The 136,397-nt window shown below is 40.2% G+C and overlaps 2 protein-coding genes across 16 annotated transcripts; both read right to left on the reverse strand.

Moving 5' to 3' along the window:
* Positions 1-709: 709 nt before the first annotated feature.
* On the reverse strand, positions 710-78,228 carry ccdc87 (coiled-coil domain containing 87). Of its 3 annotated transcripts, XM_059654640.1 has the most exons (19): positions 78,083-78,228; positions 74,671-74,866; positions 72,942-73,090; positions 71,513-71,763; positions 69,584-69,818; positions 69,391-69,484; positions 65,850-65,941; positions 65,236-65,390; positions 56,456-56,585; positions 54,092-54,298; positions 51,573-51,689; positions 49,101-49,237; positions 38,965-39,070; positions 31,139-31,239; positions 28,758-28,873; positions 22,598-25,431; positions 16,263-16,377; positions 13,084-13,226; positions 710-1,943 (listed from the first exon to the last, which is right to left on the reverse strand). In XM_059654640.1, the coding sequence occupies exons 2-16, from the start codon at positions 74,852-74,854 to the stop codon at positions 25,394-25,396; spliced, it is 2,112 nt and encodes a 703-aa protein (XP_059510623.1). In that variant the 5' UTR covers positions 74,855-74,866; positions 78,083-78,228; the 3' UTR covers positions 710-1,943; positions 13,084-13,226; positions 16,263-16,377; positions 22,598-25,393. The 3 variants fall into 3 exon arrangements, with proteins under 3 accessions (XP_059510623.1, XP_059510625.1, XP_059510624.1); XM_059654642.1 differs by lacking the exon at positions 78,083-78,228 and having other exon boundaries at positions 72,942-72,996; positions 74,671-74,716; XM_059654641.1 differs by lacking the exons at positions 710-1,943; positions 13,084-13,226; positions 16,263-16,377; positions 22,598-25,431; positions 31,139-31,239 and adding an exon at positions 31,298-31,424 and having other exon boundaries at positions 28,770-28,873.
* An 11,684-nt stretch (positions 78,229-89,912) lies between these two features.
* On the reverse strand, positions 89,913-126,251 carry LOC125463166 (T-complex protein 11-like protein 2). Of its 13 annotated transcripts, none has more exons than XM_048554017.2 (11): positions 126,142-126,251; positions 122,614-122,677; positions 116,759-116,852; positions 115,615-115,747; positions 108,492-108,612; positions 103,584-103,804; positions 103,228-103,364; positions 102,392-102,582; positions 100,292-100,473; positions 95,072-95,244; positions 89,913-92,075 (listed from the first exon to the last, which is right to left on the reverse strand). In XM_048554017.2, exons 4-11 carry the CDS (start codon positions 115,731-115,733, stop codon positions 91,834-91,836), a joined length of 1,386 nt encoding a protein of 461 aa, XP_048409974.1. In that variant the 5' UTR covers positions 115,734-115,747; positions 116,759-116,852; positions 122,614-122,677; positions 126,142-126,251; the 3' UTR covers positions 89,913-91,833. The 13 variants fall into 13 exon arrangements, with proteins under 13 accessions (XP_048409974.1, XP_048409970.1, XP_048409965.1 ...); XM_048554013.2 differs by lacking the exon at positions 116,759-116,852 and adding an exon at positions 120,969-121,135; XM_048554008.2 differs by lacking the exon at positions 116,759-116,852 and adding an exon at positions 120,969-121,152.
* Positions 126,252-136,397: the final 10,146 nt, after the last annotated feature.

Raw genomic sequence — 136,397 nt, forward strand, 5'->3', positions numbered from 1 at the left:
AGACTCCAATAACCTACTGCCCTTTTTCTGAAAATCCGCATATACGGTTGTTCTGGTAGATTCATGTTTTCAGTCTGGTCTGCCCCACAAATTTATTTCCTTTTTAATTCAACATTTTTTTCTCCTTCCGTCCAGTCTTTCCCAAACAACATACGTAATATTTACTATCCCATTCGAGACTTCAATAGCTTCTAATTTTCTGCCGGAAAACCAGCTTTTTGTTCACACAAGCAGCCAGATGAGATTTGTCTGAAACACTGCAGTAACAATTAAACTATGTACTGCAACACATGGACAGAGAACCATTACAACAATGACTCATTATTCAATTACGGAAAGAACAGTAAACAACCTCTTTGTTCTTCTTTTAAAAAATCATGTTCTTAAAATTTCCAGGGCTACTATGGGCTGCCAATGTACTATTAAACAGATTTCCACTGTACTGAATTTGTATTCTAAATACTGAGAACATCAATTGGCTTCATTTCTTTTGGGTATCTAACATATGAATTTGTTAAACTGTCATTGATGATCTGAAAATGTTCCCAAAAGAATAATATTTTCTTGAATAGTGTTTTTAAAACATTTCACTCCTTGCCATTCTTAAGAAGCAGAAGACAGACAATCCATAAGTAATACATGTTTTGTAAATACACACACAGCACAATGAAAGCCTAGTGCCGTACAAAAATTGTCACATTTATTTGGATATTTTGAGATATTTACAACAGTTCATTTTGATTCACGTAACAAGGCAAATTCAAGCTTATCTATGTCTAAAGTCACAAACTTTACATATTCAATTTTCACTCCATACCTGTTGCTATTGTGTTATATTGATTCATAAGCATTTTCTTCTCATTTATTCACTTGGCTGCAGTGTATGTGAATGTGTAATGGCTACACATGTATGTGAAAAACAGTACATTTTGAACTGCAATGGATGATACACAGAAGAGGAGGCAGCACTGACATCTTTGGAATACTATTATTCATCTAAAGTGCCTGAAAAAATTGGTACTGAGTTCAAATGTTGCAAAATCAAAGCATTCGCTTGAAAAATCCAGGTTCTGAACTTCAAAGAGACATGAAAACAAGAAAGAAGCAGCTCTGCTGCAGTTTAACTGCAAGCACACTGACGATAATAAAATCATGCAAAGTTGGTGGGTGGAAGTTGAAGTAGCCACATTTCTGAAAATATGTGCATATTCTCAGCATTATGAAGCACAGTAGCATCCAGCTGCACCCTCATGCAAAAACAAAGATTCAAAACAAGAGATATGCTTGATATGAAACAGCTTTGTGATGGTGGATAATTTGAAAAAGAAAGCTGAATGTATGGAAAAAGGTCACATCAATATAAACCAGGAGAATCACATCTAAAAATAAAACCACTTTAGAAAAAAATATATACATCATTATTATGCAGGATGAGGAAAATAAATATTCCATTTAACAGAACTTATGAAGATCTGCATCACTGTAGCTAGTGAACCTCACAAATGCTTTTCAAAAAAGGGAGAAAGCAAGACAAGTAAGAAGATGGTTAAAGAATAATTGGCATCACCAAATATGAAAACTGAGCCCTTAAAAATACTCATCAGAAATCCATAAAAGGGGGAAATATGGAATATAACAACATTAGGGCAAAACAGTTGTTTTGGCCTTACATTAATTCTTTTCCTGAACCTTCCTTTGTACGTATTTGCAGGAAAGCAGAACTGGGGTGTGGGAAGTGCAGTTAGTTGGAGGGATCTCTTCCAAAACATACAAATCCTTCATTAGTCTGCTAAAGAGCATGAGCAGAATTCAAAGGAAGGATATTTAGGTGGCAAAGGTCTATTGGCTGAGATTCTGTGAAGTAAACTTTTCCGTCGCTCTTGCTGTAGCCAGAAGAGCATCTCCACTTTGTCCCGCTGCATTTTCTCTATATATGGCCGGCCCTGTAATCAGAATTTTGAAGAAACATGATTTAAAGGGAGGTAGTAGAATGCACATCATGCACAAGAATTAGCACAGCACTGCAAAGCTGATGGAAAACTAAATGAAAATGTCAGTTGTTTTAAAAATTCCTTTAAAAAAATTTGTTTAACCGAACTATTAATTGGACTGTCTTACAATCAGCCTTACTGAATCCAACTGGACGAGCAACCCAAAGACCCAGATAATGCTCGGGGTCCTACATTTGCCTTCAGAAAAAAATTACAATTATAAGTTTAACTATGACGGTTAAACCAATATGGATTATCATTGTAGTTCATTAATGTCCTTTAAGGAAGGCAATGTTCCCTCACTTACTCTAGCCTTTTGAGGCTCCAGAAACACAGCAACGTGGTTGATTCTTAACTGCCCTCTGACATGAACTACCAAGCCACTCACTCTCAATTGCTAAACAGTCTCAAAAGGAATTATACTGGATAGATCAACTGGCAACAACCTAGGCACTGGAAACAATGATGGCAAACTCAGTCATGCAAAGACTTCATTACTGACATCTGGGGGCTAGTGCCAAAACTGGCAGAGCTGTGTCTTGGACACCTCAGGCAACACCTGATGTAGGTGGGGTGATCTGAGAATCCTCAAAATTGACTGTTGATCTGATTAAATCTCATGATATCAGGTGAAACATGGGCAATGAAACCTCCTGCTGACTACCATGTGCCGCTTGATACCTCAGCTGATGAATCAACACTCCGAGATAGTAAGAACTGCTGATGCTGGAGTCTGAGATAACACGGTGTGGAGCTGGAGGAATGCAGCGGGCCAGGCAGCATCAAAGGAGTAGGAAAGCTTACGTTTTGGGTCAGGACCCGTCTAATGGAAATGGGAGTCCCAACCCAAAACATCAGCTTTCCTGCTCCTCTGCTGCTGCCTGGCCTGCTGTGTTCCTCCAGCTCCATACTGTGTTGTCATTGAATAAGCACTCCTCCCTGCTAAAGCACTGAGGATAGCAACGGCACAGAATTTACTCTGGGTGGGGGTCTTCACTATCCACCAAGAGTGGCTCAGCAGTACCACTACTAACTGAATTGATCGGGACCTAAAGGGCGCAACTGCTTGGCTGGGTCCGTGGCAGATGGTGAGGGAATAATCTGTGTGCCACAGATGCATCTGTCCTTGACATCAATGGTAGGAGTGATCACCACAAAGACTTTGTGGAGGCGCAGTCCCATCTTTGCATTAAAGATACTCTCCACTGTCATGTATGCCACCACCCAACGTGCTAAATGGGACAGATTTCAAACATATCTAGCAACTCCGACCTGAATCTGTGAGGCATTGTAAGTCATCGGCTGCAACAAAACTATACAAACATAGAAAATACAAAGAACTGCAGGTGCTGGAACTTTGGAAATAAAAAGCCAGAAATTTCTGTAAAAGTTCAGCAGGTTTGGCAGCATCTGTGTTAAGAAAGCTGAGTTATCACTACAGGTCCAGTGACTCTCTGTCAAAACCTCAGAATGACAAACACAATCCACAACCTCATGGTTTAGCATATTTCCAACTTTGCCATGATCATCACGTCAAGGAATTAACTCTGATTCAATGACAAGTACAGGAGGTTATGTCAGGAGCTGCACTATAATGAGTCAAGTTGGTGAAGCTGTATAGTTCGGGTGAACTGGGAGTCCTCAAAACTTGCGTGCCAAACAACATAAGCAACAAAGACAAGAAATTCCACAGCCAATACATCAGATTTCAGCTATGTACTTTAGCCGCATACTATCATGAATGGTGTTGGGCAAGTAAACAGCTCATTAGAGGAGGAAACTCCACAATTATCTCCATTCTTAGGTAATGGGGGCGCCTAGAACATCAGTGCAAAAGATGAGGTTGAACCATTTGCAACAATTTTCAGCCAGATGTTTTAAGCAGTTAATTCATCTCAGCTTGTAAATGTTGGTGTGTTCACCAAGCTGGGAGGTTTGATAGTAAGCAGATGAAACGTCTCCTAAGTGACATCCTCAGTGCTGTGGCCCTTCCTGTGATGCACTGTTGTCTTGTGTCAGTTCAAAATTATATGTGGTCTGGTTTTTGCTGCTTCCGGTAGGTGCATATTCCGGCTATGTGTTCTACTGGTTGGTATATTAGGTCTTATTCAATGAGTCTGCAAATGAATGCCAAGCCTACAAGAATTCGCTGGATATCATCTGTTTGGCTTGTTCTATGATAGTAGTGTTGTCATAGTTAAAAAGTGTAGTGTGTGTGTGTGTGTGTGTGTGTATCTGTGCATCTGTGCGTATTGAAACCAAGGACAGCTGGTCGTGTCATTTAGTTGCTAGCTGATGTTCGTGGATGCGGGTTGCTAGTTGTCTGTCCATTTGTCCCACAAAGTGTTTTGTGCAGTCTCTGCACAGTATCTTATGAACTACATTTGTCCTCTCCTTGGTATCTATTGGGTCTTTAATCCTTGTTGTTATCGTGTGGCTGCCAGTTTGTGTGCTGTCATGATTCCTCGCAGTCTGAGCAGTCTGGCTGTCAGTTCTGGAGGGTTTTTTAATACTTTTTTTTATACACAGTCCAAAGATGTGCGGGCTAGGTGGATTGGCTATGCTAAATTGCCCGTAGTGTTCAGGGGTGTGTGGGTTATAAGGGGATGGGTCTGGGTGGGATGCTTCAAGTGGCGGTGTGGACTTGTTGGGCCGAAGGATCTGTTTCCACCCTGTAGGGAATCTAATTTAATCTACATGGTATGGTGGTTTTTGTTTTGGAGCGTGCTGGTTGTGTTGTCTGTTGGCTAGGCATCTGTGGATGAAGTTGCGTGGGTATCCATTCCTGGTAAAGACCTCATACAGATTTTCTTCTCTTCCTTCTGCAGATTGATTGTGCTGCAGTATGTAGCGGCCCTTTTGTCCAGGGTCCTCAAGCAGCTCCTCTTGTGTGAGTTGGGCTGGTCGCTGTGATAGTTTAAGACCTGGTCAGTATGTGTGGATTTCCCGTATACTTTTGTAGTGGTCACCATTCTCTTTTCTTCCCAACATCACGTCCAGGAATGGGAGTTTGTTGGTTTCCTCCACGCTTGTAAATTTGATCCCTGTGAGTATGATGTTGATGAGTTGATGGGTGTTCACAATTCCCATTCTTTTTAGGATTACAAAAGTGTCATCCACGTATCTGATCCAGAGCTTGGGTTGGATCCGTGGGAGGGCTGTTTGTTCCAGTCTTTGCATGACTGCCTCAGCTATCAGTCCAGAGATGGGTGAACCCATGGGAGTCTCGCTGATCAGCTTATGTCCTGCTATTGAATGTAATGTGGGTTCTTAAGCGTAGGTACAGTAGTTTGAGAGTGTAGTGTTTGTTGATCTGTTCTTCATTCTGTCAAACTGTTATGTTTGTCTAGTAGGTTGGCTTTGGTTTCTTTGGCTAGGTTTCTGTCGATTGATGTAAACAATGGTATTACATCAAACGCGACCATCACTACGACTTTGTCTATTTTTGTGTTCTTGATGTCCTGAAATTCTTGTTTTGATTGTATGGAGTGTCTTGAACTACTGATTAGATGTTTACTCTTGTTGTAGTTCCTTTGCTAATTTGTGAGATATGATTCCTGGTACAGCCACAATTGACTGAGGGGTATGTCAGGCTTGTATAGCTTAGGGAGCCTGTAGAATCTTGCAGTGTTGTTGCCTTCCGGTTTCATCTTTTGCAATTCTGTTTTTGTTATCTATCCTGTTTTGTGTAGGTTCCACAGTGTATTGGTTATTCTGTTTGTTAGCTGCCTAACAGTGGGGTCCTACTCTCTCCGTTAGTAGATGTGTGTATCTGCAAGTAGTTTTTCAGCATTTTGTGTGTAGTCCATTTTGTTCACTACCACAGTCATTCTGCCTTTATCAGCAGGAATGATGATGTTTTTGACCTTTCTGAGGTTCTTCAGGGCATTGCTTTCCTCTTCGTTAAGTGTATTTGTTTGTGTTCTCTTTGTCAGTATGGGTGCAATGGTGTGTCTGATCATTTGTTGTGTTTCATCATATAGTCTGTTGTTTCTGAGTGTGGATTCTAGTGCTGCCAGGAGGTCTGTTTTCTCAGCATCTCTGTGGTTGTATTTCAGTTCTTTGATTAATACTGTCTCTTTTATATGTGAGTCATCTGTTGGAGAGGTTTCTTATCCATTTGTCAGTCATGTTGTCTCCTCTGTCGTTGGTCAATTTGGTAATTTTTTTCTGTAATGCTGTTCCTTTTTGTGTGTTCTGTATTATTGTGATGGCCTTCTCAATTCTCATAGTTCACTCCCGATTGGTCGCTTTTGATATTAATGAATTTTGGCACGCAATTTCTTGTTTGTACTTGTGAACTCTTATGGGCATCTGCAGCCGTTCTGTCTGGCTGTTTCTCTAGCTTGTGGGTTATTAACTGGTTGTGTGTACCTTAAACATGGTGGTAATAGTTGTTTTTTTTGCAGCACTCATGTAGGAATCCCAGTTGCTCATATGTGGCACTTAGTCGGTTGGCACAGGATTCCTACTTCTTTGTTTGCTTTAGCATATCAAGCTGGCAAATGTTCGGGGTTTGAGTGAAGACTTGCAGCTCAGGTGCTGGTTGTAAACATTGTTGTATTCGCTGACCTGGGGGTTTGGTTATAATGAACAAAACAGACTACACAAAAAGCCAAAGAATTACTTGCAGATACAGACCCCTACCAACAGGTAGAGTAGGACTCCACACCACAGCTAACAAACAGAATAACCAATACACTACAGAACCCACACAAAACAGGATAGATAGCAAAAACAGAAACACAAAGGATGAAGCCGAAAGGCAACAACACTCCAAGATTCTACAGACTCCTTAAGGTATACATAAGACCATAAGACATAGGAGTGGAAGTAAGACCATTCGGCCCATCGCATCCATTCCACCATTTAATCATGACTGATGGGCATTTCAACTCCACTTCCCTGCACTCTCCCCATAGCCCTTAATTCCTTGTGCGATCAAGAATTTATCAATCTCTGCCTCGAAGACATTTAACGTCCCGGCGTCCACGGTACTCCGTGGCAATGAATTCCACAGGCCCAACACTCTCTACCTCAAGAAATGTCTCCTCATTTCCATTTTAAATTTACCCCCTCTAATTCGGGTCCTAATCTCCCCGCTAATTGAAACAACTTCCCAGTGTCCACCCTTTCTAAGCCATACATTATCTTGTAAGTTTCTATTAGATCTCCCCTCAACCTTCTAAACTCTAGTGAGTACAATCCCAGAATCCTCAGTCATTCATCGTACGTTAAACCTACCATTCCAGGGATCATCCGTGTGAATCTCCGCTGAACACGGTGCAGCACCAGTATGTCCTTCCTGAGGTGTGGGGCCCAAAACTGGAAACAGTATTCTAAACGGGGACTAACTAGAGGTTTATAAAGTCTCAGAAGCACATCACTGCTTTTATATTCCAACCATCTTGAGATAAACGACAACATTACATTCACTTTCTTAATCACGGACTCTACCTGAAGGTTAACCTTTAGAGAATCCCGGACCAACACTCCCAGATCCCTTTGTACTTCTGCTTTACGAATTTTCTCACCGTTTAGAAAATAGTCCATGTCTACATTTTTTTTCCTCGATGGAGATGGTTATTGCCTGGAACAGTGTGGCATCCATATTACTTGGCAACCCAAATCTGGATACTGTCTGGGTCTTTGGACATGGATTGCTTCAGTGTATCAGGGGTTGTGAATGATGCTGACCATTTTGCAGTCATCCAGAGATCATCCCATCTTCTGACCTTATGATAGAGGGAAGGTCTTTTCTGAAGAGCTGAAAATAGTCCGGCCTCAGGCACTACTTTGAGAAACTCCTGCAGAAATGTTCTAGAGCTGAGATGACTGCTCTCCAACAAACACAACTGTCTTTCTTTGTGCTAGATACGACTCCATCCAATGGAGAGAAAACCACCTATTCCCATTAACTATTGAAATATTTATATAAGAATTGCAGATAATATTATTTGTATACATTTTTATTTTGGTTAAGTATCTTAGTTAAACTGTATGTAAGTACTTTTTTCTTAGTAATTTTGTTTGGAATTAGGACTTATTTATTTTTCCTTGTAATTCATTCTCGAGATTTCACTGGTTATGCCAACATTTATTGCCCATCCTCAACTGTATTTGAGAAGTTGGTGGTAAGCTTTTCTCTTAAACTGCTACAGCCCATTTGGTGTATGTACACCCACAATGAAGTAGGGAGTGAGCTCCATGATTTTGAATCAGTGATAGGGAAAGAGTGGAAATATATTTCCGAGTCAGTACATTGAGTAGCCTGTGAAGGACCTTGCAGGTAGTCATGTTCCTTTATATCTGCTACCCTTGTCCTCCTAGATAATAGTGACCATAGGTTTGGAAAGTGCTGTTTAAGGATCTTTGGTGAATTAAATATTTTACACTCCCGTACTGTGCATCACTAGTGGAGGTGGTGAATGTTTGTGCTTTGAATATTTGGATGGTGTCAATCATCTTGAATGCTGTTGGTGGTGCACACATTAAGACAAATGGGGAATATTCCATTTCTGTGAGAGAAGAGGTGAGGATTCACTGCAGGATTCCTAGCCTCTGACCTGCTATTGTAACCAGATCATTTATGAGTGTTTTGAAATAGTTTGGGCATGATTTGAGACGCCATTGTGGCAGGTAGTACTTAAACACAGAAGCCCTAACCCAGAGGAAGGGAGACTACCACAGCGCCACAAAAGACCCTTTATATGGATAGTGCAGTTGAGTTTCCTGGCATTGATAGTGGGGTAATCAGTGATGTTAATGTCATTGAATGTCAAAGGGCAATGGATAGATTCTCTCCTGTTGGAAATGGTCATTGCTTGACATTAGAGTTAAGCATATTTTACTTGTCACTTGTTAGCCAAAGTTGGATATTGTCCAGGTCTTGCTGCATTTTGAATGCTTCCATTTCTGAGGAATAGCGAATGATGTTGAACATTGTACTATCATCAGTAAACATCCTCACTCTGATCTTACGATGGAAGAATGGTCATGGACCAAGCAACTGAAATGTTTAGGCTTATGGTACTACCTTGAGGAACTCCTGCAGCAATATCCTTAGTCTGAGCTGACTGACCTCCAATAACCACAGCAATCCTCTTCCGTCCCACGTATGATTCCAAACAAGGGAGAGTTTTCTGCCTGATTCCCATTTACTCTAGTTTGGCTAGGACTCCTGATACCACATGGAGTATTTCTGCCTTGATGTCAAGGGCAGTCACTCTCAACTCACCTCTGCTGTCAGTTCTTTTGTCTATGTTTGAACTAAGGCTGTACTAAGGTGAGGGGCCGAGAGTCCCTGGTAGAACCCAAACTCAACATGACTAATCAGCTTTTTGCTAAGCAGGTGCCACTTCATAGCATAGTTGATGACCCCTTCCATCACTTTATTGATGATAGAGAGTACACTGATAAGCCAATAGTTGACCAGGTGGTATCTGCTTTTTTTATGGCAGATCAAACCTGAGCCATTTTCCATATTGCCAGGTAGATGCCAAATTTGTTTTTGTATGCTTGGCCAGGCATGCAGCAAGTTTTGGAGCACTCCTTTCGCATTATTGACAGAATATTGCCAGTGTCCATAATTTTTACAGTGTCCAGTGACTTAGCCATTTCTTGATATAAGTGGAGTGAATCGAAATAGTTGAAGCATGTGAGTCACTTCAGTCCTTGAGGACCATAGGACTGCTGTCTAATGAGAGAGAGGTGACTGGTTGCGAGTTCAACCGGAGGGTCACCAAATCTCAGATGAGGGCAAAGTTGAAAAATCAGGACCTTCATGGTAACCTAAGCTGGTGTGCGAAGACAGACTTACACAGTTGGTGTCACTCTGCATGGCAAACCAGCTGTCCAGCCAATTGAGCTAACTGACTACCAACAATACCTGTGCTGCTGGAACCCTCTGACGTAAGCTGAGATGATCAGGGTTTGAGTAAAGATTTATAGCTCAGGTACTGGTTTTAGATGTTGGGGTGTTCGCCGAGCTGGGAGGTTTGATAGCAGACGTTTCCCCTTACTCGGTGACATCCTCAGCGCTGTGGCCCCTCCTGTGATGCACTGTTGTCTTGTGTCAGTTCAAAATTATGTATGGTCTGGTTTTTGCTGCTTCCGGTAGTTGCCTGTTCCGGCTATAGTTTCTAATGGTCGGTATATCGGGTCTAATTCACTGTGTTTGTTGATAGAGTCTGCAGATGATTGCCAAGCCTCCAAGAATTCCCTGGCTATCCTCTGTTTGGCTTGTTCTATGATACTAGTGTTGTCATAGTTGAAAGTGTGGTTTTCTTGTTTGTGCGTATTGAAACCAAGGACATCTGGTCGTGTCGTTTAGTTGCTAGCTGGTGTTCGTGGATGCGGGTTGCTAGGTCTGTGCCCGTTTGTCCCACTTGGTGTTTTGTGCAGTCTCTCTTATAAACTACATTTGTCCTCTCCTTGGTATCTGTTGGGTCTTTAATCCTTGTTGTTATCGTGTGGCTGCTGGTTTGTGCGCTGTCATGATTCCTCGCAGTCTGAGCAGTCTGGCTGTCAGTTCGGAGGGTTTTTTTAATATATGGTGTGGTGGTTTTTGTTTTGGGTTTTGTAGCGTGCTAGTTGTGTTGTCTGTTGGCTAAGCATCTGTGGATGAAGTTGCATGGGTTTCCATTCCTGGTAAAGACCTCATAGAGATATTCTTCTCTTCCTTCTGCAGATTGATTGTGCTGCAGCTTGACACCATTCAGAACAATGTAGCCAGTTTGATTGGCATCACATCCTCAATTATTCACTCCTTCCACGATCAACACATAGTAGCAGAAACGTGTACCATAACAGCATGAGATGAAGAATCAGAATAGGCCATTCAGTCCATCAAGTCCACTCCACCATTCAATGAGATCATTGCAAATCTGACAGTCTGCAATTCAATTTTCCAGCTTTTTCCCCGATAACCCTCGATTCCCTTACTGATTTAAAATCTGTGTATCTCAGCCTTGGACATACTTAACTCAGCCTCTACATTTCTCTGTGGTAAAGAATTCCAAAATTCAATACCCTCTGAGAGAGTCCTCCACATCTCTGCCCTAAATTGGCAATCCCTCATTCTGAGATTACGCCCTCTGGTCCCAAACTCTCCCATAAGGGAATATAACATCTCTGCATTCGACATGTCAAGTCCCCTACGAATCTGGTATGTTAAACTAAACTATTGTCACCTCTATTTCTTCTTATTTCCAATGAATGCAGGCTCAACCTACCTACCAATCTACTCAACTTCTCATTATAAGACAGTCCCTGTATACCTAGGATCAGGCTAGACAACTGTCTTTGGACTACTTTCAATGCCAGTATATCTTTTGTTCAAAAAGTGGCTGCTACAGTTCACAGTATTCCAGCAGTGCCTTGTACTGTTATAGCAAAACCTCCTTATTTCTGTACTCCATTCTCTTTGAAATAAAGGCCAATATTCATTTGCTTTCTCTTTCACCTACCAATCTTGTAAGTTAGCTTTTTGTGATTTATGTACATGGACTCCCAAATCCTTTGGCGCAGTAGCTTTCTGCAATCATTCTCCATTTAAGTAATATTTAACTTCTTTATTCTTCCTCACAAAGTGCATAACTTAATTTTCTCACATGGCATTCCATTTGTCAGATCCCTGCCTACCTCACTTAACCTGTCTATATTCTTTTGCAGACTGTGTCATCGTTGTTTACGCCTTCCCATCCAGTTTCATGTCATTCACAAACTTAGCTGTGGTACATTCACCTCCCTTATCCAAGCTATTAATACATATTACAGACAACCAAAGTCCAAGCACTGATCCATCACACTCAATTACTTAGAGGTTGCCATCTTGAAAATGCCCCCTTTATCCCAACTCTCTGTTTTCTGTTAGTTAGCCAATCCTCTATTCATGCTCATAAACTACCTCCAAACACCATGGTTTCCTATTAAGTAATCTAACATGTGCAGCTTTATTAAACGTTTTCTGGAAATCCAGATATATTACACCAACTTCTTCCCCTTCAACTATCTTGCTTTCTACCTTCTCAAACAATTCTAATAAATTTGTGAGGTATGATTTCCCCTTCACAAAGCCACGCTGACTCTGCTTGATCATAGTGTGTATTTCTAAAATCTCTGCTATTACATCCTTTATAATAGATTCTAGTATTCTTCCAAGGACAGATCTATAGTTACTTGTTCTTGTCTCCTTACCTTTTGCAATATAGGTATCACATTGGAAGTTTCCAATCCTCCAAGACTTTTTGAGAATCAAGATTCTTGGAAGATTACCCCAATTTATCCACTACCATTACAGCTACTTCCTTTCATATCCTCGGATGTATCCCAACAGGTGTAAGGGACTTGTATGTCTTTAGATCCATTCCCGAAGCACAATTTTTTTGCACTGAGTAATTGTATTTATTTCCTCTTCCTTCTTTCCCCTTGATGATTTACTGTTTTTAAATGCTATTAGTGTCTTCTATATAAAGACTAATGAAAAGTATTTATTCAACTCCTCTGCCACTTCATGGTTTCCCTTTATTATTTCTCTTACCTCATTCACTAAGGGGCATTCACTTTGGCCTCTCTCTTCCTCTACATATATTGAAAGAATCTTTTGCTATTCATCTTGATATTACTTGCAAATTTACTGTCAAATTTTATATTGTTCCTCTTTGTTTTATTTTTGGTCATTTTTTTGTTTTTGAAACTGCCCCAATCATCTGGCTTACCAATAACATTTGCCACATTGCCTCAAATTGAAAGAAAAAATATTCAATCTTTATCATACTCTACCATGTTACGGTCACTGCTTTCTAGGCTTATTTTACTGTGACATCATTCATTAAACCTAGTTCATAACACACCACCAGATTCAAAATAACTGAGTCAAAATCTTGGAACTCACTCCCTAATAATGTTGTGGGCGATTGTTGTACCCAAACAAAAAAGACCGCAGTGTTTCAAGAAGGCACTTCACTTCTACCTTCCCAAAAGCCACATCGCATGAATAAAAAAAAAGTCAGTGAAACTATGGAAATTCCAAGCAGAAAATCACATTATGGACAACAAAGGTTTTATTGCTATCATAAATTGGTGTTTCTACCTTGAAGGTAACCACATCCTCAAAATTGTTTTTGATTTTCTTTAGGATTGTTGACAATTGAGTTTCAATTTGTGCCATGTCAGAATAAAGCTTATCCCTCTCTTTGGACTCCCTTAGTCTTGCGATCGAAGTACCCCAGTATCCTGTAACAAACAAAAACAGAAATGATACAGCATTACCAGCAAATTATTCTTGAACGGTTGAACTTATTTTTGTCCAAAAAAAGGCCCTGTTAGTGAGTTTTGAGAAGATTTGTAGCTCAGGTTGAGGTTCTGGATGTGAGTTTGCTCGCTGAGCTGGAAGGTTAGTTTTCAGACGTTTCGTCACCATTCTAGGTAACATCATCAGTGAGCCTCCGACGAAGTGCTGGTGTTATGTCCCGCTTTCTATCTATCTAGTTAGGTTTCCTTGGGTTGGTGATGTCATTTCCTGTTCTTTTTCTCAGGGGATGGTAGATTGGCTCCAAATCAATGTGTTTGTTGATGGAGTTTCGGTTGGAATGCCATGCTTCTAGGAATTCTTGTGCATGTCTCTGATGGATGTGTTGTCCCAATCAAAGTGGTGTCCTTCGTTATCTGTATGTAAGGATACGAGTGATAGTGGGTCATGTCATTTTGTGGCTAGTTGATGTTCATGTATCCTGGTGGCTAGCTTCCTGCCAGTTTGTCCAATGTAGTGTTTGTCACAGTTCTTGCAAGGTATTTTGTAGATGACGTTCGTTTTATTTGTTGTCTGTATAGGGTCTTTTAACTTCATTAGCTGCTGTTTTAGTGTATTGGTGGGTTTGTGGGCTACCCTGATGCCAAGGGGTCCGAGTAGTCTGGCGGTCATTTCAGAAATGTCTTTGATGTAGGGGAGAGTGGTTATGGTTTCTGAGCCCGTTTTGTCTGTTTGTTTGGGTTTGTTGCTGAGAAATCGGCGGACTGTGTTCATTGGGTACCCATTCTTTTTGAATACGCTGTGTAGGTGATTTTCCTCTGCTCTGCGTAGTTCCTCTGTGCTGCAGTGTGTGGTGGCTCGTTGGAATAATGTTCTAATGCAGCTTCGTTTGTGGGTGTTGGGACGGTTGCTCCTGTAGTTCAGTATTTGGTCCGTATGTGTTGTTTTCCTGTAGACGCTGGTTTGAAGTTCCCCATTGGCTGTTCGCTCTACTGTGACATCTAGGAATGGCAGTTTGTTGTTGTTTTCCTCCTCTTTTGTGACAACAAACTGCCATTCCTACCAAAAAAACCACATGAGTTTTTTTTATATTAATAACTAATCAATACCCAAAATCAGTTTCTCTTAACAGTTTTAACTATTGGGTATTTAACATCTACTAACATAACTTATTAGATTCAAATGCCACTAACATTTTGAGTCCACACATGCACAGATTAATGTGGATATCCAGATACAATCACTAATTCTAAAGTCCTCCAACAGGTGTTGAGGACCCCAAGTGTGCAATCCCTAAGAAATCAGCGAATTTATGAAAACATCCACTTTTACGCTGTTTGTTTCATTATAAAAACAATTGAAAAGTTACACCTTATTGAGTGCAGTTTAACTAGGTTTTTACCAGTGTGCCAAGGTTGTGATCAGTGCAAAACAACCTAACCGTCCCAGAAAAGCTGACTTTATATTTCTGCGATGTCAAATTTCTTCATTATGATAAAGAAAATTCCACATTGGTTAAAACAAAATTTATAACATTTGTTTAGGATGATTAACCAGTGTTAATCTAACCATTCTCATATATTTAGCTATCTCAAAACTTCTGAGAAACTCAGAAGCAACTTTTATGGATTAATTGCCAAGTAGAATGTTGGTGATTACAATCCTCAATTTGAAGACATTGCGCTTATACAGTTAAAGCACTGTTGGGGGGGGACTTTGTTATTGGAAGTCCATTTGATTATGAATGATTCAGAGGATTGACTGCAGGAGATTTTGTTTAAAAGGACACTGAAAATTTCACCCTGGTCGGGTAGGGAGAAGAAGTGGAAAGAGGTTGGACTCTAAACACAAGACTATATTCTGCCAATGTTGTAGTATTTCTTAATGTGTAATGGGAGTTTTCAGTTTTGTTGAGAAATTAGTGGGAAATGCCTTCTCTGTAGTTTAGTGTAATAGCTGTCCACTAAGTAATATATAGCCCATGTTGATTTTAGTTTGTTTGTAACATTAAAAGCCTTAAAATGTGAAATCTTATTGTGCAATTCATTATGTTGATCACTAGGAAGTTGTTTCTCCTTTTAAGAATTCTCTACCAGGATTTTAACAGTACAAATACATACTTTGCTACAGTAGTAAAATATTCATGTTTCGACGCTTAATGACAATTAATGACAAGATAATGTATGGTTTAGAAGGGGTGGACACTAGGAAGTTGTTTCTGTTAGGCGGGGAGACTAGGACCCGTGGGCACAGCCTTAAAATTAGAGGGGGTAAATTTAAAATGGAAATCAGATGACATTTCTTCAGCCAGAGAGTGGTGGGCTTGTGGAATTCATTGCCGCAGAGTGCAGCGAAGGCCGGGATGTTGGATGCCTTCAAGGCAGAGATCGACAAATTCTTGATCTCAAAAGGAATCAAGGGTGACGGGGGGGAGTGCAGGGAAGTGGTTTTGAAATGCCCACCAGCCATGATTTAAATGGCGGAGTGGACTTGATGGGCCGAACGGCCTTACTTCCACTCCTATGTCTTATGGTCTTATGGACAATAATCCTGATGTTAAATGGAAGTAGAATATACTGCATTTCTTTTAGTTGAGCAATCAAAACAACTAATAACACACTAAGAAAAAATGCTCATGCTTAATCATGTCCAAATTAAGTTTTTTCATATTTAATATTTAATTTGAAATTATTCATAAAGATAGACAATCAAACTACGACTGAATTCTTTTGCAAAATCCCGCAATGCATATAAATTTCCTTAGTAACATCTAATGTGGTCAGAAAAAAAAACAAGTAACTATTGGCAAATCATACTTACCTGACGCCATTGAAAACTGTAGAACATTTAGAAATTTCAAAATACTGGATAAGCAATCTTACTGAATCCTGGACTGTCATGAACACAGCATCGTTCACAAAGCTGTGCAAATCCAATAGGAAACTTGTTCATCATCAGATAGAACAAATCCTGCTTCTGCAGATAAGGCTTGTCATCATTTGGCCCATTCAAAAGCCTACCTTTCACAAAAAATCGATTAGGGTTTGATGCAAATCTCTCAAATTGTTCAAGTTTACTCAAAATGCACTCTCTTTCTTTAATCAGTTCCACGGCAGCTTCCCAGGCCTCCAGAACCTAAAACAAAAGAAGGAAATGTACACAGTTCTCACTATCACATCAAATATATCGAATTCACATATGACCAACACAATGAATAACAGGCAATGAGTGTGACAGTAGTTGGCTTCATTCTTTTTCAGAAAATAATGTATTTTAGATCACCACCGTCCTTGCAGATACCTTAAAACATGCCCAACTCTTGCCATTTCCTACCACGAATTTAATTCTCTAATCTCACAGAAGGCACTTGTAGAATGCTCCTCTGCAGCCTTCCAAGATTTAATAAGAATTAATTGGGTTATCTCTGAGCTAAATATGCTTGTTCAGCAAAGTAGCAGTGATTTACAGAACTTAGATGAGGTTGCATGAAACAGTATTTAATTAGTGAATTTAGTGATTGTACTGTATGGTGTTAAATTATAATATATACATAGTCACTATGGCAGTTTCCATAGTGATAGGATACATGCTAAAAGCATTGAGGGCATACTAATTAGTTTTGGCACTTAGCACAAAAGGAAGGGCTTTGTCAAAGACATTCAACTTCCAGTGTTGAATGTGCAAATACACTAATAAAAATATTTGTCTGTGGCCAAAAAAAAATCACAATTTAAAATTCTGGATTACACAGTTCAGATGTAAATCAGGTCACCACTCGATATTTTCCACAGCTTTTTACGTGGAACTGAAAGACGATGATGATGAGATTTAGAAGCATTCGATATTAAATAGCAAAAGTCTTCTTGACAATGCATACCAAGTTCTAGTATCAGCTTTAGGTCAGGTTTGGTTTGAATGAGAGGAAGAACTGCAACACTGAGGTCAACAAAGTCTGGACAAAATATGAAGTACAGAGTTTTTTGAGCACAGGACTGAAGTGAAATTTGGGAAATTGTTTCAAGACAAACGTTACAGCCTCTAAAGGAACAATGGTGTAATGACAGATTAAAGATGGCCTGAAGATCATGTAACAGGACAACAGGGATTCTATATTACACTGGCATCAAATCTTTACAGCTTGAAGCGAAATTATGGATAAATTAGGTCAAGAGAGGCCTGGATTTTCAGATGGCCAGTCGGTAGGACCTTAAGACTTTTGATTAGAGGAGTTTGTGGCTACTGGACCAGATGTGCTGAGTCCAGAGATTGGTTTACCTTCCTCAGCCAGAACTACTACATGCCTAATGTGCCTGATGTTGGCTACTAAGTTTCGAGCTGGAAAGCGTAATGACATCCAGACTTTTCCAAAAGGAGACTTTTCAGGTGTTTGTATGTGACTTCTCTTCTGGCTGGATGCGTCTTTGAACAACCCTGTCTCCTTGACAGCAAGGAGCATCTGGTGTGAGGTCAGGTGCCTCATTCCCCTGACAGCTTGCTATTGGTGCAGAGCAATGGAGTGTAGTCTGTATACGTAACCAGCAGTCAAAAGCATGCTTGGCCTGCCTCTCTATGGCAGCCACCAAGCTGTTCACAGAGGAAGCACAGTACACACAGTGTAGGTAACTTCTCCAATATTCAAATTAGCTTGCCCATTGCCTTTGACAAACCTGCCTGCTCCTGTGCTTGTTTGTGTGTTTTAATGAAGTTGTTAATTGCTCAGACCATGGAGTCCTCACCTACCTGAGGCTGAGCAGGTGCCTGGTCTCCAGCAATTCTCAGAATATGCTCTTGACTCTAAGCAAGGTAAAATGGGAGGAAGGGAACATGTGACTGGAGGAGTAGCCAGGGCAGCAGGTAGAGAACCTGTGATTGGAGAAGCTATTTTGGAGTCAGTCCTATAACAAGGAGAGTTTACTCAGGTCAAAGCAAATCTAGAGGAGCTGTCACTTAGCCTGCTTGAGCAAAGTGACTGCCTAATGGGGCTGTGCCCTGAGTTTGAGTTGGGAAGTTGGAGTGGAGGGTGTGAAGTGTGGCAGGATTGAGCCATTCTACTGGTGGGGGAGATCCAGTACCAACATGAAGAGAAACCTCTCACCCTTCCTCAGCTCCATCTTGGCCAGCTTTTCGATCTGTCTCAAGGTAGAAACAGAATACAGGAAGACTGATGATTCCTTCTCTGTATGCTGGAGGAGACTGGCCAAGGCTGGGAGTCTGTAGCTACTCACTGAGTTTTTACCCCCAAATAATGGTCACAAACTTAAAGCTCATCACATATGAGATGGTAATGGTGGTGGTTCGGAGCTGTGATAGAGCTGGAAAGAACAAAAACAAAGTTGCTGGAAAAGCTCAGCAGGTCTGGCAGCATCTGTGGAGGAGAAAACAGAGTTAGCATTTCGGGTCTGGTGACCCTTCCTCAGAACTGTAGAGCTGGAAAGAATTGGCACAGAGGATGCTAGCCTGGTTTTGGAGAAATTTTCTATAAACTGCAGAGTTAAAAGAAAGATGTGAGAACCAACCACTTTCCAGGTATTTTATCTGAAAAACTGTATTTTATCTCTATTATTTGATGCTGGAGGTTTAGAAATTTATGGTTTAGCATATAGGCCAGTATCATAAGGAAAATAATATTTTAATATGGTTGGAAACAAAATATTGATCAGCTACAATATTATCAAGCAACTTATAGTTGTAAAAGTTCAAGACAATCAATATTAATGTAGCAGAACAGAAATTTTGTGCTAATAAAATTTCACAGATAGTTAAATAATACAGTACCTCATCAGCAAAATACCTTACATTATATTGTGAACAAAATGTCAATTCAAGAACTTTGGATACACAAAATATCTTTGCTTTTCAAAATAGTGAGGAAGCAAACTAGGGTGGAATAATCAAATTTTAAACAGCTGAATTCCATAGCACATTTTGTGTTTGTTACATTTTAGTATAAGAAATCACTGGAGTCTACAATTAAGGACACAGTGAACATTTTCAATGTGTTAAGAAAAAAATTGTAACTGATGGATAATGCCTGACAAACCTCAACACATTTTTAACAAATAAGTAAGTATCCAGGAAAATGTCTATCAATGTAAGTTATATAAACTTTCAGAAGGCATCCGATAAGATTCTCATAAGATACTGTTTGCTAAAGTTAAAGCTTGTGAAATTGAAGGCAAAATATTGACCTAGTTAGCAAGTTATCGGTGGTAAGAGACAGAGTAGTAATGAACAAGTGCTATATATGGATGGATATGGTCAGCAAGGTTCTCTACTGGGGCTTCAATATATACAATGAAAATGAAAAATGAACCCTCAAGAAAATCTCAATGAACTCGACTAAAAAAAAAACTTTTTTTGGCAGCCAGAATGTGTCAATTTGGTTTCCCTGCTCCAGTCTTACGTTTGTACAAATGGCTGAGTTGCCGAGGCATAAGCTGACTAAACATGGTTCTTTTAATCAACTTTCTGAGAAAATCTCAGAAGATTTTATGGTGTCTTTCAGGATCACAGGTGAGGCTGGATTTGGCTGAAAAATCATGCCATGATCATGATCAATTTGCAAAAGTTGCAATTGCCTATAATCGTCAGATAAACTCAGAATAAAGATGATGATGGATAGCGTAGATGGGACAGGGCAGCTGGTGGAAAAATCAGGCCAAATCACCAGTGGAACTGTTGATCACAAGGAAAGAATTAGTAAGTAATGTGAGAAAGGCAGCCCAGCACATTAAGGCACATAAAGTGCTAAGAATGGAGCTGTGGATACAGTAGAAATACTGGATGAAGCTGCTCTATTGGAGGCAGGGAGTAGACACATGACCACAGACTGGCAAGACAAAAGAGGTCATAGATGTCCAAAAGCAAGCCTCAGGAAACTGGTAAAGTTGCAAAAGATTAGAAATGATAATTGTCAAAGTAATATTTAGCTCTAAGTACTAACCGGCATACTTGAGGCCAAAAAATTTTAAACTGCTCCACAGCAACATTTCAGAGATAGTAGGAACTGCAGATGCTGGAGAATCTGAGATAACAAGGTGTAGAGCTGGATGAACACAGCAAGCCAAGTAGCATCAGAGGAGCAGAAAGGCTGACGTTTCGGACCCTTCTCTGAAGGAAGGTCTAGGCCCGAAACATCAGCCTTCCTGCTTCTCTGAGGCTGCATGGCCTGCTGTGTTCATCCAGCTCTACACCTTGTTACCACAGCAACATTTGGTGGTTAATTCTTGTAACTGCATTTGGAAGTGTTTATTAAAACACAAAACAGCAGTTATTACATTTCACCTGTGTTTCTGGCAGGCAGGTTATGATACACTGAATGGTGAATATACTAGTTAGAGCACAACCTACAGGTATTATAGATAGAAGCAGTCTCTAATACGGTGTGATTCTACATTGTATTGAAAAGATTAATGACATCCACGTGTGCATGCACACAATGTAAATATAAAATAAATAATTAGCACTCTACAGTTATTTCAATAGCAAAACCTATATTTTGAGGTGAATAAATCGCAATTCAGATAACATTAATAACTGGCATTTTTGTAGCAACTGTATATAAATCTCTTTCTTTAAATATGCTGTTATCAACTCTCACCTTAAAAGAACCCCTCAACTTCACAGTCCTTCCAAACTTCACTTCCCTTACTCTGCAGAATTGCTGAATGTGCTGTTGCTGCCCAAATCTTATGCTTATATTTCCTGAGTTTCTACATCTGAATTCACCTCATCAGATTTCCAGCTGTGCCACAATACCAAAATGGCTCTTACCAAGAACATAAGTAATTTCAAGTAAAACTGTGACAAAGGTAAACGTTCCCTGCTTATCCTTCTGACCCGTTTGCAGTCTTTGACATATTAATGACACCAGCCTCCACCAACATTCTGTCACTGCTATCCAGCTGAATGGAACCTGTCTCATCAAGTTCCAATCATATCTAATTGTATCCAGGGTTTCCATTGCAATGATTTATCATCCTGCTCCCACACCATCACTTCTGCAGTTGCCCCCTTGATACGCTGCTATTTCTCAACCAAAAGAACACAGCATTAGTCTCATGCATATGTTGATGAAACCTAGCTCAATCTCACCATTATTTCTGAAAGCACTTCCACTGTTACTAAATGATCAATACTGACAATCTCTTAATTTTAAAACTGTCATCCTTGTTTCCAAATCTCTTCTTGGTTTTGTCCTTTCTTATCTCTGTAATTCCCTCGAGTCCCACAACCCTCCAAGATATCTGAACCTCTTCAGCATCCTCAATTTTATTTTTGTTCCATTATTGCTGGACATGGTTCAGTTGCCAAGTCCCCAAACTCTGGAATTCACTTTCCATATCACTCCACCTCGTTATTTTGCTTTGATCTTTTCAGACATCCTTAAAATCTATCCGTACAACCAAGGTCTTTTCCATCTGGCCTGTAGTTTAGTGTCATAATTTGTTTTACAGTGCCACTCTGAAATATCTTGATGTTTTATTAAATACATAATATATAGTTGTCATACAATTAAAAATGTCAAGGCACTGAACAAAGTCTCAATAGCCCAAAGTTTTGGACGCATTGAGACGCACTGCAATTTGGTTAAGTATTGAATTGGATCCAGTTTTCAATAAAAGTCTAAAAAGGTGCAAAAATTTGTTACCAAAACCCAGAATTCTCGGTTGCAATCAGATTACTTCATCCTATGTTGTACCAAAACTTTGAGGTGAAAATCTCCAACAAATTATTCACATTATCGTATTACGGTTTGGGGAGCCTAGAGTAAACCTGTGATGATATCACAGAGTTGTTCCTCACTGGGCATTAATATAGTGAGTGGAGTTACAGAGGAGCAAGAGAAAAACACATGGAGAGCTAGGCTGAAGACTGAAACCTAGCCATGAGTATGGTAGAAACATGGAGAGAGAAGCTCATGGAACAGACTGACAAGCACAGGTCATTGAATTTATGCAATAGTCTTATAATAATGTCAGAAAGATTAGAGCCAGGTATATGTCTGAATATCATTTATTGTAGCATTTAATTTTGGTCTGTAATAAATAGTACTGTAACAAATTACAAACCTGAAGACAATTCTTGACCTTGCCTTTTCCTCGACCACATTAAACCACACAACAAAACACACAAATCTAGGACATTACGTGTGTCGGTCTTTTTCAGGGGATACAGAGCTTTGCAAATTAGCAATAGGAAGTTTCAGCAGATGTACCTTAGAAGTGACAAGTGATGTTTCACTATACAACTATCAAAAGCTTGCTAACGTGCAAATTTCCTTCAAAAAAAAGTATGTATACTATATTTATGGTAAAAGATGCTGTACCAACTTAAACCTATTCCATCCATATACCTTCGAAACACGAACTTTGTGCTTAAAAGAACTGTATTTAATAGCCATATCAAGACGTTCCGAATCAGGGACGTGCAGAGTGGTCCAAATACGTTGCAGTCTGTTCTGGATCTCCTCTAGATCTTCTTGGTAAGGTTTCTTCCCAAGCCGTTTCTGAACCTGTACATAGTCCTATAATTGGAAGGAATAAAAACATGCATTACAGGTTGTCATTTTTGTTTTAAACACACACTTGAAGCATTTTTATAAGATAAACCAAAAAATTCTCCATTCAAAAGCTTAGGTTTATCTATTGTATCCCATTCTGAGCCATTTGGTACTGTGATTTAGTTGATAATTTTTTTGGCTTTCTTATAGGAGATGTACAGCATTCATTGCTGCAGGGGCTTTGGCAAAAGTCTGGACTGAATGGGACAGGACAGGTTCTTCTGATATTCCTTCCTGTGAGGAATCACTGGTGACGTGGTTGAGATTGCAAATTCAGAAGGCAACGGCTCAACGTGAAGTCACTATATATGGAGTGAAGAAGAAACAATCGGAAATAATTATAAAGTTAAAACGATTTCAGAAAGGAAAATCATATATAATAAACTTGATGAATGCTCTTTTAACAGATATAATAGGTAGAAAAAATTGAATCAAATATGACTGCATGATTTTTCACTCAGGAGGCTACACTGATGAAAATTAAATGCATAATTAGAAAATGATGGAAAATTGGATGAAAACCTGGATAGGTGGAGGAACAAAAGGTAGGATGGAGTATTGGGAGCACTGTGAAGCATACCACAGGTTTTGGTCCTGAACCTTTTTGTTTCATTAATGATTTAGAAGTTCAACCAGAAACAATGTTTGCAGACAATATTCTGCTTTTAAAGAGGCAATGTAAATTATTTGAAAGACTAAAGGGAGGTGCAACATAGTATTGGTAAGAAGCATTTATTAAGCAATAGGAGGTTGAATGAAATTGCTCCACAGAATTTGTCTTCATTCATCTAAAGCCACAGCTTGCTAACAACTATCAATGTAGGCTCACACATGGAAAATATCCACTTTATCTAAGTACCAGACAGCGATCACAGCCCTTAAAACCTACACCTAGCAATATTCTGCAACATTGGGAAAGCACACGGCGAGAAGAATTCTCACTCAGCTTTTGAGGTGAGTTAAGAATGTCAAGTTAAGAATGTTTTTAAAAGTGTAGATGACTTCATCATTAGGGGAATCCATTTTGCAAGGAAGTTATGTCAAAACATTATACGGTCAAGCCTGGACTGGGATGCTGTGCCAAATTACATGCACTACATGCTGAAATGAAAGTCAAGGCTGCGGAGAGGGTGCAGCAGAGATTTACTCAAATAATACCAGGGATGAAGGATTTCAGTCATGTGGAAAAGTGAAGAAGTTGCAGTTGTTCTTCTTCTGTCTACGAAGGTCAAGAAAAGACTTGATAGAAACATTCAAAACTGTGAAAGGTTTTGATTGAATAAATGAGGACAACCTTTCTAGCGACAGAGGGTCTGTAACCAGAAGACACAGATGACAGGGGAGCCATTGTATGGTTCCTTTAAAGAGCCTTGAAGATACATAGGTCCTTTAGAGATCCTTCTGTGTGGTTTGATTTTATTTTATAGACATATAACATGATATGCCGATCTGAACAGGGTTATGGTGTTATGACAATTGCTCACTGAGCAAACAAATATCAAAACATACTGGTTAAGTCTGATGCCTGCTTTGATGTTATTTCTTTTTAACTCTCTGAGAAATAGCATTCCCAGAGTGCATCAAATGCAGAGTGTAGTGTCAAACAAATCTACCTCTTCAGTAATCTTCTCCATTACAAAGTATAACCAAAATTCTTTCAAACTTTACAGTTCCTTACCTTAAAAAAGTCAGAGCTGCCTAAAATTAACTGTTAATAAAATCAAAGACAACAATGCCCAAATTTATCAGCAACAACAATATACATAGTAACTATCTCTAGCAATTACATCTGAATGCAAACAATAACTCTGAGCAAATAAAAACTAAGAGAACTGCAGATGGGTGAATCAAAAACAAAAACAGAAATTGTTTGAAAAGCTCAACAGGTCTGGCAGTATCTGTGGAGGGAAATCAGAGTAACGCTTCGGGTCCAGTGACCTATCCGCAGAATGTTCGGAATACCTTTGAGAAACTGTGTATCTAGCTGATAGTACAGACAGACATTTGCTAATTAACCCATCCAGAGATGCTAATATAATTACAGCAAGTGAACAATCGCTTTTCAACTCACATCTCTAAACCTTGATTTTTAAGAACGTGTACCCAAGCATTCTAAGCTTAGTGAAGCAAATTGCAGCCCTATGGGAAAAATAAATACGTATCCCATGAGATTTACCTAAATTCCATTCTATTCTGTTCTCTTCATACAGCTAATTTAGCAGGTTAATTTGAAGTTTCTTCGGGATGGCTATACATTTTCACACATCAGAAAAAATTTGATCAGACTAATTGATCCACTTGTGACATCCAATTTATGAAAATGAGAACGCAAACAGATAGCCCCAGCAGTAAAGAGAACAATGTTGATGACTTCAATTACAACAATTTGAAATTCTTGCATGCTGCTATATTACTGGGCATCTCCTGAAATGAGAAAGTTTATCAATATTCTGTGCTTGTCGTAATTATGACGTGTATTGACATATATTAATGTTCATCTTACTCAATGTTACTGCAAGATATTTACTCACACCAGTATATGACCACCTACATTATAAAAGGACATAAAATGATATGACGCAGAAGTCATTACCTTTTCCTCGCAGTGGACAACCTTACCTTGGCAACTGCAAAAATGAAATAAAAGACCAAAATCAATACTAAAATAAAACAATTCTACATTTCCATTTAGTATTAAAGTTATATATCACAGAAAACTGCAGAAAACAATAATAACATTTAATACTACATTAACCGGTTATTTAGATTCCCCAGTAATAACTTTTACCTGATTAACAATTTAAAGAACAAAATTATAATATTCCAAACAATTTAAACACAAAGATACAAAAATAGAATAATACACAATGGAAAAATAATTTCAATTGAAATGAAGTCCCCTATGACATTGGATTTCAGAAATCTGATTTTCTCAGTTTTATAACAGACGATATTTGTATGGCAACTGGAACTCAAGCAAAGATCAACTTTCATTGATACCAGTGAGCTTGGTATGAGTATCTTGTGTTTCAAAATAGGCAGTTGTCCGAATGGAAGAACTCATATTGCAATATTAGTAGCATATAATTTTTAACTTATCTGTGAATTTTTGCTCTTCGATGCAACTGCATTATTTAAAATTATCATGCTCAACACCTGCTTTCAAATATTCCATACACTCAGGTCTGCAACTGTGTTTAATTATATGTTTTCACCTAATCGGAACATTTGTTAATAGCTCAAACATTGTGGTCACCAAGTATGTGCAGCATCATTTATTTTGTGAGATACTGTGACACAGTATGTGCGCAAAGGAAAATGGTTAGAGAAATTTATTGTCTGAAAATCATTAGGCTGAATAAGTGGTAGGTAGCATGGACATTCTTCTCCTGTTCTGAAAATGCATTGACCATAATGGATTGGGCTTTTCCATAACTGTGTGCTGTGTGCAAAATAGAAACATCCTATTAAACTCATACAGGGTCATATAAATGACGTGCAATGAGATCCATGCTTCTATTTTTTTTCATTAATAGGATGAAGGCATCACTGGCTGGGCAGCATTTACTACTCATCCCTAATCAAGAGTCAACTTGCATCCACTTTGCAGTAAAGACCTAAATTTGCGTGTTGCATCCTCAAATGCAACATCACAAGTGACTAACCCCTACAATTTACAACAACTAGTGAGGCAGTATAAGTCCTAAGAGACTGACATGCATGGTCACAGACATTCATCCCAACCATGGCAGAGAAGGAAAAACTGCTGATTTGCTTTACAGACAGACATCTGGAGGTCGGTGGTTGATAGTGCGATACAGAGGAGGGCCATCTTCTTCAACCAAGACCAATAGAGACGGCCACAACACAAGACTTGCCAGTCTGGTTTGAGGGTACCACCCAGGGCAGTACAATTCACATAGTCCAGTGGAATGTCCAGCAATAATTAAAAGAGGGTTGATAAATTTCTCCACTCCACCACTATAAGTGCCACCACCTGCTTCTGCTACTGCACTCACCTCCCAACTCATGCTCTACCACTCTTACTATCCTCCCTCACTCGCTCTTGTCATCACCAGCATTTCTCACACATGCACACACCGAACACTCCTCTACCACTAATCCTGCATGACCTCTGCACTGTCTACTCGCTCAGTCACCCATTCAGTTTACCTCACCACATTAAACCACCTGCAACAGCAGCAAGTGTCCCACCCACTTTCATCCAACTCACCTCCTCACTTTCTTTCCTTCCAACAGAAAATAACTTTGAAAGGGTAGATGATTAAATGCTGGTTATTCATCTCCTCACTCACTACAAGGCAAGGATACTGGGGCCTGCCAGTGAAGACTGGACTCCTCCTGCAGGGTTGTGAAAACGTCCATTTTCTTGCATACAGATATGAAGTATTATTCGTTGTTGTGTTACTCTTCTTCACCCCTACCACACATTTAATGTTAATATGCCTCAACTTTTATCCTTTGGTCACACATTCCCTCTTTTGTCTTCTTTAGGCATTGGTGGGATGTCCACAGTGTCTGCCGTCAAGAGGTCCATCCAGCAAAACATGCTCTCCTCCAGGAGGATGCACTTGTCTCAGGGCAGTATGTCTGGTCCCTCTATATAAAAAGATTCCAGGGTTGCCTGACCAAATTTCCAAGGCCAACAACTCCCCTATAGGACAGACATCCTACACGCCAACTGCAAAATCTGGTGCAGCACTGTGACATAGCAGGATGGAAAGAAAGACAATGACTTGTGAAGCGAGTGGCTCCACTATCATATGTAGGCAATGGTTAAATCATTGTTTGCTGCTACTTTGGCAACTAGGCTCCATTTTATCAAGAAGACAAACATCATGACTTGCATTACATGCATCAGTAGAATTCATCTGTCATCTTGCAATGCTATGATTAGGATTGCTTGGGTCAAAGCTGTACAATACACAAAACTGGTTAATGCCAAAGCTTCACAAAATGTGTTCTGCTCACTGTATATTTTTCTTCAGTGTAAGGGTATTTCTGTAATGCTGTTGCCCTTTTAAGGACCTCACATCACGTGAGCTTAAATGGATCTCCTTTACAGAATAAAACATATAACCTGCCCACTTTGGGTGTGGTCACAGCCACCATCATCTCCGTTGCACACTTGTTATTGAAAGCCCAATGGGAGACAACAGAAGTTAGTCCTCAAATAGTGAGTCTCAGGCTCGGCCTTTCTGTCTTGGTGAATTGCCATGTGGAAATATCCCCTTCCTGGTAGCCCTACTCATCACCTCCACAGGCCTTGTACTTCCCCAGTTCCTGACAAAACCCATCTATCATGTCTCCTCATCTAGTCTTCATCTGTCCACTTTACCACCCCAACCCCGTACATATACAGTAGCCATGTCAGTATTGTAGTGCACTCTCTCCTTATCGAAGCCAGCAGTCTTGCTCACCATCAATGACTGTGCCTCTTGCATAACCCTTTTCCTTCCCATGCTCGATTGCCTCTCCCCACTTTACACATTGAGCTAGCCCCTTCAGTATTGTAATTCCTTCTGCATTCCAGCAATATGACTCAAATCAACACAATTAATTCTTTAGCGTTCAGTAGCTGGAATGAGACTCCTCCATTCTCTGAGCCTTGATGCAGATTGCCAAGTGTATCTGTCATTTTCTAGTCAATCTTCATTAGCCTTCCTCTGAAAGCTTAAGGCTGTGAAGTCAGCTCCTGAATCCCCTGGACAAGACTAAATATATAATCACTTCCTCTGGTTAGGCATCCTATTCCGCTGCCTTCTCTTAATGCAATCCCAGTCCAATGCTCACATGGTTCTTGGCAATGGAAATATGCAGCATTCTTTGTCAAACATGCTGGACAGTCTCTTATCAAGCTATTCTCTAGACAGCTCTTTTGTACAAGATAGACTACCATAGAAAAAATGTTTACTGGGAACAAACATTCTACCTTGTGACAGTGGTTCTTTTCCAAGGCCACCAAGCATTACAGAGTTAATATTCCATGATCCAGTAACAAATTCCTCTTTTAGGTGGCGAATTTCTGCAATTTCCATTTCTTGCTTCCTGTTTGAAGAAATGAAAAAAGATTAATTAGATCCTTAGGCCCACAAATGATTAAAAGTAGAAGCCATAACAGCCCAAATACTGTAGTGGTTTTGACGACAAACATGTCAGCAGCCACTAGCATTACAACTCTGAAAGGTCAGCAGTTTCAGCACTTTGCACATGCACAGGGTAACAGAAATTCTCAGCCAATGGCACTGTGGTTCGACTTACAGCACACGGCCTGCAGCAATTGAAGAATACAGATCATCACCATCTTCTCAAGGGCAACTAGGGATGAGATATAAATGTTGGAACAACCAGCAATGCACAAATCTCATGAATGAATAAAAATAAAATCACTAGCCCCTGTCAGTCATTCTATTCTCCTGCTGAAGATCATCTCCCAGGGGAAGAATGAATGAAAGCAAAAAAAAACCTTTTAGAAGCTCTGGGCTATCTAGGTTTAATATTACTTCCACTCAGCCTCAATTGTCCACATTTTATAATTATGTAATGTCAACTTTCTCCATTACAATGAAAATCACATTTGATTCTACATATATTTCAGCTTTCAACTAAATCCAATTATAATTATTTATTTGTTGCATGAAAATTTAAACTAAAAATAAGATAATTTACTGATTTGTTATCTGTAAGAATGTTTCAATATTATCACGTAATAACTTGCCTTTTTATATTCATTCATACAGACATGGGCATTACCATCAAGGCCAGCATTTACTGTCCACCCTTGAAAAGGTAGTCATGATTGCTCTCTTGAATCACTGAAATGCTTGGGGTCTGGGTATACCCACAGTTCAATTAGGAAGTGAGGTCTAGGTTTTGACCCACCAGCAGTGAAATAACGGCCATACAACTGCAAGTCCATTGTAGCATGGAGGGAACTTGTGGTTGGTGATGTTCCCATGCAACAGCTGCCCTTCTTCTTTCAGGTGATGGAGGTCACAAGTTTGAAGATGCTGTTGATGGAATCTGAGCGAGTTGCTGCATTGCATCTTGTGGAAGTATTGCATGTCAATGCCGACTGGAGTCAATGTTGAAGGTGGGACTGAGGCAAGTGGGGAGTATTCCAAAACATGCCTGATATATGCCTTCAATGATGGACAGGCACTGGGAAATGGAGAGGAGTTACTTACAACAGAACTCCTAGCCTCTGCCTTGCTCTTGTAGTCACAATATTCATGTGAGTGGTCCAGTTCACTTTCTGGTCAGTGATTGATAGTTTGGTTCATAATGATGACGCATTGTAATGCCAAGGGGAAATGGTTAGATTCTCTCAATTTGGTCTTGGTTATTGCTTGGCACTTGTGTGACACAAACGTTAATTTCCATTATCAGTCCAAGCCTGGATACTGTCCAGGTCTTGCTACATATGGATATGGGCTGTCTATGTATCAGTACACGAGGGGTAGCGAATAGTGCTGAAAAATATGCTGTTAGGTATTACAGTGTTGAAGGCAACTCCCTCCTGCCCATACACTATTGTGCCACCACCTCTGAAGGGTTATCCTGCCAGTACGACCCAGAAATGGCAATGGTGGTATCAGCAGCATGCTCTACAATATACAATTCTGTAAGATTGTGTCAAACTGTTGCTTCACTGATCTGTTTGACAGTTCTCCGAAATCGGCACAAGCCTCTTCATGTTAGTCAGGAGGACTTAACAGGTTTAAGCCAGCTAGATTTGCTCATGTCATTTCCAGTGCATTGGGTAAGAAAGGCTTCATTCATCTCTTACACGTAATAGTTATATATAACTATGTGACTTGCTTGTTAAGAGAACCACAAGGTGGGTCTGGAGTCATATGTGGCCATACCAAGGATGATAGACCATGTAAGACTTCTGTCTCCAAAGGGTATTAGTGATGCAGCTGGGTTTGTACAGCCATCACGATTCCAGATTTATAAAGTGAATTCAAATTTCATCATCTGCCATTGTGGGAGTTAAACCCCTGCCCCCCAAAACTTTAGCCTCAACCTCTGTATTATCAGTTCAGTGACATGTCGTATTACTGCCACTGCACACTGTGTAATCACATAAATTAACAGCAGATTTAAAGCAATGCCGGGAAAGGTATAATCTGTACAAAAGAGACTGCTAGATTTTTAGCGTGCTTTCTTCAAGTTCAGTGCCGGGTACCACCGTTTTGTTTCTGACTGTACAATCTAGCCGGATTTGATCAGGATTTTAAATGATGATAGTTAATTCTAATTTAAAATACTCTACATCCATGAATTAAATTCTATGTAGAAGCTATTTACTGTTTCAATTCTGCTTCTTGAGCAAGAAGTGCACTTATTGCCTCATCTCCTTCATCCTCACTGTCATATAAATGAAAGGCAACTCTTAAGTAGTCCGTGCCCTGCAGAAATAAAAGATAAAGATTAATTCTATTAAATGCTAGCTGTTGATATACATACCATTGTTTTGTTTCTCCTTTCCTAAGTGATTAAATGGTTCAGATGGAGATTAGAGCATTGTCCATGTCCAAAAGTTGTTACAGCTCCAAGAAGTTAAATGTGTAGAATGGACATGACTCCAATTTGACTGTGTAAATTTAAGTACAGGCAAAACAGTATATAAAAAAAAACTCCAGTCACTGCTTTTATTATGCTTTAGAAAGTTTCAGTACTATAAATAGACATGAAGTAGAAAGGTTTTTAAAAGTATATCACTGACGGTCTGTCATGAAGTCAGAAGTCACATGACACCAGGTTATAGTCTAACATGTTTATTTAAAATCACGAGCTTTTAAACCATTGTTCCTTTGTCACCTCATCCAACACTAGCACCTTCACATCAGGTCTATAATGTCAATAAGGTTGGATATATTGCACAATTTTTTTTATTAGAATGAGATACAAATTGTACACTTTTAAAAAGGCAAATTTATTTTGAGTGTAACATATTGAGCAGAATTGAGGAGTACAACAGAATTGCTTAGGCCTGCTAGTTCCCCTCCAAGCTATACATCACCCTGACTTTGGTCTGTATTGCTGTTTCTTAATTGACATGGGATTAAAATCCCTTCCTAATGGCAATGTAGGCATTCCAACACCCCGAGGACTGCAGTAATTCAAGAAAGAAACTCATCGTCACCTTCTATGGGGCAGTTGGGGCCAGGCAATAAATAAAAAATTGAGTGAGTGCTGCACTACGGAAGATGTCAAAAGAAAGATATCCCAGAATATTCAATGTGCCCAAAATGGGCACAGCGCTCATAATGTGCTGTTGAACTATGTCCACTGCTTCTGTTGCAGGCTCACGCAAACTTTGCACTGTCTGCATATTTGCATGATTACAGTAAGCAGGCAATATAAAACACCTTGTAGAGTGGTAGGGTGGCTGCATAGCTGAGAAGGGGGTTCAAAATCATGAGCAGTCACCACAAGTTCAATCTAACTAGACTACACCATCTAATGGGGAAATATATTTTAATTGGAGCTAGTGCTGGAAGTGGCTGGAGAGGAATACCTGTTGTACAAGAAGCATTGCAAAGACACAACGGGGGAGGGAGCAAGTTCCGAGGTACAGGGGAGATGTTGGAGGTTCTAGGGGCTTAATCCTACCACTGTAAGTGAAGTTTAAAATTTGTTTAATAAATTAGTAATGGTGACCAGGGCCGAATCATCCAACCCTGAATAATGTAGGTATTAACAAAAAGGTCAGTATGGAGATTAGCATCGTGACAGATTAGCAGTGAGGAGCTTCTCAACATCAAAGGCAAGAAGTTTTCCAACCAGGATGAGATACTGGCCCATCAGCATTAGGAGGCCTATCTACATGCAATAACATCTCATCATTAGTGAATTTTGCCTCATTTAGAATCATATGCTGTACAGTGTGAAAACAGACCTTTTGGTCCAACTTGTCCTTGCCAACCAGATATCCTAAATTAATTTTGTCCCAGTTGCCAGCATTTGGTCCATATTGCTCTAAACCCCTCCTATTCATAGATCCATCCACATTTCTTTAAATGTTGTAATTGTATCTGCCTCCACACTTCTTCTGCATACATGTACCACACTCCACATGAACAAGTTGCCCCTTAAGTCCCCTTTAAATCTTTCTCCTCTTACCTTAAACCTATAAACTTCCCCATCCTGGGAAAAGGTATCCGCTATTTACCCTTTCCATGCCCCTCGTGATTTTATAAACCTCAATAAGTTCACCCCTTGGCCTCCAACCCTCCGGGAAAAATGGCCCCAGCCTATTCAGCCTCTCAAATACTCCAACCCTAGTAATATCCTTGCAAATCTTTTCCGAACCCTTTCAAGTTTAGCAACGTCCTTCCTATAGCAGGGTGACCAGAATTGACTGCAGCATTCCAAAGGTGGTCTAACCAAAGTTCTGTACAGCTGCTATATGACAAAGAACAAAGAAACCTACAGCACAGGAACAGGCCCTTCGGCCCTCCAAGCCTGCACCGATCAAGCTCCTCTGTCTAACCAGCTCTAACCTGACCTCCCAACTCCTATACTCAATGCACTGCCCAATAAAGGCAAGCATACCAAATGCTTTCTTCACTACCCTATCTACCTGTGATTCCACTTTCAAGGAACAATGAACTTCATGGTTTCTTTGTTCAGCAACAATCCCCAGGATTTCACATTTATCTAAATTAAATTCCATCTGCTACTCCTTAGCCAAACTGGCCCATCTGACCAAGGTCCCGTTGTACTCTGAGGTATGCTTCTTGGCTGTCCAATACACCACCAATTTGGAGTCACCTGCAAACTTACTAACCATACCTCCTATATTCACATCCAAATAATTTATACAAATAGGAAAAGCAGTGGGTCCAGCATTGATTCTTGTGGCACATCGCTGGTCACAGGTTTCAAGTGTGAAAAGCAACCCTCCATCACCACCCACTGTCTTCTACCTTCGAGCCAGTTCTATATCCAAATGCCCAATTCACCCTGTATTCCATGTGATTTAACCTTGCTAACCTGTTTATTTGCAATTTCTCAGTTTCCCACCCACCAAAGGGAAACTGGATGCCAACAATTCCTGATATGACAGTCAGAGTGATTAAGTGTCAACTGTAGTTCACCGCACAGTCTTCTGGACCTTCATCTTGCATTGCAATCAGCAATACCTCAGGGCATGAAACCCATATCACAACTTACTGAGATTCTGGCATCCATATGTACCACCACGTCATAGCTGATCTCTGATCCATTTTCAAAATGGATCTGCATTTTGGAGCACATGGCAAGTATCATTGTAATGTTGCCATTAGGGCACTTTGCACACAAGGACGGAAACCCTTCTATGGATTGGATCATGCTGCATCTCAGGTTTCCTCATATGCTCTCTTCATATTTAATCACTTTGCTCTTTTGTGAATAATCACAACATCCCAGCTTTGCCTTGCCATTTTATGCTTTGTCACCTCAGCCAGAACTTAAAGATTCACTACTTCCGCCTTGCCTTGCTATTTAACATTGGCCAAGTCAGGCAGCTTGCACAGTTAGTCAAGGGGGTTAACACGTTGCTGTAAGGCACTGTGCTATATATCAATCTCAAAGTTTGTCATGTGCCAGCACTGTACATAGCAAACATGCTGCGTGTGCATCAAGCAAATGGCTGGAACATAAAATCTAAGATAAGTGGTCCTCGTTCAAGGGAACCAACCTACAATCAGTATGTCAAGGGTTTTATCCACAATCTGTTCATGGGCTTGGACACAGTCATCTGGTCAGTTGGGACTGTCAGCGTCAGGGGTTTGTATCACTACAGTCCAGGAAGTGAGCCTGAGGGAATCCTGCAGGTTGAGCTTAATCAATCTGGGGAGTTCAGCACAGTCGAGTCAGAGATCTGGCAGTTATCCGTTGGAGTTGTCTGTGCAAGTCAGTGAGCTGAGCAGATAATCATTAGTCTGTGCAACAAAAGTCAAGGGAAGTTATCAAGAGCCACTGTTGAGACAGAGAAGTGTAGAAACTCAATTCTGTGGACTGGAAGCAGGACGCCAGGATACAGAGGGGACAATAACTGTGAAGGGTTTAAAGTAAACTCCATTTATATGAGGGTGGGTGGGGAGAAGAGGGATGTTTAGCATGACGGTCGGCCTGATTAAACTGAACGGCTAGAACTCAGGGGGTAATATTCAAGAGCTGGAGGCAAGTCAAAGTGTTAACTTGCAGAGGTTCAGTACTGATGGGCTCAACAGGGTGAGCTAGGAACAAAGGAGGTTTGGCAGGGAGCCTGTGATTATCGATCTGAATGTCTAGTTCACTGTGTCAAGCTCAACCTGCACTGCTTTCCTAATTCATCCACCACGTGAATATGCAGCAGTACAAATGTAAAATGCTGCAATAAACACACAGTGTAGACAGTGCTAGTTTAAAAAAAACACACCTGTCTGAGCATACAGGCAGGATGCATGCAGTTCCCAACTGCAAAAATTCTGATCATGATCCTTCTTGACCATGTCATTGGTTGCAGCAGATTGAAGGTTTTTACCACAATTTAACCATAAGAAACCTTGACAGTAGCCACTGCAGGCCTCAATGTACAAAAATAGTCTAAGATCTCATAGGCTTCCTGGTGAATACCATCTTGAATTAGATGAAAGTGACAGACCAATCCAGCATCTGACAAGGAGAGCTACAACTGTACTCCATTCCAGCTGAAAAACAAGATAGAACAGCTGGAAATGAAAAGAATAATCAAAAAAACATCAATTCCTAAACACTGGATTGGAAGCATGGCAGCAGTGAAAAAAACCTGGAAAAATAAGCTGTGCTTAGATCCAAAAGATCTCAATTAAGTTTTGAAGAGATCTAGCCATTGAAAAAATTTACCACAACTTGTCATAGCAACGTCTTTACTACCACTAAAGGGTGGTTACTGTCAAGTGAATTTGGATGAAACCAGCAGTTTTCTTACTGCATTCTGGGCACCATTCACTCAGTACTTTCTGAATAACATTCAGAGGATACAGATGGCTACCAACGTATTCAGCTTTTCCATTTCTCCAGAAGAGTATCAACGTAGTTAGCGGTTGTCCCAGAATCTAAACTACTGTGCATGATCTGCTACTTTATAGATATCAAAACACACTGAAATCAAAATGTTGGCCTTCAAAATGCAAGGATTTGAGTACAGGAGGAAGGATGGCTTGCTGCAACTGTATGGGCTATTGAAGAGACCACCAGCGTGTTGTGTGCAGTTTTGGACTCCTTATCTGAAAAAGGATGTACTGGCAATGGAGGCAGCACAAAGAAAGTTTTCCAGACTGGTTTCTGAAATGTACGGGGAAAGACTGGATTGGTTAGCACTATATTCACTAGAATATAGAAGTATGAAGGAGGAATCTGATAGAAATCCATAAAATTCTAATGAGATTAGATCGAGCAAACGCAGGAAGGATTTTTGCAATGACCAGGGAATCCAGAACCTGGAGTCACAGTCTATGGATAAGGGGCAGGCCCTTTGGCACAGAGTTGAGGAGGAATTTCTTCATGCAGACAGCAGTGAGCCTGTGGAATTCTTTGCTACAGGAAACTATCAAGGCCGTAACGCTTTCAGGAAAGATGTTAATTTAGTTCTTAGGGCTGAAGGGATCAAAGGATATGATTAGAAAGGGTATTGAGTTAAATGATTAGCCTTGATCATACTGAATGGTGAAGCAGGCTCAAAGGACTCAGCAACCTACTGCTCCTCTATTCTATGTTTCCAAAAAAGAGAAGCCATTACAGATCATTAGCGGAATCAGTTGCGACTAAGGTCCTTGCCTGTCAGATAAAAATGAAGGTGAACTAGAAAAAGTTGCAACTGAGGAGCTCCAAGTCAAGTGCATGCACTGGTATGTGCTGACAGCAAAAGTTCTCCACCCAAATCCTGATGAGATCAGAGCTGTAGCAGATGTGGCAATTAACATATGTAAAAGCAAAGCAACAGATTCATGAACTATTTATTAAAGGTCTTCCCAAACCTGTCATCAGAGTGTGAATCTCTATACAAGTTAAAAGATCAGGGTGGGGAGCAGAGCGAGAAGGGCAGCTTCCTTGAGAATCAAGCAATGAAGTGAAAACAACACTGAGCTATTATAATGTCAATGTTTAAGTCACATTGTAGTGCGATACCAGAAACCAGATAAGGAAAAGCCCTGGTGCAGGAAAGATAACTAATTGTATCTTCATCCAGGGCATTATACAGACTGATGCCACACTCAGATTCAAAATGAATGCTTGGTTATGGTCTTTAATTGTGAACATTTTCATCAATAACTCTTTGGGAGAGATAAAATTACAGTAGAGTCTGAACATTTAAGAGTATCTTCCTCCAGCAACTTTTATCTGCTCCAAAGTTTCTGTAAAGAATGTTACTTTGTTTGCAGAGATATCTTCTGGAAATGCAACAAGCAAGGAAAGCACATATACATTTCCAACATGCTGTTGAGAGCAGTGCTCCCTGTGAAGACACCTGAGAATGCTAAGGCACAGTATGAACCTTTCAAATTCAGCAAGATACCAACAGCTTAAAATGCTCTGGAAGTCAAAAACCCAAAAGACATTGAATTTAAGAGAAAAAAAAACTTATTGCTTAAATCAAGTAAATTATACAACTTGCCAAGTGCTACAGGAAGCAGTGCTGAAAGGATGTCCTCAAACCAGGAGAATACTTCAATTGTTGTATGTGAATATTGGACATACACAGGTGGGAAATATCATTATACCAAAGAAGATGAGAAGAAAGATGCTGATACACATCAACTTAAGCCATCAAGGAAATTAGTTTAATCTGAGAAAGGTAAGAGAAGTGTTCTACTAATAGGTAATGTTTTGCCATTTACACCTACTTCTTAGTAAGTAGGTTTTGCACAATGAAAAATTAATTCATGAAAATTTTTAGCATTACTATAAAGCTTTGAAAAGGCAAAGACCTTATGTGGTATAACACAGTTGCTTCAGTCTCAACCGATTCTAAAGCAAAGTGGAATCTTACTTCGCTTCATTCCAATGTCAGATGAGGATTTAACTCCAAACTCGGTAGAGTTACCCTGAATCTCTGTTCTAGTGCTGGGCTCTGGACTGAAACACAAGCTTGTACTTACAGCCAGGATTAAAAATTAGAAAATATGAAATTAAATATTTACCATATTTGAACATAAATAATAACATTAAAATATCAAGGTTAAGTAAGTGCAGTTGGACATTAAAACTGGAAAAAAACATTTCCATTTTCCTTTGTTTATAATGTATACATTAATTTGATTAAAATAAATTTTTGTTTATCCAAAGTGTTTGAGGGAAATGAAATGATTTGGATGAAACAGAAGTCTGTTATATGCAAGAGCAAACACATTGGAAAAGGACCAAAGTCAGAGATCAAAATATAACAATACAGCCAATATTCTCCAACTGGTGCTTAGATCCAATGAGGCTCTAGATCGAAGATGTGGCTCTACAGGGTTTATTCTCTAAACTATTATGGTAGTGATGTAAAAACAAAATAGTATTAAAATATCAGTCAACAATAGAGTTTCATCACATTTGGAACTGGTTAGAACTGACATTATTTCTTAATTAATATTTAATGACATAATTAAAGGAGAGTAATCAGGGTCATCACAACAATGAGAGAAGTCACACAAAGAGAACAATTATACTCTTTCAGTTATCTAAGGTACTTAGCAGCTATATTTCTGACACAAACAAAGCACTATGAACTGCCTTGTTTGCTTTCTTTTCATGTGATAAGTAGATCACAAGTAAAAGATCAAGCTATTTTCTAATAATTGTGGAAACACTTGCAAATGTAGTAATGCATTCTTACAAAAAGGAGTATATTCATTCACAGATATAATAGGAACTGCAGATGCTGGAGAATCCAAGATAATAAAATGTGAGGCTGGACGAACACAGCAGGCCAAGCAGCATCTCAGGAGCTATTTATTCCAGAACCCTCACCCCATCCCCCTCTCTGATGAAGGGTCTTGGCCCGAAACGTCAGCTTTTGTGCTCCTGAGATGCTGCTTGGCCTGCTGTGTTCATCCAGCCTCACATTTTATTATCTTATATTCATTCACAGTTGTCTAAAGATCATAATGAAGCACTGAGTCAACAATTCAACATACCTGTATAGAAATGTTATTTAGATAATCTGACACTGAAACAAGATTTCCGGATTCATCCTTAAATTTAGATGCAGCACTTTCAGCTTCCTGCTTTATTAATAAATACCTGTAATACATTCAAAGGGATGATATAAGCAATCACGTCAAGTGCTTGACTCTCCTTGAAATATTAACTCAAAGTGGTTGCAACTCTTTATTTGTGTTACTTATAGTTGCAGGTTTAGGTCAGTGAATTGTCTTGAAATACATACAGCACCTTAGATGCATTCAGAGTAATATTTATTTTAACTAAGGTCTCAAGCACTTGACGCACTGGGTGAAACATTTTTAGAATGCAACACATACTGATTTCAGACTTGGGGCTAATGAGGGGGACAGTTTGTAATAATTCAAAATTAGCCCGAAACTACACAGACTTTTTCTGCACGTTCAAATAGAATTTGAACATCTTTACTCTGAATGGCACATGTTGAACATGTATGCTGGCTGTGGTTGGAAAAGGGTTGTTGCATTTATCAGAGATAGTGATCATAGCCATAGGCTGCATGTTGAATAACTTTGCTTTGCAATTGATCCAGAGAGTAGAAAGTCCCATATAATTAAGTAGGAATCTTAATAGAGTTTGGAATCATTCTGCAAGCCTTTGTTCAACAGACTTTCCATTCATTGCATAACAGTCCCATCTTTCCATGCCTTCCACAACTATCTCTTCACTCATAGTGCCTTAAATCTTTCAAACAACTTAACAATCACAAGCCTACCGTCAGATAACTGAGCCAGAAATTTCCTCAGAGCTGTGCTACTTTGTAGGTTCAAAGGAAGGGCAGCTGAAACACCATCTCCAGGAAACATGGAATGTAGCCTCAGGACTGGAGAGAGGCAAATGTAATTCCTCTCTTCAAGAAAGGAAATAGGAAAATCCCAGGCAATTATAGACCGGTAAGTCTCACGTCTGTCGTCTGCAAGGTGTTAGAAAGGATTCTGAGGGATAAGATTTATGACCATCTGGAAGAGCATGGCTTGATCAAATACAGTCAACACGGCTTTGTGAGGGGTAGGTCATGCCTTACAAACCTTAGAGTTTTTTGAGGATGTGACTAGAAAAGTTGATGAGGGTCTAGCTGTGGATGTGGTGTATATGGACTTCAGTAAGGCATTTGATAAGGTTCCCCATGGTAGGCTCATTCAGAAGGTCAGAAGGAATGGGATACAGGGGAACTTAGCTGCTTGGATACAGAATTGGCTGGCCAACAGAAGACAGCGAGTGGTTGTAGAAGGAAAATATTCTGCCTGGAAGTCAGTGCTGAGTGGAGTTCCACAGGGCTCTGTCCTTGGGCCTCTACTGTTTGTAATTTTTATTAATGATTTGGATGAGGGGATTGAAGGATGGGTCAGCAAGTTTGCAGACGACACAAAGGTTGGAGGTGTCGTTGACAGTGTAGAGGGCTGTTGTAGGCTGCAGCGGGACAGGATGCAGAGATGGGCTGAGAGGTGGCAGATGGAGTTCAACCTGGATAAATGCGAGGTGATGCATTTTGGAAGGTCGAATTTGAAAGCTGAGTACAGGATTAAGGATAGGATTCTTGGCAGTGTGGAGGAACAGAGGGATCTTGGTGTGCAGATACATAGATCCCTTAAAATGGTCACCCAAGTGGACAGGGTTGTTAAGAAAGCATATGGTGTTTTGGCTTTCATTAACAGGGGGATTGAGTTTAAGAGTCGTGAGATCTTGTTGCAGCTCTATAAAACTTTGGTTAGACCGCACTTGGAATACTGCGTCCAGTTCTGGGCGCCCTATTATAGGAAAGATGTGGATGCTTTGGAGAGGGTTCAGAGGAGGTTTACCAGGATGCTGCCTGGACTGGAGGGCTTATCTTATGAAGAGAGGTTGACTGAGCTCGGTCTCTTTTCATTGGAGAAAAGGAGGAGGAGAGGGGACCTAATTGAGGTATACAAGATAATGAGAGGCATAGATAGAGTTGATAGCCAGAGACTATTTCCCAGGGCAGAAATGGCTAGCACGAGGGGTCATAGTTTTAAGCTGGTTGGTGGAAAGTATAGAGGGGATGTCAGAGGCAGGTTCTTTACGCAGAGAGTTGTGAGAGCATGGAATGCGTTGCCAGCAGCAGTTGTGGAAGCAAGGTCATTGGGGTCATTTAAGAGACTGCTGGACATGTATATGGTCACAGAAATTTGAGGGTGCATACATGAGGATCAATGGTCGGCACAACATTGTGGGCTGAAGGGCCTGTTCTGTGCTGTACTGTTCTATGTTCTATGTTCTAGGATAAGGGAATAATTACTCAAGACTGTGATGGGGAGAAATCACTCACTCACTGGTTGTAACTCTCTGGAATTCCCTACTACAGAGAACTGTGGATGTTCTATCATTTGAAATATTCGAGGCTGAGATCAATAGACATTAGATCTTTTGAAAAATCAAGGGACATAGTAAGCAAGTTTAGTTGAGACTATAAGTGGACTTCGTCAATGATCACAATCAATGGTAGATCTGGCTCATAAGGTCGAATGCTCTATTCCTGCTCCTATCTCCAACGCTCTAAAACGCTGCAGACCTCTTGTAGCAGCAGCAATTTTCAAGTGAGAAACTGTTAAGTTCCCAATCACAAGGGGCCTGGAGCTCCCAGAGTTTGCGCAATCATCTTTTTCTGAAAAACAGACAAGCGTAAGCAAATTAATCAGGCAGATTCTCTCCACACAATGTCCTAATTTCAGTCAGTCTTTTGGCCCGTCAGAAAATCTGAGCTATAGAATCATGAAAATTATGGTCCATTATTCCTATACCACTACTAGTTTTTCAACTGAAAATACTCCCAATCCATTTCCAACTATGTTATATTCTTCTTGTTCAACTACTTCACTCATTGCCTTTGAATTATGGTATACAGCTTCTGTATCAATGGTCATTTTAAAGTCTGATAATGGTGATCAACTCAGCCACCTTCATCTTCACAGCTTTGTTGCTGTAGTGATAATCTTCAGGCTATTACACTCATTGCTGCGTAATTAATGGCATGAAAAATCAAGTTCCAAAGCCCTCCACCACCTATTACTCCCTATCCCTGCTCCACCCACCACTACTAACCCCAACAGTTCTGAGCTTGGCCAGCAGAGCATTAGGATGAAAGTTCAGTGAGGGGCAGTGATTTTGGTATGCGTGACACAAAATAGATCTCAGCTGACCAGTGTGTGAACTCTCATTTATGTCCCAGTCAAGAAGAAAGAATGCACAGTCCAAAGAATCTGCATAACCAGGAATATGATGATTCATCTTCAGAATGTTACATTGGGAATGGCTCGACTACCCTGAATCCTGCAACATTAAACAGTACATAGGGGGCACACAATCCCAGGAGATAAATGGAAGTAGCACCACTGGCCTGCACAAAAGTACTGACCAGATAACCATCTAGTCAGCTTCAGCAAGTGGCTTCAACATGGTCAAATCGATCATTGCAATATATACGGGAAAAGGAACTAGGTTAAATACGCTGGAAAAAACAATCTAAGATATCAAATTGAATAGGGCTACAAGGGGCAATAGGAATAAGGAGGGAGGTTGTGGGGAGTTGCTGCAGCAGGAGATCCAATCTGCTTCCTCGCTATCTTAGCGGCTGCAGCTTGACCAATGTCTTCAGCGTTAATGATGGAGGTGTGGTGATTCCACTTCCTCAGGAATTTGGACAGTCCTTGGAATGGGACCCAGTACTCAGGAGTTGAGACAGTTTCTTGGCTGTGGCACTGTAGTGGCTGTGGCAGGAGTTGTAATGGCTGTTGCTTGTTAGATGTTTTTGGGGTCGACAACTTGATGGGATCTTTTCCATTCTCCTGGCAGTGATGCAGTGGCTTTAGCTTTGTCAATTGCGGTACGTGGGTCCTGCCCAAGATCTTTATGGCAGCAGCAAGGGGCTGTTTCAGAGGCGTTGTCTTAACTTTGTCTCAATTATTTCTTTTTATAATTTCTGTATTTAAAATGGCACCAGATTCCGGTAACTTATACACTTTTCACTGTTTTTATAAATACAAGTGACAATAAATTCCTATAAATATAAATTACTAATTACTGTAAATAATTTGTGCAAATACATAAGAAGCAGAATTATACATTATATCAAATCTTACATTCAGTTTGGGGAAGAGAGGAATGGGGCCAAAGCTAGTATTTTAACTTAATTAAGGGCAATTATAAGGACATCAAAGCCAGGCTATCTCAAGTTTACAGGCAAATTAGCTTCAGGGGCGGGTCTGTACAAATGTTGTGGCAGATACTTTAAGGAGCTATTTTAATATACATGAAATAGTGATATTCCAAAAAGGTAAAGAAATTCCAAGCGAGGAACCACCATATTTGGTTAATAAGAAGGTTAAAGTTAGCATTAAACTTAAAGAAAAAACATAATTGTGCAAAAATGGATGGCAGGTCAGAAGCCCCACAAAACCTGCAAACAAAGAATAGACAATGACCCACCAGGTAGTGGTGCCACCAAGGCAGCTAGCACACAAAATTCCAATTACTAGACATGAGGATATACACAAATCCCAAGCCTGCATCAGCCAATACTTTTACTGGTCACAGCTCCATTTGGATGAAGTAAATATTTTCAGAAGCTTACACACATGCTAGGTAAACTCTAACCCACATTAAAGCCTGCACCAATGATTCCCGTTCCACACTGCTAGGGGTATCCTCATGATTGGGAAAGGATTGTTTTCTCCTGCTCACCATCGGCTATGCAATCAATAAATCCACAGAGATAACGTGGTGTAAAGCTGGATGAACACGGCAGGCCAAGCAGCAGAGGAGCAGGAAAGCTGACATTTCGGGCCTAGGCTCTTCTTCAGAAATTCACCACAATAAATCCACAGGTTTTGTTCCATCTGAATCAGTTTATGGGCATCAAGTACAAGAGCCTCCGAAACGATCTCAATGAAAGGTCTTTAGAACGGAAGGAGGAAGCCTCTGTGTTAGACTATATAGCGGAGTTCTGACAGTGACTCTTGCAAGCCTGGGAAATGGCTCAAGAACACTTCAAAAGCTCCCAAATAGTGACTGAAACACGAAGTAGACAAACATGTTAGAATCTGAACATTTCAACCAGGAATCCATTTGTTATTGCTCCGGGTTCATTGAGAGTTGCCACCAAAAAGCTTCGGAAGTGCTGTTTAACTGACATATTAGCATGATAAAGCAATATCATTGCTGAAAAGAAAACAAGCAGGTAACTAATCCAGAGAACAATGGTCACAATGGGGATTAATTAGAGGAAGATGTGAGTTAGGCCCTCACTGGACCTCTACAATCTAACTGAACAATACAGAAGTATTAGCAAACTTAGACTCTTTATTCACCCAAGTAAGTGCAGAATGCAAATTTAACAGGGCTGTTCACTGCCCTCAAGAATTTATACAGAGATAAGATAGGCTGCACTAACCCAACACTAATCAATGTGGCCTTGCCAATAACATCCCTATCATAAGCCCAGAAAAGCTGGCCCAAGTAACATAACAAGTGCACATAGTGAGGCAAGGAGGAGTACTGTCTAGTGCTTCAAAGGTGGAAGAAGTAATACAGTTCCCCATTCCCTCAGCAAAATGGGAAATTGTGAGGTTCTTGGGAATGTGTCAATTCTACCAAAAGCTTGCCATACACTTTTGTACGGTTGTGTACCGCTGAGAGATCTACTACAGAAAAGCAGAAAAGGTAGTTTGGACTGAGAAATGTCAAACTGCTTTTGAAAAGCTGAAGGTCACATTTACAAGTAAGCCTATGATTGCAGCTCCTATCTTTAAAAAAGCTTTGAAAGTAACCATTGATGCTTGTGGTGCTGATGCATGCACTCCTTCAGGAAGATAAATCCAAAATAAGGGGTTCAATCTGGAAGTACTCCACTACAGAGAAAGAATCTCTTGGTTTATCACTAGCTCTCTTCAACACGTCAAGATAATGTTGCAAGTGCCGAGAGTACAAAACCCACACTGACCACAGCTTTTGTGGGAAGATTTCAAGACCAAAAGCTAAGTTAATTCTATGTTTTTAATTTTTAATTATATTCCTTCAACTACACCACCTGAAAATTAACAACATTACGATGAAATCAAAATTGATTGCAGACACCCTGTCCAGAATCTAGAGACCCAAGTGGAATTGAAGAGGAACTGACCAAGGCTAAAAGAATGAAAAAGTTTGAAAGTGTGTTTGTTGTTTTATATATTCACCTCTTTTTCACTCTTTGTAATGAAATGGAAAGGAATCTCATTTAATTCTTCTGGCAGGAAACGTGAGTTGATGATGGGTCAAAATTTCTAAATATAATGAGCATTTTGGTCCTTAATTCCAAAATATGTTTTATGAAAAAACAGATTGCTATACAAATAAGATATAGATTTATTGTCACATATAAAAGGACAGTGAAAAATGTTTTCTCACATGTTATACAAACTATTTAAAAGGAATCAGGACAAATGAATTCCTGTCAGCCGACAAAACCAATAATCCAGCCATTCAACCTCCAAAGTCAAGTGCTGCCATGCTCCTGCCCCACCTTGACACACTGAATATAATATAAAATTTTACTGAAATAAAGTTCATCTTTCTCTCTTCTTCTTGATAACCAGAGGTCCAAAAGAAAAATCTGTATGGGGTACATTGGATACACCAACTAAAGAAACTCAAATAAAACTTCAAACAGGTTGAACTGTGATCTCTTGCAACCACAAGGGTAACAATGAGCTGATGACCCCCTACTCAACAGAAAATCACCCCCTGCAGATTATGTCCCAAACAGGAGTTATGTTTTGATTTTTGCCTTTGAAGAACACACAAGGACAGGGATTAAAAAGCCAGTTTCAACCCTATCGGAATGTGCTAGCAGAACAGAGCATTCACACATGTATTGGTCTGTGATCAATCATGAGCATGCTGTGAAGGCCACAGTTGAAGCAGCACCCCCTAGTTAGCCCTGTAGCGCAGGTAAAGACCCTGCTTCATTCTGAGTGCTAAAGATCATCTAACCAGCAAGAAAATGAAAAGACGACTGTTTCTCACTCTGAGTGCTACAAACTATTTAAAAAGGAATCATGACAAAGGAACTTCAGGCAGCCAACAAAACCAAGAAACCAGCCACTCAACCTCCAACATTAACACCACTGGCAACCTCCACTGGTACGGCTGCCAACGGATAACTGTCTGCTCTTTGTGGACAATTCAGAGATTGATTTTTTAAAAGCTTTTATTCTTTTGGACTCACCGGTATTTTCTAATGTCTTTTTCTACCATGTATGTTGCATTACTAATTCTGCTTGCATTTAGAGATTAATAAATTGATCATTTTCATAGATTCGAGAAAGCCATTTAAATTGGATTCATTTAAAACACATGTTAATTTGGGCCTGAGAGATAGGTACTGAAAAAGGTGACCTTTGTCACTAACCTTGTTTTTTCCTTAATTGATTCAATGGGATGAGGGGCATCACTGGCTAGGCAACATTTATTGCCCATTCCTAACTGCCCAGAGGGCAGTTAAGAGTCGACCACATTGCTATGGTTTTGGAGTCACAAGTAGGCTAGACCAGGTAAGGATTACACTGTCCTTTCGTGAAGGACATTAGTGAACCAGATGGGATTTTGCTTGACAATCGGGCAATGGTTTCACAATCATTGGTAGATTCTCAATTCCAGATGTTTATTGAATTCAATTTCCACCACCTGCTGTGGGTCTCTGGATTAACAGTCCAGTGATAATACCACGAGGCCATTGCCTTCCCTGTCGGGAAGCAAGAAACAAGAGACAGAAAGTAAGCATAAATGGGTTGTTTTCTGTTCAGCAAGACATAATGTGTAGTACATCACAGGGATCAATGCTGGGGTTTCTACATTTTACAAATTTCTAGAAATGGCACCGACGAAGGAACAAAACTTACACTTACTAAATATGCTGATGACTCAAAGGTAGGCAAGTAATTGAGTTGAGAAGAAGATATATAAGAAAGCTACAAAGATTTGGCCAATAGGCTTTATTAAGGAAAATATAAAATTGTTCTTTTCGGCGATTATAATGAAAAAACGAGCACTTTATCTCAACAGTGAGTGCATGCGGGATCTGGGTGTATTATTGCAAGTAATTAGAAAGGCAAACAGAATGTTTTTACTTATTGCAAAAGGAATTGAAAACAAAAGCAGGGAGGTTATGCTTCTGTCATAGAGGACACTGGTGATACCACATCTGGATTATTGTGCATAGTATTGGTCTCCTCATTTAAAGAAAAATATAAATACAGCGGAAGAAGTTTAGATTATCCTTGCAATGGGGGGGCTTGTCTTTTGATGAAACTGCGCTTTACTGCATACAGTCCCGGTGGCCACACCACCTATTGTATACAGTTCTGGTCACCACACTGCCAGACAGATGTGGATGCTTTGGCCAGGGTACAGAAAAGGTTTACCCAGATGTTGCCTGGTATGCAGAATTTTAGTTATGAAGATAGGTTGGATAGACAGGGTTTATGCATAAGATTGCAAATGGCATGGGTAGAGTGGAAAGTATGAGGCTTTTTGCCAGGGTGGACGGGTCAATTACTAGGGGAGGCAATGGCCTAGTGGTATGATAGCTGGATTGTTAATCTAGAGAGCCAGACAACAATGCGGAGGCTGAGATTCTAATCCCGCCACGGCAGATGGTGGAATTTGAATCCAATAAAATATCTGGAATTAAGAATCTAATGATGACCACTGTTGATTGTTGGAAAAACCCATTTGGTTCACAAATGTCCTTTAGGGAACGAAACTGCCATCCTTACCTGGTCTGGCCTACATGTGACTCCAGACTCACTGCAATGTGGCTAATTCATAACTGCTCTCTGGGCAATTAGGGATAGGCAATAAATGCTGCCTAGCCAGCGACACCGACATCCCTTTAATGAATAAAGGAATAAAAAAGGATACAGGTTCAAGGTGCAGGCTGGGGGCAAGGTGAGTTTAAAAGAAATGTGCGAGTCACGTTTTTCACACAATGGGTCGTGAGTGCCTGGAACGCGCTGCCAGAGGTGGTGTTGGAAGCAGACATAACCGCAGCATTCTAGAAGCACCTGAACTAATACATGTATAGGGAGGGATTAGAGGGCTACGGATCCTTCTAAGTGAAGACAGTTTTAGTAAGGAAGGGCAAAATGTGTCGTCATAGGCTGGGGGGGCTGTAAAGCCTGTTATTGTGCTGCACTGTTCTTCGTTCTTCGAAAGACATTCTAACATGGCACTTAAAGTTCAAGATAATCAGGTAACAAAGAAATGTTGGACGAGCAAACTTATATACTTGTATCTACTGGAGTTCAGAGGAGAAAGAGACGATGACTGAATCATGCAAGATCCTGAGAAGGTTTGACTGGTTGGATGTGGTAAGGATATTTCCTCATGGAGGAATTTAGCACTAGGGACACTGTTCAAAACTAAAATGGTATCCATTCGAGTGAGTGATGAGAAGAAAAGGTCGACAGTTTACTGCCTTTTGAGGTAGGAAGTCTTTGAATAATTTTAAAGCAAAGATAAGTATACTCTTGACAAAAGAAACAAAAGAACTGAAATTGGAAATCTGAAACAAAAGCAGAAATTGCTGGAAAATCTAGGCAGATCTGGTGGCATCTGTGGAAAGAAATCAGAGTTAATGTTTCAGGTCCAGTGAGGGCTCTGAAGGAGGGTCACCGGATGTGAAATGTTAACTCTAATTTCTCTCCACAGATGGCAACAGACCCACTGGGATTTTCTAGCAATTTCTGTTTTTGTTTCAGGTACACTCTTGTTAAACAAGGAGATGAAAGGTTGTCTTGGCTTGGTGGGTATATGGAGCAATCAGATCAGCAGTGATCTTATTGAATGATAGAGCAGGCTTAAGGGGCCAAAGGACCTATGTTTGTTCCTATGCATATGTTGGTATGTGTAGAAATATAGAGATATGCATTTATACTATTCCAAGTGGATTCATGGATAGGAAATTCAAATTATTCTCCTTTGAAAAAAATTCTCCTGCGACTTCCTAACACCACAACAGTAACACATTCAGAATGGCTTCTCAAGCTCATACCACTAAGTTTCAAAGCAAACTGAAACAACACCCAAATCCTACCTTTCAGTCCCAAACTCAGATTTCAATAATTTCAGTTCAGGATTAATGGCACGCTCCTCTTTCTTCTTGGACAAAATGGAGGATGCAAAACACTTGAAAGGATGTACATCCATTGCTGGAGAAGTTATCATTGGATCCTAAAGAACAGAATACAAACATGTTCTGTGAAGTATTGATAATTACCTTTGTGCATTTGAATCCAATTTGTAATAGTGACTCATTCAAGTCCTTTAACTTTGAGATTACTACCAGTAGATTTCCAAAGTATAACTCCTCCTAGGCATGCCAAATTTAAAAACACAGACACTCATTAAAATTGATTCCCTGCAAGATCCATTAAAATTAAACTTTATGGCAGCTGGTAGTGGTTAGCCCCAGCCATTTGAAATTAGGCTTGCATGGAGGTACACTGGCAAAAAAAAACAAGGAAAACCCAAATTTCACAAGCACATCAGGCATGTCCTCAGAGCAATTCATGAACTGCAAATTTTGTATATACTTATTTAGCCCTCTTAATTTTATTTTAAGTGCACCAATTTAACAAGAACTAACATCACACCCTAAATGTTTTAAAAAAGATAAATGTCAGTTTAATATACAGCTATTGCTAAATTAAAAAGTAAACAATGACAATTATTAGTTAAAGGATAAATGCAAAGATTAAAAGTCATTACAGATAAATAGACCTATAGAGACAAAACTAAGATCATTTTCTGCCATTGTTTCAAGCTTAGCTTGGTAGAATATTTCTTTCAGGTGAAAAGATTGAAACTTTGGCAACAAAATCTGCACATGGAATGGCTTCTGCAGTCAAATAATTGGAAGGTTCTGCCACAGATGGCTTGAATGTACCAGGTTTTAGAATAGAACAAAGACTCCTTTGTTTTGCTTTTATGGCACTGTAGGTTCTGGTGCTTGATAACCTGCTTCAGTACAGTAGTGCCTTCCTCCACTTCCCTGTTGAGAACCCACTCTTATAGCTGGTGCATCTCAGAACTCTTCTTGCAAATCCATCCAAAATGGTGGCTCATAGCCTGTCATATCAGTACCAAAACAAAACTGATGTTCTGTTAATTTCAAACGAGCCATTATTCTACGAGGCAAAATTAATTTTGTTGGAATTTCCTTTCCAATTTGTGTTTGGAACCTCCCAGTTCCCTGATCTCTCAGAAGTTTTGAACTCTTAAACATTTAGATGGATCCGTTGTGTTGCTATGGGTTAATTAAACTACAAATGTCTCCTTTCGTGATCGTCCTGAGATAATACCGTTCAATAGCCTTTGAAAACACAGTGGAACTGACAGTTGTCTGCTGTGCCTATCATCTTGAAAGAACACTTGAAACTTAATACAGAGAATTGTGGATGCTGGAAATCTGAAACAAAAACGCAGCAGGTCTGGCAGCATCTGTGGAAAGAAAGCAGATTCAATGTTTAAGCTCCAGTGACCATTCGGGACCCTACTGGATCCTAAATTTCGACTCTACTTCCTGTCTACAGATGCTGCCAGGCCCAAGGAGTTTCTCCAGCTATTTCAGTTTTGTTTCACTTGAAGCTTAATTTAAAGGATTTTCTTTTCAGGTTAGAGATTTTAAAGCTCATGAAGCAGATTTCTCTTAAAAATCTGCAATATCAGAACTTCACAGACATGACACAAACATGTTTTATAAATATGTAAAGAGAAAGGAAAACAAGGGCCCATTCAAGAGAAAAGAAACATGTGTGTGCAGAAGATTTAGAATGGATCATAATGAATACTCAGCATTTGTCTTCCAAAAGGAGAATTGTGCATGCTTGCAGGTATAGGGATTGACGGTAAATTAACAGCATTCACCTCCATTAGCTCTACAAAACAAACTGCAAATGTCAAGACTTCGCAAAAAGATCAAATTAACATGGAAATCCTGAAGATGTAGCCTACTGCTTAGTGTTCCACCCTGTTATGTACTAGGTTTTCTACCAGTGGCCCCCACCCAAAAGGCAGTAATCATTTACAGTAATTCACGTGGTGTAAATTTGCCTTTTTCCATTCTCATGTTGCTGTTAGAAACCCTACAAAAAAAACTTATTTTATTTAATCAAGTGCTTCAGCTTTTCATGGCAACACAATCATAGCTATTGCTGAACATTCTAGCCCTGAAAAAATAATTTTGTTCCGGTAGAGTGCTGTTAAATCTTATCATTACGATTGTAAGACATTTTAAATTTTTTTTTCTGAAAAAAGTATTTTCAGAATACTTCACTTCTACATTCACCTCCTGTCTTTGGCCTAATCTTTATTTTTCTCCAGGTAATATTTTTCAAAAGCTTTTTGATTTTAGTAATACTCATTTCCTGGTTATTTGTCAGTAGGAATGTTTTAATAGGATTAGCTACTTTGACAGCTTAATATATCACTGCAGCTCCATGTTAGGAATCCACATTAAAACAATGTTACAATTCACTGAACCCACATGAGAATAAATATTTCCTACTCGGTCAAATAACAGATAGTCTTCTGGAATAGTATTCAAAAGCTCCTTATAAATCTCTTGGAGTTCTTCCCCAAGGGATAATCCACTGTCCAGTTCTTTCATCATTTCTGAGTCCACCTTTAACAAAATTACAAGAAATACACTTTGTTACTTAATTCTCAATTTCTTTAACAAATAAATTCAATCAATACTAACAGGGACTTTGCACTACTATGGTTATCGAAAAATCACAACATTTGCACATTTCAGGTACTGTTATTGCCACATGAAGTAGATTTGAGAATTCAAAGAATAAACAAAAATGACAAAGAAAGAGTTCATAAACCATAAAATATAGGAGTAATAACAGGCCTTTCAACCTATTAAGTTTGCACCACAATTTAATGAGATCGTGGCTGATCTGATATTCCTCAACTTTTCTTTCCTATCTTTTTCTAATTACCTTACTGACTAAAAATCTCAGTCTTAAACATGCTTAATGACCCAGACCTACAATTTTTTGGAATAAATAATTCCGTAGATTCACTACCCTCCACGAGACGAAATTCCTCCTCATCTCTATTAAATGGCGAGTACTTATCTGAGTCTGAGATTATGCCCTTTGGTCCTAGATTCTTCCAAAGAGAGAAATAATCTCTCAGCATCTGCCTCATCAAGCCTCCAGAGACTTTTCGGTTTCAATGGAACAAAGGAACAGGAGTAGGCCATTCAGTCCTCTTGAAACTGCCCCACTGATCAATGACATCATGGTTAATCTGTGGCCTAACTCAATATATTCATGACTTTGGCCCATACCCTTTAATATGTTTGCTTAACAAAAAATTACCTATCTCAGATTTAAAATTAGCAACTGATCCATCATCATTGCCATCTATGGACCAGAGTTCCAAGCATTTACCATCCTTTGTGTGTGCAAGTGCTTCCTAATAATCACTCCTGAAAGGTCAGGCCCTGATTCTCAGATTATGGCATCCAGTTCTAGAATCCCGAACTAGTGGGAATAATCTAACTAACCAGTATTTTTTCTGTTTATACCCTGAAGACTTTGATCAGATTATCCCTTGTCCTTCTAAATTGCAGGAAACAAACAGGCTTAAATTTGCATAAAAACCAGAAGAACTATAGCTGTTGTAAATCAGAAATGAAAACAGAAATTGCTGAAAAAGCTAAGTGGGTCCTCAGAACCTTTCCTCAGACCCTTCGGTCTCAGGTCGGGTCACTCGACCAGAAAGGTTAACTCTGATTTCTTTCCACGGGCACTGCCAGACCTGTTGAGTTTTCCCAGCAAGTTATGTTTCTGTTTCTTAATTTTCATAATCTTTCCTCATAACTTGACTCCTGAAGTCCAGTGCCATTCTTGTAAACTTCTTCCAAGATCAATATATCCTTCCCAAGGTGTAGTGTCTTGATCTGCTCAAAATTCTCCAAATTGGAGTACCATCTGGAAAGTACACTGTTCAATCTGTTTTCAGTTTGAAATAGATAATTTCATACTTTTTACATGGAACTCCATCTGCCACAATTTTGCCCGTTCATATATCAAAGGTTTCAGTAAGGTTGTCATTAATTTGTTATATCCAATGAATAGAGACCAATTTAACCTCTACTCATAAGAAAATAGTTGGATTCAGCTGAGCAAGTGTTTTTAGACTGGCGCCAATGCCAAAATATCTTTTTTTAAAAAAGGGAATCAAAACTATACATAGTATTCTAGGTGTGACTAGTGCTTTACATAGTTTTAGCAAGACTTCCCTATTTTTCTACTGTACTTCCTTTGAAGTAATGTGCAACATTCTATTTGCCTTCACTATTACATGTTGAACTTGTATGCTAGCTTTACTGGTTCTTACATGAGGACACCCTAATGTCTCTATGCAGCGTTGATATGATATCCAGCTTTCATTCTCCTTGCCAAAATATCTGCCACATTTTCTCACATTATATTCCATTTGCCAAGTTTTTGCCCCCACAGTTAACCTTTCTACAGTCTTTTTGTGTCATTCTCACCATGTGCCTTCCTAACAACGTACTACAGCCAAATCAGGTACAGAAAGATTGACAAAGGGAAAGAAAACTTAGATTAAGACAGCAACAAAGTAGTAAGAACAAAAATATTAATTGAAAACTGACATTTTCAAACACTTCAAAAGCAAGTAATCATCAGTACGAATGAGACTGCACCAATTTCAGTCATTCCCTTTCTGACTTTAAGGAGTGGATTTATATTAGATTAACATCATTAATAATCTTAACTTTGAGATGAGTATAATGGGAAATTAATGTCCGAATCAAACAAGTTCTTCAATATAAAAGGCAATTATGATTAAAATGTCACTTGCACAAAGCAAACGATGAAGTGACCACCTAGTAATCTTGATGTCCCTTCTCTTCAACCTCTGAACTTGCTGCGTGATCTATCCATTGACAAATGCATGCTTTGTTAAATCACCATTAGTTTCTCAGCAAGATCTGTTAAATCTTTAATCAAAAACAATTATCTTTTTACAATGCATAAATACCTCTCTCTCAATATGATTGTATACAGTAGGAAAAATCTGGAGATAGACTGTGTCAATAAACCTTCTGTCTGAAATTCGAACATCTGCTGTTCGTGCTATCATCTGTTTCGACACCCTGATGTTGACAGTGGCAGGCTGTGCATGCTCTGTTCCCTTTCGTCGTATTCTCCGATTTACTTTCTGTTTTTTCTCTTCCTCCTCAAGTTCCTAAAAAAAAAGAAATCTCTTCCATAGACTAATTTGCATCTTGAACAAATGTCATTATTCATGAAATCTGCATTAGAGTTTAATTTTCTTTGCTCTACCCTCAATTGTAGCCAGGTTATTTAATTTAATTGATCCTTGATTTTATTGGGAAGTGAATTATAAATACATCTTGGGCAAATCAGAACTAATGCTCAGCTCCTGTACAATTTATTCCTTCAATGTTCATGCAGGGTAATTTATTTAAAATGATCTATTCAGAAGAATAATGCATTGTCTTACTCAGTTTAAGTCTTCCTTTTGAAATATTCATTTTGTTAAAATACTGATTATTTGGACACCATATATAAAGTAGTGCATATAATGTACATCATTAAAACAACTACTATTTTTCAATTGTATTACACATTTGTGTTGAATATTAAGATCTTGGAATAGTTACTGATAGTGATTATTAAATACTTCAGGAACCACAAAGTTGGGATCATTAAACATGCACAATGCATCTGGCAGGCCTTAAATTCTTTAAGATGTGAATAGAATTAGTGACAATCTTTATGTGCATTAGGAACAAGTTTAACTTTTGCATTAACTAGGTAAAGGGCAATAGTGTTGCAAAGTGGGCGAGAAATGCTGGCTCAGCCGGTGATATCCTCATGCCATCAGCAAATTTAAAAAAAACTTTTACTCTTGGAACATTGATTCAAAATCAGCCAAGGCTGTGAGAATATGATATTCTCTCTGACGGCTGCAAAGGCCGAATATCACATCATTTGGTAGTCTCAAATTTGTTTTCAGCCAATCCAAACTTACAACGTAAAACAGATCCTAGCATGACACAACCACCAATTTGCCCCAAGGCTGCAGCAGCAATAATTGCTCTCCAGCAGTGATCAGGCCATGTGCATCAAGCCATCCCATATCTAATGTCGATGCTAGATGGGAGAACTTTAAAAATCACAATGCTCTTTTGCAACACATGTGTTCATAACTAAAGCATTGTTGAAAGGTTTTCTAACTAAAGCACTGCAGCCAAAAAAACACAAATGAGAGACATATCTGCAAGTGGCACACTGATACTTCATTAAATATATCTAACATAGTATTTGTTTCTACCATATAATTTGCACTTATGTACTGTTATGATTCCTGAAGAGATTGATAACTTCTGAAATTATATTTAAATTTCCAATGATTGACTGCAAGATCACACAAGAATTCAAGTTTGAAGATTTTTACTGTAACAAAAAAGCTAAAAGCAACATTGTTTAAACATCAATCAGCTGGCAAATTATAGTGTAAACGACAGCAAAAGAAACTCCTCGTTTAACTTCCAACATAACCAAACATCCTATGCCATGGATATATGCTATGCTGAGCCTTCTTTATTGTTCGAGAGCCAGTCCATATTTATGCTGAGCTCCTGATGATTTCTTTTCTTTTCCCACAGCCATCTACTAATCTCAGGAATGGCTCCAGTTTACACTCGGGAATATTTCACTCCAGCCCAAGTTAGGGCTACCAGCCTCCTTCAAATCTTCATTAACCTAGTTTCCTCAATGTCAGTGTGAACTCCCACCACACACCCACCCCAAGGTCTGCATGTTGAATCAACAAACTCAGTATTTTCTTTGTTTCGGGTGCAGGAGTGCTGCCTCCATCTCCTGCTCTGTCTCTCAGATGGCTGAAGATTTACTTATGTCTGAGGGTCAATGATGTTGTAAGAAACTGAAATCCAATATGATTACTGCACTCTGTTGACCCTTCTGTTTTCAAAGCTTATCACCCTGACAATGTGACTCACATACCCTGGTAGAAATAATAATGGACCATCTTCTTATCAGCAAATTCCATTCTCCCTTGGAATTAACCTGACAGCTGAAATCATATTTGTTTATAAAACCTGACAATTTTAACATCTGCCTGCGGGTCTTGGAGTCTAACCATTTTTCAGTCAATTTAACTGCTCTTCTCGTTGTCTACAGGTGTGAACATCTTGTACCTTTTTCATAGTATGTCAACCAGGGCAATCCAAGTTCATCGAAAGAAGGCTATTGTTGGCTGTTGAGCAGAATTCAGACTCTTTCATAGTTCCATCTTACCTAAAATTAAAGGGGCAGTTCTAAAAAAATCTTACAAACATTTAATTCATAACAGTACCATCAGTATTTTCTCTCGTGTGTATTTTTTAACTTCCTGAGTCCGATCATATGTGAGTGCTTGAATCAGTGGAGGAAGGCTTGTTTCAGGATCACTGTCTTCTCCGTCTGGAGTGGAAGTCTCCAACAGCCTGTAAAAAGGTAATAAATATGTTACACAAATTATATTCATTGATTATAAAAATTAAAATTTTGATATTTCAGACATTGAGTTGGATCTCCTCGTTTTTGGTTGACCCAATTACACCACCCTATGGCAGATATGCTAAGGATGTCTTCCCTGGTGCATATACAAAATGGGAGATTTTGGTGATGTCAGGTTACCAATTCCCATTGTTTTATCTGCTCTCCGAAATGACTCTCTCAAACAGAAGGATTGATCCAAGTCCAACAGGGTAAGGAGGAAAGATATGATCCAGATCCAATGTTGGGAGAAAGATAGAGTATTTAATCTTTATCCAAGCAGTTGTGAAGGTAGTGCAAGGCTCAGACAGAATATAATCCCAAACTGAGGGGAAATATTTGGGTCAATGGAAACACAAAGGCTAAGACCCCAACTACATCTCAGGCATGACCCCTAAATACTTGCACTCCAAACCTAGCTCTGCCTCTCCCCAACCTGTCCCAGTATAATCACAACAAACACAAGTACCTTACAAACTGGAAACATACCCTGGTATCTCATATTTACATTGAACAGGAAAAAATCCAAGCTACCTAATTACCACATTATCAGTCAAACAAGGTGCGACTACCCCATGGCATCGAGAATATAGACAAGGTAGTTAAAAAGGTGTTTGGCATGCGTGCCTTCATTGCTCAGCTCTTTCAGTATAGGAGTTGAGAAGTCATGTTGAGGTTTTACAGGATATTGGTGAGGTCTCTTCTGGAATACCGTGTCTAGTTCTGGTCACCCAGTTATAGGAAGGATATTATCACCTGGAAAGGGGTCAGAGCAGACTTGCCATAATGTTGCTGGGTATAGAAGGTTTGAGTAATAAAGGAAGGTTGTATGAGTAGGGACTTTTCCACTGGAGGTTGAGACATGACTTGATAGAAATTTATAAAATAATGAGAAGTATAGATAAAGTTAATGGTAGTTGTCTTTTCTCTGGGATGGGGAACTTCAAGAGAGTGGGCACAGTTTTAAGGTGAGAGGAGAGAGGTCTAAAAGATATGAGAGGCAAATTTGTATAAACAGAGGTTGGTTCGTGTGCGGAATGGACCTCCTGAGGAAGTGGTGGATGTGCTTACAATTGCAATGTTTAACAGATGTTTGGATACGTACATAAATAGGAAAGGTTTGGAGAGGTATAGGCCAGGAGCAGGCAGGAGGACTAGTTTAGTTTGGGATTATGTTTGGCACGGATTGGTTGGACCAAAGGGTCTGTTTCTGTGCTATATGACTCTTCAACTTGAAGAAGTGTATTTTGTCTGGTTTCTTTTTATGTAGAAAGGGTGAGACAAAGGTGTAAAGAGGTCTTCTCAAATCCAATAAAATAAACAGCTTGCGAGACCTGAGGTGTTTCTTTTTTGTAAGAGTTGGAACAATAGAAGCAACTTGAATGGGTGGGGTCAAGCTCCCATGGAACCACGATTTTTAGTTTTAGCTTTCTGCAGTTGCTGGGATTTTGAAGCTGGATGGGGAAGCTCTTATTTCTCGCTTTGTTACAGAAGAAAGCTGGGGTTCACTTCCTGCTGCTAGAATAGCATGGGAGGCAATTGATTTTACAGAATTGTCTTGGCCAAGTGTATGTTTATGGGAATAGTTTAGTAGTACTTTATATACACATACATTCATATATTTATGGGGCAGCATGGTGGCTCAATGGTTATCACTGTTGCCTCACAGCACCAGGGATCCGGGTTCGATTCCACCCTCGGGCGACTATCTGTATGGAGTTTGCACATTCACCCCATGTCTGTGTGGGTTTCCAGGTTTGAGGTGATAAAGTGGCAAATCACATTGGTGTCACACCACAAGCCCTGATTATTTGTCATATTCAATTAGAGAAAATCCAATAATCTCCTGTTTGTGTTCAATACCACCATTGAATCTATCACTATCTACATCTTGGGGGCTTACTACTGACAAAAGGTGAACTGGAACAGCCATTTAAGTACTGTGGCTACAATGCAGGTCAGAGATAATGACTTCTAAGGCCAGTAATTCTTATATTGCCTCCCCAGTGCCTACCATTCATAAGCCACAAGTCAGAAGTGAGGCGAAATACTCTCCACTTGCCTGGACAGGCACAGTTAGAAACACAAGATAATATTATCTAAGCAAAAACAGCCTACTTGATCACTAGATAACAAAGTGTAGAGGTGGATGAACACAGCAGGCCAAGCAGCATCTTAGGAGCACAAAAGCTGACGTTTCGGGCCTAGACCCTTCATCAGAGAGGGGGACGGGGAGAGGGTTCTGAAATAAAGTGGGAGAGAGGGGGAGGCGGACCGAAGATGGAGAGAGGAGAAGGTAGGTGGAGAGGAGAATATAGGTGGGGATGTAGGGAGGAGATAGATCAGTCTGGGGAGGACGGACAGGTCAAGGAGGCGGCATGAGGTTAGTAGGTAGGAAATGGAGGTGCGGCTTGGGGTGGGAGGAGGGGATAGGTGAAAGGAAGAACAGGTTAGGGAGGCGGGGATGAGCTGGGCTGGCTTTGGGATGCAGTGGGGGGAGGGGAGATTTTGAAGCTTGTGAAGTCCACATTGATACCATTGGGCTGCAGGGTTCCCAAGCGGAATATGAGTTGCTGTTCCTGCAATCTTCGGGTGGCATCATTGCGGCACTGCAGGAGGCCCAGGATGGAATGGGAGGGGGAGTTAAAGTGGTTCGCGACTGGGAGGTGCAGTTATTTGATGCGAACCGAGCAGAGGTGTTCTGCAAAGTGGTCCCCAAGCCTCCGCTTGGTTTCCCCAATGTAGAAGAAGCCACAACAGGTACAATGGATGCAGTATACCACATTGGCAGGTGTGCAGGTGAACATCTGCTTGATATGCAAAGTCATCTTGGGGCCTGGGATGGGGGTGAGGGAGGAGGTGTGGGGGCAAGTGTAGTACTTCCTGTGGTTGCAGGGGAAGGTGCCAGGTGTGGTGGGGTTGGAGGAGAGTGTAGAGCGGACAAGGGAGTCCCAGAGAGAGTGGTCTCTCCGGAAGGAAGACAAGGGTGGGGATGGAAAAATGTCTTGGGTGGTGGGGCCAGATTGTAGATGACACAAGTGTCGGAGGATGATGCGTTGTATCTGGAGGTTGGGGGGTGGTATGTGAGGACTAGGGGCATTCTCTTTGGGCGGTTATTGCGGGGGTGGGGGTGTGAGGGACGTGTTGCGGGAAATGCGGGAGACACGGTCGAGGGCGTTCTCGACCACTGCGGGAGGGATGTTGCGGTCTTTGAAGAACGTGGACATCTGGGATGTGCGGAAGTGGAATGCCTCATCCTGGGAGCAGATGCGGCAGAGGCAAAGGAATCGGGAATAGGGGATGGAATTTTTGCAGAAGGGTGGGTGGGAGGAGGTGTATTCTAGGTAGCTGTGGGAGTCGGTGGGCTTGAAATGGACATTTGATCACTACCCTATCCCACACTTTCAACATTCACTCCCTTCAACGCTGACATACAGTGATAATATTTATAAAATGTACTGCAAAAATTCACCAAGAGAATTTCAACAGCACCACCTGAACATATGTCTTCCACCACTTGGAAGTTCAGGGCAGCAAATGGATGGAAACAGCCCAATCCCTAAGTCCCCTTCAGACAATGTACCATCTTGACTTGTAAATATATAGCCTTTCTTTCACTGTTGTAGGGTTAAAATCCTGGAACTCCCTACCTATGCCCCAAGTGCTGTAGCTTTTGAGACCAATTCCTTCTGAAGGGCAATTAGGCCTGGGCAACAAATGTCTGCCTAGCCAGTGACACCCACATTCTATTCACAATCCACGAACTGACGAGTTTATTAAAAGCCAACTTTTGTTAAATTGTCTCAACTTTTTCCAAGGGATTTTACAGCAAAGCTAATAGCACAAAAATTGATGTTTGTAAAAAATTTACTTGACATCATATAATGTCTGCCTATAGGATCTTCAACACTTGACCCTGTGGAGGACCAAGGAATCCCTGACAGCAAACTGAGCCTGACAGCCCCATAGATCAATCAATGAATTAAACATCTTAGACCATTATGGGATACAAGGATAGCTCAGCTGTGGCAAAATCCAATTTCTATATGTTCAAGAGTGTATCAGGGATACTGGCAGTGAATGTGGGTAGGTGGCAATATTCAATTCTGCCCAGCAACAGAGGGCAAGGCTTATTGCAAGTTTCCTAATAGATGACACAGATGTCTTCGAGAATCACTGAACAGGAGTTCAAAGAAGACACATATTTATGTTAAGGAGACAAACAGCAGGCTCTCAAATAAATCCACAGGGGCTGGTATCCATCACCGTGCCAGCCTTTATTTACACATAAGCAGTCCTTGACTTTAGTACTGCCTCATTCAGAGCCAGCTACCAGAGTGCCCAAATCTCTGGCATTCCCCCTTTTATCTGTCAGCCAGGGTTCCCAGAGTGGACCACATTAACAGCCCCAATCAGGGAACTCATATTCTATGAGACCCAGCTGGCGGATCTCATTACAATCACTCCAGACTCCATGTTGTAAGTGTTGATTTTTGGTTAACCTGCAAGAAAGGGAACTGAATGATATGGATCCTGTGCAGGGACTGTGAACAAATCCCAATAGCAGTTGGATATCTGCACTGCTAGAACTCTGGCCACATTATAAGATTTATTAGGCAGGTAGATGTTGCATTCAGGGCATGGACGAAATCCAGGAGATTATGGGCAGCTCAAAAGTAGTTCAGTGCCTCTCATAGGTAAATATGTAAGAATTGAGACAGAAAAGCCAACAAGCAATATCTGCTTGAGTCAACTGGGTAAAATTCAAACTTGGGGAAAACACAGAAAAGATCTCGATTGAAGAGCTGTTGGCAGAAAGCTGGAGCTGTGCCCGGAACTATGAACTGGCATGAAGTTTTCAGGGTCCAGGGGAGCAGTGATCCAGAAAAGGAGCGTCAGTGAGACAGTCCATGATAGAGAAACTCTTGAGATGGAGTTTCAAGGCCAGATTAGCAAACATGAAGAATTACAATGTCTTGTGAAGTTTAATGTGATCTGTTCGCCCCACTTGGTGAAGGCACTGCTTCCTCAGAGGAACACAGTCAGAGACAGGTTTGTAGGACTATGAATGGCTCAGCTGTATTGCAGCAAAGGAATAAGAAAGGAAAAGCAAGAGCAGGCAGGGTTTCATTCATACACTTAGGGGAAGTCAGATGTTTCTGCAGCAATAGAAGTCACTCAAGTACAGTATGTGGCCCTCCTGGTATGAGAATCAAGGATCAGAGTTTGGCTTCATGGAGATGACAAACAACCAGAGGTCATGGTCCACACTGGTTATAATGCATCAGGCAGAAAGGGTGATGTCAGCCTGCAAATAGAATTTCCGAAGCAAGCTAAGAAAAATAGACAGCTGCAGGGCCTCAAAAGTAGTCATCTCTGGATTACTCCAATTGGAGAATAAACCACATAAAACATGGTTGGAAAGATGGTACAGCAAGAAGAGATTTAGAAGGAAACTGGCCCCAGAGGACATGGCTCCTGCACAAGCAGGATGCATTGTGGCCAAACAGAGCATGGAGACGATACTTGCATGCATTTGGCTAGTGCTGTTGGACACTAACTCTGCAGGGTCTGAGACCAGGAAATAATTTCAGGGAGGAATATCGGGGAGCACAGAATACTGGGAGAAACAGGTAGCAGTAGATTAGGCAATAGTAACATAACAGGTCAAGTCTAACTAAGGGACGAAGAAACGAAGTCTAAATCAGGGTTATATTGTAGGTATGTGAATGTGCCAAGTACAATGAATACAATCGATTAGCTGCAGATTTAGATTATCATTTGGAATTAGAATGTTGTGACAATAACATCAATTTCAAGGATTCAAGGAATGTCAAGTCTGGAAGTTAAACAAATTCTGGGGACAAGATATTCAGAAAATATTGGAAAGGAAGAAGAGGTGAATGGTGGCAGTATTGGTTAAGGAGAGCATTGCAGCACTGGAGAATGAGGTCCCAGAGTGTCCAAGGACAAAAACAAGTGTATAATTACGTTACTCAATACAGCCTACAGGCAATCATCTAATAGAAAGGTTTCAGAGGAACAAATATGCAGGGAAATTACAGGAGTGAAAATAATTTAGAGTAGTTAGATTGGAGGACCTTACTACAAAACAGATGGGGATAGTCGTACTGTAAAAGGAACAGTGCGGGAAGTGTTCATAGGCTGCACTCAGGAGAATTCTTTATATAGCAGCAGATGTCCAGTTCAACAAGAAAGGCAGGCACTGACGGATCACAGTTCCTGGAAATGTGGTAAGCCATGAATGTGAAGTAGTAGTGGGGGAATACCCAACAGACAATGCTCATTGTATCGTAAGGTCTAGGCCAATGGTAGAGGAGGTCAATGCCCAATCCAGAATAAGAACAATAAACTGGGGACAGCGAACTTCAATGGGAGAAGAATGGAGCTAGGCTGGATAGACTGCAACCAAAGGTTAGTGGGTAAAACTGTAGTTGAACAATGGGCTACCTTCCAAAACAAAGAAACAGTACTGGCACAGTCAGGAATACTCCTTCAAAAAGGAAAGATTGGACAAAGAAACACAATTCTCCCTCGATGAGGAAGCACATAGAAATTGATGAAGAAGAAAAGTTCACTTATGTCGCAACAGTTCAAAAATATAATTGAGAATCAAACTGAATATAAAGGTTTTCTTAGGTATATAAAAAAAGAGAGATCATGAATAGAGTGTGACAGGGCACCCCAGAGCCTAATCTGCACCAAGCCCTCAGGACCAGGCCTGCATCAAGGTCCTGTACTACAAAGCGAGGTTATGGTAATTTTATCATACCCTGATAAACTCCAAAGGATTAATACTTTGCACATTTTTCATAGGCTTTGCTGAATATCTGAGACTGTAAATAATATTATTAGATATAATGATATTTGGGCAAGAGAAGTGAAAGAATAGTTTGTTTAAATTTTAAAATGCTAATAATTCACCTTTGGGTCTTTTCAACAAATGGAATGTTGTAACAGAACATGGTAGGCTGAAGTATATAAAAAGCTTTTACTTCATTGAGCTCCACAGAATTATTATGCACAAATCAATGTTATAGTTTCATAACTAATACAAAAAATACATCACTTATCAAATACAAATTCAATAGTGAAATGTTATTCAGGAACTAAGTCAGATGAAATAGATGTTCTTTTTGATGGTCTCAAAACTACCATTCCAACCCCACTCTGTAGCAACTTTAAATGAGCTGTTCTAACAGCTGCCGTAGTAATATAAGCTAGTTAAAACCTTATAACATACATCAGGCCTTGAAGTGATTTTAGTGACCTAGTGAGCAGTGCACAGCCTGTAAGGGAAGGAGAGACAGGAAGAGGCATGACAGTATTGTTCCATCCATGTCTGGGCCTGAGCTGCTTCACAATATTCTCCATGTTGACTCACTATATTCCACACCCTACCCTCACCTTTTCCACTTGCTAGCATGCAATTTCTCAGTATTGACTGCCAACAATCAACCAACCTCTTCGTAATGAAGGTCAGTGCAAAGCAAATTCAGTTAATCACAGCTGAAGCTTGGAGTCCAGTGGGGTTGGGCTGGGAAGGAGTGAAGCCTTAGTCAGAAGATCTTGTGGAGAAAAAAATCAGATGCAAGGGGTGCGGTGTCACAGAATCCCCACAGTATGGAAGCAGGCCAATCAGCCCATCGAGTTCACATCGACCTTTCGAAGAGCATCCCACCCAGATCCAGCCCCCTACCCTAACCCTGCATTGACCATGGCTAACCCACCTAACCTGCACATCCCTAGACCCTATGGGGCAATTTAGGATTGGGACAAAGCAGGCTGATCATCTGTTTTAGTGTGATCTTCACACAAGTTCATGTAAATGAGATCACTTGTGACTGCAAGCATTGTATGGGTAAGATTTTTGCAGCAGTTTTGGACTATACTTTGATTTAATACAGAACATTCGAGAAAAAAAGACACCACTGTCCTACCGAACTGTACAACTGCTCTCTCATATGACAGAGAGGGGAGTAGTAGTGGTTTGACATTAGTGTCAGCACCCTTCAGACCAGGGGAGAAATTGAGAAGGACAGTCTTTTATGGTAGCCTGAGCTGGAGCAGGAATTATCACAGAATCCCTAGTGTTGAAGCAGGCCATTCGGCCCATCAAGTCACACTGATTCTCCAATCAGCATCCCATCCAAACCCATCCCCTACCCTACCGTATCCCTACATTTCCCACCGAAGGCACTATGGGCAATTTAGCATAGCCAATCCACCTAACCTGCACATCTTGGGACTACAGGAGGAAACTAGGGCACCCACAGGAAACTCAGGCAGAGATGCAAACTCCACACAGACAGTCGCTTGAAGCTGGAATCGAACCCAGGTCCCTGGCACTGTGAGGCAGCAATGTTAAGCACTGAACCACTGTGCCGCCCCACACAGCTGACTTAACTTTACATTGCAAATGAATCATCCAGCCAACTGAGCTAATCATTAACATTTGGTATATTTCATTGTTAAAACTTCCTTTTTTTGATACAAACTCAGTGGACTACAGAAAATGGGAATAGAAGCCTACAATACCACTGAGTAGGACAATTTAGTTAACACAGTAGTGCTTACTTCTGGAGATCATCAGCAACTGATGAATATTTTTGATTATTTGTTTGAGATTTTGGGATTTTATCGAAGCTCTGCAAACCAGAAGTATATCCAATGGTACCAAGATCCTCTGCAAAAAATGTTCCTATTCTTAGATTTGGATTGGGTTGCAAACTCTGAAAAATAAAGAGTGTATGTAGTGAATCATTCTATTTCTAATATGTCTCACTCACCTATATGTTCTTTCTATGAATGATCAAATCAACAGAAGTAATAAGCATCTCACTATGAGACATTAATGTGACATATTTAAACTGCTAGATTAGGATTTCCAAGCCCCAGAAACAACTGGTCAAAGCTCTAAGTCACAGAGTCATACGGCATGGAAACTGATCCTTCGGTCCAACCATTCCATGCCGAACATAATCACAAACTAAACTAGTCTCACCTGCCTGCTCTGGGCCCACATCTTTCCAAACCTTTCCTATTCATGTACTTATCCAAGTGTTTCTTAAACCAAAACAAGTCATTTGTCATCCAGTTTTCAACCCCTGATGTTTCCCTGACTCTTGAAATGATACCAGAACTATAGTTGTGAATATGATTTGAAAACAACTTCCCATTATGAATATTACCTTTGGATTTATATGCTGTTCTTGCTGTGAATATTTTATTAATAGTTGTTCTCTTTGCTCCTTTGAAAGAGTAGAGGTTTGTACTGCAGCAACTATAAACAGACGAGACAACGTTAAACTTGGTTAGACATTTGTGATGATTGAGCTTGAAAAATATTTCATGATCAGTCTATTAGATCAGCCAAGCAATGAATAATAGTTGAGACGAATTTTTTTTAAGCAGTTGAGATTTCCCTTGTCAAGGCCAAAGCAGGATCTGTAATTTCAGTAATGGCCAGCATTTACCAGAGACCAATGTCCAATGAGGGCAGCAACCTGCCTTACAAAGCTACCAGCTGCAGGTTGAAGAGTATTTCCACAGTGATTCATATCAAAAGAGGACAGGTATGTTTATTTTAGAGAGACAGGAAGACAGGCCCTTATCATCAGGGTTAGGGTTTCAAGTTCACCATCAGGTGGGCCAATCACATTTATAGTTTATGAAAGAGCTATAAAGAGGACCCATTACATCCAGGTGAACCCACTGGGAGGGGGTTTATGAGGATACTTCAGTTGATGTGGTGTAACTGCACTTCAAAAAGACATTCTGAAAAATGACACATAATAGGCTTGCAAAGAAAATGATGTCCATGCAATAAAAAAAGCCAGAAAGTAAAAAATGAATGACTTAGACCTGAGTGTACAGGACCTAATTTCAACCTCGGAATATTGTTAATTATTTCTATTGTCAACAGTTTGGAAAGGGAAATGAATGGGCTCTTGAAAGAAACAGAACTGCATTTGGAGGGAATCAAGAGAGAGATGGGAGGGTTTGGACTGCTCCACTGGGAACCAGTATGGGCTCAATGTGCTGAATTACCTTTTACAATGCTGCATTTGACTTTGACTCTGACTCTTAACACATGCCCCTCCTAATTCTAGCCTTCCTGCTTCCGAGCCCATCATCACAGGACTAGTGAAATTCAGCAATGCGTATCTACTTCCACAAGAACATATGAGCAAGAGTAGGCCATTTAATGCCAGAAGCCTATTACGCCATTCAACAAAATAATGGCTAATCTGCAATTTAATTCCACATATCCATGCCTGATGCAATTTCTTAACAGCTTCGGTTAACAAAAGTATACTACCCTGATTTTAAATTTATTGTTTATTTAATATCGATTACTATCTGCATAGAAGTATTTTAAACTGCTGCCATTCTTTCTGTGCAGATATGCAGAATTTATTTGAGACGGAAGCAAAATTGCCAGTTTTAGCAGGTGTGAAAGTGGATAAATCCTCACCAGATGAGGTATACCCAAAGCTAATGTGGGAGGCAACAAAATAGATGCAGAGGATCTGACATTAATTTTCAAATCCTGTCTGCCTACAGGAGGATACCAGAGGTCTAGAAGTCAGGTATCACAGGGTGTTTGGAATAAACCAGGAATCTACAGGCCTATGAGACTCACATCTGTGCCAGGGAAACTATCGGAAAAATCTGACTGACAGGATTAATCTGCACTTGGAGAGGCAAGGATTAAACAAGGATAGATAGTATTGCTTTGTAAAGGTGGGAGTCATGTCTACACCTTTGATTAAATTTTTGAGAAGATAACCAGGTCCTAGCGCAGTTGATCTAGTTTACTGGACCAAATCAAACTCTGTTCTAAAATTAGTGTCTCCTGTTCAACTTCAGGTATTAGATGCTACTGACTGATACCAAGTCTTACCAGTTAATTACTTCTATGAATTAATACCAGCCTCCATATAGTCCTTGTGCTGAACTTGATAGAAATTATTTGTCATTTTAAATATTTTTCTGGTAATGCCTTTTCTTCCTCTTCCTGACAGTTCCACAAAGTCTATTTCACAGTCATAAACTTTTTTGAACAAAAACAGTAGTTACTGGAAAAGTTCAGCAGGTCTCGCAGCATCTGCGAAGAAAAAATCTGAATGAATGTTTCAGGTTTGGTGAACCTTCACTGGACCGAAACATTAACCCTGATTTTTTTCCTTCATAGATGCTGCCAGACCTGCTGCGCTTTTCCAGCAAGTTCTGTTTTTGTTCCTGATTCACAGCATCTGCAGTTCTTATGGTTTTGTTTGTTGTTTGAGTGATATCTGTTTCTAAGACTCTTGTGTTACACTTAAGGCAACCGCTAAGCAACATACACAAAATGCCAAAAGTAATCACTCTCAGCTTTTCATTTATTTCTATAAACATTATATCTTCTCTGCTTGGCCTTTTCCCCTTGGTGACCAATACAGGTGATCCCCGATTCATGAACATCCAACTCACAAACAAAATCTCATTTTAAGGAGCCAACATGCAAATACTTGCTTGTACTGTCAAATGACTGTTTAATATTGCAATGTATTATTTTCCAACTTCTGGCCAAAACAATTTATGAACGCACTGAGGAATTGGAACCCGTTTGTAAGGTGGGGACTGCTGTATTAAAAACATTGTGTGTACAATCCTCAAACTGCTGATCATAGCACAGCTGGTAGAATGGAAGCAGACTACACAACCATGTGTATTTAAACATGTCATTTAAAAAATATTTAAGTAGAATGATTGCTAATCGTATATCCATGGTATTTAATTATATGCAGTGGACCTATGGGCTTTAACTTGAGCAGATATAAACAAAAGTTCACAAACTACAAAGTGTGAAGCTGGATGAACACAGCAGGCCCAGCAGCATCTCAGGAGCATAAAAGCTGACGTTTTGGGCCTAGACCCTTCATCAGAGAGGGGGGACGGGGATAGGGTTCTGGAATAAATAGGGAGAGGGGGGAGGCGGACCGAAGGTGGAGAGGAGAGTATAGCTGGGGAGGTAGGGAGGGGATAGGTCAGTCCAGGGAAGACCGACAGGTCAAGGAGGCAGGATGAGGTAGTAGGTAGGAAATGGAGGTGCGGCTTGAAGTGCTCCCGAGATGCTGCTTGGCCTACTGTGTTCATCCAGCTTCACACTTTGTTATCTTGGATTCTCCAGCATCTGCAGTTCCCGTTATTACTTCATGAACTACAATGTGTTTGAGGTAACAGAGGTTTGGTAGTAACATTTTTGTATTGCTTCATTTTGTAAATAAATATTAGACTAGATAAAAAATTGCCTCCTGAAATATTGAACTGGCATTTTACAATTTAACACTAATCGCAATTCAGAAGAGTTCGGATAAAGAGTTGGAAAACAGTAATGGCCCCATTTTTGCACTCAAGCAGTTGCCACTGACCTCAAGGAAAGCTGGCTGCAAAAGTTTAGTGATCCTTCCAGTTTGATGCTCTCCTTTCTGATAACAATTGAAATCTTGAGTCAAGAGGAAAGGGATAAAATAACATCCAGCAGCAGTGATTTTAGCCAGCAGGTAAGGAATCATTCACACTGGAATATTTGCATGAAGCAAACCAGTGAGTTAAAAGCATTTTATATACTTCTAATGTAAGATTTTTGTGAAATAAATGATTATTATTGGACTAAGTCACGATTCCTAATCCTGACGATTTCGCCATTATTATCACAGTATATCTGAGCCTTTGCTAAATGCTTACTTTCTATTTGCCTACGATCATCAGGTGATTCAATTTGATGAAGGAACATATTATAAACTTGTGCTTTGTTCAGCTCTGGCATATTTTCATTGATCTGTTAAAAAAAATTACACAAGTGTTGGAAGAAAATGGAAAATTCACCTTACATGTAATTGAACAAAGTTCTACATTCATAATTTAATAAATGACTAACTTCTTGAAGATCTGTTTCTATAGTTTGTTCTCGTGGTGGTGGTGTTTTCTTAGGTCGGCTGAGGCTGAAAAGCTGCTTCATTGAAAAGTTGGCTTCAGGAGACATTGATTTTCTAACCATATGTTTATATCTTTTTAAATATTCAATTTCAGATTCTTCATCAACACGATCTGTCGATTTGCGTGAAGCCTTGATTTCTCTAGATATCCAACGCTTTATAGCTGATAAATTCAAACTTTGAAAAAAATCATCAGAAAAATACAGTTGAAAACAAACCAAAGTCTAATACCTAAATCATTATTTCTATTATATCAAACTTCTTCTCCTCTCTGTAATTTTCTCATTACTCTGAACTGAGCATTTCTGTGCAATATTTTCAAAATAGCAATACAGAGGTTGACATTTAAATTTCATCATTATAAATTTTGAAATCAGATTCAACATTCAGTAATATAGTAACTAGCAAAGTAATCCTAGTAGCTAGATTGGCAGAAAATCATGTGCTGGTTCATTAAATCTATTATCTAATGACTAGTGCAGCTGGTAACTAATCACAAGTGATTCATGTACCCAGCTGATTGACAACTTAACATTCTAAGAAGTGATTCTGCAAGTTACTGAATTGTACAGATTAGGCTGAAGGAGGACAAAAAGGATTAACAGATACAATTAAACAATAAATGCAATCATCTCTGAAGAGAAAAGGAAAAGTTTTCATGCTCACTAAAGTACATTATGCAGTTTGTGAATTAGTCATTTTTCTCCTTACCTGCACTTCTTCAATCTTCCATATTTGTTTGTGCCTATCCTCTATAGTCCATCAACTATGAATGTATTTAAGCTACCACACATCATAAAAAATTATAACTCAAGCAACTTGATTAAGTGGTGCAAACAGTCAGACAGTTACAATACAGGTGCCATTCAAATATGATTCAACAGAATTGGAACGGGAGGAGGGGAAAGGAAAGAAAATGCACAACATGTGTATTTGAGGTACTCACCTTCAGAAACATTAGCACCTCAACAGTATCACAATGAAATAACACAAACCCATGCACACATTTACCTGACAGGTTATTTCATCACTTGCGAAAGATAAAAATATAAATGTTAACATGTTTTCTATTAATATTAAGCAGATAACTAAGATTAGCTTCAAACAAGCTCTTAGCTAAGATAATTTATTCAAATACATATGCTAGTCACCAAAGACCAAGGGTGACATCAAAGCATTTACAGGCTGGCATTGAGAAGAGTCACTGGGTTCATTCTTATTGGCAATAAATTAAGTTACAAAGAGAAACTGGAGAAACTTGGGTTTCTCCTTGAAAGAGAAGGAACCAACTGAGGTATGATTTTAAAGAAGCGTTGAATGTAATTAAAGGAATGTGAAAAGCAAATTTAAAATAATTAAATTTAAGTTATGAATAGGGCAAAAGAGGACAATAGTTCAGATGAGTAAATTGTAAATTTAGCATTGTTATCAAGGTCTTCATAAAAAATAATCAACATTTAGTATTGAGTTTTGAAATGGGTCATCAAGCTAATAATCTTGAAATCATTTACAAAATAAAAATCAACATAGGACAATGAATGGAATGAATAGATGAATTACGAAGAGCCAAATGAGCTCTTTCACCGCTAATCTGTAACAATGCATTAACTCAATTATTTGTTTTTTGATTTGTAAGAACTGAATATAAATAACTGCCGGTCATCTTATACTTTTTAACCATATTTATGAAACTTGCAAAACATTTTGTCATATCTCATTATAAATTAACTAGTTGTGCAAACTTTTGTTGCATCTCAAACTATTTTCTATAGTCCAATTTTATGTAACAAGATTATATAACAAAGCGGAAAAGAATACAAACAGGTGCATTAGAACAGTAAGGCCATGCTTATTTAAGCTGAAAAACTTACTATTTTGTGCAGTCAACAGTAAGCTGAGCCTTTAGTCTACTAAGATTAGCTTCATCAGTGAATATGGAGCGCTGTCTTACTACATCCACCATTCGAAGATAGTGAAGGAATAACTGTTCACAGACTGTGATGATGTGTGTAGTAATTCGTCGGCTGAGTTCTTTGTTTTCCAGGTTTGTCAAAGTAATGTCATCAGAATGGTGCAAAACCTCCTCCCAAAGCATCTTTACATCTGCTAAAATCATTCCTCCCTAACAATAACAATTCCAACTTCAAATTAATCTGGTCAGAAGCACAGTACACTTTTAAAATAATATTGCATAATTAGTTCAGCAGAGGTACTGCAAACTTTTAATTAACTAGCACCTGTGGGATCAGGAATGTACTGATTGATCAAATACTCAGATTGATCAACAGGTCCAAATAATCAACGTAAACACACACATTAATACAGGCAGCATATTCATCACTGTTATACTTTATTCACAGCGTAAATCACTTAAATAATAATGCAACTTAGCCTTAAATATAACTTACCAGCCTTACAGAGCCTTCTCAAGCACCATCAACTGACTACCTGGACATCATGATAATATAGTAAACTTCTGGTATTTCAGAAAAACTTCTGGTATTTGAGGTACATAATTTTTGCCAGTTTATCACGAGTGCTAGTTCATAAAATGCCAGCTATAACAAAGTTTGCTGCACTTGCTTTTTCTATATTAGAATTCATTATTTTACCAAAATAATAAACTGGTAAATCTAATCTCTAATGTGATTTGGTGAGAAACAAACCAAAGTTCCAACAAATGATCATTGTTTTGTAATATGTTTGCAAGTTTGAGCATTGCAAAATAGTAGACTTCATAGTAGATTTCAAACTTCAGACTTCATAATAGTAGACAAAGTATGATTTCACAGTTGCACAATGGCATAGAGAATAGCTAGGGTTCCCTCACTCAATCAGTCCTGAAGAAGTTCTGAAGAAGTTATACTGGACTTGAAACATTAACTCAATTTTGCTCTCCACAAATAATGCAAGAATGAGTTCATCCAGTACTATTTGTTTTTATTCCTAATCATCATTCATGAGTATCATGAGGAATCAGTTCTGAAGAATGATAACATCAAGTTCAGCTGCATCAATTCTCAAACCCCAACAGGCTACTAACATCACCCAAATCAGACAATAGAATGAATCCAACATGTAATGTCAAACATTAAAAAGCATGAATAAAATGCAAACGACTGTCAAGCCTGGACATCTGAATCAGAAAGCATAAAATCATCACACGCAAAGAGATTAGGGAGTTCATATCAGATTCACATCTTTAACAAGATTGTGACGGAAGATATTAGTCCAAAACATTGACTGGTGTTTCTCACTCCATACATTAATTATCCATTTCAAAAAAAAAGAAGCACCTACCAGCGCTTGTTGTGTTGCTAAAGAAACTGATGAAACTTCTGATTTTGCAGCAATCCTTCTTTGAATTAATTGACAGAGTTCAGTAAGAGTGGCTGGGGCTGACCGAACATTTTGATCAATAGGAGTTACTGGACGCTTTAGCTGAAACACTTCAAGGGCATAATCAAAAATGGATACAACCAATAACAAACCACACAAGCTAAGTCCTACAAAAATGCTCTGTCTTTGTGATATCCTTTAAATACTGCATGTCGATTTGAGTACTGAATTGATATTGGTACCTTTCAATGATTGTTCTAAGGTGTTAACATGTTACACTGCTCCGTTTGCATGTTCTTTGCTCAAGCAAAGAAGCCTATGCATTCTGACACAGATCATGGCTTAGCACATGAGAATTTAAGTTAAGTTTAAAAACTTTAATGGAGTACCTAACTCACACTGGTTACATATGGTAATCTAAAACCACCTGTTAAATCAATTACCTTGAACAAACAATTTATACATCGATATGATTCAAACTTTATTCATGATATACTTTGCCTATAATTTTTAGAATTCTTATTTATGTTTATATACCTCTTAACAGATTGATAACATTGGGTTGGGTACATTGCTGGAGATTTCATTACAGGACATCTTGCCTCAAAGCATTCTTCCCCAATTGTCTTGATACTGTTGACCTAATATGGCCTTCTCCGTGGTAACCTGGTTTTCTATGTCAATTGAAATGTGAATATACACCTCATTACTGACTGGTAACTCCAAAAACACTCCAGGATGAAAAATAATTCCTCTTTATTCACTGGATGCAAGTGCTGCTCGCTCAGTTAGCATTTACTACTCAATCCTAATTAATTAATTAGGTTCAATTAAGAGTCAAGTTGGTTGAGGCTCAATGAGCCAAATGATCCCTTTCTGCACCATAGGGTTTCTATTATTCTAACTGCTTACCAAATGCTTGAGCCTAATTACTTTTAATGATTGTGATTCATGTCATCACAGAAATCCAGGGTCTGTACTTTCTGTCAAGCATAGTGTTGTCGGTGTGGAGTCTCATGTTGGTCAGAGAAGGTAAGGATGGCAGATTTCCTTTCCCAAAGGACATTAGTGAACCAGGTGGGTTTTTATGACAATGGCTACATGTTTACCATTGGGCCCATTTTTCACAGTAGATTTTATTGAATTTCAAATTTCACTATCTTCCATGGTGGGATTTGATTCTTTGTCTCCAGAACATCAATATGGGGATGCGGTTTGCAATCCATTGATATTATCACTACACTATTCATCTCCTTCTGCCAATCTTTCCATTTTTCATTGCTACACACTTCATCGTGAAAAAATTCTCCATTTATAAACTCATTCAAAGTTCTTAAATCTTAAATCTTTTATTTTAGAACATTCCTTGCATTACCCCTAAAGTGTTAACGTGTGAACACAAAATCCCCAATAAGACCATGGTAACCAGGCAGCTTAGAAAGAACATCAGTGACAAGACTTCATAAGTGTTTCATTGCTTTGGGACATCCTGACATCATGAGAAAGATATTTACCAATACAAATTTTTTTTTGTTCCTACCCTTACCCAGATTTCCACAATGCCTTACAGAAATAAAAAGGAATGAAGATAATTGCTGCCATACTACCAAAATATAGTTCCATCACAAAGGCAAAAGGAAACAGTTGCAGAAACAGATACTGATTAAGCCTTAATATCATGTAGGGGTACCTGGAGGGTTTTCTTCAGTAGGAGCTGCTGGGAAGAGACTTAGAGGTTCCAGCAAGTCTTTATATCGTTGGTGTAGTTCCTTAGCTGCAGCTGTGCTTCGCACCATAGTGCTTGAACCATTTTTATTTGATAGCTTCTTGCTTTTATTTTCCATAACAGTTACATCAAGATATTTGGTCATCATTGTAGGAAATCACTGTCAAGAGAACATAACCAGAATGTATTTCACATAAATTTCGTAAGCTAGCAACTTTTAAAAAAAGTAAAATATTCTGCCTCACATTCACACAATCCACAGGTATTTCAGTAATACTCAACTCTGTTTTTCACCACCCTCAACTGGAATTGCAATCTCTGACTATTGTTGAACTATGCCACGCCTGAATTCTATCAAAGGACACAGTTCATCGTGGCAAAACTGAAGCAATGACAAGAACTGTTTCAGGACTTGAACACACATCTAGGTTGATACTAAATGAAGGGTGCAATTTCTTAAGTGTTATTGTCCAAGAGAAACTTTAAGCTGACAGCCAGTTCATATGGATATAAAAGATTCTATAAAATTACTGAAGAAATGTATGGGATAGCCACGATAGATCTGGCCAATGTCTATTTTTCCACACCTACATCAAAACAGACTAACTGGTCATGGCTCCTTGTCATTTGTTGGACCCAGTGTATTAACTTCAAAATTTCTCTCTTTGTAAACCTCACCATGGCTTTGCCCACTTTAGTTCTGCAACTTCTTCCAAAGCATGCCCTGCAATTTTTAAACTCCAGTTTCCTTCTTTGCAGAACATGTGGCTACAGCTCTGGTACTAGATTCTTAACCTATTTTAACCACATTTCCTAAACAATGAAACATGCTTCTCAACAGTTTCAGTATTATTACCATTCACTCCTCTACTCAAAAACTACTACATTGACCATATCTTAAATTAACACCACATTTTATACTGCTGCTCTCTATTCCCAATACTGCAGAGTGCCTTGAGATGTTTACTACTAAATGCAAGTTGCTAGTGTCGGAAGTGAGAAAAGTTTAGAAATTATTTGTCCCTTCCAACCTTGTTTTTTTCCAATTACATATCATATCAATAGAGATGCATTCCTTAGAAATTCCACCAATGCCTCTTCTTTTGCAATGCCAATCTAACTTTTTTTTATGGGCTACGGGTGCCCTGATAAGGATGGAATTTGTTGCTCATCCCAACTGCATTGAGAAGTGATGGAAGGCTGTTTAATTGAGTTGGCGCAGTAAATACAGTACAGGTACACCATGAGTGCTACTGGGAAGCAAATTTCAGGATTTTGATCCCAAGACTGTGAAGGAATGTCAGTATGGTTCTGACTCACTAATGTGCTGCTTGGAGAGAAATTCACTGAAGGCATTGCATATGTTGTCCTTGTCCTTCTTCATGGCAGAGATCATGGGTGGTGCTGTCAAAAGAACCCAGCTAAAGAACTTGATGAGTTGCTGCAGAGAATCTCGCATATTGTACAAACAGCTGCCATTCTGTGCAGTGGCGGAAAGGTGAATGAATTTTGATTCGAAGGATAACGCTGATCAAGTTAACTGCTTTGTCCTGAATGTTGTTAAGCTTTTTGAATGTTTCTGGTTGCGCATTCCATGCAAATGAAGAGTATTACACTTCTTAATTGAGCTTTTTGAATGGCAGACAGGCTTTGGAGAATCAGGAGGTGATTTACTCATCTCAGAACTTCTAACTTTTAGGGAATCCCTACAGTGTGGAAACAGGCCCTTCAGCCCAACAAGTCAACACTGACCCTCAGAGAATCCCAGATCCATCCACCTAATCTACACATCCCTGAACATTATGGGCAATTTAGCATGGCCAATCCACCCAGCCTGCACATCTTTGGACTTTGGGAGGAAACTGGAGCACCCGAAGGAAACCCACGCAGACATGGGGAGAACATGCAAACTCCACACAGACAGTCGCCAGAGCATGGAATCGAACCCGGGTCCCTGGTGCTAAGAGGGAGTAATGCTAACCACTGAGCCACCATGCTGTCAAACTTCTTGATCTGGTCTTCTAGCAGGTTCTAGTTCAATTCCTTGTCAATGGTAACTGCCAGGATTTTGAAAGTGGGCGATTCAGAAATGGTAACACAATTGAGCATTAAGATGCCATGGTTAGATTATCTCTTGTTAAAGACAGTTATTTCCTGGCACTTGTGCAGCACAATGTTACTTGCCACTTTTCGGCCCAAGCCTGAATGTTATCCAAGTTTTGCTGCATATTGGCACAGATGCTTCATTATCTGAGGAGTTGTGAATGGTACTAAACATTATACAACCATCACCAATCATCCCCAGCTGAAAACAGATGAGCCTTAGGAATTCCTGCAGCAATGTCCTGGACCTGATATACATGGACTCCAACACTCATAACCATCTTCCTTTCTCACAGATAGAATTCATACCAGTGGAGAGATTTCCCTCATGATTCCCATTTCTCGCATTTTGCCAGGGTTCTTTAATTACACACTCAGTCAAGTGCTGCCTTGATGTGAAGAAGAGCAACAATCCCAGCTCATGAGTTCAGCAATTTATCTATTTTTGAATCAAGGCTATAATGACACCATTGGGCGTTGTGGCAGTCAAACTGTGAATCAGTGAGCTATCCTTACGTAAATATCACTTGATAACATTGTCAACAACACATTCTATTACTTTGATGATAGAGATGAGGTTGACAGGGCAGTAATTGGCTATACGGGATTTGTTCTGCATTTGCTGTATAGGACATACTCAGGCAATTTTCCACAACTTCTGTTGGGTAAATGTCAGTGTCGCAGTTTAACAGCAAAACATGCACAGACGTTTCTTATGACAACTAGTGGTCCAATATCGCTTCCAAAATCAATTAGTGAAAATGTAAATGAAAATATTATGAATGCTATTCAATAAACATCCTGTGCATGAGACTGTTAGTTGCTACAGTATTCTTACCATTTCAAAATCACTATTAATTTTGTGAAGCACAAAATGTGTGCGGTATGTTTTAGGAAGTGCAAAGTTTAATCTGGTAATATCTTAATAAATGCTACGTTCAAGGATCGTAAAATGCATGTGAACCAATTTATAGTTAATACACTGACTATATAAGTAAATATAAGCAGTACACTAATGTATATCAATCAATGTGCATACTTTAGTACAGAAACAGTAAATACAGAGCTGATTATAGATAATATGGTCGAAATGTTTATTCCCAGTGATCAAATTAAACATGATCATTGCAATCACGCCAGAAACTTCCAACTGTCTTTGTCGCGCATTTTGGATATCATCATAAACTAACTTTGGGAAGCCTCCTGCTCCTCATTCATCTTCGCAGCTACACACAGCCGAGAATTAAGGTAGGAAAGGACCCCGCCCCCTCACCTGAGTGTCTATGAAGCACACAGGGTCTCAATCCATGCTGTAAAGATAATGCTGGCCCATTCCTCTTCTCCCTTTGCACTTAAGGCAGGAACCCTTCACTCAGCTTTCTCCAACAGTCTGCCTCCGCCGCCCCATTCTCCGCCATTGCGGCGGAGGTATCCCAACCAGTGCGAACCGCCCGGTTGCCGGGTGACGGCCGTATACAGTGCGCGAGGCTGCCAATCATTCACATCAAAGGAGGGCCGCAGGTGAGAACAGGTAACACATGGAGACATATCTCTTTTCCCACTTATAACTCACTGCTCTGCATTGACCCTTGTGGAAGTCGATTTTTAATGTGGTACAATACAGAGGGACTCATGCGCGTGCGCGCACAACTGCCTTGGCCAGAAGAGGAGTTGGGGCTTTGTTTCTTGAGGTAGACCTCATCTCCACTGGAGGTGCATATTACCCACAATGATCCATGTGATCGAGTTGGATCCCTCCTTCCTCTCTAGCATTGAGCTGGCTCTCTTCGAGGAAGGTCGGTGTCTCAGGTGGATAGCTAACTCCCTGGGTCTCTGGGTACCCCATTGTACATTCACAATACCCTGTACACCAGCAACCTTTCTTAAGTACCTCAATATGCTTAACGCTACTATATGCAAAAACACGAAATTGTGAATTAGCCACTATTTAGATACACTGGTTAGCAGCACAATAGTTGCACAATCCTTCGGATTCATTAATTTCTTGGCTCCAACTGTAGGAGTTTAGGGTCCATTTATTTAACCGTAAGGGCAGTGAGGTAGATCAAAGTAAATAGGCTGAACAACATAGCTGGTTGTGATGGGAAATGTATTCACAGATGTATCTGCATGTTTGAGTCTCAGACCCTGAAGCTGTTCCGTTAATTAGTCACTTGGATTCCCCATATACCCTTTTGAATTTCCTCAGTCTGTTGAATAACAGAAGAAAATCTTTACGTGCATTTGCCGATCATGTACAGACCTGCTGTAATTTTTTCTGGTAGGATTTCAATGCCAATGGTGTACTTCTCCCAATAATCACCAAAAGTTTGTCTGAGACAAAGATCACACCCCTCCTCCGGATGCCTGTGAGCTTGACTGGGATGTGTGGCCTCATACAAAAGGTGGTGTTGTGAAATGTTTCCTGTGAAGGTCCCATACTAGAAGTGTTTTAAGGAAGCTGTGAAGCAGTATTCTTCTTTCCCCCTATGCATTACCTGGTGATGTCTGCGTTCAGGCTCTGAATCTCTTTGTATAATTTAAATTGATATTCATCCAAAAATCGCACATGGCATTTATTGCCATTTTGATGGCTGCGACTTTGTGTGCAGCCTGTATATTTTCTAATAGAATTTCTATAGTTTGCTTATGGCAGAGGTCTTTAACCTTGCACCCAGTCCTGTTAAGGTACTGACACCTCTCGTGGATGTCTGGTCATTAGAATATAAAGGGTGAATCCAAGTGAACTGGAGAATGAATTCCTTATAAGTGTGAGAGCAAAGGGTAAAACTATGTTGCAAGTTGAGTTGTTTCATCCTCTCTGTAATCCTGCTGGATTGAGGAGTACAAGCGATGTGGAACTTAGGGCTGATGCCAAATATATTCTTTGCCGCCAGTTCTTCTGGGCTGAAAAGTAGGTTCCTTGCACCAAATCTACATAGCGGTATCTAGTGAAAAGGTGATGAATTAATATGCCCACTGTCACTTTAGCCATGTTTGTTCAAGTAGGGAATACCTTGACACATTGGCTAAAAATACCACCCGATGACCAGGATATACTTATATTTCCTTTTAAAGGGTGGAGGTGGGTCGACGCAATCTATTCGAAGACCAGTCCACTGTCCAGTTACTGGCCCAATATTCCTTAACTCTCCTTCATTGACATAGTTGTCTCATTTGTTCCTGGCACAGATCTTACAATTCTGAACATAATGTTTCATGTTTTTTCCCATATCCGGCTACCTACACGATCCCTTCATTCTGTCAGTCATGGAGTCTATCCGTTAATGACCCTGAAATTTATGGCATTGATAAGTCGCCTGATTTTGGCTCTGGACCGGTACCATGGACCATCCAGCTTTGAGAAAGGGTTCATCATTGGTATTTAACTTGTCCTCCCACTTGCTGTACAAGATGGGGATCGTTACCTCCTGTACAAGCTTTAACTCAGCATTGTTGCCGTAAGCCTGTACTAGATCTTAGAACTTGATTCATCTCACAGCAGCAGCAATTATTTGTTCTAGAATGGGGGGGGGGGGCGTTGCCTTGGTTCTCCTTCAGAGCACCCTGCTTAGCTAATTCATCTGTGCCTATGTTCCCAGTTGGGGAAGTTCAGTGGTAGGCACTTTAACACACTTTAACAATGGCATATTTGTGGTCTTGGGCAATTTGGAGAATAAATTTTATGGCGGGTGCACATGGTAATGGTTTCACACCTGCTGAGACGAATCCTGTAGCTTCAAACAATGGCAGGAAGTCAGTCAAACCATTGCAGACCTACCTGCTGAGTAGAATGTATGTCTGCTGTTGGGGGAAAGTTTCCAGGGTGGTTGACCACGTGGGTTATAGCTGTGATCTCAGCAACTTGATAATTTTGTTGCAGAGCTTCAGTACTAACTTTGTTAGGAGTTTGCCTCTATGGTTCTCCATATATTTGCCACAACCTGTCTTTCAGCCTCCATCCTTCAGTGCAGAGGATCAGCCGTCGCATATTCTTATCAGTGGTAGGGTAGGTGGGGGGGAATGTCTCTCTTCTACTCCCCAGATTCACTTGTGTTTTCCCTCATTTTGCTTCAGAGAAAATGGTCCTGTGGTCCTATTACATGACAGCTAAAATTGTTGGCTAGGAAGGTGGGCACTTTGGTACCTTTGGCCACAATGTTGTGACCCTGTAACATTAGGGCCCAGAGAACTATTTAGTTTTGGCTGAATATACTGTCTTTCATCTGGCCATCCAGAAAAAGTTAAATGGGGTGGCTCCATCAGAATGGTTAGGAACTTCAGACCGATAATATAGTCAAAACTTTGTACTGCCCAGAACCCAGCTAGCAAGTGCATCTGTCTTGTGGAGAAGCCCTGATCTATTGGTGAAAGAGTCCAACAGGCATGATTACCAGTTTGAGTTTATTGTGTTGTTCTTGGAGAAGTACAGCTGCCAGTGTGGCATCCATAGCTGCAACTTCCAAAGCAAGAGGAAGTTCTCAGTCAAATACCTGCAGGCCTGTCCAAGGGCCTGTTTTAGTTCATAGCAGCATCCATGTGCTCCTCAGTTCATTCCCATGGAGCATTCCTTTTAAGCAGGCCAGAGAATGAGGCAGCTTTAGTGTTGAAATCGTCAATATGGTGCTGACAATATCCCACTAAGCCCAGAAAGGAACGAAATGAGCTCACTTTCCTGGGGAGGGGCAAACAGATGATCGCCTTGATGCACTTCCCTTCAATCACTGTTACCAAGTATGAGACCTGGGAATTCATGAGTTGTGCCTTCTTGAGGTTAACTTTTAGTGCTGGATGTGAGGAGGGTTAACAGTTCCTTTAACAGTGTCAAATGTTCAGTCTTTGTTTCTTGTTTGCAGGAGGAGATTGTCCATGTACTGAACCAAAGAGTGATTGTCTTTTTCACAGTCATGGGGGAGGACATTAGTGATAATAACATCTAATTTGGTATTTTGGTTGAGGAGAAAATATGATTGGAGGAATTCAAACATGGACTTCCAGACAAAATGAAATGCATTAAATGAAATGAGGTTATGAAGCTTCATCAGATTGTGTGTGGGCTTTAGTATCAGCAGATAATTAAAGTGCAGCAGCAATATCTAACTCATTTAGCTTTGCCCTATAAGCATTAGGATTAAATAAATGTTATGGAGTAATACAGCACAGAAACAGACCCTTTGATCCAACTCATCCATGCTGACTAGATATTCTAAACTGATCTAGGCCCATTTGCCAGCATTTGTACCATATCCCTCGAGACCCTTCTTATTCATACAATATTTAAAAGGCATGTGAATGGGTGTAATTGTAGCTACCTTCACCACTCCCTCTGGCAGCTCATTCCATACATGCACCACCCTCTGTGTGAAAAAGTTGCCCCTCAAGGCTCTTTCAAACCTTTCCCCTCTCACCCTAAATCTATGCCCTCTCATTTTGGACTCCTCTATCCTCGGCAAAAGAGCTTGGCTATGCACCCTATTCATGCCTCTCGCGATTTTTAAAATCTCCATAAGGTCACCCCTCAGCCTCTGACATTTCAGGGAAAAGCCTCTAGCTATTCTACACTTCACTCATGGTAGTTCAGTGCTTAGCACTGCTGGCTCACAATGCGAGGGACCTGAGTTTGATTGCACCCTCAAGCAACCATCAGTGTGGAGTTTGCACATTTCTCCCCATGTGCACTGGTTTTCTCCCACAGTCCAAAGATGTGCAGATTAGGTGGATTGGTCATTCTAAATTGCCAGTACCTCCCGGGGTATGCAGGCTAGGTGGATTAGTCATGGGAAATGCAGGGTTACAGGGATGGAGTGTGTCTGGGTGGGAACCTCTCCAGAGCATTAGTGTGGACTGAATGGCCTGAGTGACCTGTTTCCACACTGTAGGGATTCTTTGATTCTATTCGGCCTCTCCTTATAGCTCAAACCCTCCAGTCCTGGCAACATCCTTATAAATCTCTGAACCCATTCAAGTTTAACAACGTCTTTCCTACAGCAAAGAGACCAGAATTGAATACAGTATGCTGAAAGTGGCCTTACCTTAGTAGGGGAGGCAATGGCCTAATGGTATTATCACTGAACTATTAATCCAGGGACCCAGATAACATTCTGGGGTAGTAGGAACTGCAGATGCTGGAGAATCTGAGATAACAAGGTATAGAGGTGGATGAACACTGCAGGCCAAGCAGCGTCAGAGGAGCAGGAAAGCTGACCCTGGGTCTAGGCCCAAAATGTTCCTCTGATGCTGCTTGGCCTGCTGTGTTCATCCAGCTGTACACCTTATCTAACATTCTGGGGACCCAGGTTCAAATCCCACCACTACAGATGGTGGAATTTGAATTCAATAAAATATCTGGAGTTAAGAATCTAATGATGACCATAAATCCATTGCTGATTGTTGGAAAAACCCACGTGGTTCACTAATGCCCTTTACGGAAGGAAACTGCCATCCTTACCTGGTCTGGCCTACATGTGACTCCAGACCCACTGCAATGTGGTTGACTCTCAACTGCCCTTAGGGCAACTAGGGATGGACAATAAATGCTGCCTAGCCAGTGACCTCCTTATCCTGTTAATGAATAAAGGAAATAAAAGCCAATGCCTTGTACAGCCGCAACATGACACGGCAGTTCCTATACCCAATGCACTAACCACTGAATGCAAGTGTGGTAAACACCTCCTTCACCACCCTGTCTTCTTATGACTCCACTTTCTAAGGAACTATGCACCTACACCCCTACATCTCTTTGTTCAGCAACACTCCCCAGGGCACTACCATTAAGTATACAAGTCCTGCCTTAACTTGCCTTATCAAAATGCAACACCTCACATTTATCTAAATTAAACTCCATCTGCCACTCTTCGGCCCATTGTCCCATTTGTACTCTGAGATAACCTTCACCGTCCACTACACGACCAATTTTGGTGTTATCTTCAAACTTACTAACCATACCTCCTATATTCACTTCCAAATCATTTATATAAATGACAAAACAAAAAAAAAATCAGTGGATCCAGCACCAATCCTTGCAGTACACTGATGGTAACAAACATCCAGTCTGGAAAACACCCTCCACCACTACCCTCTGTATCCTACCTTCAAGATAATTTTGTATCCAGTTGGCTAGTTCCCCCTGGATTCCAGGTGATCTAACCTTGCTAACTAATCTACCATGTGGTACACTTGAATACCTTGCTGAACTCTATATAGATAATGTAAACTACTCTGTCTTCATCAATCTTCTTTGTCACTTCTTCAAAAAACTCAGTGAGATATTATTTCCCACTCATAAAGCCATATTGACTATCCCTAATCAGTCTGTGGCTTTCCAGATGCGTGTAAATCCTATTCTTCAAAACCCGCTCCAATAAGTTGCCCATCACTGATGTCAGGCTCACCAGTCTACAGTTTCCTGGCTTTTCCTTACCATCTTTCTTAACAACATGGTATTAGCCAAGCTTCAGTCTTCCAGCACCTCACTTGTGGCTATTCATATACAAGTATCTCAGCAAGGAGCCCAGTAATCTCTTCACTAGCTTTCCACAAAGTTCTGGGATACACCTCATCAAGTCCTGAGGATTTATTCACTTTAGTGTTTTAAGACATCCAGCACCTCCAGTTCTGTAATTTGTTTTCTTTATTCTTTCCCCAAGTTCTCTGGCTTCCATGTCTTTCTCCACAGTAAATATGGACATAAAATACTTGTTTAGTAACTCACCTATTGTCTGTGGTTGACAGCTTTGTTGATCCTCAAAGGATCTACTCTCTCCCAAGTTACTTTTCTGTCCTTAAATGTATACATAGAATCTCTTTGGATTTTCCTTAATTCAATTTGCCAAAGCTATCTCACATGCTCTTTTTCGCTCTGACTTCCTTCTTAATTATAGTCCTACTGCCCTGATACACCTCTAGGGATTTACTTGATCCCAGCTGTCTATACCTGACATATGCCTCCTTTTTTTTAATCCAGAACCTCAATTTCTCTAGTCATCCAGCATTCTCTACACCTACCGTCCTTGCCCTTCACACTAACAGGTACATACTGTTTCTGAGCTCTTGTAAGCTCGTGTTTGAAGACCTCCCACTTCCGAACCATTCCTTTACCTGCAAATAGCCTTTCCCAATCAACTTTTGAAATTTCCTGCCTAATTCCTTCAAAATTGGCCTTACCCCAATTTAGAACTTGAGCTTTTAGATCAGATTTATCTCTTTCCATAAATAATTTCAAACTAATAGAATTATGATCACTTGCCCCAAAGTACTCCCCACTGACACCCGAGTCACTTGCCCTGCTTTATTTCCTAATGGAAGGTCAAGGTTTGCTCCTTCTCTAGTAGTACATCTACATAGTACATAAGAAAATTTTCTTGTAGACACTAAAATTTCTCTCCATCCATGTCCTTAACTCTATGGCAGTCCCAGTCTATCTTTGGAAAGTTAAATTCCCTTCCATTTTAACCCAATTATTCTTACAAGTATTTGAGATCTCTAAATATTTGCTTCTCAATTTCCCACTGACAGTTGGGGAGGGATCTATAAGCCCATTAAGGTCATCATCCCTTTCTTAATTCTCAGTTCCACCTATATTACTTTACTGGACATTTTCCCAGGAATATTTCTTCTTAAATACAGTATAATGTTATCCTTAACCAAAGGTGCCATTCCCCCTTTCTATAGCTTCTATACCATGGAATGTTAAGCTATCAATCCTGTCCATCCCTGGGCCACATCTCTGTAAAAGCTGTGATGTCCCAGTCGCATACTCCCGATCATGCCCTGAGTTGGTCTGCCTTATCTGTCAAGCCTCTTGCATCAAAATAAATTCAGTTTAATGTATCTATCTTACCTTGTCCTCTGCCTTGACTATTCAATTTGCTCATCTTCTCTCCTGTACGGGCGTCAGACTTATCTCTTCTCTCACTCTTTCTTTGAGTCTCATCCCACCCCTTACTAGTTAAAGCCTCCCATGTAGCACTAGCAAATCTCCCCACCAGGATTTTGGGCCTCTTCCAATTCAGATACAACCTGTCCTTCTTATATAGGTTGCTTCTACCCCAGAAGAGATCCTGATGATCCAAAATTGTGAATCAGCCACACATTCATCTGCCCTATCCTCTGACTCCTATTCTCACTATCACAAGGCATTGGGAGTAATCCAGAAATTACTATTTCAGAAGACCTACTTTTTTTAACCTTCTGTCTAATTTCCTGTATTGTCTCTGCACAGCCTCTTCCCTTCCTCTTCCTAAGTTGTTGTCACCAACGTGTACAACGACCTTCTTCTGGTCACTGTCGCCTTTCAGGATATTCTGCACCTGCTCCAAGATATCTCTGGCCCTGGCACCAGGGGGAAACATGCCACTGTGACATCTCGCTGTCAGCCGCAGAAACATTGTGCCCTTGACTACAGAATCCCGATCACAATCCATCACTTAAAACGCCTTGTTACAGTAAAGCTAGTCACAATATTGGAAACATAACTGTCAGTGCTATATTCCATTGAGAGGCCATCACACCCTACAGTATCCAAAGCAGCACACTTGTTTGAGGGAATAGCCACGAGTGACTCCTGCACTACCTATCTTCCCTACTTTTTCCATTGGCAATCTATCTACTTGATCGTATCTGCGGTTTTTCTACCTTCTTGAAATTGCCATCCATCACACCTCCTGGCTCCTGTAAATTCCTCTTAAATGACAAAACTGGGTTTTTTAAATATAGTTAAAAAAATCACAGAAAAATCTTAAACTTTAGCAATACTATCTTAAGTAAACCAATTGTGTTTTCTATTTAGACCAAACAATTATCATGTTTCATAATATGTATGGCTAAGAACCAAATGTATTTGTTTTGCAATGGCATGAGTATGTATTTGCAATAAAGCCATTACAATACAAACCATAGTCTCATTTAAACAAAAAACTTGAATGAACATGTATTTGCTAGGGACAAACTTCACTTGTTTTTATTATGAATTTTGGCCATTCTTTTTATGCCAATATGCAACAGAATCTATCAGGAAAATGCCACCACAATCAGATTAAATGGGAATTCCTTATATAAGCAGATTAAGTGGCATCGTAATTCCAAGTTGCAGTAATTAAGTAATATTGTAGCTTTTCATTGTATTCTGCATCACGTATGATTATGCTTAACATTTCAGATTTATTTCCCCCAAGATTTCCAGTATCTGTGGTATTTTGCTTTCGGTTGATGTGTTCTTTTTTGGTATGTCTTCTAAGCCTACATCTTACTTTTTAAATCCTATTTTGAGCATAACACCTTTGTTCTTGCCCCACATTTCTACATTAAATGATTTCTGCATTGCTATCTCAACATTCCTTGCAAGGGGTCATAGCCCTATTGGTTTTTAAATGTACTTCATGTATTTTAATCATTTTTATTCTGAAAGGATTCTCTGTTGTTTATGAAGGTTAGTTGTATTAATGTTGTGTTTACAACAATTCATTTACCTTCCAAATATGTTTTGCAAACTACTTTCCCAAATACTGGAAAGAGATTTATATTTCAGTCAAGCTTCTTAGGAACTCTTGATTATTTCACATTGCTTTGGACAATAAATTACTTTTAAATTGCAGCCAATGTTGTAAGGTAGGAAAGAAACAGCAGTCAAATTGCATACAAACTCCTTCAAACAGCAATATGATAACAACCTCATAATATATTTGAGATATTTGAAGAATAACTTATTAAATCAGGTCACCAGTGATAATTCCTCTGCTCTTAACAGTGCCATGGAATCTTTTATATGCACACCAGATGACATATGGAAGCTTGATTTAATAGTTCATCCGAAAGATGGCAAGTCTGACTGCAGTACTTGGACGGTAAACTTCGATCTTTGTGCTCACGCTCTGGAGTGAGACTTGAATCTATAATCTGAGGGACTCAGAGGCGAGTATTCTACTGACTACATCACCAGCTGCTGCATAAACGTGTCCAAGGATATTCATTTGGATTCCCTACCTTTAATTTTGAGCTAATTTCAGGTTTGTAGCTTTCAGAGCTCATTTGTTCTCCTGGTGCAATTTGACCCAAAGTGAATGACCACCACTGAGTCTGCTTCTTTTTGTTATCTCTTCCAACTTTAATAAGCTTGCAATCACATGGTATTAGCTATGCACAATACATGGCCACACGTCATAAAAACTGAAAGAACTGCAGATGCTGTGATTCAGGAACAAAAACAAAGTTACTGGAAAAACTCAGCAGGTCTGGCAGTATCTATGAAGAAAATAAAATGAGAGTTAACGTTTCAGGTCCGGTGACCTTTCCTCAGAACTGTTGGACACGGCCACACTTTCCTGGGGAAGAATTGTTGGCAATCTTGCTTAATTGGAAAGTGCATCTTTGTCCAAGCTGTGATTGAGCAATTACTTGCACCTGGATGACACTTTATCCAAAGCTTTGTTTTTTTTATTTTTATTTTTATTTAATCCATAATTACTTATTACCTTTCTTTGATTTTGCAATGCCAAACAGTGCTTCTATATGATACAAAAACAGAAAAGTACTGGAGAAATTCAACAGGTCTGGCAACATCTGTGGAAAGAAAGCAGAGTTAATGTTTTGGGTCTGGTGACCCTTCTTCAGAACTCAAGGGATTCTAGTTAAAGTCTTGTAAATTTATTAACAACAGGATTTTCTGCATATCTTAACTCAGTTACTGCATTTCTTTCTCATTAGCAGACATCTGCAACAAACAAACCCACTACTCAATCTTAAACTTCCCGGATTCATTTATTTCCCGTGCTTGTTATTTCTCATCCAGTTTTTCATTTAACCTTTTCTAAGCCTAGATGTTCACTCTGGTTTTACGTTATCTGTTGTGCCTTTTAATTTGCTATTTTGATTCACTTTTTAACTTCATTGTGTTTCGGGGGGAAATTTTACTATTCCTCAAAGCTGTGTTGCACAGAAGTCAACATGTAAATAGAATGGGTCGTCAACCCATTGCCTTCCTACCAACCTTGAGCTGAGTCCAGCCCAACATCATGGTGGGCGTGGAAGTCATCATCCATCTTTCTCAACCTTAGGCCCATTTCTCCCTCTGTTGCAACAGTGACAGTGCTAGGAAAGGCAAATTGAAGGAGACCAGCCAGACTTTCATAACCTCAGGTTAAAAAAGTTCACTTTGTGGGTAACTGCTTTGGACAGGTACTCTCTCCCCATTTGGGGCACCCTCCCCCATAATGGCCTCCCTTTGCACCTCCCTCCACACTCCGACCCAGACCACCAATGCTTCCCCCTCCCTAATTGCTTTCTGACCAAAGATTACAATTTTATGCACAACTTAAATCTGTAGATCCTCTTCTCATTTGGACTGCTTGTGGTATTGGCTACTGCTGAAACAAAATTTACCTCATCTGTGAGCCAAACAGTTTGGCAAGCAGCTAGACGGTGGGAACATTTTTCCCTGAGGAATTGAGATTCCACCCTCAGTTCATTAACTCTGCAAACAATATTATCAGTACTGTGTAGCCACTCTTAAAGTCAGTAGACTCAAGACAGACTTTTCAATGGGATAGAGGTTGGGTGAAAGAAAACGGAATATGTCATCCCACCTCTTCAAAAATTCAGGTCCCACTGATTTTTCCATTGAGAGAGAATGTTCCGTAGACACAAGATCAGCTGTAGTGCAGCAATGACTTTTAGCAATTTAGGTAACTTGCAGTAGAGTCTGGTCCTTTAGATTTCAGCTTATTAGTAAAGATATTTCTTAGTATGCATTTCAAAATGTTTACCAATGAAATTTTATTAAGAGCCTGTAGTTTAGTGCTATGGGTTATCTGGTCACTAACACGTTGCAGTTTGAGACCCCTAGTCTATGCAAAAATGAAAGCTGCAGTTACTACATTACCATAGTTACAACTTCATCGGCCACAAAAGTTGTTAAAAGATATCCTAAGTTCAGAAATGATATTAACGCACATCCATATTTAAAGATGTGATGCAGAAGTCAAATTCACAAGTTGTTACATGTTCTCTGCCATGACTATATTCAAGATATGTCCAACAGCAGCTTTTGAGATTGTGAAAGTATAAAATACATTTTAGAACAGGCTTCATTTAAGATTTTATTAAATATAAAACTTCATACTTAATATACATTTTTATACACTGTTCGTCAACAATGGAGAACAAAGGTGAGACTTGAAGTACAGCAAATAGAATAACAGCACGTTCACTTTCCATCCCATTTTGGAAATTCTTTAATTGCTTTCAATCTGACAATTACCAACTTTTTTCCTCCACAAGTGTCCTTCAGATTGTTACATTTCTAGGTATCCATCCTACTAGTTTAAATTAATATAATTGTCCAGGGGTTTGCACCTACCTCAGCGTCAAATGGATGCCAGTATAGTAACTAATAAATGCTGTATGGGGTGATTGCCGGTTCTGAATTGTGGTATAATAAAGGATAATTTCAGCCATTTCTATTGTTTCTTTCATACAATGAAAGCTAGTAATGTTTCTTAAATTCTGTTCAGTTCAAGAAATAATGGCACAGATTTAGGGTTGAAGAAAAAAAATATGGTTACAAGGTATGCCCACAATAGATTCCATCTTAATCTGTTCTAATTGAATTATTTTGCTCCAGTTAAAGCATGCAATTATGCACACTCATGTTTTCTCTCTGCATGCCATCAATCTGTGGTTTAATTTCTAGGCAGTAAGGATGAAAAGCTATCTTACACCGAATAGGTAGATGCTGAATTGAGCTGTAATTTCTAAAGGAAAAGAAAAAGCTGTGAATAATTTTAGACATGAATCCTCTAACTATTACTGAAAAAACAAAGGCCACAAATAAGTGAACTTCAGGTGTTTAGTGAACATCTGGAGAGTTGGGATGGAGTGATGACTAAGACACATTTTGCTTTGGTGGGGAAATTCTGCACAAGAAAAGTCATGGATTAATAATAGCCAATGTTACTAGTTCCTCACAAAATGTACAGTACTTCAGTACCTAAAATTTGCAAGTTAGTGGCCACAAACCTACTATTGTAAAACAAAACAAGAATACAACTGTTTGATTTTAAAAACAGACTGGTCATGTCAATTAACAGTAAACTTAGCACCAGTGTGACAGCAGTCTGTAGCAGAAATAAGATTAACAAGTACAGCTCTGCAACACTGTTCCAACAAGCTTAGGTCTCATGTCAAACAAAATTTTAAAAAGCATGCACAGATTAAATCTCTTCTAATGAAGAAAATTTATCATCTACACCAAGTGTGAGTAGTGAACCATCTGTTGTAAATTGGCATCACCAACCTTGTTCCAAACAAGTGGAACTACAAAACTACATTCACAAAATAAAAGTTTATACAGTAAAACCAGACTAAACATACAGATATAATGCATATAAAAAAACAACAATTAGTTCTACATTTTGAAACAATTTTATGTTGAAGCTATCTTCACGTTTCTACTGATTGTAAAATCCATGAATTGCTCCTCAAGCACCATTAAACTGAAATACAGACAAGTGAACAGCAAAATATTAGGCTGAGGGCCAATGAATAAATAAGGTGTTGCTGCAGATATCAAGTTCCTCAGCTCCTCTAAAGTGGAAATCATTGGTTCTTTCTTCAGTCTTTGCAAGCTATATCTTATGGTTGGCAACTTGTATAAAAGTATTCATGTTTTTGTTTTAAAAATGGTTTGATTTGCACTTAATACAAAAATACTAAGCTATTGTATAATTCCCTTAAAATTTATTTCAGAAATTAGGAGAATTAAAACTGATGGCCAATTTAAAAAAAACTGAGCAGGCCACAATTATTTAGTAAAAATGCATTATAAATTTAGCTTCAAGTGATATTAAATAACTTCATATAATTGTGTGGTTTTGCATCAGCACAGTAACATTTTTTTAAACGTATGCAATTATCCAAATAGATTTGAGTGACGAGCAGACTATTCTACACAGTCAACATACAAAGATGCAATACAAAAAAAAACGCTACAAACCAGAACCATGTGTGCTCCCTTTTATTAACCTTGTACACTCAAGGAGAATGTGATGCTGTGGTACCTGCCGATGCTAGGTTATTGAATAGAAGTTTTCGCAGAATGCCAGAGTAAAATGGCCCATACACCTGTACATTGTATTTAATAATACAGACGTATTGGGATCCAATCTCCTCAAGTTCAGCTTGAATAGGTGCAAGACCTCCTGGAACAACTGAAACAGTCTTCTGCAGATTTGGTATGCTGAGCAAATTTCCTACGTACTGTTCAATCCGGTTATCTGAAAATTGAAACAACCAAATTAAATATGATAGAAACACATAGTTGGACCATATTGAAAGACACCGTTTGGATCACAAATTTGCACTGTCTGAGTATAAGCTCAGTTGGACTGCTGTGTAAAGCAGAACAATGCCAGTTGCACAGGTTCAATGGCTATTTATCTAAGGTTATCACGAAAGCCCTACATTCTCAACCTCATTCCTTGCCTGAAGTATGATGATGCTCATGAAGTTCATTGAAACTGGCAAATTTCAGTTTTGCCACTGACTATGAATGATTTGAAATCAATCCCATTGTGAAAAATGCAAACTTATGTGGTTTTAGACTGGATATAATTACGCTTGCTTGTGCATTTGTCGAGTGACTATTTCTCCCTCATCTATTCAAAGTATGCATTAATATTACAGGTCAGTAACCCAAAAAAGGAAGTTCTATGGCACAAAACCCAAAAATAAAACTAACATTTTGCTCCTTTCCCTTCCTACAACATGACGTGCACCACTCTTGCTATCACCCAACCCAGGCATGTTCATTAAAAAATGTACTGTGTTCTATTTACTTGATCGCACGAGATCAAAAATCTAGTGTATCTCCATTCTCCTTCAATTTTTGATGGGTATGACCTGCTGCTCTAGTTATTTTTCTAAACCATGGATGGAATTTTCCAACTTTAATCTTTATCCCTACTCTGTTAAGTTTTGATTAGTGTAAACTTACATTGTATAGCAAGATTTTGATTCATAAGTAATACCACAGTTGATCCCTTTTCGCAGTGTAAAAGTGTGGCTTTTTTAAAATCCCTTTTATGCAAGTGTGCTGGCTGGGCCAGTATTTATTGCCTGTCCCTCACTGCCCACGCAAGGGCGGTAATGAGCTGCCTTCTTGAACCACTGTAATCCACATGCTGTGGGTCGCCCCACAATGCCATTGGGGAGGAATTCCAGGATTTTGACCCAAGCTCAATGAAGGAACAGCAATATATTTCTGAACCAGGATGATGAATGGCTTGGAGGGGAACTTGCAGGTGGTTCCCATGCATCTGCTGCCCTTGTCCTTCTAGATGCAAGTTGCTGTGGATTTGGAAGATGCTGTCTGAGGATTTTTCATGATTTGCTGCAGTGCATCTAATAGAAAGTATACATTGCTGCTATTTAGGTGTCGGTGGTGGAGGGAGTGGGTGTTTGTCGGTGTGGTGCCAATCAAATGGGATGCTTTGTCCTAGATACTGTCAAGCTTCTAATGTTGTTGGATCTGGACCCATCCAGGCAAGTGGGAAGCATTCTATCACACTCCTGATTTGTGCCTTGTAGATGGTGAACAAGCTTTGAGGAGTCAGGAGGGGAGTTACTCACTATAGTATTCAGAGACACTGAACCGCTCTTATAGCCAGTGTTTATATGACAAGTCTAATTGAGTTTCTGATCAATGGCAACCCCAAAAATGTTGATAGTGAGGGATTCATTGACGGTAACACCACTGAATGTTAACAGGCAGTGGTTAGATCATCTCTTATTGGATATGAACATTGCTCGGCATTCATGTGGCATAAATGTTATTTGCCACTTGTCAGCCCAAGCCTGGATATTGTCCAGATTTTGTTGTGTTTGAACGTGGACTACTTGAGTATCTAACGTGTTACGAGTGGTGTTGAACATTATGTAATCATCAGCAAACACGAAATGTACACACTTTAAGCATGTGCATGGAGGTTTACTCTCTGTATGCAAGCAAGTATATATTTTGTTTATGTCTACAGGGCATGTCACAAATGTGACTCAATTAGAAATTTTGTAAAATCCTAGCTGAAACTTTGTACTGCTTCAATCATTTACATCATCCCTACTTACCACAGGCAAACTACATATTTTTTAAAAATTCATAGGAAAATTGTGCAATCTATTTCCTGATTATTTTGACTATTCAAAGCAGGTAGTCATTCAAGTCATTGTAGTGAAGTGATAAAGTTGAGAAATTTGGTGGAAATCTCTACCAATCAATCATTCATTCATAGAATGAATTTTCCATTCCTAATTCCTTTGCAGAAGGAGATGATGAGGTGCCTTTATCTACCACAGTCTTGGGCTGTAGGGACACCCACAGTGCTGTTGGGAAGGGAGTTCCAGGACTTTGACCCCACCAATAATGAAGGAATGGCAATTTAGTTCAAAGGCAGGTTACTAGTGCCATTGCTCCCATGTACCTGCTGCCCTTAGCTGAAGAGAAGTCATACTCGACGTTAACTTTGCTTCTCTCTCCACAGATGATGCCAGACTTGCTGAGTTTCTCCAGTATTTTGTCAGTAATTATACTGACTTCCTATTCATGGCATTTCACTTCTGCCATGTCATCCTAGCCTACCGTCCCAACTGGGCACAGAGAGCTTCCTCTTAGCACTTCTTGTGGTCTCCTTCCTGCAAACTGAGATAGTGGGGGGTAGGAATGAATTGACCTATTCTGCCTCTTTCAACACACTGTAAAACAAAAAGCCTGTCATTATAACTTGGAATGCAATACCTTAAAAGAGTTGGTAATAGCTTTCAAATGGAATTCAATAAATGCATGATGGGGAAATTTTGCAGGTTTGTGGAAAACAGCAGGGAACTGGGACTAGTTAGCTAATTCTTTTAAAGAGTCATCAAAGATATGGGCTAAAGGGCTGCCTTCTCTGCCGTAATAGTCTACGATATTAAGAGAGTCTATTTCTTGACTGCTACTGTGGAAAATCACCATAAGGGGAATGAGCCAGGATCAAGATCTGAATGCAAACCACCAAAGCCGACAGTTACTATAAAACAATGGGTTAAGTTTATTAAACTTCTCTCAAAATTGAACATTCCTAATTGCAAAAAAATGTGTTATAATTTTCTCTTTGATACTTCCAATAAATTCTAGGGCACAGTTAAACTGGGAATTCAAATGTTTAGAAAGATTTTCATATAAACACCCAGGTAACAGAAGATGGAACGTATTAGCAAAATTAATTTTTGTACTCACTGATCAAGGTACGGACAGGGTTGCTTTGTTCTGCAATGCTGCAGATCTGGCCGGTAAGATTTGTCTGATTTTCATCTGTAAGCACAGAGTAACCCCTTTCTGTCAAGGATTGGTTTATTTCAGAACAAATCTTTACACTTATGGTCTTCAGTGTTTCTTCAAGATTGAAATTTCTTCACAGGATAATCAAAAATAAAAAAAGGTCAGGTTAGTATCTTGTACATTGTTTATCAAAATGAACTAATTTATTCTTGTGATATTCTAAACAGTGAACCACACCAAAACTGTGATTTCATAATGAAATAGATTCTCAAGAAGGGCAGAAAATAATTGGAATTTAATTTTAAACTCATGCCTTTGGTTCTTTTATCAAATACCTTGATTTATATGAAGAAGCAAAAAAAAACTTCCAAGCAATTTGAAAAGCCAATCTAAAAGCAGGTTGAAACATAGCTGAGGGGGATAAGAGTTATGAAAACAGTGTTACTGAGCAACCATCACTATGTAGGAGGTGTGACTGCAGCATGACATACATGCATGTAAGCAATTCCCATTATAAAATGTGGATAGAACATATACACAAGGCAAAAAGTGAGTCATATTTAAACAGTGTAACAACTGTAAGAATCTTACTGTTGTACATAGCCTCCTGCAACTAAATCAACCAACAGAATCTTTAATACATCTGTCTAGACAAAAATCTATGCACACACATCCGTGTGCGTGTAGAATTACAGTGCATTCCAACATTTAAAATGCTTATAATGAACTTTACTTTTCTTAAAATAAAATCCATAGGATATGCAAGGGACTCCTTTTAAACCAGATTCTACATGCTATCATTGTTGTCTCCTCTAGATCCTTATTCAAAAAAAACATGCTTGAGATTCCAAATCCATGACTGTGATATTAATGTTCCCCTCAAATACCAAATTCAACACCTCAATTCATAAAATTGTACTGAAAACAGCAGCTTGCGAGCATCTTATTGCAATATCAGATCTTGTTTTAATAGATTTCCTCTCACCACCCCAACAAATCTATCTCAAGTGTTGCATTTCACTTTAGTCATATTAGACAAATTAAGATGAATGCCATTTATAATCTTAAAGACCATTTAAAAAGAAAACAAATCCAAAAGGAATTGATTAGGAAATAACTCCCTAGAGGCCAGTATCCTGTCACCAAGTCACCTTTTATTTTCATGTGAGGAGTTGTTGACACCGAGTCAGCTCCCTCAGAGCTGAACACAGCCTTCGAGACTCCTCTTTGTATCTGTCAGCAAGGGATCCTTGATTAGGGCTGTTAAAGTGGCCCAATCAGGGATCTCTTCTATGGAGGTCCACCTGACTAATCTCGCTACAATCACTACAGCGTAAAATTTCCTAATCGTATTGTGATTCATTTTGTTGGAACACAAAATATTGAGATTGAGTGACTTAAGAGAAATTAACCTGCAACTCCCAATACCAACACATTGATCACATCCGTTCTACTGGGCAGTTTATGGGAACCAAGGCATTCACCAGCTACTGCATTGCACTTCCCTACATCCTAGTCTCAAGTAGAATCCATTGAGACAAAGCAGATTTTTAAAATCACATTTTCCTAATTTTCCAACTCTGTTTAATTTGCAGTCAAAAAATAATTATGGGGCTAGGGGTACAGATCGGTGTGTATGAGGCTATTTGGACAGCTCTACCAATTAAAACAGCATAGGCACGATATGCCAAATGGCCTTCCTCTATGCAGTGTTATCTTCAAATCATGCATTTTATTTTGTTTTAGTTGATCAGATTTACATTATTTGCATTCAGATATTGAAAAATAAAGAAAGGTTGTAAACTTGACTAATATTACTAGAGAAAAAAAAACAACAATCAGGGTTAAAAAGAATAAAAACGTGGAGGTGCATTTGTATACATAGAAATATGAATTAAGAGCAGAGGGAGACCATTTGGGCCCTCGAGCCTGTTACCATTCAAAAAGGTGTTAATTTCTTGAATTCCACATTCCCATTTACCCCCGATAACTTTTGACTTCCGTGCCTAACAAGCTGATATTTTTAAGCAGTTGTAGATATTCGATAACTCTGCCTCCATGATCTTAGAAGACAAAAGTTCCAAAATTGCACAACCCTCACGAAAAAATCTAATCATCTGTATCATGAAAAACAGTACTCCCTAGTTCTGGACTCACTCACAAAAAGGAAACATCCTATGCTCACCCACCTTGTCAAGGCTGTGCAGGATCTTGTTTATTTCAACCAAATCTCCCCACATGATAGTGGAAATCAGCTTAGCCTGTTCAACCTTTCCTCATAAGAAACCTGCTCTAACCAGGTATCAATCCAGTGACACTTCTGAAACACATCCCTTTCTTAAACAGAGGAGAGCAAAACTACAGAGAGAGAGAGAGAGAGAGATGTGGTCCCACTAAATATATTTACTGAGGTATAACACCTTTCCTTTTCATTCAATTCCTCTTTTGTAAGGGCTAGCATTCTGATGAAGGGTCCAGACCCAAAACATCAGCTTTCCTGCTCCTCCGATGCTGCTTGGCCTGTGTTCATCCAGCTCTACATTTTGTTATCTCTCGCATTCCATTAGCCTTCTTCATTACTTGCTGTACTTACATATTAACTTTTTTGTGGGTCATGCTATTGGAAAGCTAGATCCCTCCGCACCTCAGAATTCAACAATTGTTCTCTGTTTAGGTATGACTGATTTCATTTCTCCTGTCAAAGTGAACCTTTCCCCCTTTATCCTCCATCTGCCAGGCCTTCACCCATGTAACCTATCCAAATCTGACTGAAGCCACCTGCTGTCATCACAGTATACTTTCCTATCTATCTTCTGTGTCATCTACAAAATTTAGATACACAATGTCATTGTTGCCTTCTTCATCTAAAATCACTGGTATAAAGCCAGAGTACAACCCTTTGCAGGATTCCATTCATCACATCAGCATCAAGTGCAGTTGGTACAGAATGAAGCTTAGGGGTTTGTCAAATGTGAGAATTTGAAGGGTTAATCTCTTTCTTTAAAACAAAAAAAAAGGTAAACTCTCTGAAATATTGCATTAGTTTTCTGTTTAAATTAAAACCTAAATTTACTGTCAGGCTTAAAACAAGGAAGCTTTTTCCTGAGAGTTGCAGCAGTGTAGCTAGCTAATTAAAGAGCTGGCTAAAACTAGTTCCTAAAAGTAGAGAATAACAAGGTGTAGATCTGGATGAACACAGCAGGCCAAGCAGCATCAGAGAAACAGAAAGGCTGACATTTCAGGCCTAGACCCTTCTTCAGAAATGGGAGAGGGGAAGGGGATTCTGAAATAAGTCAGGAGAGTCGGGGAGGTGGAGAGGAGACAGAGAGGTCAAAGAGGCAGGGTTGGAGCCAGTAAAAGGTGAGTGTAGGTGGGGAGTTAGGGAGGGGATAGATCAGTCCAGGGAGGATGGACAGGTCAGGTAAGTGGGATGAGGCTCCTAGGTAAGAAATCGGGGTGGGGCTTGAAGTGGGAGAAGGGGATAGGTGGGAGGAAGGGCAGGTTAGGGAGGACGGTACAAGCTGGGCTGGTTTTGGGATGCAGTTAGGGGAGGGGAGATTTTTGAAGCTTGTGAAGTTCATATTGAAACCATTGGGCTGCAGGGTTCCCAAGCGAAATAGGAGATGCTGTTCCTGCAACCTTCGGCTGGCATCGTTGTGGCACTGCAGGAAGCCCAGGATGGACATGTCGTCCAAGGAGTGAGAGGGGGGGTTGAAATGAAAAGTCAAAAAGGGTAATAAATACACAGCTGTTAATGGGGGAGCCAGAAACGGGTATAGCTGGCAGTGTGGAAGGCTTGGGTATTTGATCGTGTGGAACTTCAGTGAATTGGGGGAAGGACATGTACTTTTTTCAGTTCTGTTCCTCCCCTTTTTGGAGTGCACCATTTCAATTAAGGAAGACAGCACCATCCTGTTTGAAAACCAGAGTGAAAAAAAAATGACATCACAGGCATCTGGTAAGCCGACCAGCTGCTAAGTTCTTACATTAACTCTCAGTTGTAAGTCGAATCAACACTTGATTTCAAAATGATGTTAAAGAATAATTTATAACTTTGACAATTAAAATTACATTTGATTAACACACAGTGAGGAGATAGGTACTGTAGGCTGTATACATTGGAACTTTTGGACCCAAAAATAATCCAAGGCAAGCACAGCCATAATAAATGTTGAAAAGTGTAGGACCCCTAACTCAGCATCATTATATTGCAAGGCAGAATTGAAGACATTGGTGAGCTATCAATGGAGAAGGCAGTGATAGCTGGACAATTTGTTCCAGCATGTGAGCACACCCCTGAGGATAGGGCTGTCAGATTTCTTGTGTAGTAATGATGTAACCATGGATGAGGCACACAAAGGGCCAGAGAATACTGTAGTCTGGGACTTGAGCCATCGTACTTATCTAACAAGTTTAAAATGCTCATCCGTATGGGTGAAAGCAATTTCATTAAGAGGAGAAATTGACGGAGCAGGCACCTTTCAAGTTGAAAGGGTGTTTTAAAAAAAAAATGCCCTGCACAAGAATTATGTCTTCCTCATAGGCAGTGATTCAATATTACACTCCACTGACTGAACCCTGTGTACATTTCCAATGCAAGACATTTGAAACCTGGACTTTAAAGCAAATAAAAATGATATGAAAACAAATGTAATACAGCAATATTTCACTTCAAGAATTTTACTTCGAAAATGCAAAAGCAGGATCTCATCCTTGGTTTTGACCTGGCATGAGCCAATACACTAACTGATACAACTAACTCTAGTAACCTATTGAAAGAAAATTGATTTACTACCATTGGATTGAGAGATGGATGGGCGGGGGAGGCAATGGCCTAATGGTATTGTCACTGGACAATAATCCAGAGATCCAGGTGATGTTCTGGGGACCCAAGTTCGAATCTCAACACAGCAGATGGTGGAATTTGAATTCAATAAATATCTGGAATTAACAATCTAATGATGACCATGAATCTATTGCCGACTGTCAGGAAAAACCCATTTGGTTCACTGATGTCCTCCTTACCTGGTCTGGTCTACATGTGATTCCAGACCCACAGCAATGTGGTTGACTCTGAACTGCCCTCTGGGCAAATAGAGACAGGCAATTTATGCTGCCCTAGCCAGCAAAGTCCTCATCCCATGAATAAATAGAGAGAGAAAAACAAATTAGACTCACTTGTCATGCATGCCCTCAAGTAGAACCACGATAACTCGCTTTAATTTGTCTGCAAACTCAGGTAGTCCTGAAATGGTTGCCCCTACCATGTTGTAGATGATCAACATTATATAGGCCACAAGCCTTTGTAGGTTCAGTCTTTGTTGCAGCTCTTGGAGACGTGATCGGTCAGTCATCAGAGTCTAAAATAAAATCAAAGATATTTGATGAAGGGTTATGTTGTAATTTGTGATTTTGTGGAACTCTTCCATTTCAGTACTTCTTTCCTGCAATCCTCGAACTGCATTATAGCAAAAGACTGAATAATTCTGTTGTCATTTCTGCAAAAAAAAAATAAAAATGATTCTATAGAGCCTGCAGTTTGTATTGGAATTTTCTGAATCTAATCCACCCATGCCAAGTCCGTTATTCTACAATTCAGCTCTGATTCTGTTGGAGCCCAAGTACTGGCCCAATTCAGTGAGCGATGGTTGGTTCTTCCATATCACCTTTTCCCATTGTATTGATGCCTACTTCAACTTTTTGGTCAGCTACTACAGATGTCCTAGCCATCTCTCCTCATCAGGTATGGTCAATTTTCAAACTCTTAACACATATGCTGTTCAGCAGTTCGAGAAGGTGGCAATTCATCACCGCCTTCTCAAGAGGCAGTTAAGATTGGGCAATAAATACTGGCCCATTCAGTGAAGCCCACATACCTAATTGAATAAAAAAAAGATTCAAGGGCAGACCAGAAACCAAGGTGACCTGCCCCAAAATGTGACTAGTTTACTATGAATGACTAAAAGGATCACAGAAAAGCAGCTGTGTTCTAAATAGAAAGATTGGCTAATAAGAGTGTTAGTGGTGGAGTGGTTGGTGCAAGGAATGCTGAGTGAGGCCTAATAAACACCGCACTACCAAATAAATTTGGTGACTCTATAATGATAGTGAAATATTCATACTTCATGACAATCAAGTAAACAAAATTATCACAAAATGCCAGAATCAAAAGCAGCACAAGTCTCCTCCAAAGAAGTGCAAAGGAATGTTTTGCTATTTTATGTACTCTATATAAAAGTCAAACCACCAATTGATCACTTTTTATTTGGAGGAAAAAATATTCAAAATGCAAAAGAAAATCCATCTGCATCTAGACTATCGAAAATCCAGCCAGTTAGTGGAGTCAACATGACCTTCATAATATAGATGTTTGAAGAATTTTAAATTACTCAGGCACAATTGGAATAGCTAAACACCAGTTCACTTCATAGAAATGAAACAAGCATTCTTCAGGTTTACAAGGATAGAAATTAGATTTGACTGTGGTACAAAATGGAACATTTTGATTCATCTGCACATTATATACAGCCCAAATATTTAACTCATTAGCTGCAAAGGAACTAAATATTAGGCACTGTGTATAATGAACCTGAACCAGTATGTCCCATTTTAGAAACAATTTTATAATCAACTTGTTTGTGGAGGGGCAATAATGTTACTACTAAATTTGATTACAATCTGTGCAAATGAATGATTGAAAGTCCAAAATTTCCATTGTATTGTGGCTTGGGATGAAATATTCCTCTCTGGAGATTGCTGATTTGCTCTGCCTGACAAACAAATGATTTTTATTTAGGATGCGTTCCATCAAGTCAAGACTTGACAACTTCATCCCATATTCTAATGGATGCAAGATGACTGAAGAAGTTGTGCTATGACAAAGATGCAACAGGAAGTTTCTGCAGCACTGATTCTTCTTAGATTATTCTCAGATCCCATGCTATTTAAAATGCCATTGCAACTCTCCCGCAAGAACCAACTGTCCCAATTTTTGTCTTCAGGATACCTTCAATAGCAGCTCAGTCTTTTTTTTCATAAAACTGTGTGCTCATTCAACTTAGTAAAAAGATTTCCTCACAATGATCTGAACTTATTGCCTGAAGAAATTTAAATGCTCATCCTCAAACCCTCTTTGCATTGTTAGACCTAAAGGGCAACCTCAGTTAGAAAGATTCTGAAGAGCTCAAAGTTTCAGACAGGTTGTCCAAACTCAATGTTTCTACAACTTTGAAAAAGTCCAAATTTCCAGGATCCCTTATACAAAAATTTAACATTTACCTCAGGTAAGGGCCTATTGTCGTAGTCCCACTGCAACAATTTCAAATAACCATTGTTTAACACAGACGATGGACTGAGGGGAAGACCGGCATTCCCATCAGTATCAGAAGGTGATGTGTCTGAGGAGGTCACAGATGCTGATACTTCAGTAACAGACTCCTTTAGCCACTGAGTTGTATAATCAAGAGCATCTATAAGCAGAAATATTTATATTTTGAGTTTTAAATATTGTTCAAGTATGTTAATAAAAATCTTTTTTAAAAAATCACCAGCTTTATGGACAAGAGTACCTTTTCAGTTCAGCTGGGGTTATTAATCACTAGATCTCTGCCAATTTTTGCATTTCCCAAGTAGTTCAGGCACAGAAAAAGTGTAAAAGCCATCATATACAATAGGAATTAATATTAGTTAATTTAAAATTTATCTCAGTGCAAAGTCAAACCCATTTAATCTCGAGGGAAAGTAATGCATAAACACTCCAGAGTCCTCAAAACATTTTCTGAATATTTATTCATTCCACATTTACATTATTTATATAGGGTCTATCATCATGTGGCCTCCTAGCAACACAGGAACTATTAAAATCTGTGGGCTATTTTCACTTTATACTTTTATCAATATCCCAGTTGTGTTTTAATTTCCTTCTAATTTGCCTTAAAAATTATTTGCATTCAAAGTTAGATGCCATACCCTCAATTTCTCAAACAAAAAATTAATTCTGCATAATATTAGCAAAAACAAAAAAAAGAAAGAGCAAGCAGTGAGCCTTCTTATTTGGTTAATTATTGTATGTTTATCACAAATCACTGTTAAAATATACTAAAAAAAACACTTACTGGGTTGTTTATTCAGAAAATCCTGGAACTTGCTTCGTTCATAATCAACTGAACATTGCTGGATGTGTGGTCGGATATTTTGAATGGTGAAGTTGACCATATCCATAGTCATCAAATCAAGGACATGAAATATTTCCCTGGTGAAGAAAATATAACACTCGCTCAGAGAAGAATGCAAGAAAAAAATACTTAACATTCTGGTCCGAAATGTATTGGTCCTTTTTCTTAAAAAGAAATCAATATACACTTAAAGAAGTTCCCACTTTACATTTTCCTGAATAAACTTAAATACTTAAAAAGTAGCAGTATGCAAATCTATCTCCCCCACTTCACCACCATGCAGAGAAATTATTTACCTGAACAATGGAACAATCTCAGTAACTGATTTCAATTTTTTGACATCATCATCACGAACTGGAGCACAGAATTTTCCCATTAGTGTAATTATATAAGCAGCCAGTTTATGGATGTCAATTGCATTGTGCTCAGCCTGCTGTTTGATTAGATCCAAGTCTAGGACCTCGGAGATCTGGTTACGAAGTCTGTTTTGGCCAGGTATCAGAAATGAGAGGAGAATCTAAACAATAAAAGTTATATAAATTAAAGGGCTTGCTTCTTTAATACTAGATGTTACATTAGTAATAAATAACTTCAATTTTTAGATTCATTTAGCTGGCTTCAACACTTGTCCCACAAGTGAGCATAGATTTTTTAAAAAAAATTTCCATATTCCTAACCCCGAGCAATTTTCTTCACTATTTTCAGTGATATTTTGCTGTTGCCTTCACTGTAGTGCAGGCCTAGAATAGGAACACAGAATGTGTAATGAAAAGATAAGCGGAAACCTGAAGTGAGAAATAGAGAAAAAAGTGTGGAGAAATTTAAACATCCTATGTAAATTATGACGGACAAGGGGAGATAAAAATAAAGTACTTAGAAGGCAATAGGCATCTCTGAAATGAATGGGAATGTCTAAGTCTATATTCTCATAAATCAACATCCAAACAAGGAGATTGAAAAAAGGTATTATAGAATTGAAAACCAAAATCAAACAGGAACGTGGAAACAGCTATCTATTGTTATGGGAGATTGGACTAGCATTGTTGGAGAAGGAAGAATTGCCAAAGATGTAGGACCAAAATTGACAAGGCAAATGGAGCAGGTGAAATGCACACAAGGATTTTGAAGGGACAGCAGAAATTGCAGAGGCACTGGGTATAATTCAGTCTTCCACAGATCCAGAGCACATTCCAGAAGAATGGAGAATTACAAACATTACAGAAACTAGTTCAAGAAAATAATTACAGTCAGTTCAACTTTGCGATAAGAAAGCTTCCTAAAACAATTATCTGGCATAGAATTAGTTGTTAAATGGAAAAAGGTGGATCGAATCGCAAGAGTCAATGTGGATCTCTAAAGGGGAAATCATGCTTAACTTAGAACATTTTTGACGAAGTAACAGAAAGGCTCAATGAGGGAGCAGTGTTGATCTGGTAACTTGGATTTCCAGAAGGTGTTTGGTGCAGTGTCACGTAACAGCTTCGTGAGTAAAGTTATAGTTAATGATATATAAAACAATAAGGACAGTAGTAACGCGGATACAAAATTGGCAGAGTGATAAGAAACAGAGTAATGGTTTACAGGTTTCTACAGTTCTGAATGTGGTTTGTAATGGAATTCCCCAGGGGTCGGTATTGGGATCCTCGATGTTCTTAATATATTTGTGATCTGGATCTTGGTATGTAGGGGACAATTTCAAAGTTTGCAGATGACATGAAACTTGGAAGAATTGAAAAACTGAGAGGAGGAGAACGTGGAACTCCAAAAGAACTTGACAAATTGGAGTGAGTGAATAGGTGGCACACAAGGTTCAGCCAGATAACTGACTTCCCTGTCGCCCGACCATCCAAGTCCCCTATCGTCCTGCTAGCCTGAGCGGACCATCTTCCTGACCCATGCTCATTACCTCACCTCAGTCCTCCTCATACTCAAAGTTTGGCCCTGACCCTTTAATCTTACCATGAGCAGCTAGGTGCCATAAAAAGAAGACTTGCCCTTTCTTCCTACTGATTCTCCTCCATTCCAATGGAAGTTCCTAATGGACACTTTTTGCACATTTCTATGACCCAAGATTAGAAGGCCCTGGTAAGAAAACATGTACAGCAGCTACCCATTCATCATTGTTGCTGTTCTGAAAATTTGGGCCCAAGTGTTTAAAATTCACTATGGAAGGTATAACAAATAAATAACAACAAAGATTGTAAATGGGAACAGCTACGTTTGTTAAGCAGTTGTTACTAACTGTAGATATGGAAGCGAGCGAACCTGGAAAAATAAATAGTGATATCTTGAAAAAATAAGTGTCCGTATTACAGAAGATGTGCTGCTGGAGGTCTTAAAACTCTTAAAAGGTAGATAAATCCCTGGGACCTGATCAGGTGTATCTCAGAACTTTGTGGGAAGCTAGGGAAGTGATTGCTGGTTCCCTTGCTGAGATATGTGTATCATCAATAGCCATGGATGAGGTGTAGGTAGACTGGAGAGTGGCTAATGTGGTGCCATTATTTAAGAAAGGTGGTGCCAGGGAACTATAGATTGGTGAGCCTGGCATTAATAGTGGCTAAGTTGTAGGAGGGGATTCTGAGGGCCAGGACTTAGGTATATTTGGAAAGGCAAGAAATGATTAGGAATAGTCAACATGGGTTTGTGCATGGGAGATCATGTCCAACCTGATTGAGTTTTTTTAAGAAGTGACAAAGAAAACTGATGAAGGCAGAGCGGCACACATTATCTACATGGAGTTCAGCATGGCCTTTGACAAGGTTCCGCATGGTAGACTGGTAGATCACATGGCATCCAGGGAGAGTTAGCCAACTGGATACAAAATTGGCTTGAAAGGTAGCAGACAGAGGGTGGTGGGGAGCATTGTTTTTTGGACTGCAGGCCTGTGATCAGCGGTGTGCTGCAAGGATCAGTGCTGGGTCTACTGCTTTTTGTCATTTATCTACATGATTTGGATGTGAATGTAGGAGGAGTGGTTAGTAAGTTTACAGATGACACCAAAATTGGTGGTGTAGTGGACACTGAAGAAGGTTATCTCAGGAGAACAACAGGACCTAGAGCTGATGGGCAACTGGGCCTAGGAGTGACAAATGGAGTATAAATTTAGATAAATGTGAGGTGCTGCATTTTGGAAAGGCAAATTAGGCCAGGATTTATACACTTAATGGTAAGGTCCTGGGGCATGTTGGGCAAAGAGAGACTTAGGGGTGCAGGTTCATAGTACCTTGAAGGTGGAATAACAAGTAGACATACTAGTGAAGAAGGCATTTGGTATGCTTGCATTTATTGGTCAGTGCATTAAGTATAAAAGATTTGAGATGTCATGATACGGCTGTACAAGATATTGTTAAGCCACGTCTGGAGTACTGTATAAAATTCTGGTCACTCTGCTACAGGAAAGATGTTATTATACTGGAAAGGATGCAGAAAAACAATTACAAGAATGTTATTGCGACTGGAGGTTTTCAGTTATAAAGGGGAGGCTGAATAAACTGGGATTTTTTTCCCCTCCTGATGAGTAGGAGGCGTTTATAAAATCATGACGGGTACAAGCAAGGTGAATAGACAAAAGGTCTTTCCCCCACTGTAGGGGTATCCAAAACTAGTTCAGTTTAGGAAACCTGATCAGTATGGACAAGTTGGGCCGAAGGGTCTGTCTCCATGCTATGTGACTCTAGACAAAAAGTAGTATGAGTGAATGAAGTCAGGCTGAAGATTTTGTATTTTCACTTTTGGTTGAAGTTGGTGTTTTGGAGTTGAAGTTGAAGCTGAAGTTCCTACATATAGCTCTCTCTGCTGCTGGAAAAAAAAACTCAAGTTCTTGCTCTCTGTTGCTAGATTCATTCTGGTCAGTGTTCCTTCTCCTGGGCTGGAGGAGATAGCAAGTGAGCAAATCTGTTTTGCTGGATTTGCCTTTGTCAAAGGCGTGTTTATGGGATGCTGCTATATAGGAACAGTTGATGAGTGATTATCAAAATACTTAACCAAATAATATTTTATTGAGTTAAATTATGCCAATTCTTTTTCTGTTTTTATTTTAAGCTGTAGTGTAAGAATATAGGTGTGTTTTGCTCAAGGCCTAGTTGTTTGACCAATTAATCATATCTAGAACGCAACATCTTCCACTCACTTCAAAGTAAGATAAAAGTTGGGTCCAGGTTATCTCCTTGATATCAGTGACAATGGGAACTGCAGATGCTGGAGAATCCAAGATAATAAAATGTGAGGCTGGATGAACACAGCAGGCCCAGCAGCATCTCAGGAGCACAAAAGCTGACGTTTCGGGCCTAGACCCTTCATCAGAGAGGGGGATGGGGAGAGGGAGCTGGAATAAATAGGGAGAGTGGGGGAGGCGGACCGAAGATGGAGAGAAAAGAAGATAGGTGGAGAGGAGAGTATAGGTGGGGAGGTAGGGAGGGGATAGGTCAGTCCAGAGAAGATGGACAGGTTAAGGAGGTGGGATGGAGGTTAGTAGGTAGGAGATGGAGGTGCGGCTTGGGGTGGGAGGGAGGGATGGGCGAGAGGAAGAACAGGTTAGGGAGGCAAAAGACAGGTTGGACTGGTTTTGGGATGCAGTGGGTGGAGGGGGAAGAGCTGGGCTGGTTGTGTGGTGCAGTGGGGGGAGGGGATGAACTGGGCTGGTTTTGGGATGTGGTGGGGGAAGGGGAGAGTTTGAAGCTGGTGAAGTCCACATGGGAACCCTGCAGCCCAATGGTATCAATGTGGACTTCACCAGCTTCAAAAATCTCCCCTTCCCCCACCACATCCCAAAACCAGCCCAGTTTGTCCCCTCCCCCCAAACTGCATCCCAAAACCAGTCCAGCCTGTCTCTGCCTCCCTAAACTGTTCTTCCTCTCACCCCAAGCCGCACCTCCATCTCCTACCTACTAACCTCATCCCACCTCCTTGACCTGTCTGTCTTCCCTGGACTGACCTATCCCCTCCTCTCCCACCTATCTTCTTTTCTCTCCATCTTCGGTCCGCCTCCCCCTCGCTCCCTATTTATTCCAGAACCCTCACCCTATCCCCCTCTCTGATGAAGGGTCTAGGCCCGAAACGTCAGCTTTTGTGCTCCTGAGATGCTGCTAGGCCTGCTGTATTCATCCAGCCTCACATTTTATTATCTCCTTGATATGTTGAGAGGTCTGGTCCATAACAGTCTCAAAAAGCCACAAGAATGATTGAAGTATTCATTCCTTTACCTCTTTAATTTCTCCCAAAAGCACAAGGGCGTGATGGTATTCAGGTGGATCCTGGTTCAACTGAGCTTCCAGAGAGTCCCAGAATGCTTTGTGAACTATTTCTTTCACTTTTCTTTGTAAACTGTATTTAAAAAGAAAGTTGTCAAAGGTGCATTTGTTAACATAAATTTACAGTAATTATTCAATAGTAGGCTTTAATTGTTTTGGCAGCTACAGCTATACAGGAACATTGGGTAGCTTATTTCCCACCTTCGAAATTACACAATATAAAGAGAGAGGCATATCAGTTTAGAAATTTGTTTGTATTCAAATTGGAATGTAAGCCAGGTGCCATGGGTGCTGCAAAGAATAAAATGAGGCTGACACGAGTGTGACAGCAAAAAAACCGCTCCCAGACACAGCATTTGCAAATGGGTGAAGGGAGAGAGTCAGGCACTGCTGCTCTTCCTCTTCTCAATTGCAATAACTGGGAAGCATTGGAGAGTGACTAGGTACTAAAATTGAAAGCAAGCTCAGAAACAATTTCAGATGGCAGATTAATTTTATTTTCTCCAATTTAATAGAGTGCATTTTGTAGCTTTGTCTAGGAACAAGTGCAAAAGAAGTTAGAAAAAAAGTTAATAGCTATATTTTTTTTAAAAAGCAGTGCTCAACAACAAAATATATATACATATATACTTTTTCTATATGACAAAGTCACACTACTTTTCACGATGCGACACAGCAAGCCTGTTTATATTGCAAATGAGGAATAAGAGGAGCAATTATATCTCCAAGAAATCTCACAATAGCCATTAAAAGGGAATAGAAAACTAACAATGTTATTAAGAAATTAGGCAGCAAGTAGCTCTACAGACTCTGAAACCAACATTTAGAAAGTACAATTGATATGTGGTGTACGTTGACAACAAATAAAACATTAAAGTTTCTAGGATGCTGTAGTTAACTTCATGGTCAGTAAAATTCACTCGAGACTTGTAAGCTGTTCTCCTCTATCCAGTCTCCGAGGCTTCAGTCATCAGCTAGTGCAGAATTTGAAAAGGTTCAAGCGCAGGTCCATAGCAAACTACTGTAGCAGACAAAGTCGCCCCAGGTACAGTGGTCAACAATTTATGGATGTGATTTGTCCATTCACCATTCCTCCATCCTCAATCTATCACCCCAACTCCATGAGCCCTCATCTTGTGCACCAGCCTTTTGTGTGGTACCATACTGAAAGTGTATTTGGAAATCCAAATCCACTGCCTACTGTTTCCCCCTTATCTACCCTATTAGTTATACCTCAACAATACTAATGAATTTGTCAAACAGGTTGCTCTTTCATAAAACCATGTTAATTTATTCTATGAGCTCTGATGAAGGGTCTAGGCCTGAAACGTCAGCTTTTGTGCTGCTGAGATGCTGCTGGGCCTGCTGTGTTCATCCAGCCTCACATTTTATTATCTTGGATTCTCCAGCATCTGCAGTTCCCATTACCACTAATTTATTCTATGATGTTTTCTGGGTGCATTGCTAAGACTTTCTTATAATGGATTCCAACACTTTCCCCAGTGACTAATGCAAGGTTAACTGGCCTAGTGTTCCATATTTTCTCTCTCTCCCTTCATTTGTGAATATCAAAGGTCACCCTTCCTAGCTTCCAATCTGCTGGCACCATTTCGGAATCTCGGGATTTTGGAAAATCACAGCTGCAGATGTAGTAGGTATCTCCTTTAGAGCTCTAATACTTTTACACTAATCAATGTTAACGGATTACCTTTGTTTCCTCACTCACCTGCGTTGATTTCTGGTAAGTAACCTATGTCTTCTATTGTCAAAACAAAAAAAAAAATTATTGGTTGTCTCTGCCATTTTTTCCATTTGCCCTTGATAATTTATCTTGCTTTTAAAAGGATAAAGATTTACTTAACTACACTTGTCCTTCTAATATAGACTTGTACAAAACCTTACAGTTTCGAAAAAATAAATGCCTGGCCAGTTTACTCATTCTATTTCTGCCCCAGTATCCCCCCCCTCCCCCAACCACATCAAATTTGTAGTGGCTCTTCCTTGGTTTCTAAAATACTCACAATCCTCAGACTTACGACTATCATTTGGAACATCATAAGTTTTTCATTTTAATCCAGTACTGTCTTTCCCCTCTTCAGTAAGCCACGAAATGGGTCTTTGAGTGGTTTCTCAGTTGAACACATATTATATCCTTAAAATGTTTCCTACTATATATTTACTACTCTACCTTTAGAGTATTTGCCCCATGAAGCTCAGCCAGCATGCATTTTTCTTTTTATAGATTTATGAAAAGCTGATCGGGCTTAGCATTTGTTGGAACTGCTTTGAAGATTGTAGGTGATGGAAATGAGTGCATCAACCTGTGTTACTGCTCATGTAAAGTGTGAACAAAGTGAATTTTCATTCTATAAATCAAAGTGTAGATTAGTACAACTTTCTTAATGCTACATTTCTGCAATCTCGGGATAATTTCGGAAGTTATTTTTCAGGGCATAAGGAGAAGACACTGCACGAGGAGATGGTGAAGAACAACTAAATATACACAAGGCTGTGAACAATATTACATCAGCAATATAGTTAACTCAACCTACTTACAATTTGAACCAAAAAAAGGGGGAAAATGTCACCAATCATAATTCCCCAGGAGGCAGGAATATCCTAGTAACTCATTTATTTCAACAACAAGCAAAAGATCATGAAACTCTCCGATTGGAACTGTTGGTGTTATTGTCTGGTATGTTAATCTCTACCTTGCAGAGGCTGAACAACAACTCTTAGAGACATTTCCTTCCATCTCCCCCTGGATCATGACTCCACCACTGCACGTCAAGCTGGAATATATTCGTTGCTTCAGTCCTACTGAGACTCCCACCCTCAACTCGCTCTGATAAATTGACGTTGTCGATGCTGCTTCCTGCTCATGACAAATTGGAAAAGTTAAAAAAATTGGTTTTGCTTCCCAATTTCTATTCATCTCTCATGGAAAACTGGTCCATCTTGGACTCTTGCCTCTGCAAGACTATATTGTTTCCATTTCTGGAAATAGGTAGTCTACCGATCTCCATTATAAATCCACTGCATCCCTCAGTTACCTTGACTACATTTCTTCACACCCTACTTTCAATAATCACTCCATTCCATTCTCCCAGTTTCTCATACTCAAACAAATAGAACAATGATCCCTCCAACATGTCGTTTATTTTCTCCCGCCACCACGGCCACCCCTCAACCAAAGCTGTCCCCACTACTATGCACGAGAAGGTCCTCAGCTGTGTCCAACTCTGTTCCACACCTCCTCCCTCACCTCTTCCTCCCTACAAAAACAATTACTGGGTTCGCCTCATTCTCAGCTTCCATCCTATCTGTCACTATATTCAACAGAATCATCCTTTGCCATTTTACCACATCCAGCAGGGTTCCAGCACCAAACACAATAAAGGATTGAAAATGTTAGTAAAAAAGACACAGACAGAAAAAAGTAAAACACCTCCATGGTAAGCATTATAATAAAATGTGAGGCTGGATGAACACAGCAGGCCCAGCAGCATCTCAGGAGCACAAAAGCTGACGTTTCAGGCCTAGACCCTTCATCAGAGAGGGGGATGGGGTGAGGGTTCTGGAATAAATAGGGAGAGAGGGGGAGAGAAAAGAAGACAGGTGGAGAGGAGAGTATAGGTGGGGAGGTAGGGAGGGGATAGGTCAGTCCAGGGAAGACGGACAGGTCAAGGAGGTGGGATGAGGTTAGTAGGTAGGAGATGGAGGTGCGGCTTGGGGTGGGAGGAAGGGATGGGTGAGATGAAGAACAGGTTAGGGAGGCAAAGACAGGTTGGACTGGTTTTGGGATGCAGTGGGTAGAGGGGAAGAGCTGGGCTGGTTGTGTGGTGCAGTGGGGGGGGGGGGGGGGGGAAGGGGACAAACTGGGCTGTTTTTTGTGCAGTTACCACTCTGTGACACACTGGTCTACACTTTATCACCAAATACTTCCTCATCACCTCTGGGCACCTTCCTATGTAATTGCAAAGTCCATTTCACCTTCTCGCTCACACATTCTCCAGTCCCAGGAAGGCCTCCAGATGAAGTACCAGCAAACTGCAGCTTCCTTCAATCCATTCTACAGTATTCACCGTTCACAACGTAGTCTCTGTTACATTGGTGAGACCGAATGCAGACGGAGTGATCACTTTGCAGAACGTTTCCGTTATGTCCATAAGAATGCCCCAACAATAAAAATCAGCTTGCTCCCATGTTAACATTTCCACCTTGGCCTGGTGTAGTGTTCCAATGAAGCTTAATGCAAGCTGGGGGAGCAAAGCCATGTGTTCCACTCTGGCACTTTACAGCTTTCAGGCTTCAATACTGAATTCAACAACTTCAAAAGTTACTTTATATCTCCATTTCTCCTTCACTACCATTGGCACCATGTTTTGCTCTGGGCACTCTCAGCATCTATTCCATTCACTGCTTCTCACCATTTGTCACCAGCCCCTTTTCAGTTCGGTGGAAGAGAATTATCAAACTCAAAAGAGAGAGAGAGAGAGAGAGAGAGAGTCTTAAATTACATCCTCCACAGATGTTGCTAAATTTCTCCAGGTTTTTGATTTTATTACTCATTTAATTTTGCTGATTGCAGCTTTGCAGGCACCCAGCCTACTTTGCAGGCACACAACAATGTTGCAGATGATGAACTATGTTTAACCACCAGTTAAACCCCGAAAGGTCATCAGAAAGAGGAGACATTTAATCCTTGGTGTCTGCTGGCTGAGTACCAAGGAAAAATTGCATCTGTGAGCTTCTATAAAAAGGAATGACACTAGAGAAGCATTGATGTCCAACATACCATATTCTTCTTTTAATGTTCTTAACCAATTCCTGTAGGAGGACAGAGTTGGGTCATACAGTAGATTTGGTACCGGAAGGCATAAAGATGGAGGTCACAGCCTACAATTTGTCATGGTACAAATTTGATGTGCAGTAAATCGGTCAATAATAAAACATGGCCAACAAGATTTTCAGCAAAGGAAATCGGTCACATTTACCTGGCCTAGAAATGCAAATCCAATTCCACAATATATAAATGACATTCAGCAGTATAATAATTATTGTAGAACAAAAAGATAAATACTGGATGGACCTCACTAGTAGCAACCTAAGTACTGATCAAAACACTACTCTAACAATCTGTTCATTGACATCTGAAAACTGGTGTGCAAGTTCAGACTAAAATCAAACAGCCTTATTACCAAGATCAATGCCGACAGTCAATGCCAGGGTCATAGAGGTGTTCTCCTCCTCCAGTTGTAGGATTTAACAAGTTGAGGACAATGTTATAAAGATCAGTACAAAACCCCAATATACCAATTACAGCAGGCCACTGGAACCTACTGCCGCCCAGGGACTTGTAATCAATCCACCCCCCTGGATCCATACTCAATGTTAAATAGCAGTTAGAGAAAGCAAGTTAGTTGGTAGCTGCTGATGTTCCTGTGATATTGTCATTGCAGGTGATCCCTATTGTAGGGTTGTTGGGCTCTTTCAAAATGATCCTGTTGAATTGCTCAGAGGCAGCAAGAATTGCAGATGCTGGAGCCAACATCAACACAGCAGGTCAGGCAGCATCAGAGGAGCAGGAACGTCAACGTTTTGGGTCAGGACTCTCTCTCAGAATTCCAACATACACTTGGTTTGTACCTCGTACATCGTCAAGAGGTTTTTGGAGACCAACACATGAGACATGCACCAGAAATACCCATCTCTACCCAGTCTTGAAACCATAATAATGTGGATAGCCTGATCTGAACTGCCTTCATGTTCCAGAGTAAAATAGAGAATTTTAAGCTCAAAACTTTTGGATTTTGATACTTTTGGTTCAACTTATAAGAGTTACATGTTTGGCCGGTGGACAATTTGAATTTTATGTTGAGAGAGAGAGAGAGAGAGCGCAAGAGAGCCCCACATAATATATTCAATCTTGCTTTTAGCTGAATTGCATAGTATAGTAAACTAAACACAGGCTAAAACGGTATTGTAATACATGCTGTTATGTTTAAAGGCTTGTGCTTAACCTTGTTAAAAAGTAACATTAATGTAACCAAAATGACCTCCATTAGTATTAAAGCAAGAGAGCAGTACTTGAAAAATCAAAATATTTATCACTCAACAATCAAATAATCTTAACTTTGCTAAATCTTTTGGAAGAAATTCTGCCCTACACTACAGCTATGCTCCCAGTGGTGTATCTTGTGTTGTTGGTTGCAAGCTGAACGCAAAACCGAAATGATACCCCAAATTTGATTGCTAGATACAAAATCACCAGCAAGATGCAGCATTTAACTTTAGGTATGGAACTAGTTGTACCACACCCACACATTTAGCAATTGGCTGCAGTCATTATCTTCAAACTAGTGAGACACAAATCATCTCAAACATTTAATTTTTGGACCAAAAATATCACCTCATCATTACAAGATTGTGGGTGATATATATTCTTGAAGGGAATGGATACACTTAACATTTCAATTATTTATTATTTCATACCACCTGAAGAAAACATTAACTTTCAAAGCTGAAAATATGAATTTGGTCATTTTGACTTGGAGTGCAACACTTAATCTATTAAGCATTTACAATTTTACATGTAAACACTGGATGTTGACAAAGTAGAAGTAGTACCTTAAAAGAAACAGTTCTTCTGTGAAAAGAAATGCATTTCCATCTTAAACATGATATTGCTTAAACAGAAAACATAATTTCCAGACCACTGCCCTCCTGATTTATAACTTACTTTGCAACTGAGAAAACAAAAATCAGAGAAATGTTCACTTAAGTTCTACTGCACTTTCAAATCAGAAATTTTTAAAATAAAAAGTCTGACTTTATTTTGAAAGAGATTGGAGCAAACAACTAGGTAGTACATTCACCATGCAACATTGTGAGCTGCATCTATACACTCAAATTAGCTGCATGTGAAAAGCTGAGATCAATACTGACAAAGCCAACTGGTCAAATCTTTAAGGTAAAAGATCTCCAATCTAGTCCCACCTGAATTGTAATACAGATGGATGAACACATTTACAAGCCCATCATCCCACATTAAGATATAGCAGCTTTAACTTACCTTTGAGGAGGAAGATCAATTTGCTTCATCTGAAAGTTGCTATTCATGACTATTTCATGAGCCAGAGTCATATTTGACAACCCTTTTGCAGTCTCCATCAGGACATCAAAAGAAACCATTTTAGGAGGACTTGCTGCAGTGACAAAAAGAAACCTTTAACAATCTAGACTCACAAAAATCTTCAGTTGCATATTTCAACTATTTGTATTTACCACTTGTGGAGGAAAACACATCTGATTCCACTGTTAGCATTTATAATTTTACGTTTGCCCATAAACCTGGTAATGAGGAAAGTGTGGGAACACATATCAGACATGTAAACAAAATTCAAAATTATTGGTTTTCTCCTTACAAAAGCACATTCTAACATTTTTCTGCCTTGTGGAAACATATCCAAGAGTTGACTTCACAAATCCACAGATCAATCTTTATTCTTCCCATGACCCTCAGCCTCTCAAAATTCCATTTTTACTCACTAAATCAATTACATTTTAGATCTGGGACCAAATGCTCAACTACCCTATCTAATGCAGTGTACAACAAGATGAGATAGTAGAGCAAGTTAAAAAGTTACCATTTTGTTATTTTTGGAACAGTTCTCTGAATCCCACACAAATGGATGGATCTACTGACTTTAAGGCTCCCAAATTATATGAATATTAGGAAGTAACTCTGTTTCTATCAACTATCCATGTCAGAAGACTGGTCTCAATTACATAAACAGAAAACTATTCCAAAAGACAATAAAGGCCTCAATGAAAGTAGAAACAAATATTCCAGCAGTAGAGTATAGGATGCCGTAAACTTAACTTCACGAGCATCCTCAGCTGAAATAAAAGGCATTTCACTTTAAAAAAAAATGTGAATTACACTGAAAAGATACAAGATTTGGAGGTTTCAATATCTCCAAACACCCAGCCTCATCCCATGACCAACCCTCCCTCTCATCCCCACTTCCTTGAACTGACACAACCTATTCATTTTCTCTCCCAACTGCCCGTCCCTCCCATCTCACTGATCAATCCCCACCACTGTCTACATACACACCTGTCATCATCTCACCTACCTTCCCCAGCCCCACCCCTCATCTCTATTTATTTCTGAGCTCCCCTCCCCATCCCCATTTCTGCAGATGGGTCCTGACCCGAAACGTCAGCTTTCCTGCTCTTCTGATGCTGCCTGGCCTGCTGTGTTCCTCCAGCTCCACACTGTGTTATCCAAGATTCCGATGCTCCTCACTGTAAGTAGAAGGAGAAATTATCCGCTCAAGAGACTGGGCACAATCAAAAATTCAACTTTGGCTCCAGATTCAAAAGGTCTGCCTTTTATCTCAGCACAGAATGCATTAATTTTAACATCACAACAGCATCCTATACTGCATATCCCTCTGGGATCACAGAGGTAATATTTCAAATCAGAAGGATTAGCCCCGACTTCTGAACCTTTACTCTCATTCTGTTTCATCCTGCCTTGGCATTACTCATCTCCATAATTTTAAAGGCTCAGGCATAGTGTCAAAGTCCAAACAAATTACTATATATTGAGTGAAAAGGTGATCGGAAATTAAAATCCTCTGATTTCCAATTTAGCACAAGTCTGATCACTGATCATATTCCCTAAATAACAGTACAGAACAGGCAATTCTCTTCATATCTAGTAAGAAATTGCAGCAGCCCTTGGTATTTGAGGGGCCTCTGCAGCATTCTACCCCAAGATAGAAACGGTCTTCTTTCTTCTTGTAGACAACTGCTATTTAAATGCAGATGCCCACAGGAGGACACAACCATTAGGTCCCAATTAAAACAAAACCTTCCATTTTGTTTTACACTTGTACGTGCACTTTTGAAAAATATGCCTAGCTACTATCTGAATCAATGATATGATAGATGACATTAACCACATGCATGAGGTCTTTCAAAATGCACTGCTGTGAAGTAACTACCATCACAGGGTTCTTATGGTGCAGTGATTGTGTCCCTACTTGTGGACCAGGAAACCTCGGGTTCAAGGTCCACTGCTCGAGAGATGTGTAATAACATCCGTGAAAGATTGATAGAATTTTTTTTTAAAAATTGACCTCCCCTTTAAGAGTCAAGAGGGAATTAAATCACTTTACACAGACTCAGAAATACTGTTATCTTTAGTATGTGAATTTCATAACAATGGGCTTCAGCCAGTAATGTTGGTCATTGAAATCTGACTACTATTCAATGGCAAACATTTATAACCTTGAAATAAGAAGCAAAAAATGCTCAACATGTCAGGAAGCACCTGCGGAGGGAAAAACAGAGTTAATGTTTTAGGTCAATGGCCTTTCATCGTTCATGTGTTCCTCTTGCCATAGGTGCTGTTTGGTGTACCAAGTACTTCCAGCATGTTCTGTTGTCAATCTGATTTTCAGTATCAGCGGTATTTTGCTTTTGCATTCAGCTTTTTGGTTTAGCTGGAATAAGTAAGTGGTGTGAATTGCAGAAGGTAACAGATAAAGGTTACCTTTAGCAATCTCGCTGTTCCCTTAATCCACATGAATTCTTATGACACTACTTGGCATTTTGGAGAAGAAATTCTTCAGACTTCACCACCGTTTAAAAACGTATAGACTAATTGATGCAAATGGTGTAGCCCAATGGCTAGAATGTACAAATGCAAACCATCTAGGTTATTTTGCACTCATGTAGATATACTTAGAACATAGAACATTCCAGCACAGTACAGGCCTTTTGGCTCTCGATGTTGTGCTGACCTGTCATACCGATCTCAAGCCCATCTAACCTACACTATTCCATGTATGTCCATATGCTTATCCAATGACGACTTAAAATGTACCTAAAGTTGGCGAATCTACTACCGTTGCAGGCAAAGCGTTTCATTCCCTTACTACTCCGAGTAAAGAAACTACCTCTGACATCTGTCCTATATCTTTCACCCCTCAATTTAAAGCTCGCCGTCACCATCCTATGAAAAAGGCTCTCCCTATCCACCCTATCTAACCCTCTGATTATTTTATATGTTTCAATTAAGTCACCTCTCAACCTGCTTCTCTCTGATGAAAACAGCCTCAAGTCCCTCAGCCTTTCCTCGTAAGACCTTCCCTCCATACCAGGCAACATCCTAGTAAATCTCCTCTGCACCCTTTCCAAAGCTTCCACATCCTTATTATAATGCGGTGACCAGAACTGTACACAATACTCCAAGTGCGGCCGCACCAGAGTTTTGTACAGCTTCACCATAACCTCTTGGTTCCAGAACTCGATCCCTCTATTAAGAAAAGCTAAAACACTGTATGCTTTCTTAACAGCCCTGTCAACCTGGGTGGCAACTTTCAAGGAAATGTGTACATGGACACCGAGATCTCTCTGCTCATCTACACTACTAAGAATCTTACCATTAGCCCTGTACTTTGCCTTCTGGTTACTCCTACCAAAGTGCATCACCTCTCACTTGTCTGCATTAAACTCCATTTGCCACCTCTCAGCCCAGCTCTGCAGCTTATCTACGTCTCTCTGCAACCTACAGCATCCTTCGTCACTATCCACAACTTCACCGACCTTAGTGTCATCTGCAAATATACTAACCCATCATTCTACGCCCTCATCCAGGTCATTTATAAAAATGACAAACAGCAGTGGACCCAACACTGACCCTTGCGGTACACCACTAGTAACTGGTCTCCAGGATGAACATTTCCCATCAACTACCACCCTCTGTCTTCTTTCAGCAAGCCAATTTCAGATCCAAACTGCTATATCTCCCACAATTCCATTCCTCCACATTTTGTACAATAGCCTATTGTGGGGAACCTTATCGAACGCCTTGCTGAAATCCATATACACCACATCAACCGGTTTACTCTCATCTACCTGCTTGGTCACCCTCTCAAAGAACTCAATAAGGTTTGAGGCACGACCTTCCCTTCACAAAACTGTGCTGACTATCCCTAATCAATTTATTTTTTTCTAGATGATTATAAATCCTATCTCTTATAACCCTTTCCAACACTTTACAACAACTGAGGTAAGGCTCACTGGTCTATAATTACCAGGGTTGTCTCTACTCCCCTTCTTGAACAGGGGAACCACACTTGCTATCCTCCAGTCATCTGGCACTATTCCTGTAGACAATGACGAGTTAAAGATCAAGCCAAAGGCTTGGCAATCTCCTCCCTGGCTTCCCAGAGGATCAGAGGATAAATCCCATCCGGCCCAGGGGACTTATCTATCTTCACCCTCTGAAGGATTTCTAATACCTTTTCCTTGTGAACCTCAATCCCACCTAGTCTACTAGCCTGTATCTCAGTATTCTCCTCGACAACACTGTTGTTTTCTAGAGTGAATACTGTTGAAAAATATTCATTTAGCACTTCCCCTATCTCATCTGACTCCACACACAACTTACCACTACTATCCTTGATTGGGCCTAATCTTACTTTTGTCATTCTTTTATTCCTTAAATACCTATAGAAAGCCTTAGGGTTTACCCTGATCCTATACGCCAACAACTTCTCATGTCTCCTCCTGGCTCTTCTGAGCTCTCTCTAGGTCTTTCCCGGCTACCTCGTAGCCCTCAAGTGCCCTAACTGAGCCTTCACATCTCATCCTAACATAAGCCTTCTTCTTCCTCTTGACCAGAGATTCCACCTCCTTCGTAAACCACGGCTCCCGCACTCTACAGCTTCCTCCCTGCCTGACAGGTACATACTTATCTAGGACACACAGGAGCTTTTCCTTGAATGTTTTAATCTTATACCATAAGACTATAGTCCGTAAGAAAGAAGAACAGGGGTGGGTGGCCAACCCCTCAATTCTGCTGCACCATTCAGTAGAATAATTTCTGATCTGACATTCCTTCCAACTGCTTTCCTGCCTTTTTCCAGTAACCTCAGATACTCGACCAGTAGAGGTAATCAATCTATCTCAGCTTTAAATATACACAAGGATTCTGCCCCCACAGCTCTCTGTGATAAGGAATTTCAAAGGCTCTCAACCCTTAGAGGAAACTCCTTTTTATCTCAGTCATAGACTGGTACCCCTTTATTCTGAGACTGTGTCCTCCGGTCATAGACTCTCTCATAAGGGGAAACATCCTCTTAGCATTTACCCTGTGAAGCCCCTTAAGCATCCTCTCTGTTTCAAATAAATCACCTCGCATTTTTCTAAGCTCCAGTGAGCCAAGTCCTGCCCTGTTTAGCGTTGTATATTTAAATAAAAACTTTGGTAAACGGGCATCAACTACTTATTACCGAAGGCAAACATTAGGTGCTTCTTGCACAGTAAATTAACACAAGTTTGCATTTAACCAAGCCATCACAGAATACATTTTGCAAATATTTTAAAATGCTAGGCTCAAAGACGTACAGGCTGGAGAGCTGGGTTTGCTAGAAGAATCACTACTGAAACTTTGTCGAGCATATTCATAATCACTGGAGGAGTTGACACTATCTGACCGTTCACAAGAGTCAGTGTCACTGCTCAATGATTCATCATTCATGGAATGTTTCTCATTACTGAAAGGCATCTTCTCACTGCAAAACAAAATGAGCTAACACAGAAATTCATTATTTTAAAAACTGTTCATTGGTGATTTGGATTCATCTTTAACACTTTTAATTGGGATTTTGTAAATTAACTTGGAAGAAATGATAAGCATTTGAAATATAGATGAATTTAGCATTTTTGTTTATCCTACCCTTCTATTGTTAAGTGTTATTTGGTCCTCAGGTAAAATATTAGCAATCCCTTACCCAATACAGCAGAGTTAGTAGGCTTTTAAAATCTAAACTAATTAAAATGTGAATAGACTTGACTAGCGTACAAGCAATAAGTGTGAAGTACAGCAGAAGTCTGATCAATCCTACCAGGTCAAAGAAGGGCATATAAAATATACTCTTCTTGATAAAACAAAATTTTTAAAAAATTAGTTTCCAAGGTAGTGCAGGAAACAAAATATTTCTTAGTGCAACATTACAAGAACCGTAGCAATCCATCAATACTGTATAATGATAGATATAACTGCTAGCGACTCGTACCAGGAACAAACAGAAAAAAACCTTATCTCCCCATCTATTAATTTTTATTTACAGCAGTGCACATACATGTGATCCGTTGCTCCCACCCCATCCCATGACTTTCAATTTTTCCCTCATCTTAGCAGTCCTAGCTAATTTTAATTTTAGAAGCCATAATCTGATAATTTAGAAGAAATAAAAACCTTTTTTGTGACAATGGGGACTGCAGCAGTGAAGGTATTCTCACTCCTGCCATTTGATGGTTTCAGCCTATATTTCAGCTACGCACCCCCCTCCCATTTCATTCCAGTATACCATAGTCATAACTTTATTGATACCTGCGTGTTTGCTTTTTAGATCGTCATGTGACAAAAGAATAATAAAGGTTTATTAACAGTATGCTCCGAGCATCAGTGCATTTTTCCCATCCACAACAGGCCTATGACAGCTGTTGTTTGTCTCAGTTCAGATGATTACAAATGGGAGCAATGTTAGAACTGAAGAGAGATCCAAAACACATTTAATAGGAAAGCACATGATGAACAGGTGAAAGCATGGATTTGTCACTATCCATATTCTGCATTACAACTTTGGCCAAGATCCAAGGACCTGCCAATCATTTAAAACCTTTTTTCTTTTTGAAAAGTACACAAAAGAACCAACTGTGACAAGATTTTTTAAAGGCAGCAAGCAGTAGGGTTGGAATGCACTGCATGTGTATGGCAAAGACAAATTGTGGTTTTCAAGAGGAAACTGGATAAGAACCTAAAATAAAACAAATGCAGAGCTACAGGAAGAGAACTCAGGTGAGGTTAGCAGAAGTGCAAAAAAGCTAGCATTGGCTCAATAGACTGAATAGTTTCCTTTGTGCTGGAACTATTCTATGGTTTATCCGTTCAGTGATGGATGCTACACCCAAAGTAGAAATAAAGAAGTTATTACTGCGGATACTAATCTCTTACTCATTTTTGTTCCAGAATGAAAATATTGCTTACCTTTCAAGTTTAGTAACTGATACACAATCCTGTTGTAAAGCTAAGAGCCTGAATTGAAGTCCACCTTAAAAATAAAAAAATGTAAAATTCATCAAAATACTAAGCTTTTAAATGAAAAGAAATCATGTTTTAATACATGAATACAAGAACACAAAACATTGGAATTGCAAGTGGACATACAGCCCATCACTAAAATCACAGCTGATCCAATCTTGGCCTCAAATCCATTTTCCTCTTTGTTTCCAATTATCCTGGTCTCCCTTTCACTCAAGAACCTCTGTCTTAAATGTACTAGTTTAAGATATAGCCACAGCTGTCACGTAGTGAATGCCAAAATACTACAACCAGAGGAAATGCCTCTTTAAATGTGTGACCCCTTATTCTGAAATTAGGCCACCTAGTCCTAGATTTCACTATGCACCGAAACATCCTTTCAGCACCTAACCCTGTCAGTACCACCTCCCCTCCCAAACTGCTGTTGTATGTGTTTTAACAAGATCACTTTTCATTCTTCTAAAAAAAAAGTCCAATATAGTACTGACCTGCTCAACGTTTCCTCATAAGGCAATCCTTTCATCCGAGGACTTAAATCAGTGATATTTCTCTGACTATATTTAATGCAATTTATTTTATAAAAACTTACACAAGCAGTATGATGTTAGTGTGAAATGGAGAAATGATGGAACTAATTGTGTGGCAAGACAGGTCAAAATTGTGGGCAGATTTTGAAAGTCTCTTGAAAACATGAAAAGTGGTCAAGAGGCTCATAACTGCATTGCTGTTGTGTACAGCATAATTCATGATTGAATAAAGTTGCCAGTTAGATTAAATTGTAGCAGCTGAGCACAATTTGGTAGCATTCTCATCTGAGTCAGAGGTTAGTGGGTTCAAGTGACTCTCCAGGACCTAAGCATAAATATACAGCTCAGACCTTCCACTGCACACTGACGGAGTTTTAGATCCAACAATGAAAAAGTGAAGCCCCATCGGCCCTCTCAGGTGGGTATAACAGATCCCAAGATATTATTTAAAGGAATAGCAAGGGAGGATATTCCTGATGTCCTGACTAATATTTATTTCTCAAACAGTACTGAAAAAAAATGATTGTTCAGTTAATAGCATATCCGTGAATGAGGCAGCTTGCTACATGCTCCATGGCTGTAGCATTTGACATTACAGGTAATTTATACACTTTTGAAATGCCGTCAAGTACTTTGGGACAAACAGATTGTAAACGCTGGTATATAAATTACACAGTTTTTAATTTGTAAATCATGCAAATTTTGATTTATGCGAAAACAGCAGCATCTACCTTTTGTTGCCTCCCTTCAGCCTGTTTCGAAGACCAGCTCATAATTAAGAGCGTGTACATTTTCTGTTGTTTGGCGTTGTCAACATTAAATATCCCCCAGTTTCAAGTACTGTACTGCGGTATCATTCACAAACATGAGGCATGCGTGAAATTTAGTGTCAGCTCACTATTTCACCATGGAAACATCGGAGCAAATCAGATTGTGCCCATAAATGCAACCATTGAGGCACTGCAGCTATGTCCACTGGAGATCTGTACATTCCCAAATAGGGTTTACGAACATAGATCGGGACCCTGTCAATCTTTCAATGGCTAACTCATAGGAATGGACGGTAACGGTTTGATCTTTACAGCTGCCCCAATGAACGGAGTTATAGGAAGTAACGCTGACATCAGGAAATCGAATTTGGAATCTTTCAGGTCGTATGGGCCTACCACTGATTCTCACCATTTAGTTTAGAAGATTATTGAGAAACAGTTCATCTCAGATCTCAATTAAGCAAAGTCAACAATTTTGGATAGCAGACTTTACCTGCAGATGATTATAAAAGATCAAAACATTCAAAAAAACTGTTTACTATTCCAGTGGGAATATCAGGGTAGTGGTCAAATGTTTCCGAGCATGCTTAAACTACAATAAAACATGCCAAACATAACCCCCCCCCATGTAATATCCCATTATAATTGGTGTATGCCAGTCGTTTCACTGTGCATCTCATCTCTAATAGTTTTAACTGCAAAACTGAGTGGTGTTTGTTTACAATATTACTCCCTACAGTTGATTTAATGTACAGAATAAATGCTACATAAATAAACTAGGCCATTAAAATTACCCATCTTACATCGTACGGAACTGTCTCCATTATTGATGCCTATATTTACATATTTAACTACGGAAGAAATGTCATTTTATAATTTGACCTTCCCCCTAGTAAGAGCTACGGTACCGCCACTGGCAGAATTGTGTAATTACAAGACATTTTATAGTAAACAGGATGGTTTTGTAATTGTTGTAAATTCCTAAAGACATAATGACTGACTTAAAGATAGGAACTAAGTTCCGTTTGTATCCTCTCGTCCGATCCCCACCGCCCGACCCCTCTTCCATGTTCAACCTGAAAAACACATTCAATAGAGAACATGTCCATCTCTAAATTTCTCTGAAACTGGACTAACAACAACAAATACGATCACCTCTAAACCCTGGTTTCAAGTAAAAAGAACGAGTTTTTGGAAGAAATATGCACTTAGCACAATATAACGCAGTAATTCTAATAACCACTAAATAAACTGCTTTCACCCACTCAAGCATGACCTTTGAGGTACTGAATATTCAAAAGAATTTAAATTTAGAATGCCGCATTTCAGTCCAAGTATTCATGTAAACACAAAACTCCGCAAACGCTGAAGCAAACCGGGACTGTAATCGAAAACCTTGGAGCAGCTGGAGGACTGGGAATGGTCAGTGAAGGGATGCAATACCCTTTCTCTCTCTCTTCCTGCACTCGGTGCAATAACACAGCCGTAGATGGGGAGCTGAGGCTGGTTTTTAAAGCTCCTCTTTCCACGTCATGCAGGCTCATGTGATCGGATAGAGAGAGAGAGAAAGAGAGAGACCATAACAAGCCGGAAAAACACACATAAGCAGCACTGCCAGCCTCCTCCCGCTGCACTTGGCGGGGGGGGGGGGGGCAGTGGTAATGCCCCTAACTCTGAGCAAGGGGATCACGGGTTCAATTCCCCAACCAGAGCACAGTACATCTCGAAACAAGTTGATTATGAAAACAAGTTTCTTGAACTCGCTACACACGGGGGAGAAGCTGCCCGGCACTCGCGGTGTCAGCGGCAGCAGCTGGGACGGTGCTGTGCCAGCTTTAGCCCGCCCCCTGGGGAAACTGAGCGGAGTATACTGGGCTTCGGCTGTCACCCGTGTTTACGGGAACGCCGGGGATGAGAGGGCTCGGATTTAAAGGGCCACTCCGTGGGGTCATCGGATTCGGGGCAAGGTGGGTGGCTGGTCTAGAGGGTAGACATTGCAAGCAAAAGGTGGGGGGGGGGGGGGGGGGGACTCCGGGACTGAACAAGAGAAGAGGTGAGGGTGAGGGTGGGGGCGGTTGCTGCTACTGCCCTGATACACACCCTTCCCCTCCAAGTGACAGGCTATCGGTCACCCCCACCTCCGGATCCGCTCTGCCGGTGGGGCTTTGCCCCCTTACCCTGGCGTGGAGAAGTTTTCAGCAGCGCCCCCACGCCCTTTCTATACGATGTGGGCGGCAGCGGCTGCTCCTTGCCCCCACGGAGGTTGTCCCCCCCTCCCACCCCAAGGCCAATCTTCTCCTCCCGGAGCTACAGCCCCGACCTATTTGTTGACGGATGTGACGTGCCGCCGAAGACGTTACATTGTTGCTAGGAGAGAAGGGGGACACGTGACGGCCGCCAGCCCTCGTCTCCATGGGAACAGACAAACGCTACACACTCTCCCCCTCCCCCTCCCCCCTCCACGCTCTGAGCTAGCCTCCCTCAGCCCATCAGGCAGGGCCACTCTAACATCAGTCACACAGCAACAGGTCATAGAGCTGGGACTGACAGGTGCCCCACTCTCTGCCCTGATGGCCAGCTCCCTCACAATGCCACCGACCACATCCCCTCCATTCTCTGCCCTTTCATGAGGACTACTCTCCTCCCATGACATTATCATCCACTCCTCAGTCACCCCCCAACGCGTCCTTCCCCGTGTAGTTCGCATTTTCCCATGTTATAGTTCGTTTGCTAAATTTTTTGCTCACTTAGCCTGTATATATCCTTTTGTGGATCTCTCCGTTGACAACTTACTTTGCCGCACATTTTGAAGACATTGGGAAATATAGATATTACACAGTCTATCCCCCATTCAAATTATTGATTTATATTGTACGTAGAGGGTTGGTCAGCTCAGTTGTCTGAATGGCTGATTTACAATGCAGAGTGATGCCAACAGTGTGGGTTCAAATCACACACCATTTATGGTTACCTAGAAGAACTCTCCTTCTCAACCTCTCCACTCACTTGAGATGTGGTGACATTCAGCTTAAACCACCACCAGGTGTTTTTCTCTCTCTCTCTCTCTCACCCTCTTGCTCTTTCTCTATCTCTCTCTAATGAGAGAGCAGGTGTATGGTCCAGTAGAACTACACCAACTTTACCTTTAGTTGAGGACTCAGCAGTGCTCCCTGAGGCACTTGACTCATTAGTTTGCCAACACACAACCTCACTCAATCCTATTCTCTGCTCCTGTTAGCTAATCAAAGCTAATATGCTACACCCATAGCACATGTTCTTATTTTGTTTAGCTACCTTTGATGTAGCACCTTACCAAATGCCTTTTACAAATCCAAATAGAGAACATGCACTGGTTTTCCTCCATTTACCATTGACATTACTTTATGAAAAATACTTTCATAGATTGGTAAAACACGATTTCCCCTTTCACAAAGATTCTCTCTGCCTGATCACTGTGATTTTCTAAGTGTTCTGCTTGGACATTGTTCACAATGGATCAAGCACCTTCCCTACAATTGATGTTAAGGCTCTTAGATCTATAGTTTGCTGCTTTCTGTGACGCTCTTTCCCCCAAAATACTACTACCTGCTTTTAATTTAGTCCCTCGCTGTTCACACTCAGCAGAACCTCTTTCCAAGTTCTACCTATATTATTGCTGTCTATGGGGATCTTGACCAGTGGATCCTTCCACTTCCAGTGGAAGATTCCCTTTAGCCCAAAGCAGATGTCCCAAATCCTGGCACAAGGTAGGAAAACAAATCCTGGCACCTTTCTATGTAACAACAGAAGATGTAACAGTGATAATGGGAACTGCAGATGCTGGAGAGTTCCAAGATAATAAAATGTGAGGCTGGATGAACACAGCAGGCCAAGCAGCATCTCAGGAGCACAAACGCTGACGTTTCGGGCCTAGACCCTTCATCAGAGAGGGGGATGGGGAGTGGGAGCTGGAATAAATAGGGAGAGAGGGGGAGGCGGACCGAAGATGGAGAGTAAAGAAGATAGGTGGAGAGAGTATAGGTGGGGAGGTAGGGAGGGGATAGGTCAGTCCAGGGAAGACGGACAGGTCAGGGAGGTGGGATGAGGTTAGTAGGTAGATGGGGGTGCGGCTTGGGGTGGGAGGAAGGGATGGGTGAGAGGAAGAACCGGTTAGGGAGGCAGAGACAGGTTGGGTTCGTCCCCTCCCCCCACTGCACCACACAACCAGCCCAGCTCTTCCCCCCCCACCCACTGCATCCCAAAACCAGTCCAACCTGTCTCTGCCTCCCTAACCGGTTCTTCCTCTCACCCATCCCTTCCTCCCACACCAAGCCACACCCCCATCTACCTACTAACCTCATCCCACCTCCTTGACCTGTCCGTCTTCCCTGGACTGACCTATCCCCTCCCTACCTCCCCACCTATATTCTCTCCACCTATCTTCTTTACTCTCCATCTTCGGTCCGCCTCCCCCTCTCTCCCTATTTATTCCAGCGCCCTCTCCCCATCCCCCTCTCTGATGAAGGGTCTAGGCCCGAAACACCAGCTTTTGTGCTCCTGAGATGCTGCTTGGCCTGCTGTGTTCATCCAGCCTCACATTTTATTATCTTGGAAGATGTAACAGTTATCTTTCTACTTTGTCCCTTCCAAGTTGCCTGCAGCTCTCCACCTTCTCAAGGCAACTAACAATGAGGAATAAATGCTGGCCCAGGCAGTGACATCCACATTCCACATGAATAAATAAAATGTGAAACAGTGATTGCCTTGTACTTTATCTAATGTAACACATTGAAAGTGCTGTTCAAGATGTACTGTGCTCTACACTGGGAAGACTGAATGCAGACTTGGTGACCGCATTGCAGAACACCTGTTCAATTTGCGAGCATGACCTGAATTTCCTGTCATTTCCTGCAAATCTTCATGTTGCTTCAAGTCTGATCTTTCTGTCCATGGCCAAGTACGATTTTCCAAAGAAGCACAATACCAACTCAGAGAATAACATCTCAGCATTCATCTGTCATTTCTCAGTCTTCTGGTCTCAATACTGTGTTCAGTAACATTTGAACAAGAGTTCTGCCTCCAACTTGTTCCTTGTACTTTATTTTGCTGGTTTATTTCATTATTTATCCTGATATATTGTATGCAGATGGTTACTATATAGCCAATCCTACTTAATCTCCTAACCTGAACATGATCTTTCGCTATTTATAATGCCCATTATCATTTTCTTTAGATTTTGAACACAAAATCTTTTGTTTGTTAATCTCCCACCCCTATCACAAACCCTAGTTTTTATTATTTCCAGCCTCCTCTCCCATATCTACTGGTTTTGAAACTTTACATTTCTTCTCAGTTCTGATAAAGGTCATTGACTCAAAATGTTAATTCTGTTTCTCTCAAAAGATGCTGGCTGACCCACTGAGTACTTCCAATAATTTTTATTCACACTTGGTCAAGAAATGCACATTAAATTCTAACAAAACACAAACTATGAGAGGAACTGTACAAATTGCACCATGCATATAGGAAAGTAATGTTCTGGGTTTTGTCGCTGCTCAGTGGACAGAAACTTCCAGAAGACTCTTGTTATATTTTGACAAATTCATGTTAAATTAATTCAAAAGTTTATTTGGCAGAAATGTTTACTTCACTCCACCCTTTTGTGATATTGAGAATCAAAAGTTATACAATACATGGGCTGTATTACTAACAACAGGAGCCTACAGACACTTCGCTCAATAGAGGTATTTTGTTTTATTTATTTATCCCTCACAGCTGGAGGAATGTTACTGTATCTCTGGTGGTGCTAAGCTTATGTTAATGCGTATAGTTCTTCTAAAAGTACTGGAGCCAGCTTTGTTACATGGCCCTTGTAGGCATATCAACATCCTTTCAGTTATCAGCTTATTTTTATTTGTTCATGGGGGTATGGCTGACCAGCATTTATTACCCATCTATAACTGTTCATTAGAGCTGCCTTTTTGAACTGCAGTTGTCCATATAGGCTAAGTACACCTACTATGCTGTTAGGAAGGGTGTTTCTGATTTTGACCCAACAACGGTGAAGGAATGGAGATTTAGTTCCAAAACAGAATACTGTGTTGCTTGTAGGGGATCGTGCAGGTGGGGTTGTTCCCATGTAACTCTTGCTATTGTGCTTATTTATGGCAGAATTTACAAGTTAAGAAGATGATGTCAAATGGGTCTTAAGTTACTTCAGTGGAATTTGTAGACTGCCATCAATATGTCATGTCAACAGTATGCACAAAGGGAGAAAGAATGTTGATGGTGATTGATGGCAACAGTGCCTATCGAGTGGGCTGCTATGTCCTAGTTGGTGTCAATGTTCTTGAGTTGGAGCTGCATCTATTAAGTCAAGTACACAGTATTCCACTAAGCTGCTGACAGGTATTGGGCAGACAGGAGGTGAGTTGGTTGCCCCACTTGAATCATCTGAAGACAGTTGGACCTAGACATTGCCCTAAGGAATTCTCACATCAATATCCTGGTACTGAGACTGGCCTCCAAGAATCACAACAACCTTCCTCTGTGCTAGAGAGTTTTCCCCCTGATTCCCATTGACTCCAGTTTTCCCAGAGCTTCTTGATGACACTCAGGCAACTGTGACCTTGATGTTAAGGACTGTCATTCTTACCTCATCTAGGGAGTTCAGCTCTTTTGTCCATGTTTGGACAAAAGCTGTAACAAGGTCACGAGCTGAATGACTCTTGCAGAACCCAAACAGACAAGTATTATTCATAATGCAAAAGTGACTGCCAAGCACCATCTCTGAGAGACTCAAACCATCTCTCTCTTGAAATTCAATGGTATTACCATCACTGAATCCCACAGCTATCAACATCTTGATGGTTGCCAATAACCAAAAACTGACTGGACTAACCGCATAAATACAGTGGCTACAACAGCAGGTCTGAGACTTGGAATTCTTCAGTGAGAAATACCCCTCCTGACTCACCAAAGTCTGCCACCATCTATAAGGCACAAGTTATGAGAGGAATGGAATGCTCCCCACTCACCTGAATGAGGGCAGCTCATACAACATTCTAGAATCTTGACAACTTCCAGAATAAAACCTCCCACTTGATTGGGGCTCCATTGAATACCTTCACCACCAATGCACAGCGACGGTGATTTGTATTAGCTACAAATATTCAGCAATGCTCCCTCAAAATTAATGATTTAGATGTGGGAAATAGACGTACTAACTCTAATTTGCAGGACCCCTACTTCTAACTCCCCCTACAATCAGGAACATCCTTCCTACATCTAAACTGCCCATTCAGTTAGAATTTTATAGGCTTCTATCAGATCCCCCCTCATTCTTCTACACTCCAGTGAATACAATCCTAACCAACTTAATTTCTCCTTATAAATCTGTCCTGCCATCCAGGAATCAATTCGGTAAACCTTTGCTGTATTCCCTCTTTAGCAAGAACATGCGTCATCAGATAAAGAGCAGCAAACTGCACACAATATTCCAGCTGTGACCTCACCAATGCCCTGTATAACTGCAGCAAGACATTTTTGTTCCTATTCTCAACATGAAGGCCAACAAGGCATCCTGCAAGACCTATAGATCCTTATCAGGAAAAAGGATAGTGGATGCAAACCTACCAGATATGATCTACCAGTAGTGATGGTCTATTTTTCACCAACTGTCTCCTTGCGCATGCAACAGTCAACCTGACCTAAGATCCCACACATCAACCACTTTCCCTCCTGATCACCATAACCAGCTGTCACTTCTCCCTTCTGCTGATCTGGACCTGCCCAACATCTCTCAATTTCCCCCCTTCCCCAAACCAGCCCCCATCCAACATTAATTAGGTGGGTTATAGGGGGATGGGTCTGGGTGGGATGCTGTGATGTTCGGTGTGGACTTGTAGGGCCAAAGGGTCTGTTTCGAAGCTGTAGGGATTCTATAATTCTTACCACCTCACCCTGATGTCAACAACCCAGGGGTCAAGCTACCTTCATTAGCTTATGCTCTATTCTCTAAGCCGTTAGCATCCTGCTAGTTACCACTGAGCAGTAACTGAACTGAACGAGCCATATACATATGGCCACATAAATAAATATTCTCCCAGTAGCTATGGCTTCAGGATCTTTAAAACGTGGAAATACAATAGGAACTGTCATGAAAAATACTTGTGGTTTCGATGTTGATTCTCATCAATGCTGCCTGCATGGGTTCCTGGACTACATTGGTCAGCTGGGGAGGTTCCTTTTCTGCGAGGTTTGATGGAGAACTCCTCAAAAGGCAAATGTGTACTTTTATTTCATCAGGTTCGGTAAAACAGTTTTCAGATCAGAAACCTGGCTCCTTATGTTTATTACAGACAATGGGAACTGCAGATGCTGGAGAATCTGAGATAACAAAGTGTGGAGCTGGATCACCACAGCAGGCCACACAGCACAAACGCTGACGTTTTGGGCCTAGACCCTTCATCAGAAAAGGGGGATGGGGAGAGGGTTCTGAAATAGACAGGGAGAGGGGGGAGGCGGATCGAAGGTGGATAGAGAAGAAGATAGGTGGAGAGGATACATACAAATGAAAGGGGCAGGGATGGAGCCTGTAGAGGTATGCCTGCCTCTTTGTAGGTTGCGTGGAATAGTCCCTCTTCCGTACCTACACTGGCCCTAAACCACACCTCTTCCTCAATTACATTGATGACTGTATCGGCGCTGCCTCGTGCTCCCAAGAGGAGCTCGAACAGTTCATCCACTTCACCAACACCTTCCACTCCAACCTCAAGTTCACCTGGACCATCTCCAACACATCCCTCACCTTCCTGGACCTCTCTGACTCCATCTCAAGCAACCAACTAGAAACCAACATCCATTTCAAGCCCACCAACTCCCACAGCTACCCTGAATACACCTCCTCCCACCCACCTTCTTGCAAAAATTCCATCCCCTATTCCCTATTCCTTCACCTCCACCGCATCTGCTCCCAGGATGAGGCATTCCACTCTTGTACATCCCAGATGTCCTCGTTCTTCAAGGACCGCAACTTCCCCTTCACAGTGGTCCAGAACGCCCTTGGCTGTGTCTCCCGCATTTCCCGCAACACATCCCTCACACCCGTCCCCCCAATAACCACCAAAAGAGAATCCCCCTCATCCTCACATACCACCCCACCAACCTCTGGATACAACACATCATCCTCCGACACTTCCACCATCTACAATCCGAACCCACCACTAAAGACATTTTTCCATCCCCACCCTTGTCTGTCTTCTGGAGAGACCACTCTCTCCGTGACTCCCTTGTCTGCTCCACACTCCCCTCCAACCCCACCACACCCTGCACCTTCCCCTGCGACCGCAGAAAGTGCTATAATTGCCCCGACACCTCCTCCCTCACCCCCATCCCAGGACGCAAGGTGACTTTCCATATTAAGCAGATGTTCACCTGCACATCTGCCAATGTGGTATACTGTATCCACTGTACCTGGTTCTGGCTTCCTCTACATTGGGGAAACCAAGTGGAGGCTTGGGGACCGCTTTGCAGAACACCTCCGCTCGGTTCGCAACAAACAACTGCACCTCCCAGTCGCGAACCATTTTAACTCCCCCTCCCATTCTTCAGACGACATGGTCCTCCTGCAGTGCCACAATGATGCCACCTGCAGCTTGCAGGAACAGCAACTCATATTCCGTTTGGGAACCGTGCAGCCCAATGGTATCAATGTGGACTTCGCAAGCTTCAAAATCTCCCCCTCCCCCACTGCATCCCAAAACAAGCCCAGCTCGTCCCCTCCCCCCACCGCATCCCAAAACCAGCCCACTTTGTCCCCGCCTCCCGAACCCGTTCTTCCTCTCACCTATCCCCTCCCCCCATCGCATCCCAAAACCAGCCCACTTTGTCTCCGCCTCCCGAACCCGTTCTTCCTCTCACCTATCCCCTCCCCCCACCTCAAGCCGCACCTTCATTTCCTACCTACTAACCTCATCACGCCCCCTTGACCTGTCTGCCCTCCCTGGATTAACCTATCACCTCCCTACCTCCCCACCTATACTCACCTCTACAGGCTCAATCCCTGCCCCTTTAACTTGTCTGTCTCCTCTCCACCTACCTTCTCCTCTATCCATCTTCGATCCGCCTCCCCCTCTCTCCCTGTTTATTTCAGAACACTCTCCCCATCCCCCTTTTCTGTTGAAGGGTCTCAGCCCGAAACATCAGCTTTTGTGCTCCTAAGATGCTGCTTGGTCTCCTTATACTTATTGACCACTAATCAACTCAATTTGTACCTTCAAATTGGAAAATACTCACATTCTCCAGCTGCTGCTTCAACACAAAGGAGAATTGTTATGGTTAATAATTTCGACACTTATAATGTCCTACACTATGTGTTGCTGTGTTGTGAAACTTTATACATTTCAATTCTAGAACTTTCAGTGTTCCTGGTTCAACCATTAATACATTCTAGTTAATAGTCTGCAGCGGGGTCCTTTGACAGCATCTTCCAGACATGTGACATTTAGCAACTAGAAGGACAATGGCAGCTGGGAACACACTGCATGCAACTTCCCCTTTGAGCCACACGCTAACTTGTATTGGAACTATATCACCGTCCACTCAGTGTTGCTAGCTCAAAATCCTGGAACTCCCTCCCTCATAGTACTGAGAGGACACAACACCACATGGACTGTAATGGGGCAAGAAGACAGCACACCATGACCTTCTCTCGGGTAATTAGGGACAGGCAACAAATGCTTGTCAGCAATAAAACCCATGTCCCATAGAAAAATAAATCTTTAAAGCATTGACAGAGCTGCTGGCATTGGGTGAATCCTGACTAAAGGCGGTTTAGTTGTAAGCCAAGATAGTTCCTCCTTCCATTGACATAAACACAGTCATATGCTGACCGAGGATAACAGAAAGCAACATGAATGTTGAATCTATGAAATAATCTGAAAGGCAACGAACCAATAAAGACAACAATTTCAATAGAACACTTTCAATTGCATTCCAGATTATGAAGAAACTGAGCTGCAAAATATATTCATGTTTCATTATTTTCATCTTGCAGTAGAAATAAAAACACACCAGAGTTGAAAACAGGAAATTACAGCATTTGAACAGCCTGTATAAGTAGGACAAGTGCAGGAATATATCCAGAGTGAGCTATACAGTCACAATACTCATAATACAACATACACTATATAATGTACGTTCTTATGGCACAGTTGTGACATTCCTACCTCTGGGCGTGGACTTGGTTTCAATCTAACCTGGTCCACAACTGCGTAATCCCATCTCTGAAGCTGGTTTAAAAAAATCTACAATAGAAACCCTTCATTAAAATTAATGATTAACTTGTACATGATTTGAGGTTAAATTCAAATTAGAAAAGTTCAGAGCTTACAAACATGTTCTTTATATTTCAGCCTTCCATTTGTCCATCACACAGGCACATCTAGGTAATGAGGGATGATCAGGGAATTTCCTCCACTAACCTTGCAATACCAAGTTATACCAATACATTGCCCTACTCAAAAGGAAGTAAACTTTCAAACGTGAACACTCTCCCTCACTATAACCTAATTCATACACAAGTTATGTTCATCATTTGTCATCCATCGTCAATTTGTCCTGTGTCCTGTCAATAATAGGTGGGCAATTTAGCAGCAGATATGGATTCACTGGGAGCTGCAATCAAGACTTTGCACAGAATTATCTCAGGCTAAAATGTTTTTTACACTGCAAAGAAGCAGAAGTGGAATTCTGCAACCCACTAAGTGACTGAACAACTCTTTTTCGGAATGCAACTCCCTGAAAATGAGGATGGGAGAGCAGAGATGTCCTGAAACGTTTCCACTTCACATCATTAGTTAGCAGTCCACAGCTGGCAGGGATCCCATCAACACTGATACAAGCCAATCATAAAGTGAAAGTAAAAGTAAAAGGAACATTGATTATTCATGACAGACAATGCCAGAGTCAGTAGATGTGAGAGAAGAGCTGCTCGTCAGTAGAGAGCCACCTTGGTGCAAAGTCCAGATGGTAGCCTTCAGTGAGGTTCATCAACCTGAGAACGGTCACTTCAAGGAAGTCGGAGGAGGTTACGTATCATCTCACATTCATTTGCATTCACTGAAAAAAAAGTACAGTGTAAAGCTGACGTAGGCTGATGAACCATCTGATCAGTAAATTGAATTACTTTCCCATTGGTGTAATAATCATCTGATGATGTTTAAACTCCCCCCTGCACAGCAACAAGCTCGCAGCTCTCATTAGTGCATATGCTATCACTATGACAAACACTAATGAAGTTAAGGGGTGACCTCTACTTCTGGATTTTTACTATGCAAAGTCAGATAAGCGAAATCATTTCCAGAGATTTTAATACAAGACTTGATGCAGATCACTGGACATGAGAAGGGATATTTGGAAAGCATATGATGGTGATTGCAATGATTTGCTCTTG

Source organism: Stegostoma tigrinum, chromosome 25 (genome assembly GCF_030684315.1).
Source record: "Stegostoma tigrinum isolate sSteTig4 chromosome 25, sSteTig4.hap1, whole genome shotgun sequence".
NCBI lineage: Eukaryota > Metazoa > Chordata > Chondrichthyes > Orectolobiformes > Stegostomatidae > Stegostoma > Stegostoma tigrinum.

What these genes read in the sequence shown, in the direction of transcription:
- ccdc87 (XM_059654640.1), bottom strand. Translation starts at nt 74,854, where the DNA reads ATGATGACCAAATATCTTGATGTAACTGTTATGGAAAATAAAAGCAAG. An exon ending in TAGAAACAGATCTTCAAGAA is followed by an intron (nt 69,485 to 69,583) that starts GTTAGTCATTTA and finishes TTTTTTTAACAG; the next exon opens with ATCAATGAAAATATGCCAGA. An exon ending in ACTATCTGTTATTTGACCGA is followed by an intron (nt 49,238 to 51,572) that starts GTAGGAAATATT and finishes TCTGTTCTTTAG; the next exon opens with GATCCAATGATAACTTCTCC.
- LOC125463166 (XM_048554013.2), bottom strand. Translation starts at nt 121,128, where the DNA reads ATGCCTTTCAGTAATGAGAAACATTCCATGAATGATGAATCATTGAGC. An exon ending in CAAACCCAGCTCTCCAGCCT is followed by an intron (nt 115,748 to 120,968) that starts GTACGTCTTTGA and finishes TTGTCACTGCAG; the next exon opens with CAAGTCCTCCTAAAATGGTT. An exon ending in CCCTGTCCGTACCTTGATCA is followed by an intron (nt 92,076 to 95,071) that starts GTGAGTACAAAA and finishes TTCAATTTTCAG; the next exon opens with ATAACCGGATTGAACAGTAC.